This window comes from Macaca thibetana, chromosome X, assembly GCF_024542745.1.
Source record: "Macaca thibetana thibetana isolate TM-01 chromosome X, ASM2454274v1, whole genome shotgun sequence".
Lineage (NCBI taxonomy): Eukaryota > Metazoa > Chordata > Mammalia > Primates > Cercopithecidae > Macaca > Macaca thibetana.
The window spans coordinates 136,616,512-136,760,690 of record NC_065598.1 but is presented as its reverse complement, the minus strand read 5'-3'; the positions used below and the strand labels follow the sequence as shown (position 1 = coordinate 136,760,690).

At 40.7% G+C, this 144,179-nt stretch overlaps 2 protein-coding genes and 1 pseudogene across 6 annotated transcripts; all 3 read right to left on the bottom strand.

The window, feature by feature from the left end:
* Positions 1-43,350: 43,350 nt before the first annotated feature.
* LOC126945945 (melanoma-associated antigen C1-like) lies at positions 43,351-108,532 on the bottom strand. 5 transcript variants are annotated; one of them, XR_007722557.1, is made up of 4 exons: positions 85,889-85,988; positions 85,628-85,733; positions 81,168-85,286; positions 43,351-43,472 (listed from the first exon to the last, which is right to left on the bottom strand). XR_007722557.1 is itself a non-coding variant. In XM_050775891.1 (4 exons), exons 3-4 carry the CDS (start codon positions 47,166-47,168, stop codon positions 43,810-43,812), a joined length of 3,030 nt encoding a protein of 1,009 aa, XP_050631848.1. In that variant the 5' UTR covers positions 47,169-47,271; positions 47,427-47,524; positions 49,647-49,753; the 3' UTR covers positions 43,678-43,809. The 5 variants fall into 5 exon arrangements, 4 of the variants coding, with proteins under 4 accessions (XP_050631848.1, XP_050631849.1, XP_050631850.1 ...); XM_050775891.1 differs by lacking the exons at positions 43,351-43,472; positions 81,168-85,286; positions 85,628-85,733; positions 85,889-85,988 and adding exons at positions 43,678-46,835; positions 47,165-47,271; positions 47,427-47,524; positions 49,647-49,753; XM_050775892.1 differs by lacking the exons at positions 43,351-43,472; positions 81,168-85,286 and adding an exon at positions 43,678-46,835.
* Positions 62,157-63,254, bottom strand: LOC126946771 (melanoma-associated antigen C2-like; annotated as a pseudogene).
* LOC126945947 (melanoma-associated antigen C3-like) lies at positions 93,118-94,334 on the bottom strand. Its single transcript, XM_050775894.1, is given in 2 exon segments — positions 93,118-93,227; positions 93,230-94,334. Coding segments are annotated over 2 exon segments (1,026 nt in total). The 5' UTR covers positions 94,214-94,334; the 3' UTR covers positions 93,118-93,185.
* Positions 108,533-144,179: the final 35,647 nt, after the last annotated feature.

Below are 144,179 nucleotides of genomic sequence, written 5' to 3'. Positions count from 1 at the left end.
TATACAGAAATCAGGCAAGAAAAATAAATAAAAGCCATCCAAATTGGAAAGGCAGCAGTTAAATTGTTCATGTTTGCAGATAGCATGATCTTAAACATAGAAAATCCTAAAGACTCCAACAAAAAGCGCTTAGAACAAATAAATCCAATGAAGTTGCAGAATGCAAAATCAACATATAAAAACCAGTAGCATTTCTAATACTAACAATTAATTATCATTGATAATGACAGAAATGAAGACAAAATCCCATTTCCAATAGCTGCAAAAAAAAAAAAATAGAATGTTTAGGAATAAATTTAACAAAAAAAGGTGACAATCCTATATACTGAAAAGTAAAAAACATTGTTGAAAAAATTAAAGAATATAGAAACAAATGGAAAGATATCTCATGCTCAGGGATTAGAATAATTAATATTGTTAAAATGTCCATACTACCCTAAGTGATCTACAGAGTCCATGCTATCCCTGTCAAAATTCCTTTGACATTTTTTCATGTAAGTCAAAAAAGAAAAAAAAAAAATCCTAAAAACTTTATGGAACCACAAAAGACCCAGAATAACCAAAGCAATCTTGGGCAAAAGAACAAAGCTGGAGGCCTCAAAGTACCTGACTTCAAAATATACTATAAAGTATGGTAAAGTATAGTAGTACCAGCAAGGTACTACTGACCTAAAAAAGAGACATACACCAATGGAATAGAATAGAGAACCTAGAAATAAATCTGTACATTTACTGGCAATTTATTTATTTATTTATTTTATTATTTATTTATTTATTTATTTATTTATTTATTGAGACGGAGTTGTTGCCCAGGCTGGAGTGCAATGGCACAATTTCAGCGCACTGCCACCTCCTTCTCCTGGATTCAAGTGATTCTCCTGCCTCAGCCTCCTAGGTAGCCGGGATTACAGGCATGCGCCAACACGCCTGGCTAGTTTTGTACTTTTAGTGGAGATGGGGTTTCACCCCATTGGTCAAGCTGGTCTCGAACACCTGACCTCAGGTGATCCACCTGCCTCGGCCTCCCAAAGTGCTGGGATTACAGGCATGACCCATCAAACCCGGCCTACTGTCAATTTATTCTTGACAAAGGTGCCAAGAATACACAATGGGGAAGGAACAGTTTCTTCAAGAAATGGTGTTGAGAAAACTAGATAACCATGTATACAGAAGAATGAAATTAGACCCTTATGTCACACCATATACAAAAATTAACCCAACATAAATTAAACACTGAAATGTAAGAACTGAAACTATAAAACTACAAGAAGAATATGTAAGGGAAAAATCTCCATAACATTGGTCTGGACAATGAGTTTTGGATACGACCCCAAAAGCACGGGCCAAAAAACCTTAAATAGACAAATGGGATTTCATCAAACTAAAAAGCTTCTTTGCAGCAAATGAAACAATCAAGAGACTGAAGATGTTACTTCCAGAAGAAGAGAAAATATTTGGAACCTGTATATCTTATCAGGGGTTAATATCCCACAATATAAGGAACTTGTACAACTTTATAAAAAGAAAATGAATCACCACATTAAAAAATGGGCTAAAGGCCTGAATAGACATTTCTCAACAGAAGACGTAAAAATGGCCAACAGGAATATAAAACAGTTTTCAATGTCACTAATCATTAAGGAAATGTAAACTAAAATAACAATGCACTGTTGTCTCACATATGTTATAATGGCTAGTATCAAAAAGACAAAAGACAAGTGTTGATAAGCATGTGGATAAAAGGGAACCAATGCTGTTGGCAGGAGTGTAAATTATTACAACCATTATGGAAAACAGCATGGAGGTTCCTCAAAAAACTATAAACAGATGATCCAGTAATCCCACTACTGGGTATATATCCGAAGGAAATGAAATCAATTCTATGAATGCAATCAATTATATCAATTAATTAATGAAATCATTATATCAAAGAGATAACTGCATTCCACATTCCTGCAGCATTCTTCACAAAAGTCAAGATATGGAATCAATCTAAGTATCCATCAATGAACGAATGAAAGAAAATGTGGTACAGATACGCAATGAAATACTCTTTTGCCTTAGAAAAGAAGAAAATCCTGTCATGTACAACAACATGGATGAACCTGGACAGCATTATATTTAGTGAAATGAGCTAGGCACAGAAACATCAATACCTTATAATCTCACTTATATTTTTAATCGCAAATGTTAAACTCAGAAGCAGAGAGTACAATGGTGGTTATCAGAGCTGTGGGTTGGGCGTGGAGAGATACTTGATAAAGGATATCAAATTTCACTTATGAAGAATAAGTTTAAATGATCTATTGTATAATACCATGACTACACTTACTGTGTCATTTTTGATTTTTGTTTGTTTTTGTTTGTTTGTTTTTGAGACACAGCCTTGCTCTGTTGCCCAGGCTGGAGTGCAATCTTGGCTCACTGCAACCTCCGCCTCCCGAGTTCAAGCAATTCTTCTGCCCCAACCTTCCAAGTAACTGGGATTACAGGTGCATGCCACCACGCCCAGCTAATTTTCTTTTGTATTTTTAGAAGAGACGGGGTTTCGTCATGTTGGCCAGCCTGGTCTCGAACTCTTGACCTCAGGTGATCCACCCGCGTCATCCTCCCAAAGTGCTGGGATTACAGGCATGAGCCACCACGCCTGGCTAATGTATTTTATTTTTTGAAAATTGAGTATATATTGAGTATATATTTGAGGAAATGCATATGATATTTAGCTAAATTTAGCCATTTTACAATGTGTATATATATATTTCAAAACATGTTATATACAATAAACACATAAAACTTTTGTCAATTAAAAATAAATGTTTTAAAAATACCAAAAGCAGGTTCCATATATACAACTATTAAAGTGAGAAAAATAAACTTAAATATGGATATTTATGTATTACTTATATAGAGTAGCCTCCTCTTATCCATGGCTTCACTTTGTGCAGTTTCAGTCACCAGAGATAAACTGTCACATGAAAATACTAAAAGCCGAATTCCAGAGATAAACGATTAATAGCTTTGAAATTACATGCTGCTCTGAGTAGCATGATAAAGTTTTATGCCATACCATTCCTTCCTGCCCAGATCTGAATCATCCCTTTGTCCAGCCTATTCAAGCACACACATCACCTGCCCATTAGTCACTTACTAGCCACCTTGGTTATCAGATTGACTATAGTGGTATTGCAGTGCTTGTGTTCACATAACCTTTTTTTTTTTTTTTTTTTTTTTTTTTTGAGATGGAGTCTCGCTCTGTCGCCAGACTGGAGTGCAGTGGCATGATCTCGGCTCACTGCACCCTCCGCCTCCCAGGTTCAAGTGATTCTCCTGCCTCAGTCTCCCAAGTAGCTGGGGTGACAGGCGCCCGCCACCACACCCAGTTAATTTTTGTATTTTTGGTAGAGACGGGGTTTCACCGTGTTGGCCAGGATGGTCTCGATCTCTTGATCTCGTGATCCACCTGTCTCCGTCTCCCAAAGTGCTGGGATTACAGGTGTGCGCCACCGCGCCCGGCCCACATAACCTTTATTTTCTTAATAATGGCCTTAAAGTGCAAGAGTTGTGATGTTGGCATAATGTTCGAATTGTTCTACTTTATTTTTAGTTATTGTTTTTAATCTCTTACTGTGTCTAATTTATAAATTAAACTTTATCACAGGTGCGCATGTATAGAATAAAAGAGCATATATATGATTTGGTACCATCCATGCTTTCAGGCATCCGCTAGGGGTCTTGGAACATATCCCTCATGGATAAATGGGGACTGCTGTATTCCAATCTTCCAAGAGCACTAAGGACATTTGAGGTCACATGTTTTTCCTCTAATCCCTGTCAAGCAATTCCAAAGGACTCCTAGTCGTAGACTGTAAAGGACTAATATAGACAGGAGTGAGTCTGGGACCATGACTGCCCCCATGTAAATGAAACCAGATCAGGGTTCATCCTCAAGGCCCAGTGAGGCCTTACAGATGCTTACTAGCATCCTGATTCCGAATGTTTCATACCATCCTTCACCTGAATGAAGGGAAGTGGGTAAAAGCAAAAAGATACTTGTTTTCATTTGCCTCACTACCAGGGATTAACAAACTTTTTATGCAAAAGGCCAGATAGTAAATATTTTGGGCTTTTTAGGCCATAAGGTATCTGTTACTACAACTCAACTCTGCCCTTATACCGTGAAAGTCACAATACACAATACATAATAGAATGGAATGGCTGTATTCCCCCAAAAAACTGTATTTATGGACAATGACATTTGAGTTTTATATGATTTTTCACATGACACAAATAGAATTATCTGGGTTTTCTTCAGCCACCTAAAATATAAAAATCATCTTTGCTTGTCTGCCAGACCAAAACGGGTCATTGGCTATATTTGACTCATAGTGTATAGTTTGCAGATTACTACCCTAAGGTAAACACACATTCTGTAGTGTCAAGTAGTGAATTAACTTTATTACTTATACATTTGACTGGGGTGCTTCTGTTGAAAGACCACACTGCTCCTCATCTCTGCTAATCGTAAAACACAATTACGCAAGCTTTGCTGAGCTTTAGCTATCTCAGAAGTCTTGATATTTATTTAAAATCTTGAATTAAGTTAGAGTCCTCTTTGCATTTCTCAGTGGCATGAAATGAAATTTTAATGAGATTTTTCTCATTCCCTAAGAATGTGCAATAGTGCTAGAGCTATACAAACTCTTCTTTATATCCTGGGTGTTACTATGGGAGGTCATGAGACCACTTCCTCTTGATGTCTTTAAAAGGAAGATGGGTTTTGCATATGTCAGGAATTATTTCTAGTTTGTCCTGCCTGGAGGCAGGGGTTGAACTCACTGACGTCCCTAATTCTGTATTATGTAACAGCGGAATAAATTTAGTATCATTACAACAAAATCACCCTAACTGGCTGGTTACTTTCTAAACATTTCAAGTTGGTGCATTCTGGAAGAAGAAACCCTGGATATGCAGTCAGGTGACCTGAGTATAGGTGGCAGTTCCATCACTGCTGACTTGAGCCATATGCCTAAGTCCCTTCATCTGCAAAGTTTTTCTAATAACATCAACTACCTAATAGGGATGCCATGAGCTTAATGTGCTTAGAATAGTATCTGCTTCATTACAATCACTTAAGTACGTTTGGTTTTAGTATTGTATTCTTTTCACCTTCAAAAAGAGTGGTGATCACCCAGTGACTGCAAGTGAGAAGGTGCTCTGAAAACTATGACTGACATGTCATATGTTACCATTAAAGTAATGGCATGTAAAGGCTGTAAAAGCATAGATGCTTCTCCCCATTAGTTCTTCATTTTCATCTTCATTTTTTTCAACTTTGTTCTCCATTTTATTCATTTTCTCTTGGAGTTTGATAAGCATTCCATTAGAGATTTACCTTTTCACCTTTCAAACCTCTTTGGGAGAATAGCAATCTAGGACATAACCAACCATTTTTAGAGTTCTCTGAAATCCCGAACTTTGGAACTTTAGCCACTTAAACAGAATTTGAATTGGAGATATTTTAGTGAAGGAATGCAACTTTTTTTCTCTTCTTAGAAAGTATGATCTAGACCAAGAGCCCATTATTATGTCTAAATCAAGGAAAGGTGAATGACGAAAAATACATCTTCCTGGATGTATTCTGGATGTCCCTCTCGACAGGCCATAACAGCATCATTTGCTAAGAGAGTGGGTGATGTGCACTTTCACTTTTGTTGATCCTACACTACCTATATCATGTCAAATACGTTAAAGACACTCACGTTTTGCGTTAAATTAATTACACAATATAGATTTTTAAATTATTTTAATGAAAGTCATTCATTTTAAAGTGGCTATAATTCTACACTTGTGTTCTATAAGCAGGAATTCTTGTAAAGTCACAATAACAACTTTAAAAGTTGTTTTATAATGATGAAAATTAAGTATACTAGCAGGCAACATTTATTAGACAAATACCATGTGTCATGCACACTTCTAAGAGCTTTTTGTTAACATACTTCATTTTCGTAACAACCTTATGAGTTAGGATTCACTTTATCTGTTTTATAGATGAGGAAAACTAGCTGTTTTGTAGCACTGGCAAGATAGCCTGAGCCGGAATCCATACTTTTATGAGGTTACATTTTGTAGATTAATTTTTATTTTTAGTATGATTTTTGCATTAGGCCATTCTTGCATTACTATAAAGAAATATCTGAGACTGGGTTATTCAGAAAGAGAAGAGATTTAATTATCTTACAGTTCTACAGGCTGTACAAGCATTGCTCCAGAACCTACTTCTACTAAGGGTCTCAGGAACCTTACATGATTGATCATGAGGGATCCACCCTCATGGTCTAAACCCCCCCGCCCCACCGGGACCCACCTCCATCAGTTGGGATTACATTATCAACATGAGATTTGGATGGTACAAATATCCAAAGTATAGCACTTTTTGTATTTTTGAAGTTTTTTTTTTTTTAGATTCAGATGTCAAGCATTTTTGTAGGCCCTTACAAAGCTTCTGACACCTAGGTATCATTCCTGTGGTGTCTAATACAAATCAGCGGCCTCGCCAGCCTCATGGACTCCTGCTTGACACATAAGGAGGAAGAAGCTTCAGACAAAAGTTAAAAGAAGTCTTTTGACAAAAGATTTATGCACAAAAGCATAAAAGCAGCCCTGCAGGAAACCTCACATCTGATAGTATGACCCATTTGGAAAGAGGGACAACCTCCGCATTTCTCGTGGAGGACGACATGGCTCCAGTGCAGAAGAAACTGCAGCAATCCAGCAGTGCTTGATTACACTAGAGTTTGCCACTTTGGAAGCACCCAGGGTTCTACCCTAGCCACAAATGACCACATTGTCATGAAGGTGCTGGTAGCAGAGGTAAGGGTGAGGTACTGCTCTCAAGTGACTTCTGGAATATTCTATGTCAATCAGAGGAACTTGATGGGAAGATCCTTATAGTATCATATCCGTGAAAAACTAAGGCATCTTTGGGGAAAGTCGAAGATATGCCTTGGAGGGACTTGGATGGAAGGCTCTGCATTATTCAAGAAAGAATATGAGGCAGTTAATGTTATGTGATGCTTGTGAATTTGAATTCATTTATATTCAAATTGTGATGAGACATGGAGGAAATTTTCTGGTGAGTAGAGGGAAATTCTGAGAAATTTGTCAAAAGATATTCACAATACACCAAGTTGTTTTATTTTACAGTAAGGTTTTTGCAAATCCTCCTGTAAATAATAAAGATTCTTGTATATTTATCTCTTGTATAAAGCAAGATACATCTGTATTTGCATCCAACCAAGAGAGCAGGCAGACAGATTGCTGACTTTACCAATGTCATATCGTTAGACTGTCATATCTAGCAAAGGAGAGCTGCTAACATTCATTATAATCGCATCCTTAGAAAGAAATTCTTCCCGTCAAATATTCACTCATGTCCAAATTTGACAACTCTTTCCTTTGGATCATATTGCAAAACACATCTTGCCCCCAAGAGTAGTTGTTTAATAAATGCATTTGCTCTTTAAGCATTATCAGTATTCTTTAAACAGAACTCTGTGTAAATTGTGGCAATTTATTAGATAAATATGTATTACACATCTCAAACATGGAGGGCGCTATAAAAATACAAAGATGAGCGCTAGATCTTAAGGTGTTTATAGTCTAGTGCAGTGATTGTCAAAAGTGCATGGAACTTATGTCAGCCTCCTCTGCCCCTCTTCCCTCAAGAGCTACCAGGAATACATATCACAGACTTTGGAGGTAGGCTTTTTGTTTTCTCTGTTGAGTCACATGTATCAACTAGAGTGACATATACCTTGGGCATGTTGGGACTGGGTAAATGGCTATAGACTCCATTGAAGTTTTTCCTTTTCCTCTGGTTTAGTGAGACAGATAAAATGTGCACATGGCATAAAATCCATTTCAAATTGTGAGCTAGCGCCCACACACACACACACACACACACACACACACAGAGTTGAACCAAACATTTCATGGAACGATATTTGTCCTATGTGTGATGAGCTCTGGTATTTTTCTATTCTGTTTCAACTGAAAAATAATATAAGCCACACGCCAAAAAACTGACCTCTCAAATCACTAATGAATTGCCACCTAGAGTCTGAAAAACACTTTTTTATGATTTGGTAATGGTTTGGAAGACAGAGATGAGGAAGACAAGGTCATTGAATGTATTCCTGTATTTCTGTATTATTATCATAAAAATGATATACTTGTAATTACCATGATGCAGGCACAATTATAAGTCTTTGTTGTAATTACTATGATGCAGGCACAATTATAAGTGCTTTTCATGTACTAGGTTATTTAATTCTTACTACAATCCGGTGAGAGGTATGTGATTGTTAGAATTGTTTTACAGGTAAGGAAATGGAGGCACAGAGAGGTTAAGTGGTCTGACCAAAGTTACCCAGAATTTGACACAAGGCTTCCTGACTCCAGAACCCATGCTTTTGAGACCTCTCTAGCAAGTTTCCAGCCAATCATCTTACATAGTATGCCATAGGTCACCATGAGCTAAGAAGATAGTAAGAATAAATCTACTCTACAACTAGGGAAAATAAATAAATGAAGAGCATATTTCACCACCGGAAATGAGCAATGGCTTCCTGGTATTTAGAAGGCAAAAATAAGGTCTAATCCACACCCTAGGAGTGACTCTCTTTTAGGGACTCTAGAGGAATACAAATGACAGAGTGAAGCAGACATGGCCAGGGCCAACCACTTTCTTCCCCTATATTTTAAGTCAAGAGAAGAAAATACAAACAGATTCAAATTCCCCTTCCTGAATCTCCTCATTTCAGATTCGAAGAGTCAGGACACAGAAGAAAGCATGGCTTGAAAACACAATGACTATGAAACACATCTCAGATCCACTAGCAATTAAATAATGGCATTTGATTAGCATTTATGAATAACATTTGTAAATACCTCATTTTTGTTGTAAATACTTTCATTGATTCTTTGTTATTTAATTTTATCTTCATTGATTTTAATTTAGATTGCCTCTAGCTCATAAACTAGGTAAATATGAAATCTTTAATAAATCACACTATTAAACCTAGCCGTCACCCTGGGTTACCCTGTGCATCCATCCCTAATAAGCAGGTTTAATAGTGTACAGGGAAATAACAACAATTGCCTAGTACTTTTAATATGTGCAACATGCAGAAACAAAGAAATAAGGAAGAAAACCACTAGGTTTTTTTTGCAGAATAAATCTAAATTATTCCTGAACAGATTGTCTTCACTGCTGTTTCTGAAAACTTGTTTTCATGATGATCATCATCCATATTTGAGTAAACATTATCTAAATAAATTCCAAAATTTTAACAATGCACAACCTCACAGGGTATGTGAGGGAAGAAAAGCAAAACGTTCGTGTTTCTTTCCTTTGTCCTTGTATTCCCAAGTCTCAGAGACCAAAACAGGGTGCATCCATGGGTGTCAAAGTGGCTTTCACCCATATTAACAGGGGGCCCTAGAGGGTAGCAATACCCACTCTTACCTACATATGCCCTATCTCACCTGCTGCCAGTATCCTTTGAATTCCCTAGACCTTGGGAATTATGCCATAGATATTAGCATGACCTTTATCCATGAAATGGGAAGCTTGGCTTAATGGACACGAATCAGTCATGCTTACCTGTGCTGTGCCTTTTAACTTCCATTATCGTCTGTCTCTGGACCCCTTAGATCCCATTTTCTTTCCTAGAGCTTTGAACTGAAGCTTGGAATTTAGTTTGGGACAAAAATGTGTCTCAGGGTGGCTACATAGACTGCTCATCATAAGCCAAATGCTAAGGTGAAGCTGTGGAATTGAGTCCTCCAACAACAAGGGGGAAAAAGGATATCTTATGACATACCCAGATAACTGGTGGCTATAGTTCTGCTTGCTAAGATTTAGATACATGGGGCTTGGCTTTGGTTAGCTCACTTGGTCTTACTTTCCAAAAAAAAGGAAACCTCTGTTTGATGGGCATTCTATTTATTCCCATCACCTGGCAGGATTTGCAGAAAAATTGCTCAGAAGTAGAATATTGATCCGGATTTTTACATCATCCATCCCTTTTGTTCTTTTTGAGCTGCATCTGGAGACTGCTGGTTTGTTCACCGGAACAAGCAGAGTTAGTTTAAAATGTAGGCAAAAACCTAAAAACAACTGAGTGTAGAATTTAATGACAGATGTGTAAGTTTTGAATACAATTTCTCTCTCTCCAGTCCTCATTTTTGTTAAAAAACAAATAATGATAGGACTGAGTTGCTTACAAGATAGACTTTAGTCTTATACTTGGCCTGCTTATTTGCATCAAGTGCAGCAAGAATAATTATTTCTACATAGGACTTTTGGGTTGGCTTTGATGGAATTCTGTTCCACAGGGAATCTCAGATAAAACTTTTTAAAGCCCATCCCAGCAATGGGTTTGTATCCTCAAATACCTGTGAGTTGGGTAATCCTCTCCTATTAAGGTCTGAAGATAAACTTGGAGCTCCTGGGCCTGTCAGAAAGTGACATTCTTTACTTACCACAGGTCGGGAACCCTGTACAGTAACTGCACAGACAAGGGTATGAGGCCAGTTTTCCCAACGGGCTTTTATCAGTTCTGCAAGTTGAGCTTGACTCCTTAAAGGGAAGCACACCCTTCCAGTCAAAGCCTCGGTAAAACAACCAATTTCTACAATTGTGTCCTGTTGCAAAAGAAAATGGAGTCTCATTGCACTGATGCAAACAACTATATTGCTGTAAGTTCAGAATGCTCGCAACAGTTTCCAAATTCTGGAGAAGCCAGGAAAAGAGAGAGAGAGACAAATATGCTCCAAATTTTCTTTGCAAGAGTATACCTTACTCAAATATGAAAAGCTGTAAATAGTTCAAAATAACTTTCTCTGACTCTGAAAAACAAAACAAGGATCAGCAATATTCCATGCAAAAGTCAAAAAGATTGGTTCAGTTTTCTGAGTTCAGTCCATTTAGTTAATTCTGGTTTTGCTTGATATTCATGAAGATATTAGCTCTTCACAAGTCCTGTACACTTTCCTTTATTCCAATGTCACAACCTCCAAAGTTATCAGAAAGCTGTATTTGAGAACACCTATCAGAGTCCTATAGTTTATTATAAACCACCTTTTGAAAAGGATTAAAACAAGATATCAATTGTCTGTGGATAACAAAATGCCCAGGGTAGTTACAGCTAAAAACAAAATTGACAAAGAAGTTTGGTTATCTCTGTGGTTTACAATAACTTCACATCACAACCTTAATTATGATAGCATATACTTTAAACATTAGAATTTTAGAAATCCCATACAGTTTCGGAACATATATTAGTATTATTTACCAAAATATAACCTAAAGAAGATTAAACACTATGTTGGCAATCTTGTGTAACTAAACATATCAAATAATCCTGTTTACTGTTCTTTTGGATACTCCAGAGGCCAGCCTTCTGTGGCATCCAAAAGCCAGTTGTCAGGCAAGATAATTTTGAAATTGAAGTTTGAATTTGGGAATCCTGTTAAATATGTTAGATGTTTATAACAGTTGATGTTTTGAAATAGAATTCCAGATTATCATGTTGTTTATTTTGCCAAAATGATGACTTCCAAATTTAAAAAAGCAAAAATCTTTTATAATCTTGTACAAATTTTGCTAAAGAGCAGATTAATGCCTTACAAGTACTTCATCGTGCTTTTATTTCAATGCTAAATTTACAGAGAAACCATATAATACCCTTTTGAATTTAGTCAATATATTCACACACAGAATTTCTTTTGCAAGATTAATTTTAACAATGCTTCCATCATTTGTTTAAATTTCCAGATTTACCTTATCTAATTCAAAACAATCCTTTAAACTTAGGTAAGTACCCTATTTCTGCGCCTTCTTATAAGTTTTTACTAAAAACACATCATACTGTTCTTACACACCTTGCAGGTAAATCTATTTCCAGTAGTTTAAATTACATGTTATAATGGTAACTCCTAGCAATTTTAACTTTAATGTAAAATCTGGTAAGTTGTTTTAATTATGTGCTGATGCAGCCAAGGTTTGACTCCTTCCAGCATGATTAAGGGTGTGGTTAATTCCGTATGTCCCCAGGCCTTATCAATTGTGAAGCCGGCAAGTTGAAAAGTTCTCAAAAAACCAAAAAGTCACTTTGTAACCTTAAAACCTTTAGCAAAACTAGTATCAGTGCCGCATAATTTAGTTCACCTATTTACATTTTGGTGATATCTGCATTTTACCAAAATCTTTAAGGCAGTTTTTATTTCTCAAAGATTAAAGTCACATGAACTAAAAGGTACCACAGTTTTTAGCTTCCCTTCACAAAATATTTGATCCAAGTGCTTGTCTTCCTTTGTGCCAATTAATTAGAGCTCTTTTTTTTATAGACATCACACACACAACATAAAATATAACTACACAGGCAGAAGAAAATCCAGCAGCCATAAGATCTTTAATTTGCCATTCTTCTATTTGAATTATTGACCTCTGGGTGGAGCGCTTTAAGAGACAGGGCTAACATGCAGCTTCTAAAGCCTAATAAACAGCCATAGGTAGGAGGAAAAAAAAGATTTTTGAGAGGGATTCATCCACTTTTAATTCCTGGGGTTTAATGAGGGAAACAGAGTTCTCTCCCATCTCATGCATGCATTAAAAGTGCCAAGGCAAAATAGAGAAAAATAATTCAGTCGACTGAAAAAAAAAAAAAAAAAAAACAACTTTTTTTCCAGCAAAAGAAGATCCAAGAAAAGAAAAACATAAAGGCTTAATTTTAAATATATCTGTAACTCAGATATAGATTCACTTTTAATTAAGCTGAGCACTCTCTAAGCAAATCCTTTTAACTCCTTTATTACCCAACTTCAGCCGCACCAAGCGGCCAATATTTCTGGCTTTCAAACGCTACTGAAGGTCACTTCACAGGTGAAACCAACATGCCTCAGTTAAGGTTATGATTTAACCACAAGTGTATGAGGTATTGTCAAAGGGGCTAAGCAGTTCTTACAAAATTTAGAACCTTTAAAGGTAACTCAGACAAAGGAAGATTTAAGGAAAAGACTAGAAGTTGTTCATGGGGGGAAGAGAATCAGCAAGTAGCAAAAGTCACACAGATGTCAACCCAAAAGCACTCATTCCCTAAGTCAGGTTTGACCCTGGCTGCCACTATAAAATGGTGGAGGCTAAACAAAACATCACCACGTGGTTACAGGTCACTCTCCCAAGGATGTAAAACAAGATGGAGGCCTGCAGCAAAGTTTGCTCCTGACCTTACAGAAAGTTATGCAGAGCACACCGAATTGGCTACAGCTTAAGACCAACCTGACAAATCTTTTTTTATAATTAAAACTTTACAGAGAATATAAACAGTGATAGTTGGGGTCCTGGCCTAGAAAAACTTTTTCTAAAAAGAAAAAAAAAGTGTCACATAAAATTAACTTCTGACAGGGTAAAGAAAAACAAGTTAAAGTTCAGGGTTAGGAAGATGTTTTGGGGAAGAACCTCTTTTTTGTTGTTGTTGTTTGAGAGGGAGTCTCACTCTGTCACCCAGGCTGGAGTGCAGTGGCGCAATCTCAGCTCACTGCAACCTCCGCCTCCTGGGTTCTAGCTATTCTCCTGCCTCAGCCTCTCCAGTAGCTGGGACTACAGGCACACACCACCACGCCCGGCTCATTTTTGTGTTTTTTTAGTAGAGACAGGGTTTCACCATATTGGCCAGGCTGGTCTCAAACTCCAGACCTCCTGATCCACCCACCTCGGCCTCACAAATGCTGAGATTTCAGGTGTGAGCCACCTCACCCGGCCTAATCTCTTATTCTTATGCCAATGGGTTCCTCTAACAGGGAGAGAAACTTAAGAGGGGAGCTGGGGAGCCATCGGTTCACCCATGCATCCTGAAAAGAGAAGGAAAAGGAAAAGGCCGACATTCCCGACCCCCAGGAGTGACATGGGGGAAGGCATAATTTCCTCCACTCTCACAAGATATCTGAGGACAAAAAGGCTTAGAAGCAAAAGGAAAAAATATTCTTTGCATGTTACTCACCTTTCCTCAAGCCCCATGTCTAGATGCCAAAAGTGTTGCAGAATTTTCTTCTTAGTTCAGCTAAAACTGGCCTTTTGTCACACAACCAGGAATGATTAGGCTTGCGGACACATAGAAGGGTGAGGAAAATGGAATTTAGTGGGTGGAAAAGAGAAAGGAAAAATAACTCAGCAAAGCGAGAGTCCTGCTGGCAGTTTTCCTGCCTCACAAATTGATTCCCAGGTCACCACACAGGAAGAGGAGAGGCCAGGCTCCTACCCCCTGCAAATGGTATGAACTTCCTGAGGCTGCATCCTGTCCTCCCAGTGTGCAGGTGGACATTATTCAGAAAGAATCAGTTGGTAAAGGGCAGGCTTCATCTGGAACCAGCAGTCCAGTTTTTCAGCCTTCAGGCCGTTTTAGGACTGAAGGTGGGGTTTTGCTGGGGATCCTTGGCTGTCTCCTGTCTCTATCACCGTCATAGTTATATAAATGTTATGTAATAGAGAATATGAGCTCCATGAAATGTAACAAGCTGAGGAAGTATAAGTTATTAAGATCAACATAAATACAATTGACCTAAAGATCATGCATGCTTTGAAGCAGCACAAGACTGTTAAGAGAATTTAGGAATACTAACGTGCATTTCTTATTTTTTCAGGTTGATGTATTATACCAATGGGTGGCAATTCTGGCCAAATATTAGAATCACCTGTGGGAGCTTCAGAACTAATGCCTATGCCTGTGCCCTAATCCCAGACCAATTGAATCAACATGTACGGAATATGATCCCTGGATATCAGCATTTTTCAAAGCTCCCCAACAGATTTTATAGAGTAGCTTAATTTAAGATCCCACAAGGGAAGGAAATGGCAGACTAATATCTTTTAGTGCCACTTTCAGAAACAGAATGCATTGCCCAAGTCGTTTGCCACTGTTTTCTATGCTTAAGGCAAATCCTAGGTAACAAGCATGTGAAATTTACATGCCTAACTGTTCTTTTTGAGTTTTCTAACACTCCAAGAAGTTTTCAATGTATCTAAATGTTCCTCCGAGAATCTTAGGAATTCTATCCCTGCCAGTACAGATAGTCAAGTCTTAGGAATGTAATTAAATTTCTTTCATTCTCTGGTCTTCCAACAACAATGTTAATTTTATTTTAAAAACATTAAAGAGAAGTACATGGTAGCAATTAAAATTATGGATTCTTTTGTCTGTTTTCCTAACTTCTGACACCTGTTCTTCAATTTGCTAACTGTATGACTTAAAAAGGTACTTAATTTCACTGAGTCACAATTTTTTCATCTGCAAAAATCTTATTAGATGGTTACCTGTGGTCAATATTTTAATACAGGAAAAGTGTTTTGAACAAGGCCTGCAACATACTAAGATACTCAATAATTGTTAACTTTTTTAGCACGCAAAATTAGGGCTTCAGATGTTTGCTACCTACCAGGACAAAACGATTGTGTTAGGTCTGTTATAGGATGTCAATGGCTACCTATTAATTAAGCCCGGAAAAGCAGAACAGGAATTTTGAAGAGTTTACGGTTTTAAAAAAGTCAAGAAACATACAATCGTTGGGTAAAACATTGCCTAATGTGTACGAAAAATCAGTGCGTTACTACAATATACACACACATGTGCAAAATCATTTTTTAAAAGATGCTATAATGAAAATATTGTAACTAAGCACAGAATATTGTTTTAGGTCAGTAGTTCTAAACCCTCACTGCACAATAAACGAGTGAGTTTCTAAAAAACATCAGTCCTGTGGCCCCTACCAAGATATCATGATTTGTCAGACTTGATGAGACATCTGTACATGGGATTTATTTTAAAGCTAAAAAGTTTATTCTAATGTGCAATCAGAGTTAAGAACTACTAATTTAGGTCATTCAACTAGTTTGGGCACTGTGTTTTTAACTGAACAATTTAGGCATATATTTTGAACTTTACTAGAGTGGCTATTCACTGATACCCTAAACTTTTTATCTAGAATTTACAATCCATAAAAGTATGGCTTGTGAAAGTTTAGGAGGAGACATGATATTTCCTTCAGAAAAACTCTTTCAACCTTCCAAGCAACATAGAGTTCTTAAAACTATTGAATTAATGATACTACACTACAGCATCTTAATGGAGACATACTCATTTCAAAACTATTGTCTTACATGATGCATGGCTTTCACCATTAACACAAAAAAATACCGTTGGGAGCAGAGCAAAAAGGCAGAATAAATGGAACACCAAATTGAACAACTATCTACACAAAAAAAGCACTTTTATAAAAAACAAAAATCAGGTAAGCATTCATGGAACTTGGTTTGAACTTCGTAATACTGAAAGAAGCACTGGAAAAAAAGAGGAAAGATATCTTGAATTGTGGACACCACCCCTCCCCCATACCTTGACAGTGCCTGCAAGGTGAGGAAAATCTGTGCACTTGGGAAGGGAGAACACCGCAATCGTGAGGTTTTTCAATGAACTCAGTGCTGTCCTGTCACAGCAGAAAGCAGAATTATGATGTACATAACTGATGCCTACCCAAGGAGAGAGCATATGGATCAGCCCAAGTCAGAGGGAAATCACCTATCCCAGCAGTGGGAACTTGAGTTCCAGCAAGCCTCGCCACCTCAGGCTTGAGTGCTCTGGGTCCCTAAATAAACTTGAAGGGCAGTCTAGGCCACAAGGACTGCAACTCCTCCTTGAGCCCAAGTGTAGAGCTGGGCTCAGAGCCAGTGGACTGGGGTGGAGGGTGGGCACAAGACTTACTGAGATATCAGCCGGGGTAGCTAAGGGAAGGCTTGTGCAACCTCTACCACAGCACTAGGCTGTACGTCTCATGGGTCAAAAGAGACGCCTTCCTTCTGCTTGAGGAGAGAAGGAAGGGCAGAGAGGACTTTGTCATGCATCTTGGATACCAACTCTGCCACTGTAGGATAGCGTACTGGGCAGAGTCATGAGGCCCCTATTCCAGGCCCTAGCTCCTGAATGACATTTCAAGACACACCCTGGGCCAGAAGGGAATCCACAGCTTTGAAGTGGAGGACACAGTCCTGGCAGGACCCATTACTGGCTGAATAAAGATCCCTGGGTCTTGAATAACTAGCAGCAATAACCAAGCAGTACGCCATGGGACTTGGCACTCTGAGACTTGCTGGAATCAGGTGAGACCCAGCACATTCCCAGTGCTTGTGGTTACAAGGCAAGACTCCTTTTGCTTGAAAAGAAGTGGAGGGGAAAGTGAAGGAAACTTTGTCTTGCACCTTAGCTATGAGCTTGGCCACAGGAGCATAGAGCATCAAGTGGGCCCTTAGGGTCCCCAGTTCCAGGCCTTGAATCTTAGAAGATATTTCTGGATCTGTCCTGGGCAGGTAGAGACCCCACTGCCCTAAAGGGTGAGCACCAGGCCAGGCAGCATTCACCACAAGCAGCATGCACCAAAAGCTGATTGAAAAGCCCTTGGGCCTAAAGTGAACATTGATAGAGGCCTGGCAGTACTCCCCATGGGTCCGTGGTGGTGCTGGACATGAGGTGAGACTCCTTTGCATGTGGAAAGGAAAGGGAGAATATGCAGGACTGTGTCTCATGGTTTGAGTGCCAGCTCAGCCACAGGGCAATGAAACACCAGGTAGAAATCTAAGGTTACTAACTTCAGTTCTTAGCTCCAGAACAGCATCTCCGAAACTGCCTGGGGCTTAGGAGAGCTTGTCTCACTGAAAGGAAGAACAATAACCTGTCTGGCTTCCCTGCCTGCTGATTTTACAGCCTTAGGGCCTTCAGTGAACACAAATGGTAGCCAGGCAATGATTACAGTGAACGTTGAGTGAGACCCAGTGCTCTGCTGGCTTCAGGTCTCACCCAGTGCGTTCTCAGTGGTGGTGGCCACAGGGATGCTTGTGTCAAAGACTTTCCCTACCCACAACTTCAAGCGGCTCAGCAAGAGAAAGAGACTCCAATTGTCTTGGATAAAGTAAGGGAAATGAACAAGAGTTTCTGCCTTATAATCCAAAAAATTCTTCTGGATCTCAAACAAGACCACTAAGATGGTACCTGTACGGGTCTGCAAGAATCAGAGCTTTACTGTAATTGGGGTGTCCCCCTAATGAAGACATTGCTTAGATCATAGCACCTAGGTTATTTCGAATACCTGGAAAACTTTCCCAAGAAAGATGGATATGAATAAGCACAGACTACGAAGATTACAATAAATACCTTACTTTTCAATATCTAGGAAGCAACAAACATCTGCAGGCATCAACACCATCCGGAAAAACATGATCTAACCAAATTAACTAAATAAGGCCTCAGAGAACAACCATGGAAAAATAGAGATATACATTTCAGACAGAGATTTCACAATAGCTGCGTTGAGGAAGCTAAAAGAAATTCAAGATAACACAGAGAAGGAATTCAGAATTCTATCAGATAAATTTAACAGAGATTGAAACAATTTAAAAGAATCAAGCTGAAATTCCACAGTTGAAAAATGCAACTGACATACTGAAGAATGCATCAGAGTCTCTTTATAACAGATTTGATCAAGCAGAAGAAAGAATTAGTGAGCTTGAAGGCAAGCTATTTAAAAATACACAGTCAGAAGAGGCAAAAAGGAACAAAAAAGAATGAGGCACACCTGCAAGATAAAGAAAACAGCCTCAAACAGGAAAATCTATGACATACTGGCCTTAAAGAGGGAGTAGAGAAAGAGATAGGAGTATAAAGTTTACTCAAAGGGATAATAACAACTCCTCAAACCTAGAGAAAGATATTAATATCCAAGGACAAGAAGGATATAGAAAACCCAGCAGATTTAACCTAAAGACTACCTCAATACATTAAATAATCAAATTCCCAAAGGACAAAAAAAAAAGATCCTAAAAATAGCAGGAAAAAGGAAACATGTAACCCACAATGAAGCTCCAATATGTCCAGCAGCAAACTTTTCAGTGGAAACTTTATAGGCCAGGAGAGAGTGGCATGACATATTTAAATTGCTGAAGAAAAAAACTTTTACCCTAGAATAGTATATCCAGCAAAAAATAATCTTCAAATATGAAGGAGAAATGAAGACTTTCCCAGACAAACAAAAGCTGAAGGATCTCATCAACACCAGACAGGCCTTACAAGAAATGTTAAAGGGAGTACTTCAATCAGAAAGAAAAGGAAATTAATGAGCAATAAGAAATTATCTGAAGGTACACAATTCACTGCTTTCAGTAAGCACACAGAACAAACACAGTACACTATAAAACTGTAACTATGATATGTAAACTACTCTTGTCTTAAATAGAAAGATTAACCAATCAAAATAGTAATTATAATAACTTCTAGACAAACACTGTAAAATAAGAAATAAATAGAAATTAAGAACATTAAAAAGCAAGAAGTTAAAGTTAAGATGTACAATTTGTATTAGTTTTCTTTTAATTTGTTTATGAAAGCAGTGTTGACTTGTTAAAAGCTTAAAATAATAGGTTATAAGATAGTATTTACAAGTCTCATGGTAATATCAAATAAAAAAAAATGGATATACAAAAAAATCCAAAACAAGAAATTAAATTGTATCACCAGAGAAAATTACCTTCACTAAAATGAAGTCAGGAAAAAAGGAAAAAAGAAAGAGAATACCAAAAATCAACCAGAAAACACATAAGAAAAAGGCATGAGTAAGTCCTTACTAATCAATAATACAATAACGTTGAATATAAATAAACTCTTCAGTGAACAGACATACAGTGGCTGAACGGATGATAAAACATGATATAATGGTCTATTGCCTATAAGAAACACACTTCACCTATAAAGACACACATAGGCTAAAAATAAAGGAATGAAAAAAGATATTCCATGCCAATGGAAACCAAAAAAGAGTAGGAGTAGCTGTGCTTATATCAGATACAGCAGATTTCAAGACAAAAACTATAAGAAAAGACAAAGTCACCCTGTAATGATAAAGGGGTCAATTCCTTAAAAGGATATAACAATTATATATAAGTATGTATGCATTCACCCAACACTGAAGCACTCAGATATATAAAGGAAATAATATTACAGCTAAAGAGAGAGATAGACGCTAATACAATAATAGCTGAATACTTCAACACCCCGCTTTCAGCACTGGGCAGATATTCCCGACAGAAAATGAACAAAGAAACATGGAACTTCTGCACTATAGAACAAATGGACCTAATAGATATTTACAGAACCTCTTTTTTCCAACAGCTACAGAACACACGTTATTTTCCTCAGTACATGGATCATTCTCAAGGATAAACCGTATGTTAGGTCCCAAAAACACTCAAAAAATTAAAACAATATCAAGCATCTTCCATGACCACAAGTGGATTAAAACTAGAAATCAACAACAAGAAGAATTTTGGCAAATATACAAATACATGGAAATTAAACAATATGTTCCTGAATGGCCAGAAGGTCAATTAAAAAATTAAAAAGGAAATTAGAAAAAATCCTTGAAACAAGTGGTAATGGAAACACAACATACCAAAACCTATGAGATACAGCAAAAGCAGTACTAAGAGGAAAGTTTACAGGTATACGTGCCTATATCAGAAAAAGAAAAACTTCAAATAAATAATCTAATGATGTATCTAAAAGAACTAAGACAATCAAAATCAAACAAAACCTAAAATTAGTAGAAGAAAATGAATAATAAAAACTAGAGCAGAGATAAGTGAAATTGAAACAACAAAATACAAAAGATCAATAAAACAAAAAGACATTTTTTGAAAAGATGAACAAAATTGATAAACCTTTAGCCAGATTAAGAAAAAAAAGAGAGTTCCAAGTAAATAAAACCAGAGATGAAAAAGAAAATATTAAAACTAATACTTCAGAAATGTAAAAGATTGTTAGTGGCTGGTGTGAGAAACTATATGCCAATAAATTGAAAAATCTAGAAGAAATGGACACCTTTCTAGATACATACAACCTACGAAGATTGAACCATGAAGAAATCTAAAACCAGAACAGACCAATAACAAGTAACGCGATTGAAACTTCAATAAAAAGTCCCACCACAAAGAAAATACTGGAACTCAAGAGATTCACTGCTGAATTGCACCAAACATTTAAAGAAGAACTAATACCAATCATATTCACACTATTCAGAAAACTAAAGAAGGAGAGAACACCTCCAAACTGAATCTACAAGGCTAGTATTAACATGATATGAAAACCAGAAAAAGACACATCGAAAAAGGAAAACTATAGGCAAATATAACCGATGGATATTGATCCAAAAATCCTCAACAAAATACTAGAAAACCAAATTCAATAACACAATAAAATGATTATTCATCATGACCAAGTGGGATTTATCCCAGGGATGCAAGGATGGTTTTACATATGCAAATCAATCAATGTGATACATCAAATCACAGAATGAAGGGAAAAAATAAATATGATCATTTCAAATGATGCTGTAAAAACACTTCATAAAATTCAACATCACTTGTTGATGAAAACCCTCGAAAAACTTGCTATAGTAGTAACATACCTCAGCATAATAAAAGCCATATGCTACAGACCCACAGCTTGTATCATATTGAGTGGGGGGAAAGCTGAAAGCCTTTCTTCTAAGATCTGGAATGCAAGGTTGCCCACTTTCACCACGTTATTTAACATATACTGGAAGTCCTATCTAGAGCAATCAGACAAGACAAAGAAATAAATGGCATCCAAGCTGCAAAGAAAGAAGTGAAATTATCTTTCTTTGAGGATGATATCATCTTATATTTGAAAAAAATCCTGACGACTCCATTAAAAAACTTTTAGAACTAATAAATTCTGTAAAGCTGCAGGATACAAAATCAGCATACAAAATTCAGTAGCATTTCTATATGCCAACAGTGAACAATGTAAAAAACATTAAAAAGTAATCCCATTTACAATAGCCACACGTAAAATTAAATACCTAGGAATTAAACAAAGAAGTAAAAGACCTGAAAAATGAAAACTATAAAACACTGATGAAAGGAATCAAAGAGGACAAAAAATGGAAAGGTATTCCATGTTCGTGGATTGAAAGAATAAATATTGTTAAAATGTCCATACTACCCAAAGCAATCCACAGATTCAATGCACTGTCTCTCAAAATACCAGTGACATTCTTCAAAGAAATAGAAAAAAGTATCATAAAATTGATAGGAAACCCCACAAGATTCAGAATAGCCAAAGCGATCCAAGAAAGAACAAATCTGGAGGAATCACATTACCTGACTTCCAATTATGCTACAGAGCTATAGTACAATAACCAAAACAATATGGTTCTGGCATTAAAAGAGAAACAAAGATCAATGGAACAGAATAAAGAACCCAGAAACAAATCCACACACCTACAGTGAACTCATTTTTAACAATGATTCCAAGAACATACATTGGGGAAAGGGCAGTGTCCTCAATAAATTGTGCTGAGAAAACTGGATATTCATATGCAGAAGAATGAAATTAGAACCATCTCTTGCCACATATAAGTGAAATACAAATGGATTAAATACTTAAATCTAAGACCTCAAACTGTGAAAGTACTTAAAGAAAACATTGTGGGAAACTCTCCAGGACATTTGGCTGGGCAAAGACTTCTTGTATAATGCCCCACCTGCACAGGTAACCAAAGCGAAAATGGACAAATGGGATCTTATCAAGTCAAAAAGATTCCGCATAGCAAAGGAACCAATCACCAAAGAGACAATCCACAGAATGGGAGAAAATATTTGCAAACTACATATCTGACAAGGGATTAATAACCAGAATATGAAAGGAGCTCAAACACCTCTATAGGAAAAAAAATCTAATAATCCAGGAAAAAATGGGCAGAAGATTTGAATAGACAGTTCTTAAGACATATAAATGGCAAACAGGTATATGACAAGGTGCTCAAAAGCATTGATTATCACAGAAATGCAAATCAAACCTACAATTAGATATCACGTCCCTGCAGTTAAAATGGCTTGTAACCAAAAGACAGGCACTAGCAAATGCTAGCAAGAATGTGGACAAAAAGAGAGCCCTCGCACACTGTTGGTGGGAATGTAAATTAGTACAACCACTATGAAGACAAATTTGGAGTTTCCCCAAAAACTGAAAATAGTGCTATCATAGGATCCAGCAATACCACTTGTAGGTATATTCCCAAAAGAAAGAAAATCAGTACATCAAAGAAATAGCTGCACTCCTATGTTTGTTGCAGCACTGTTCACAACAGCCAAGATTTGGAAGCAATCTAAGTGTCCATCAACCAAATGAATAGATAAAGACAATGTAGCATATATACACAATGGAGTGCTATTCACCCATAAAAATGAATGAGATCCTGTCATTTGCAACAACATGGATGGAACTGGAGGTCATTATGTTAAGTGAAATAAGCCAAGCACAGAAAAAAAAATCATGTGTTCTCACCAATCTGTGGAAGCTAAAATTAAAACAATTGATCTCATGCAGATAGAGAGTAGAAGAGTGATTACCAGAGGCTGGAAAGGGTAATGGGGACAGCAGGAGTGGGCATGGTTAATGGGTACAGAAGTATAGTTAGAATGATGAATTCGACCTAGTATTTGCTAGCACAATAGGGTAACTATAGTAAAAAATGATTTAATCGTACATTTAAAAATAACTAAAGGGGTACAATTGGATTATCTGAAACACAAAGGGTGAATGCTTGAGGTGATAGATACCCCATTTGCCCCAATATGACTTTTATGCATTGCATGCCTGCATCAAAATATTTCATGTAACCCAGAAATATATACATCTACTATATATCCACAAGATTAAAAAAAGCTAGAGAAACATTTCCATAAGCAGAAAAAAAATTTATTGTCCACCCCAGAGCACCATATTCACCTGATTTCCAGAAGCAGGAACTTCAGTAAACATGACCTTGGTAGGTCATCCTTGGTGAGAACTCTCTCTTTCATGTTGGTTTTGTTGGGGAATTGTGACTACACGCTAAACTAAGGATTATAGAATTGTCAAAGTAAAGCAATAAATGTAGTGAACACAGTAAATTTTACATTGTGAACAAAATGAGAAGCAGTGAAGAAACTACGATTATTCAATAGCCAAAAATTCCAAATTATCGAATTGTTTTTGCAAGTTAAAGAAATATTTCAGGAATTTTATTTATACATGCATAATGTTAAAGGCTGTCCATGATAATTACTAGCTTTGTGACCTTGAAGTTATTTAACTTCTTTGCGATTCATTGTTTTACATACAAAGGCAATGATAATAGCATTGCCACATAAAGTTATTATGAAACTTAAATGGAATTGTATATAAAATGACTTTGTCACAGTGTCTGACACATAATATATACTCAAAAATATTGTTAGTATTCCATAATCATTACCTTATTACCATTATTTGAACTCTATAAAGAAGTAAAATATATGATCCCTGTTCTTCAAGAGCTTTGAATCAACCTTGGGAGAAAATTATCTTAAATTGAAATAATAGTATTTGGTCTACATTTCAAATAATTAAAGCAATAGTGAGCTTGAGGTGTACTATTAATTGTAACACAAATCATATGGAAAATCATTGCCCTGGGAAGTCAGAAGGAGATGGCTTGGAATAATTAATAAAATACTCCCTTGAAAACTTTGTTCTACTCTCTCTTACATCTGTTACTTAATATCCATGTCTTTGAGCAAATCACAGTACTTCTCCAGGCCTCGTTTTACCCACTTGTAAATGAAGTGATTGGAATTTTCTAGAAATAACCTTCTAGGAGTCTTTGTTAGAATTAGAGAAAGATTCAGATATGAATAAACAGCCATCAGATCACAAAGTTAGAGGAAATTGTTAAAGATGGAAAGTATCACATGCATCAAGGATAGAGTGAATAAACCTTGCTGGCTAGAATGCAATGTTCAAGTGGGAAAATACTGGGAACTCAAGCAGACAATTTAGTTTCTGGAGGTATTTGAATGTCTTTCTAAGAAGTCTGGACTTCATTCCATGTGCAGTGGGCAGTTTTAGGAAGATGAAATCATATTGGTAAATAAGAAGTATTTGGGCCAGGAAATTGGCAGAAAAAAACAGTTATGAAGTTATTATCATAGTCTGAACCTAAGCTGGAACTAAGTGAGTAACAGGAAAATATAAAGACAGTCATGCAAGGTATTATGAAGTGATATGCGCTTGATTGTTGACTGGATAGGACAGATAAAGTAGAGTTGACAGCAGATGATAGAAGATTGGAGGTAAGGAACCGCTGGTGAGTTAGAAAGGATAGCTAGTTTGGAGAAAGGGAAAAGGGATGAATAATTAAACCTTAGAAATATTTGAGTTTTCAGTCAAAAATGTGATCCCAGTAAACATAGACCAAGGACAAGTGGAGAATGGAAAATAGGAGAAGGTTTAATGGAACTGTAAACTTGGGAGTTATCTGCACAGAGATGGTAGCTTAAATAAAATTAATAGGATAAATCTCCAAAAAGAAATTAGTAAATGATTATGCACAAGCAGTACAGTCAGCTTTATTTTTTAATTATTCAAATGAGAAGGGCATTATTTAGCTAACATTGGTGAATGCAATAAAATGAAAATACTACACCTTAGGGATCTAGAATAAGAAATTTTTGCTAGGTATTTGTCTTCATTATTTTATTGGCTAAAGTCAATGTCTTAATTTGGGTTCCTACAAAAGTCAACTCTGAGGCAAAGATTTAACTGTAAGTTGCTTATTTGGGAAGTCATCACAGAAAGCACTGGAGACAGTGAGGAAAGGAGAAAGGGAAGGGAGGAAAGTCAATAAAATCTATGTTGATGATGAGGTTACCACTGTGGGCAAGTGGGACTCCATCCTGTCGGCAGTCCTCTGAAGGGCTGTGTGGATCACGTCTCAGAATTATTCTACCAAGAAGTGAGGAAGCTGGGATATTTATTCAATGATTTCTGTTCCTCATTTGTTGAGGGTAGCTCCTGGGATGATACTGACATAGCACTTCCAGTCTGCCCCTGTCCAGGGTGGTCGGAGAACACTCTCAGAAAGAGCAGTAAGAATGCATACCTGTATTGTAACTCTTCAGAAGGCTCCAATGTATTATGCAGAAGCAGCACAGTCAGCCTTAGTTTTTAAAAATTCAAATGAAAGATGAGATGAATGAAGGACCAGCATCTGTTAGAGACAATTGTTAGTGTTTGTTTGTATGCCTTGCCTACACAAAACGGATACAGAAACGAGATGGCAACAGCATGTGTCTAGATAGCAAGAAACCTTATGGTTATGTTGTATTCACAAAAGGTAAGGTCATTATGGCTTTTTGGTTTTTTAATGGATGTTGATAAGACACCCACTCAAGAAATCATACAATCAGATGTACATTTTAAAAACAAATGTACATAACTGGAGTCCATTTCTTCCTTTGAAAATAAACACAAATGTATGTATGTGTTTGCAAGCACACACATTAAAGCATCACAGTATTATGTAGTCATATGTTCATACCTTTTCTAGAAAAGAGCTTTCTTTTAATATCAAAAGAAGCCATACTTAGGTGATACACAGGGTTGTGGAGAATAACAACACGGATTTTTGTTTTGACATGTGTGTTAGTTTGTTTTCACACTGCTAATAAACATATACCTGAGACTGGGTAATTTATAAAGGAAAGAGGTTTAATGGACTCACGGTTCCATATGGCTTGGGAGGCCTCACAGTCATGACAGAAAATGAATGAAGAGCAAAGGGACTCCCATTTACAAAACCAACAGATCTAGTGAGACTTATTCACTACCAGGAGAACAGTATGGGGAAAATCGCCACCATGATTCAGTTATTTCCACCTGGGCCCACCCTTGACATGCGGAGATTATTACACTTCAAGGTGAGATTTGGGTGGGGACAGAGCCAAACCATATCAACATTACCTTATTGGATGTGTAGACACAGAAAACATTTTCCCAGGGAAAGGAATACAATGGCTTCCTTACTGGCATCTGGTCATGAGATTTTGATTGTTGCATGCCCATAAATATAGTCACAAGCTGCAAAATAACCCAAACATGATGATTCTGACAAGCCATCTATTTAATATTAGTGTGGCCCCAGACATAAACAAATAACCAACCTTTCCTCACTTGTTAGGCTGGCAATCTGCTAGGCTTTCCTGACAAACTAAAAACAGTTTTCTACAAAGTGTGAAGAAAATGCCTTCATGTGAAAATGGAGCTTCGAACAGTATAATCACCCTGCATGTAAGTGTGATATCACTCAGCTGAAAATGCAGCATAGCCACAGTTCATAAGCAGTTTGTGTATTTATTAATGTGGACCAGCTGGCAAGATACCCTGCCAAGCCCTCTAGAAGACTAGATGTGCGAATAATTACTATTATTTTTTTTTAATTTATTTATTATTATTATACTTTAAGTTGTAGGGTACATGTGCATAACGTGCAGGTTTGTTACATATGTATACTTGTGCCATGTTGCTGTGCTGCACCCATCAACTCGTCATTTACATCAGGTATTTACCAAGGTAAAAACTGACAAGACTGCTATAGTGATGAATTGACACATACGGAGCTCATAGATGAGGAATTACAGTAAGTCTTGTTTCACCACAAAATGCTTAATACCCACGTAATTTGATTTATACTTTTTTTTGGCATTTTGGTTGAGCCATATGTCATATAATTTGAAGAACTCCATTGAAGAAAAACGAGGTTAAAAAAGAGTCAAAACGATATGGCATAATGGAATGCAAAGTAATTCACAAAATAATACAAAATCAACACGTTCACGAGGCCATATGACCATTAATCTAGCAAAAGAGCATTGAGAAGTCATCACAGAAGGCACAGGAAAACAGATATTGTAGGGCTGTCCTATAAATCCTAAAGTCTCTTCAATAAATGCTATTGCTACCATGGACATTTATGAAGAGGCTACTGTCAAAAAGCTGCATTCTCTGAAGCAGAAATCAACATTCATATGTAAAAAATGCACATATAGCAAAGCAAACTTTTCTTTTTGAGGAAAAATTGTGTGTGGATATAAATATGGCATGCTGAAAAACATGTATATCCAAAGATTTCACGTCACCAATGAAATCTTTTTTTTGTTTGTTTTGTGTTTTGCTTTTTGTTTTTTTAACTAATGAAACCTCTGTGATTAGCACTACTGAGTAAAATGGCCATATTTATTTTGATGATAGCCACACAGGTATTAAGTATTTTCATTTAATTTAAAGCAGTCCACTCATTTGTCTCTTTCAGATCATCTGTAAGTGTGTTATTGCCAACCAAGGGATGGCTTCACCTTCTAATGCTTGTAACACTTTTGAGAATTACAGAAAAGTTATGGCTCCTTTAATCTCTGGCAGCCAATCAACCCTAATTATAATTGAATAGGGGAAAAGCATATACCTTGAAAGAAGTTTTTAAAGCTTAGATGGTTTAGAAGCATTGCAAGGAAACTAAATAGCTCGGTGATTTAATTTCTCCAATCCTGGCTCCTGTTTCCCAAATAGGAGCCATAGTTCTCAGGAGACTGAAATATCTCAAATATTGATTGCAATTCATTTTCTTCTGAGAAAAACGGGTCCAGGAGACAAGTTTTCACACTTAAGAAGTACAGTAATCAAAAACATTTTTAAAATGAAATACTTTAAAAGAAAAATTTGTTTGCAATTTTTTGATGGAATGTCATATCACAGCCTTTCCTTTTCTCAGCTAAGAGAATTTCATCTCCGATATTATTATCTCAAAGCACAGCCATGGAGAGAATATGTACCTGCTTTTAAATATGCTTTGGAAATAATTATACAATAATGTTAAAGGTTACAATAATTGTTAAGAGGTTATGGTGCAGGAGAAAGTCCACAGAGAATTTAAAATATATACAAATGTAAGAAGATGCTTAAGGTGATGGTTACCTCGTTTATTTTCATGTGATTATTATGCATTACATGCCCATATCAAAATATCCGATGCAATCCAGTAATGTATACACATATATGCACCTACAAAAAAATGGAAATAAAAATAAAAATTTAAAATCTGAAAAAGGCATATGATTATAGAGCGAAGAGGGTAGAAGAGAAAGAGATGGAGGGTGATTCAGCAAAACACTGATGGATAACTGTGGCCTGAAGTCCTCTAAAGTACATTGCACTGGCAGTCCGGCAGAATTAGATCTTAATTTAGGCTCTGTGCATCTAAGCAAACTTAAACATTCACACCACCACTCTGGTCTTTGTTTCTCAATCAGCAAGATGAGGGAGTATATACAGTCATATTTGCTTTTCAACTCAAAAGAAAATTTTTGATAATAGAATTCATCTACTCTATTTCATTCATCAAATGCCTGTTTCAAGAACACTGTACAGGGTTGGAGATAAATGATAGAAAATACAAACTTCCAACCCTTGAGGATCTTGGCCTGATGGAAATTGACAAGGAATCTGGCCTCAAGGTGGGCCAAGCTGTGAGTAAGGATGTGCCAAAAGCTCTGTTCACGACTGGATTACTTAAGAGGGAATAGGTGTGCGCCGGGAATGGTGAGGAATGGGGTTGTAAAAGCAAGAATTATTGCTGAGACTCTGAAAGGTCTAAGTGACAAGTTTGACACAGCTTGATGATAAAATTTTCAGTGCTAGAACAGAGTCTGGATTTGAGCTCATAATGAGGAGCTTTTCCAGTTTTCGGTAGAGGAAAAAAAGAAGAAAAGATTGAGAACATACATTTTGACATTAGAAAATCGATTAAAATACATTAGTTGAATATGGAATGTCATGTCATCAAAAACATTCTTTTTCTTTAAGTTTTCTTTTTTGATGGGAGAATTAAACTTGACAAATAGGCATAACATGTTACAAAGTAGTATTCATATCTTTGAGGTCAATCGTTTGACATTCAGCAATCAACTGATAAGCCAACTAAAAACTTTCAGTAAGAAGAGATGGTTTAAATGATTATTTGAAAAAATGAATGCTCAAGATCAGTTAACGAAAATGTAACATAAAAAGGATAGCAAAGTATAGAAGATTACTACTTCAATAAATGGGACTTGTTCTACTTGATATCCTTGTGGAAAAACAAATCGGATTCATATATTAAGTCATTCTCCCAAATGAATTACAACTGTACTAATAGATTCTTAGAAGAAAGCCGAGGAAACCATATGTAGAATTGAAGGGAGGATGATTTCTTAATAATAAGACAACAAACCTAGGATGATAATTGAAAGATAGATACAGAAGACTCTGCAACTAAATATCATTACATTTTTAAACAAACTATAGAGATTGAGCATATCTAATTGTATTCACTAGTAACATGTTGCGAAACCATAATACCATGTCACAAGCAGGATATTAACATTGATAGAGTCGGGGTACAGAATAGTTCCATCACCACAAAGATTCTGGCGATTTATTCAAAGGAAAATGATTTATTTTCCTTTAGGTATATATCTACTAATGGAATTACTGGGTCGACTGGTAGCTCTGTTTTGAGTTCTTTGAGAAATCTCCAGACCACTTTCCACAGTGACTGGACTAATTCACATTCTTATCAAACTGTAGAGCAACTGACAGCCTGCAACATGCACGTGGAAGAGCTGCAGGCACCAATGGGCAACTCCAACCTGTAAGAGTATCCACGTGGGCTGAACCCAGCAAAGTCACAGCAGTGAGGTTGCCTGACATCTTGGGGACACACTCCTTACCCCAGGGTGTGTGGAATACCAGATATGAAGTTAAAAGTGATTAGCCTCCAGCTTTAAAATTTAATAACTGCTCTGTTGGGTTTCAAATTTGCTTGGAGCCTGTTACTCATTTCTTCTGGTTTATTTCTCTCTTTGAGAATGTGTACTCGATACTTTTCTCACTATTGTATCTTGGAAGTAGATAACTTGTTTTGATTTTGCAGGCTTACAGATGAGTTTGGACTTTGTTTTTTTTGTTTTTTTTTTTGTTGTTGTTGTTGTTTGTTTTTGACAGAGTCTTGTTCTGTCGCCAGGCTGGAGTGCAGTGGTGCAATCTCGACTCACTGCAACCTCCGCCTCCTGGGTTCAAGCAATTCTCCTGCCTCAGCCTCCCCAGAAGCTGGAACTACGGGTACGCGCCACCACACCCAGCTAATTTTTGTATTTTTAGTAGGACGGGATTTCACCATGTTGGCAAGAATGGTCTCTATCTCTTGACCTCGTGATCCACCCACTTTGGCCTCCCAAAGTGCTGGGACTACAGGGTGAGCCACTGCACCCAGGCAACTTTGGACTTTTAAATTCATACTGGAACATGTTAAGATGTTGGGACTATGAGGATGGAATGAATGCATGTGTATGTGAGAAGGAAATGAATTTTGGAAGGTTAGGGGTAGAATGCCATGATTTGAATGTTTGTACCCTCTGAAACTCATATTGAAACTTAATCCTCAATGTATGAGTGTTAAGAGCTAGGGTCTCTAAGAGGTAGTTGGGTGAGGATGGATTTATTTATTCATGGATTAATGGGCTGTCATGAAGCAGGTTAGTTATTATAAGAGTGCTCTGTAGTTATCCTTGAACAGGTCCTTCACATACCTTGTAAGTTGTACTCCTAGGTATTTTATTCTCTTTGTGGCAATTGTGGATAGGAGTTCATGCATGATTTGGCTCTCTACTTGTCTATTGTTGGTGTATAGGAATGCTTCTTCAATGGAGAAACCTAACAAACCCTACATTTATTCAGGTGGTCAAAGTTAATTTCAACTCTTGAAATCATGTTATAAGAATGGCAATTAAATCCTCTAGTCTTGCTTCCCAAAACCAATAATTTCAGTCTAATCATAAAACAATCAGACAAATTAAAATTGAGAGGCATTCTACAAAATACTCAGTGTACTTCTGAAAACTATCAAGTTCATAAACCAAAGTAAGTCTGAGAAATGGTCACAGACCAGTTAAAAATAAAGAGATATGAAAATTAAATGGACAATGTGATTCCGGATGAGATCCTTGAACAGAGAACCATATTAGACAAAAACTAAAAAACAATTGAATAAAATATGAAATTTACTTAATAGTAATGTGTCAATATTGGGTTGTTAATTATAAAAAAATGTGTCATACTAATAGAGGTGTTAACAACATGGGGAACTGGGTCCATGTATATGGAAACTCTGTATTATCTTTGTAAATTTTCTATAAATCTAAAACTGTTCTAAAGCAAAAGCTTTAGATAAAAATAGTAAATAGAAGCAGGAGAATTAGGGAAGAAAACGAGAATTCAAACTAATATTTTGATAGGGTAGTTAGTTTCCTTTACTTTATTTTTCCTCTCTGTCTTCTAGCCTGGACTTAAAGGCATATAAAATTGAAGAATTGCACATGATACAGAGACAGAAAGTCTTTTAAGGCAATTTATGTTTTCATTTTTTCTAGAAAAACCTTTGTATTTGAAGAAATAGGATAGGAGATTCCTAAAAGACAAAGAGAACATGAGAAATTCCTTTCTTCTTCAAGGTCGGCCTCCAGGCAAGCCAGCCCCATTCCTGAAGGCGTAATCCTCCAATGAGAGCACGAGCACCAGCTGGTCAGGCATCTAAAACTCTGAGTGGGGAACATCCTTCCCTCTGACAGAAGACCTTTGTTCCAAAAAGTGTGGGAGAAAATTTCTCTGTTATTTTTCTCTTTATATCCTCTCACTATTTTGCCAGGGAGGCAGACCAATTCAAAGGAGGTGGATGGCATAGTGGAATGTACTAGAAGCCTAATTTCTAGTGAGAGTAGCAGAAAGAGAGTCAAAGAATGTAGAGGAGTGTGGTAGTCAGTTTGGGCTGCCATAATGAAAATGCCAAATTTGGGTATTAGGTTTCAACCTATGTATTTTGATCGAGGAGGTGCACAAACCAAAAAGCCAAGGTGAGAATGAGATTGTATCAAATATAATTGACGTTATTGGACCAATCCAATCTTGTCATGCAGAATTTTTTTTTTTTTTTTTTTTGAGAAGGAGTCTCACGCTCACTACAACCTGCACTTCCCAGGTTCAAGCGGTTCTTGTGCCTCAGCCTCCTGAGTAGCTGCAATTACAGGCACGTGCCACCATGTCTGGCTAATTTTTTTTTTTTTTTTTTTTTTTAAATATTTTTGGTAGAGACGAGTTTCACCATGTTGAACAGGCTGGTCTTGAACTCCTGACCTCTGGTGATCCACCCACCTCGGCCTCACAAAGTGCTGGGATTACAGGCATGAGCCACCGCACTCGGCCAGGAATCTTAATGTAAAAAGGACACCATAGCTTAGATAACTGAAATAAGAGTAATTTATAACCAAGGTATCAGATTAACTTCTTTCCCTTAGCAACACGCTTTCTATGTTCATCCCTGTCTTTCCACATCTGGCAGACCTTTTCTTTTTATGGCTGCATGGTAATCCATTGTATAGGTGTATCACAGTTTGTTTATACTGTTGGTGGGAATGCACATTGGTAAAAAAGCACTATGGAAAACAGCCTGGAGACTCTTCCAAAAATGAAAACAAAACTACCACACTATCCAGTAATCCCACTCCTCAGTATTTACCCAAGATGAAGGAAATCAGTACACTGAAGAGATGCCTGCACAAGCATGTTTGCTGCAGCACGATTAACAACAGCCAAGATTAGGAAGCAACCAAACTGACCATCAGCAGATGAATGGATGAAGAAATTGTTTTACGTATACACAATGGAGTACTATTCAGCCACAAAAAAACATTGAGACCCTGTCTTTTGCATCAACGTGGATGGCACTGGAGGTCATTATGGTAAGTTAAATAAGTCAGGCACAGAAAGACAAACTTCGCCTGTTCTCGCTTACTTGTGGAAGCTAAAAATCAAAACAATGGAATTCATGGAGACAGAGTGTAGAAGGATGGTTACCTGAGGCTGAGAAATGTAGAGGGGTGCTGGGGGAGAAGTGACGATGGCTAATGTTTACAAAAAACTGTTAGAGAGAATCAATAAGACCTAGTATTTGCTATCACAACAGGGTGACCATAGTCAAAATGATTTAATTGTACTTTTTGAAATAACTAAAAGAGTCTAATTGGATTGTTTGTAACACAAAGGATAAATGTCTATGCTTGTGGATAACCCATTTCCCTGATGTGATTATTACACATAGCAAGCCTACGTCGAAATACCTCATGTAACCCATAAGCATATGCAAGTGCTATGTAAATGATTATTTACTCAGAGAGAAGTGTTGATATTTACCAGGATAAATATCACCTGACATTTATCCACCTTGATGTCCACTCTGATGACGTTCCTTTTGTTGGTGACCTGTTCCTCCTCTCTAGCTGCCTTTAATATTTTTTCTTTCATCTTGACATTGGAGAATATGATGATTATGTGACTTGGGGATAGTTGTCTTGTATAGTATCTCACAGAGATTCTCTAGATTTCCTGAATTTGAATGCTGACCATCCAACAGGGGTGGAGTAATTTTTGTGAATGATACCCTCAAATTTGTTTTCCAAGTTGCTTGTTCTTTCTCCCTGTCTTTTAGGGATGCCAATGTGTTGCAGGATTGGTCTCACTACATGATCTCAAATTTCTTGGAGGTTTGAGGCATTATTTTTTATTCTTTTTTCTATATATTTTTTTCTGACTGAATTGATTCAGAGAACTGGTTTCAAGTTCAGAGATTTTTCCTCTGCTGGGTCTATTATGTTGTAAATACTTTTACTTGCATTATGAAATTCCTTTAGTGAGTTTTTTGGCCTTATCTGTTCACTTGGTTCCTTCTTAAAATGGTGATTTCATCTTTCAGCTTTTCTATCATTTTATTGGATTCCTCAGATTCCTTGGATTTGGTTTTGACTTTCTCCTGAATCTCGATGATCTGTGTTCCTATCCAGATTCTAAACTCTCTGTCTCTCGTTGCAGCCATTTCACCCTGCTTTAGAACCATTGCTGCAGAATTAGTGTGGTAGTGAGGAGGGAAGAAGGGGCTCTGGTTTCTGGAGTTGCTAGAGTTCTTGTGCTCGTTCTTTCTTATCTGTGTGGGCTGATGTTCCTTTGCTATTTGAAGTTACTATGCTTTGAATGGGTTTTTTATTCTTTTATACTCCTTGATGCCCTTGAGGTTTGGACAGTGGTGGGTTGTCAAGTGACTTCATTTATGGAAGATGTTAGGGGGCAAAAGCTCAGGGCAGCACTCATGGGCTGTGTGCTCCACCTTTGGGGACTGGTACCAGGCCCACATCATTGTTCTCTGTCCCTGTGATGTAAAGCAGCCGCTCTGCTAGAGACACCGAGGTGTTCCTTGTCCACCGACCACAACACTCTGCTGGGAGTTGCTGTCTAAAGTGCTTCACTGGGGCAGCAGCAGCAGAGTCTATGCTCAAATGCGCATACCACCAGCAACAGCGGAATGGCCCAGCTTCTCAAGAGATAAAAATATATAAGTTTCCAAGGTATAAAATCAACATAGAAAAACTGAACTTTATTTTCTTGCAGCAACAATGCATATGAAAATAAAGAAAATATAACCTCTAACCTATTATTCCAAACATTAAGTACCTTAAGAAATTTAACCAAAAAAAAATTACAGAAAAACCATTAATATGCTATTTAAAAATATTAATGAAGACCCACAGGAAACTAAAATAAAATAAATCCATGGGAATGAAGTTTCAATAATTTTCCTTAAAACAGAATTGATAGAATAATTGTAATCCCAAATCACAACAACCAAATGCCTTTGGACATGAAGGCATCTATGAATCACCTGATTCTAAAATATAAAGATGTGCAAATAGCCAAGCATAGTCAATACACTCTTGAAAAAGAGCAGTTCATCAAACAGATAGTAAGAATTACAAAGAAGCTATTATAATGAAGAGTTTGAGATTTGGGTGCAGGGATTAGAAATAGACCAATGGAACTGAATGGAAATTCCTGAAAAACAAAACCAACAAAACACGTATAAATGCAAGCTTAATTGATTAAAAAATGTTGCAGCTTTAGCACTGGAGACTGTCTTGTTGAAATAAGTATCAGTGGAACAACTGAATATCCACATAAAAAACTTTAATGTAAGTGGAACCCTTTTTCATATTATACAAAAAATGCAATTACAGGGAAATTCAAAACCTACTTTAAAAATGTTTATATAAAAACTTCAAAAACACAGAAATTCATAGAATAATAAATAAGTCTTTGTATAGATTATCTTTTAGTGAGATGACAGTATGAGTAAGTTAGAGCATCAGTAAGGCTGGAGGTGCAAGAAATGAAACACTCTGGGGTCAATGGTCACTTCAATAACAAGAGGAGCGAGATGATATGAGTCAAAGAGGAACAGAGGAAATGGCACCACCTCTCTCCCCCTTGTCTCAACCATAGAAGGCCTAGATGCTTTCATAAGCCTTTGCTTTTTGAGAGTAGAAGTCAGATCTCAATAGTAGCTGGGGGAAGGCTACCTGAGATAATGATGGATTTCTTCCCCCTCTTACTTGACTTGTTCACCTGCTGACCTCTGGAACTCTGGTGATTCAAGAAATACAACCTGAGCAGTTCTATTCCAGACAGTCATGACGGAGGCTGCTGTGCTGATGACAGACACCCTGATCAGGTCCACAAACAGTGCCAGTGCCAGGTTGCTCACAGGATAGGAGAGTAGAAGGTTATCTGCCTCTCCACATGGATAAGAGCTCCACATACTTCTTTTCAGCTGCTCTTACTCCTGACAGTACTCTCAGGAGGATTCATGAGCCCTGAGATTCCAAACAACGTGATTGTGGCTTTGCCGGAGATTACCCTGAGGAATGGGGTGCTCTGCACCCACTATGGTCAGGATCAACTCAGCTGTTCATGAGCTGACCTCCTTCCTTAGCTTCGTCTCCATGTCCCAGGGGCAGTGGGCCTCTGCTCATAGCCAGGATTGGTGGATCAAACTTCAGCGCTCAAGGTGGAAACCCACAGACAAGGAAGCTCTTCTCCCAGACTGGGAGGGACCTGGTAGGTAAATTCCAGCTCTGGCCCCCATGTCCTTGGGAATTATCCTCATGGAGCTTTTCTTCTGAGTTCCCAAGAAGGGAGCATTAGTTATGGATGGTAAAAAGAAAATGGCAGCCTATCCTTTTACCTCCTGGTATTGGAAATAATTCTCCTGTCCAGAAGAGAGAGGGACTAATGTTCTTGGAATTGAATCAGTGGGGAGTGTCAGGGGCCTTTTAAAGGAGTGAACACAGCCCTTCTCCAAACATGCCCCAAATGACTCACCTTCAGTTCCTATTTCTCAGTTAGATTCAGCCTTCCGTGAAGATGCTGCACTGCCAGTGGAAGTTTACCACAGGTGCCATGAATGTAGAATTGTTGGGCACCAGGTTGAAGGAGGGGAGGGCATTCCCAGATTTCAAGGAATAAGAAACATTTGTGCGTGTGTCAGAGTGATTACAAAATACACAGGAAGGCTGTCAAAAAGTTGAAAAACCAAAGTATGTCTTCATTTGATATTTGTTACCATCAAAGGTGGCACAATTTTTACTTTGGTGCTTGATATCTCCCTTTATCTTATCCCAAATCTAATCCAACAACTTTTGTTCCTTTAACCTCTAAAATCCGTTCCAAATCCTTCCGCTTTTTCTATCTCCAGTACTACTGCTGTGTGTGATGTTAACATTCTCTCCCACCCAGACTAGGTTAAAGACGTCTTTGTTGTTGCTACTTAAAAAAAAGAAACCCATTCCATGGCATGGATGCAGCCAGAGACAATTATTCTTAGGAAGCTAACGCAGTAACAGAAAACCAAATACTACATGTTCTCACTTATAAGTGGGACCTAGAGAGGAGAACACATGGACACACAGAGGGGAGCAACGCACACTGGGGCCTTTCAGAGGGTGGAGAGTGGGAGGAGGGAGAGGCTCAGGAAATATAACAAACGAGTACTAGGCTTAATAGATGGGTGATGAAACAGTCTGTACAAGAAACTCCCATGACATAATTTACTTGTGTAACAAACCTGCACTTCTATCCCTGAATGTAAGACAAAAGTTAAAAAATTTCACAAATACACATCAAATGTAACTATTATGTGAAGTTATATGTATTTTGGCAAATGCATGGAGGCCCATATGTACCATCCAAGTATCATAATGACCGGTTTCATCAACCTAAAATGCTCCCGTGCATCCCATTTGAGGTCAGTCACTGCACTTCTGCAAAGGCCCTGGCAACTACGTTCTGCTTTCAGTTCCTATAGTTTTAGCTTTCACCATGTCATAGGAAGAGGTGCAGAAAACACTGATTTAAAAGTGCACCTGTATCAGTTTTCATCACAACCAGCAAGAAATGAGAATTCCCGTTGTTCCATATCCTCTCTTACATTTGATATTTTTAGATTGTTGGATTTTAGCCATTGTAATAAGTGGGTATTGGAATCTTCTCTGGTTTTTGTTTGCATCTCCCTAATGACAAATGACATTACATGCCTCTTTCCAATATGTATATCCTCTTTGATAAAGTGTTTGTTCAAATTATTTGCATGTTTTAAAAAGCTAATAGGTTTCATTTTTAGAGCATTGCTAATCCAAAAATACAGAGAGAAAACTTTATCAAAATTACAGAGTTCCCACAGATCTACACCATCCTCCCTGCCCTGCCTCACGCGCGCGCACACACACACACACACACAGTGTCTCCTATTATTTACAATTTGTATTATTATAGCGTGTTTGCTACAACTGATGAATCTGTATTGACACCTATTTATTAAGTCAACTCCACAGTTTACATCAGGACTCACTCAACATTGGGAATGCTATTGTTATTGTACAGAAATAAATTGGCATCCTCGGGAGAAGTCCCCGAAGTAAAGCAGATCTCTATGTGCTGTCATGGAAAGATGCTGGATACATTTTAATAAGTGAGTATCATGGCATGTTAGGGTTGCAATAGCAAAGTACCACAACCTGGATGACAAAACAACAGAAATTCATTGTCTCACAGTTTTGGGATCTGGTAGCCCAAGAGCAAAGTGTACACAAGATTGGTTCCTTATGAGGGCTGTGATTGCGGGATGTTTTCCAGGCTTCTCTCCATGCCTTGTACCTAGCTGTCTTCCCTCCATGTCTACTCATATTGTCATCTCTCTACTCATATCTCTATGCCCAAATATCCCCTTTTCATAGTGACTTCCATTAAGGCCAGCATTAATAACCTCAATTTAACTTTGAATTAATCCTATCACGAACTTTGAATTAATCCTATCACGAAATCAATGCCACATGTTAATTTCAATGTAGCGTTTTGTGGAAGAGGCAATTGAACCTATAATAGTGGCAAAGGTAAGTGGCAAACCTATATGTATATCATTATATCATTACACATGTGTATATATGTACATATATGTGTATATATAAAATGGCACATGTATCTTTAGGAAAGCCAAAATCAAAAATCATATTTTAAAATTTACACAGCCACATTGTTAATTGTGGAAACTTCTGAGTAGGAGGCTGAGTTCTGGAGGAACTTTGTAAAGACAACAATGCCATTTCTATGTACTTTTAGAATTTTTTTGCAACAAAAATACACGCACCATTTACTTTTAAGTCAAATATTGAAATGACCCTAAGAAAAGGAAGAGGAGCACTCCTGTAGTCACATTAACAGTAACCTGATGGAAGAGAAAAAAGTCCCTGAAAGTTAAATGGCTTAACACGAGTTTCTTTTTGTGCAAATAAATTCTGATTTAAGTTGGCAGGGTGTTGTGGGCTGAATTGTGTCCCTCTTTCCAAGTTCATATATCCAAGTCTCAACCTCCAGGACTGCAGAGTATCATTGTATTTGGAGACAGACCCTTTGAAGAGGCAACTAAGGTAAAATGTGGTCTTATGATTACGATCATATTCAATATGACTGGTGTCCTCATAAGAAGAGCAGATTAAGATACAGACACACAGACCAAAGAACATCCATGTAAGAATTCAGTGAGAAAGTGGCCATCAGCAAGCCACGGGGAGGCCAGGGAAGAAATCAAACTGGCCCATATCTTGATCTTAGACATTTAGCCTCCAGATATATGAGAAAATACAATTCTACCGTTTAAGTCACACAGTCTGTGATATTCTGTTATGGTATAACAAACTAATCCACAGAGGATCCTGGATTTCACCTCAGCCAGGAATCCAAGCTGCTTTCACCTTGTCCCTCGACATCACAACAGATGTTAAGCGCTGAACAGAAACGAAAGCATGGGAGCGGTGCACTGGCTTCTGTCTAACTACAAATGAACCAGCCAGGAAAGCGAGCTAGACAAGATGGAGACGGGCCCTTGTAGTCTCTCCCATATGTTATTACAGGGCTCAATGAAAAGCAACTCTTATAATTGATGACAGGAAATCCCTTCATTGCATGGAATAGTTTCTGGGAATGTCAGCATAGGCTTGAAATCTTCCAACTTTTTCTTGCACCTATGAGGTGACTGGTGGTTTCAAATACAGCATTACATGCAGTTTTAAAACAATTCTGGGCCGGGTGCGGTGGCTCAAGCCTGTAATCCCAGCACTTTGGGAGGCCGAGACGGGCGGATCACGAGGTCAGGAGATCGAGACCATCCTGGCTAACACGGTGAAACCCCGTCTCTACTAAAAAATACAAAAAACTAGCCGGGCGAGGTGGCGGGTGCCTGTAGTCCCAGCTACTCGGGAGGCTGAGGCAGGAGAATGGCGTAAACCCAGGAGGCGGAGCTTGCAGTGAGCTGAGATCCGGCCACTGCACTCCAGCCTGGGCGACAGAGCGAGACTCCGTCTCAAAAAAAAAATAAAAATAAAAAAAATAAATAAATAAAATAAAAAAAATAAAACAATTCTGTAAGTCTTCGCAGGGAGGGTCAACATTAATCCCTCAATATCACTTGGCACTGTCCTTTCATAACCTATATAATTTATTTAGGCTGAGAATTCTCCCATATTTTTGGTGTATGAAAAATAACCTACCCTTTGAGCCTCTGCTACCCTGCATAGGACGGAACATTCCTGAACAGCTATACACGTGCCTGTGGTTCACTGCAAGCCAGGATTTTCCTGTGGGGCAGGTACACACACAAGAGACAGTGGAAGGATGTTTAACTATTGTTTATGTCTCATCAGAGCTGGCATGTCCCCCAAAGTACCCTGGTCACCTTCTAGGCAGTCTTCAAGATTTTCTTACGGTTTTATTTCTTTACCAATTCACCTTTAGTAGATCATTTAGAAAGCGATGTCTATAGCCTTTCCTCATCCACAAAGTTTATGAAGGAAATATTGGCATTTGATCATCTACAAAAGCTTATTCATCTCTGTTTGTGTTCAGTGCCCTGTTTCAAATAATGCATCGCATTAAAATCATACTACAAGTATCAAATATTAGGAAGATTTCAAATAGGTTATATCTGACCTTAGGATTACATCCCACAAACCCATATGTTATGTGGAAAATCAGATTTTACTCTGCAGCCTATTTGGAAATACACTGAGAGTGTGTTGAAGATGCCCAGCCTAGGTATGGAAATGGCACTATCCAAAGTGAATATTCACATCGAAGGGCCTTTATCATGGAGGAGCCCCAGGGAGGGATGGATCACTCAGGGAACTTCTCCAGGGACACACAGTGGTCTATGTCAGGGAAAGGGCAGATGTCTCTGGGCTCTTGCACTGAGGGCTGGGCACAGGTTTCAGAGGCGAGACCACAGTGAGAAGTTAGTCAGCACGCCAGCTTCCAGAGTTGCACAAGGGAGCACACAGGGGAGATCAACTGGAGGGTGCTGTAATGTGGGAAAGGCCTGGGGCTGGACAAAAGCACTGGCACCCAGACACAGTCAGCTCTCAAGAAACCTAAGGCTCATAACAGGAAGAATTTAGCTAAAGAAAGCCCAAACGATATCTGAATGGTATTGATTCCCATTGTCACCTTTCTTCTCTAGGACCATCTAAATACTTTGTCACAGGTTTCTTCTTTATGTTACCTGGAAGACATTAGGAAATGTGAAGAGAAGTGACTTAACAGGAAGAAGGCTATGCTCAGGCTGAGAGGAGTGGGGACAGTGTGGGTCTAGATGATTTCAGAACTCAAGCCCCAGCCCAGTCACTTTCTAATCATGTCATCATCATGGGATCTTGGGGAATTTGTCATGAACTATAACCTCAGCTTCTTCGTCTGTAAAACGGGTTTGATAATCCCTGTTCTGTAGAATTGCTGGAATGTATGTAATGTGAGTAAAACACCTGGCACACAGCTTGGCATGTCTTGGAATTTTAATAAATGGCAGTTGTCATCAATATGATTATAACCCCAGAGTCTACCACTGTCTTTTGAGAAAAATTCTTATTTATCCAAAACCTCAGAGAACATCTAGCTGAATATGTCATGGAATATGAACGGAAACAAAAGTTTTACTTCATAGATATAACTCAGGACATTTTCTTTCTAAAAGGATATATTGTATCATTCAAGTAAGGAGAGGCTTTCACAGCTGAATGCAACTCAATGACTATAGATTTTGAGTTAAGGACCAACTCCTTTTCGCCTTCCCCACTGATCATCCAAATCACTAGTTTTATTTAAGCTCCACTAAAAATCTACACATTGCTTAGACTTGTCCTCATTACTTTCAAAAGAACCCAAATAAAACTCCTGTCAATGGAATGGGCTCTGGCTCTTCCTGGCCAGGCAAATGAGTGCCAGCCTGGAGGCTTCTGAGCACCACATCAAGGAATTCTAACCACATTTCTCAGGAAACCCTTGCAGATGATGGGGATCAACCACCTAGTCCTTGCACTGTGTTCACGCTCCCCAGTGACAGAGCCACAGGACACCTTCCATGACTTCCCCATGTGGAGACTCCTCTCTGCTTCATCCTCCACCCAGAGCCAACTGCTCAAGTAGTTTTCCATTCCAGGCTTTTCTCTCACCTTCTGAGAATCTGGGCCCTGCCACCACCCGGCTTCATAACAATCAGCTCCCACAGAAGCACCTGCAGTTTCCCAAAGCCCAAAACTGCCTTAGCTCAGAGCCTTTTTACTCAAAGCCTCCATGTGGAGTCTCACCTCCCCACTCCTTTTGAAACTTACTCTTTAGATTGTAGAGAAAATCTTACCACATTCCTGATATGGCGTCTGTAGCTACACTTTACCGTTTTAGGGGTAGGGATAAGTCTTGCTTTTAATAGTAACTTCACTACTAACAGTAACTTCTATGAGCAAATGCTGATATAATGGTCATCAAATAAACAAGTCACAGGCACTTTTATTTATTACAATTTACTTTCTGCTACTTTCTTAAGCCAAGCAAACCAGGTATGTATCTTTAGTTTCAAGAACAACAAACTAAAGGGCCTGAGGAAATGCAAATATTAACAATCCTTTACTTTGTTCCAGTATTTAAGTGCAGAGTTCCTTCACAGTTTCAAGAAAATTCCTACAGCAATACCACATTCACCTGTGACACATCACAAAATGAGGCCGAAGGTTTTCCCGATGTGGTGTGTTTGTGTGTGTTTTTGTTTTTATAAAACATCAAAATCTTAAACCAGATAAACAGCAATACACGTTGTGACTAATATTCGTAAACTAAGATTCTGAAGCTATTTAAACCTGTCATTAATAGGAAAAGCATTTGAAAAATACCCAAAAGGAAAACAGGTAAATCCCTTAACCGCCCATATGGAACAGAAGTGCAAACAGCACTGTGTTCTCCCCAGCCTCACCCGAGCCCTCCACCACGTAGAAACTCGACCACCCTCTTCAAACTCAGAGGGAAGAATCTACCCCAGACTTCACTCAGAAGAGAAGCTGGGGGACACGACACTGGAGCTTGCACTGTCTGTGGCAGTGGAGTCATCTGTGCTGTCAATTATGGCCTGGGCTCTCTCTTCCACATCTTTCAAAGCCTCCTTGTACGAGGGTGGAAAGGAAATAGGGACGGTATTGTTGAGCATGGCCAAAAACTCCACTACTTTCCTCTTACTGATTTCTGAATGAGCTCTTGGACCCCACAGGAATTCGTAACGTGGAGGAGCAGTGTTGGGCACCTCCCGGTACTCTAGGTAATGTTCCTGCACCCAAACTTTAGTGAGGAGCTCTCTGGGCTCCCCAAAGATAAAGTGCTCCCTCCCAGCACGCACCCCTATTCCACTCAGCACATCCCAGATGACCTCCTCAGAGGCACAGGTGCCCTTCATGAAGATGATACTCAGAACAAGAAACAAGAGGTGGTTCTGGGGCACGCCCTGCTCATCACTCACACTCCCCTCACAGCTGAGCTCTAATGTGTTTACAAAGACGTAGGAGTCCTCAGGGTCCACCTCTCTCAGGGAAATGCCAAAAAGAATCTCTATGAACTCACGGGCTTTCCTGAAGATCATAGGAAAGTAGCCCCTGTACCTGTTGATGACATTTGTCACCATCTCTGCCTTTGTGACAGGCTGCTTCGCTTGATATTTGAGGAGAAGAAACCGCACCAACTCGTCCACCTTTTCATCCAGTGTATAAGTGAACAAGGGCTCGCTCTCTATCAAGGACTCACTGTCTGTCAAGGACTCGCTCTCTAGCAAGGTGTCTGAGGTGCTTGTATCTTCATCTACTGGGCTGCTGGACTCTTCACTGACTGGGCTCAAGGAAGTGGAGAAGGAGCTCACAGCACTCTGGAGAGGAGACTGGGCAGGCCCCTCAGGAGGACTCTGAGGACTCTCAGGGGAACTCTGGGAAAGACTCAATGAAGTGGACGAGAAGGAGCTGACAGGACTCTGGAGAGGACGCTGCGCAGGCCCCTCAGGAGGACTCTCAGGACTCTCAGGAGAACTCTGGGAAAGACTCAATGAAGTGGACGAGAAGGAGCTGACAGGACTCTGGAGAGGACGCTGCGCAGGCCCCTCAGGAGGACTCTCAGGACTCTCAGGAGAACTCTGGGAAAGACTCAATGAAGTGGATGAGAAGGAGCTGACAGGTCTCTGGAGTGGAGACTGGGCAGGCCCTTCAGGCAGACTCTGAGGACTCCCATGAGGACTCTGCAGAAGACTCGCTAAAGTGTAGGAGAAGAAGGAGCTGAGAGGTTTCTGGAGAGGAGACTGAGCAGGCCCCTCAGGGGGTCTCTGAGGTCTCTCCGGGAAATCCTGGGGAAGACTCAGTGAAGTGGAGGAGGAGCAGATAATCACAGGACTCTGGAGAGAAGACTGGGAGTCCTCCCCCTGAGGAGGACTGTGAGGAAAGCGGAGAGGAGACAAGGAGACCTCCCACTCAGGAGGACTCTGAGGAGTCTGCAGAGGAGACTGGGGATCCTCCCTGTCAGGAGGACACGGAGGAATCTGGAGAGGAGACAGGGAGGCCTCCCTCACAGGAGGACTATGAGGAAACTGGAGAGAAGACAGGGAGTCCTCCCCCTCAGGAGGACATTGAGGAATGTAGAGAGGAGACAGGGAATCCTCCCCCTCAGGAGGACTCTGAGGTCTCTTGACAGGAGACTGGGAGTCCGTCCCCTCAGGAAGGCTCTGAGGACTATAGAGAGGAGACTGCGCAGGCCCCTCAGGAGGGCTCTGAGGACTCTCAGGGAAACTCTGGGGAAGACTCAGTGAAGTAGAGGAGCAGCAGATGCTTATAGGACTCTGGAGAGAAGACTGGGAGTCCTCCCCCTGAGGAGGACTATGAGGAAAGTGAAGCAGAGACAGGGAGTCCTCCCACTCAGGAGGAATCTGGAGAGGAGACAGGGAGTCCTCCCCCTCAGGCAGACTCCGAGGACTATGGAGAGGAGACTGGGAGTTGTCTCCCTCAGTGGGACTCTGAGGAATCTCGAGAGGAGACTGGGCAAAACCCTCAAATGTACTTTGAGAACTCTCAGGGGAACTCTGGAAAAGACTCAGTAAAGGGGAGGAGGAGGAGGAGCTCAGAGGAATCTGGAGAGGAGACTGGGGAAAACCCTCAAAAGTACTTTGAGAACTCTCAGGGGAACTCTGGAAAAGACTCAGTAAAGGGGAGGAGGAGGAGGAGCTCAGAGGAATCTGGGGAGGAGACTGGGGAAAACCCTCAAAAGTACTTTGAGAACTCTCAGGGGAACTCTGGAAAAGACTCAGTAAAGTGGAGGGGAAGGAGGAGGTCACAGGAATCTGGGGAGGAGACTGGGGAAAACCCTCAAAAGGACTTTGAGAACTCTCAGGTGAACTCTGGAAAAGCCTCAATAAAGTGGAGAAGGAGGCGCTCACAGGAATCTGCAGAGGAGACTGGGGAAAACCTTCAAAAGGACTCTGAGAACTCTCAGAGGAACTCTGGAAAAGACTCAATAAAGTGGAGGAGAAGGAGGAGCTCACAGGAATCTGGGGAGGAGACTGGGGAAAACCCTCAAAAGGACTCTGAGAACTCTCAGGGGAACTCTGGAAAACACGCAATAAAGTGGAGGGGAAGGAGGAGGTCACAGGAATCTGGAGAGGAGACTGGGGAAAACCCTCAAAAGGACTTTGAGTACTCTCAGGGGAACTCTGGAAAACACTCAATAAAGTGGAGGGGAAGAGGGAACTCGCAGGATTCTGGAGAGGAGACTGGACGGCCTCACCCTCAGGAGGGCTCTGGGAAATCTGGAGAGGAGACAGGGAGTCCTCCCCCTCAGGAGGACTCTGAGGAATCTGGAGAGGAGACAGGGAGTCCTCGCCCTCAGGAGGACTCTGAGGAATCTGGAGAGGAGACTGGGAGTCTTTCCCCTCAGGAGGACTCTGGAGAAGACTCGGGGAGTCCTCCCCCTCAGGACGACTCTGACGACTCTCAGCGGAACTCTGGAGAAGACTCGGCATCCCAGCAGCAAGCATATCCTTGTCCCCTGGAGAACGCAGAATCAGAGAAGAGGATGAGGATGAGAAAGAAGAAGAGGAGGAGGGGGGGAATAAAAAATGGAGAGAGGAAGAGAAAATGGAGGAGGCTTCCTCCTCTCCCTCATGTGGGGGATCCTCTGCATCTACCAACTCTAGTATGAAATTTGGCTTCTGGAAGCCTTGCTCAAAGCTGGGGCATGGAATGTTTGGAGAGAGAGGCATGATGAATATTGCTCAGGAGCAGCAGGTAAACGTGTGAGCATGAATGGATATGATGGGATCCCACAGGACTGAGGGAGAGAGGGACAGTGCCAGTGGCCTCAGCTGAGAAACTCACCCATGATGGTTCTGACAAAGGCCGGCTTACAGCTCTTCTTCCCTTACGGTGGTGCTCTAGGGCCTCACAGGTCACCTGTCTTCCTAGGGCGTTTGTCTCCTGGGAACCTGTAGGAGGATGTGAGAAAGCACCTCAAGGCACAGCTGGCAGGCAGAGTCTGAGGCACCAGGAATGACAGTGGGTGGCTATGGGCTGGGTGCTGCCAGGTCTGCCCTGTTTCTGGGGGTAGGGCCCTTGGTACAGAGTCAGGCTGTGCACTCACCTTGACTCCTGGCAGTGCCTGGGCCTCCTCTGCTGTGGTGCTTTTAGGATGTATGTGTCCCTCACACCCAGGTCTTCAACTCCTGGTTCCTGGAGCACCTGCAAGAGGAAGTGAGGGAGACCCTCCAGTTATGACGGCAGCTGGGGCTGGCCAGACTCCCAGAGTCCCACAGTTCTGAGGTTCATGGCCCCCTCAGCATTCAATTAGCATTGTCACATGTTCTGAGACAGGGCCAGGCCCCCACCACTCTGCTGGCCTGAGGCAAAACCTCAGGTGAAACTCCACAGCGCTGAGAGCAGTGGGAGGTAATGAGGTGGCAGCCACCTCCCAGCACTCTACCACGGGGGTGATCCGGGTGGCCTCACGTCTGTTCTGATGCACATGTTGTGTCCGGAATTGGTGGGTTCTTGGTCTCGATGACTTCAAAAATGAAGCCACAGACCCTCGCGGTGTTACAGTTCTTAAAGATGGTGTGTATGGAGTTTGTTCCTTCAGACGTTCAGATGTGTCTGGAGCTTCTTCTGTCTGGTGGGTTTGTGGTCTCGCTGACAGGAGTGAAGCTACAGACCTTCAGGTTGAGTATTACAGCTCTTGAAGGTGGTGCATCTGGAGTTGTTCGTTCTTCCGGTGGGTTCGTGGTCTCGCTGGCTTCAGGAGTGAAGCTGCAGACCTTCGCGGTGAGTGTTACAGCTCTTAAAGGAAGGCGACGTGGACCCAAAGAGTGAGCAGTAGCAAGATTTATTGTAAAGAGCAAAAGAATAAAGCTACCACAGTGTGGAAGGGGACCCGAGCAGGTTGCCACTGCTGGCATGGGCAGCCTGCTTTCCTTATCTGACCCAACCCACATCCTGCTGATTGGTCCATTTTACAGAGAGGGTTTGGTCTATTTTACAGATAGCTGATTGGTCCGTTTTGACAGCGTGCTGATTGCTGTGTTTACAATCCTTGAGCTACAGACAGTGCTAGACAGAAAAGTTCTCCAAGTGCCCACTAAGTTAGCTAGATGCAGAGTATCAATTGGTGTATTTACAAACCTTGAGCTAGGCACAGAGTAATGACTGAGGTATTTAGAAACCCTGAGCTAGACACAGAGTGCTGATTGGTGTATTTACAATCCCTTAGCCAGACATAAAGGTTCTCCAAGTCCCCACTAGACTCAGGAGCCCAGCTGGCTTCACCTAGTAGATCCTGCACTGGGGCTGTAGGTGGAGCTGCCCGCCAGTCCCGAGCGGCACCTGCAATCCTCACCCCTTGGGCAGTCAATGGCACCAGGCGCCATGGAGCAGGGGGTGGCGCCCATCAGGGAGGCGGGCCACCAGGGAGCCCACTGCGGAGGGGGGGGCTCAAACATGGCGGGCTGCAGGTCCCAAGCCCTGCCCTGCAGTGAGGCAGCTGAGGCCTGGGGAGAACTGAGCACAGTGCCGGCCGCCGGCACCCTCTGCAGCTGCTGGCCCGGGTGCTAAGCCCCTCACTGCTCTGGGCCGGAGGTGCCCGCCAGCCGCTACGTGTGCAGGTCCTGCCAAGCCCACGCCAGCGCCAGCCAGAACTCGGCTGGACTGCGAGCACGGGACTCAGCCTGGGTTCCCCCCCGGGCCTCTCCCTCCACACCTCCCCGTGAGCAGAGGGAGGCGGCTCCAGCCTCCGCCAGTCCAGAGAGGGGCTCCTACAGTGCCGTGGTGGGCTGAAGGGTTCCTCGAATGCCGCCAGAGCGGTCGCCGAGGCAGAAGTGCCAAGCACAAGGGCTGATAGCACGCTGTCACCTCTCAATGTGACCCCTCAGTCCTCACTCTTGTCCCCACCAGGGTCTGGGAGTCTTCCCTCTGCCGGCTGGAGGCAGCTCGCCGTGCTGACTTGCCAGGGGACCCCCAGAACAAGGCCTCCCCTTCCCCGTCCCCTACACCCCTCACCCAGCAACAAGAGGGCGCCGCTCAGCCTGAGCCGACTGGGGAGCTCTAGGAGGGCTGATTTGAGGAGCAGGGTGGGAATCTCCGGGAATCCGTCCTCTGAGGTGGGGGTTCCCCGATCCTCCTCAATGTCTTCCTATTTATTCCCTAGCGGGCCGGCATCTCCTCCCTTCCTCTGCCGTGAGGACCCGTCCCTCAGCCCTCGGCTACCATCTTCCTTTCCGCGAACTACAAGTCCCACGGCAGGGGTACAGCAAGCCGGGCGGCTTCTCTCTGTGGTGGGGGGGGTCCCTCAGTTCTCCCTCGGGGCCCTCACCTTGAAGACTGGATAGGTCTAAGACTCTTCCCTCTGCTGACCTGAGACGAGCCTCGTCACAAAATACCTCAGGTTCTTCAGCCTCCCAAGATGGACGCCGGAAAGCACATCCGGGAACCCTGCCGGGGATGATCAGGACTGACAGCAGGGCTAGCGTGGGGCGGGGCCTCCTCTCAGAGGAGCAACCACCCCCCACTTGTCAGCCTCCTTTCCATCCCTTCCTTCCCACCTCCAGGATGTGCTCCTGCTCTTCCTGCTCACTCCCTAAGCCTTGCCGGACTCTTCCCTCCCACCTCCCCAGTCCTTGACACTCACACCCCACCTTTTTCCAGGGCTGACAGCAAGGAGTGACAGGGTGCAGCCTGCGCCTCCCCTCCGTGTTGGGAGGTCGCTGTCCTTCGACAGAGTTCTCTTCTTGTTGTGTGACCAGCCCTGGTGCAACTCCCTCTGCTTAACCGAAGCTGCCCTCCTCAGAGATAATCTCCCCTCTAGCTGACTCCCAAAGTGGAAGTCAGAAAGTTGTAAATCTGGGGACCCTGATGGGCTCCTCCAGAGCTGGCAGCAGGCACAGGGACAGGACAGAGGGCACTACCGGTCATGGGTGTTCCCTTCCTGCCCTATTGAGAGGCTGTGCCTGGACTCCTGAAACGGCCTGGGCTCCCTGCCTCTGTACATCTGAGTCTTTCACCTCCGAATAAGCCCCTCCCATCCCTGAGACCTGCAAGGTAGAAGAGAGATCGAATCACATCCATCCATAGTGGGATATGGCCTCCCAGGCCCCAGGCAGGACTCCGCTGCCCTCTGCCTGAAATAGCGTGGGAAGGACCCTCTGTCTTCCTCTATTCCTGACACAGCCTCCACTCCCTCCCTCTTGTCTCCAGAGACTGTTTTTCAGATCAAGGTTCCCATTTCCATGAAACCCCCAAGAGGGACTGGAGCACCCTAGCATCTCTCCCTAATGGCCCTGCCCAAGGCCTCCCAGGAGGAGTGAAAATGGGCTGGTTTTGGGGGGTCCTCCTGTGTCCTTGGTGGGGTAGCTCACCAGTCTGTCCTCTATATCAGCCTGGGGATGCCTGGAAGGACCTCTCGTGATCTTCCGCTCTCATGATCTGAACTGAGACTCACCTGAGCACAGCCTTGTCCTCTTTCTCCCCCCTAAGATGTCAGGGGACACCCCTGTGGGTCACCATGCCTCTGGGCCTCCCGGGGATGACAACGGGGGGGAGCTGGTTTCTGTGGATCCTCCTCTTTGTGGGCAAGACGTCTCTGCAGTTTTCCCTCAGAGGCCTCATGTGACTACTGGCTGCTCCTGGGTCTTCTGTCCTTCCCAAGATGACAGTATGACCCAGGGAAAAAAATAATGTGACTTTAACCTGAAGAAAACTGTAAACCACTACGTCACCATGGTGATTAAATTAACATCATCAATGACAAATTGTGTTGGTACTCTGTGCCCTTGGTATGATATGATAAGAATGGCACTTCACTTCTCTGTTCATCTTCCAAGAAAACATAACCTACATCAAATCATTAAAAAAATCAGATAATTCCCAGTCAAAGGCTGTTTTCCGAAATACCTGACAATACATCTCCAAACTGTCAATGTTTTCAAAAGCAAGAGAAGTCTCAGTGAACTGGCACAGCCAACGGGCATTGAAAGAGACATGATGAATAAATGTAACAGAGTATCCTCAGGGGATCCTGGGACAGAAAACAGATTTTCGTGACAAGGAGATAAATGTGAATAAAGTATGTTTGTTAATAAACAAAGGATGTTTGCATATCACTATTGGTTCATTAGTTTTAGGAAACCTTACCAAAGTAAGATGTTAATAACAGGGGGAATAGATTATGGGACATAAAAGAATGTTCTTGAACATTGTGTCAATTTTCTTTTAAATCTAAAATTATTCTAAAATAAAATAACATGAAAAAAATGTGATCAAACTAGATAAAAGATATGCCTTTTAAATATTTTAAATATTGAAAGTAGAAGTTTGAACTTGGGACTTAACCTAGAGTTTCTGCTACAAGTATTTCTACTACTCTTTATACTAGAGGTAGTGGTAAATGTTGTAAGCAAAGAGGAATAAATGAAAGGAATGAGGATTGGCCAGTTGGAAACCAAACTTCTGTGATTAATGGATGACACTACTGAGCATGAAAAGAATCCAAAAGAACTAAAGATAATTTACTCAATTTATAATAGTATATCAGTTTTCTAATATAAGGTCAGTATTCAAACGAATATCCACTAAGAAAAATACTTAACCAAAAATGCATCCGAGAAAAATACTTAACCAGAAATAATAACTTTACAGATGAAAATATTAAAATGTTTTTAAGAGATATTAATGAAGACTCACATAAATATAAACTAAAAAATAATTCATAGGCATGAAGATTCAATATTTTAAATGAGTTAGTTCTTCCAAAAAGTAGAGGAAAATATAGAATAATTGAAATCCCAAATCAAAACAAGCAAATGGCTTTGGACATGTGTGAGTCACCTGATTCTAAATATAAAGACATGCAAGTGGTCAAGCATAGTCAATATACTCTTGAAAAACAGAAAATAGTCTATCCAATAGTAAGAATTACAAAGAAGCTAATGTGATGAAGAGTTTTAAATTTAGGTGCAGGGGTTGGTCGATAGACCAATGAAACTGAATGGACAGTCTTGAAAAACAAAAGCAAAAAAAAAAAACCTGTGCACATGCGTTCTTACCTGATTAAAAAAAAAAAAAATTCACAGCTTCAGAGCATGGAATAGCCTTGTTGAAACTGATGTCAGCAGATCAACTGAGTATCCATATAAAAACCCTAATTTAAGTGGAACCCTTCTTCACCCCATACACAAAACTGTTACTAGGATATTTAAAGCCTACTTTAAAAATACTGTATTCCAAAAAATAAAAATAAAAAAACTTCAAATATACATGGATATATACAGAATAATAAATAAGTCTTTGTTTAGATTATTTTTTATGGAGTCAGCAGTAAAAATATATTAGAGCATCAGTTAGGATAGAGGTGAAAGGATTGAAAGAGGCTGGCAATGTTGATCATGTCAGTAACAGAAGGAAGCAAGATAGTATGAGTCAAACAGGAAGGGAGGCAATGGCAGCTCCTTCCATCCCCTTGTCTCAACCAATAGAAGGTCTGGCTACTTTCAAGAGCCTTTTGCTATCTCAGAGTAGGACTTAGAACTCAACAGTGGTTGGAGGAAAGCTACCTGGAACAATGATGGATTTATTCCCCTTCCTATTAGACCAGTCCTTCTGCTGACCTCTGGAACTCTGGGGATCCAAGAAATATAACACAAGCAGTTCTATTCCAGAAAGTCATGAACAGGGGATGTTGTGTTGATGACAGAAACCTGACAAGGTCCACAAACAGTTTATCGCCTTAGAGCCAGTGCCAGCTTGCCCAAATGTGATTGGAGTAGTGGCCTAAGACCCTCTCCATATGGATTGGAGGTCCACATGAAAGGAATTCCAGCTGCTCTTACTCCTGACAGGACCCTCAGAAGGATTCAGGAGCCCTGAGATTCCAAACGAGGTTGACGTGTGATTTTGCCAGAGAATTCAGTGAGAGTTGGGGTTCTGTCCACCCACTACAGCCAGGATCAACTGAGTCGTTCATGAGCTGACTTCCCTCTTCAGCTCTGACTCAGTGTCCCAGGGGCAGTGGGCCTCTGCTCATAGCCAGGATTGGTGGATCAAACCTCAGCGCTCAAGGTGGAAACCCACAGACAAAGAAGCTCTTCTCCCAGCCTGGGAGGGAACTGGTGGGTAAATTGCAGCTCTGGCCCCCATGTCCTTGGGAATTATCCTCATGGAGCTTTTCTTCTGAGTTCCCAAGAAGGGAGCACTTCTTATGGAAGGTGAAAAGAAAATGGCAGCCCATCCTTTTATCTCCTGGTACTGGGAGGAATTTTTCTGTCCAGAAGAGAGAGGGACTAATGATCTCGGGATTGAATCAGTGGGACAGTGTCAGGGAGCTTTTTAAAGGAGTGAACACAACCCTTCTCCAAACATGCCCCAAATGACTCACCTTCAGTTCCTTTTCCTCACTTTAGTTTCAGCCTTCAGGGAACATGCTGCCTCTGCCAGTGAAGGTTTACCATAGTTGCCATGAATGTAGATTTGTTGATCACGGGGTTGGGGGAGTGGAGGGCATTCCCATCGTTTGAGGAAGAAGTAACATTTACCTGTGTATCAGAGAGGTTATAAAACACACATGAATTCTAACAATAAACCATAAGAACCAAATCATGGCTCAATTTCATTTTTGTTAATAGCAAAAGTGGCAAGATTGTATGTGTGTGTGTGTGTGTGTGTGTGTGTGTGTGTGTGTCCTGGATGCCTCCATTTCTTTATCTTAACCCCCAATGCAACAGCATCTTCTGTTCCCTCAACTACTAAAGTTCATTCCAAATCCATCTACTTAAGTCAATCTCCGTTACTAGGGCTTTGGGTGAAACTAACATCATCTCTCCCCTAGACTATGGCAACACTTGCCTTATGGTTGCTTCCTTTATTTTTTTTTTCTTTATCCCTGTAAAATCCATTGTCTCTTCAGCAGCCCATTGTTTTTCACAAATTCCAAACCGTAGTTAATTTTCTAAGATTACACACATCAGATTTAACTATTATGTAAAGTTATATGCATTGTAACAAATGCATAGAGTCCTGTATCTAATACCCAAGTATCATACTGACCAGTTCCATCAGCCTACAATTCCCCTGTGAAGTCAACCTCTGCACTTCTCCCAAGATCCTAGAAGCTATGCTTTCTTTTTCTTTTCTTTTTTTTTTTTTTTTTTTTTTTTTTTTTTTTTGAGACGGAGTGTCGCTCTATTGCCCAGGCTGGAGTGCAGTGGCCGGATCTCAGCTCACTGCAAGCTCCGCCTCCTGGGTTCACGCCATTCTCCTGCCTCAGCCTCCCGAGTAGCTGGGACTACAGGCGCTCGCCACCTCGCCCGGCTAGTTTTTTTTTGTATTTTTTTAGTAGAGACGGGGTTTCACCGTGTTAGCCAGGATGGTCTCGATCTCCTGACCTCGTGATCCGCCCATCTCGGCCTCCCAAAGTGCTGGGATTACAGGCTTGAGCCACCGCGCCCGGCCCCTGCTTTCTTTTTCTTAATAGTTCCTAGAGTTGTAACTTTCGCAGAATGTCATATGAATAGGTTCATAAGATATTCACTTCTAAAAGAGTGGGGTATCATTTTTCATTTTAACCAGCAAGGAATGAGAATCCCTGTTGCTCCATAACCTCTATCACATTTGGTATTTTAAGATTTTTGGATTAGAGTCATTCTAGTAAGTGTGCAGTGTAATATTTTCTGGTTTTCCTTTGCATTGCCCTAATGGCAAATGAATTTGATCATCTTTTCAAATGCCTCTTAGCAATTGGTATATTCTCTTATGTGATGTGTCTGTTCACATCATTGGCTTTGTTGTTATTGTTGAAACGGAGTCTTGCTCTGTCGCCCAGGCTGGAGCACAGTGGTGCCATCTCTGCTCATGGCAAGCTCTGCCTCCCGGGTTCATGCCATTCTCCTATCTCAGCCTCTGGAGTAGCTGGGACTACAGGCGCTACAGGCGCCCGCCACCATGCCTGGCTAATTTGTGTGTGTGTGTGTGTGTGTGTGTTTAGCAGAGACAGGGTTTCACTGTGTTAGCCAAGATGTTCTCGATCTCCTGACCTCGTGGTCTGCCCACCTCGGCCTCCCAGAGTGCTGGGATTACAGGTGTGAGCCACTGCGCCCAGCAGAATATTGCTGATCAGAAAATTCAGAGAGCAAACTTCGTAAGAAACACAGGGTTCCCACATATCTCCACTCCCACACACACACACACACACACACACACACAGAGCAACTCACATTATTTACATTTTGTAATAATGTTGCACATTTACTGCAATTGCACACACACAGCGACTCCTATTATTTACATTTTGTAATAATGTTGCACATTTGCTCGGATCGATTGATCTGTATTGCTACATCATTAAGTAAAGTCCACATTTTACATCAAGACTCAGTTTTAGTGTTGCACGTGATGTTGGCTTTGGCAAATGTATAATGATAAGTATTCACCCTTACAGTAACATGCAGAATTGTTTCCTCATCCCAAATCTCCTGTGGCTTCACCTATTCATCTATCCCCCTCCAACTTCTACTGCCTCGGAGGTCCCAGAAACCACTGAACATTTCATTGTATCCACAGTTACCTGTTCCAGAATATGGTTGGACTCATCAGTTATGCACCATTTTTGTATTTTCTCTTTTCACTTAGCAAGATGCTTTCACAATTCTTCTATGTCTATACCACTCCACTAACAATGATGGAAAGTTCCTGTTGCTCCACATACTTGTCAGAATTTGTTGTTTCAGTCCAATGGATTTCAGCCATTCTCATGAGTATATAGTGCTATCCCCTGGTTGTTCTAATTTTAATTTACAATTTCTTTACTCTTTTTTTTTTTTTTTTTTTTTGATACACTGTCTCACTCTGTTGCCCAGGCTGGAGTGCAGTGGTGCGATCTCAACTCACTGCAACCTCCGCCTCCTGGTTTCAAGCGATTCTCCTGTCTCAGCCTCCAGAGTAGCTGGGACCACAGGCATGTGCTACCACGCCCAGCTAATTTTTTGTATTTTTAGTAGACACGGGGTTTCATCATGTTAGCCAGGATGGTCTCGATCTCCTGACCTCGTGATCTGCCTGCCTGGGCCTCCCAAAGTGCTGGGATTACAGGTGCAAGCCACCGCGCCCAGCCTTAAATTGCAATTTCTTAATTACAAATAATGTTAAAAATCTTCTCTTATATTTACTTGTCATTCATATATATTCTCTGGTGGGGTGCCTGTTCAGATTTCTTTTTCTTTTTTTTTTCTTTTTTTCCCATTTTAAATCAGACTTTTTGTTTTCTTCCAGTTGGATCTTAAGTGTTCAGTGTATATTTTAATGTATGTCTTTTGTCAGAGGCTGGTTTCACAAATCTTTTATCCTTACTTTTGTCTTGTTTTTCATTCTCTTTGCAATGTGTTTGGCAGAATAACATTTGTTAATTTTAATGAAACTCAATTTATCTCTTTTTTCATAGATGGTTGGTGCTTTTGGTGTTTCATCTAAAATTGTTAGGTGACCAAACCCAGGGTCATGTAAAGATTGCACTCGTAAGTTTGACCAAAATTCAATAGATTGATAAAGTATGTGTGTGAAAATGCTAGGTATTCATATACATTTATTTTGTAGAAAATTAATTGCTGAAACATTTTGGGCAATAAGTCAGCAACATGTTAAAAAATAGAAAACATTCATGCTCTGTTTATTTTGACTCAGTTTCCACATTCATATGACTTTTGTATAAGAAATGACATGAATTTGCCCAAGAAGTTGTTCAAAGTTGTTGATTGTAGTTCTATTAATTATAGCCACAAAGGAGAAATGAATATATGTTCATCAGGAGAAGATTTGTTCAATTTGTTATTTCACAGAAATCAATTAGAATTCTAGGGAGTTATTACAAAAGTAACAGAAATCTATATGTGTTTTCATGGAAAGCTTCTGCATCCATTGTAATAAGCAAGTATTTTGGTTTGTTAGGACGCCATAGCACACTACCACAAGCTGGGTGATAGAAACAGAGACTTCCTGTGTCGCCGTTTTGGATTCTGGCAGTCCAAGAGCAAGGTGTTTGGAAGATTGGTCCTTTCCGAGGCTATGAAGGAAGGATGTTTTCCAGGCCTCTTTCTGTGCCTTGTAGATGGCTGTCTTTACCCCACGTCTGTTCATATTATCATATCTCTATACGTATTTCTGTATCCAAATTTCCCGCTTTTATAAGGACTTCAGTCATATCGGATAAAGGCCCTTATTAGTAACCTCTTGCTGACTTGATTGCCTCTAAAATGATCCTGTTTCCAAATAATGCCATATTTGGTTAACATAGGATTTTGGGGAGGAGGCAGACAAACTTAGAATAGTGGTAATGGCAGGTGGCAGACTTATATGTGTATCATTTCCCATGTATAGACGTATAGTGTGCGTGTGTGTGTGTGTGTGTATATATATATGCACATCTATGTGTATAAAAGCCTGAAATCAGCTTTTAGTTTTTACAAACCACATCATTAATTGTGGTAACTTCTGAGTGAGAGACTGAATTTTAGAGAAAATTTATAAAGGGGAAAATTGTGATTGATATGTATTTTTTAGAATTGTTTGCAACAAGAACACATGCATTATTTTCTTTTAAGTAAAATATTGAAGTAAGCCTAAGAACAGGAAAAGGAGCAGTGCCATAGTCACATAAAGAAACAGCAAGCTGATGGAACAGAAAAAATATTCCTGAAATTTAAATGCCTTTACACAACAAGGTTGCTTTGATGCACATCAATTCTGATTTGAGTTGGTTGGGTGTTATGGACTGAATTGTGCCCCTGCCCCAAATTCATATATCCAAGGTCTTAAACCTTGGATATTTGGAGATTGAACCTTTGAAGAGACAATACGGTCATATACGTAGGACCTTATTCAATATAACTAATGTCTTTATAAGAAGTGGAAATTAGGACACAGACACACATACCAAGCACTAACCACGTGAGAATCCAGTCAGAAGGCAGAGCCATTTACAAGCCACAGAACAAAGCCACAGGATACATCAAATCAGCCAACATCTTGATCTTGGATTTTCAGCCTCCGGAAATGTGAGACAATAAATTTCTGTTGTTTAAGCCGCCCAGCCTTGGTATTTTCTTATGGGATAATAAACAAATACACGATGAGTCTCGGCTCTCGCGTGATCCAGGAATCGAGGCTGCTTCCAGCTTATCACATCACAACCTATGGTAACTGCTGAAGTGAAAAGAAAGCATGGGGTTGTTTCACTGGCTTCTCCCTAACTACAAATACGCCACCCAGGAAAGAGAGGCAGACACGATAGAAATGTGCACTTGTAGTCTTTCCCATAAACCATTACATTGCTCAATGATAAGAAACTACGAACATTTATGACAATAAGTCCCTTCATTTCTTGGAAGAGTTTCTGGAAAGGCAAACCTTGCCGTGAACTCTCTCAACTATTTTCAGATCCTATTACGAAACTGCGATTTCAAATACAGTATTACATCTAGTTTTAAGACAATTATTTAAGTCTTCGCAGGGAGGGCTCCACCTTTTTTCCTCAATACCAATTTCTGCACTGTCATTTTTTTTGGGGGGGGGGGTGGACAGAGTCTCACTCTTGTCACCCAGACTAGTGCAGTGGTGCCATCTGGTTTCACTGCAACCTCTGCCTCCCAGGTTCAAGTGATGCTCCTGTTTCAGCTTCCCGACTAGCTGGGATTACAGGTGGCCGCCACCACGTCTGGCTAATTTTTTTGTATTTTTAGTAGAGACAGGATTTCACAGTATTGGCCAGGTTGGTCTCAAACCCCTGACCTCAGGTGATGCACCCACCTCAGCCTCCCAAATTGCTGGGATTATAGGCGTGAGCCACCATGCCCGGACTACACTGTCGTTTTAGTAACCTATAAAATCTCTTCAGGCTGAGAATTTTCTCATTCTTTTGATGTATGCTAAATATCTTACCCTGTGAACCTCTGCTACCTTCCAGTGACCGACCGTTCCTACAGTTGCACAGGTGCCTGTGACACACTGCAAACCAGGAACTCCCTGTGGTGCAGCTACACAGACAAGAGACAGGGGAAGGAGAGTGCACTACTGCTTTCTTTTTACACCAGAGCTAGCATGTCCGCCAAGGAACCCTTGTTCACATCAGGGGTGGACTTCAGAATGTTGTGGTAGTTTTGTTTTTTAGAAATTTGGCTTCTCACAGTTGTTTATTTACAAAGTGATTTCTACAGTCTCTTCTACAAAGTTTATGGGAAGCTTTGGTTTTGGATCACCTACGAAAATTCATTCCTCTGTGTATGTGTTCAGTGGCCTCTTTCAAACAATACATCTTTTTAAAATCCTACTCCTAATATCAAATTTCAGGATGATTCCATCCCTGAAACCAGTATATTGTGTGGCAAATAAGATCTACTCACCAGCTTATTTGGGAATTCTTTGAGAGTGTGTTGAAGATTCCCATTATGGGTATTGAAACATCACTGTCCAAAACGCACATTTATATCAAAGAACTGTTGTTATCACAGAAGATGCTGGGTGAGGGATGGAGCAGTCAGGGAATGGCTGCAGAGAGTAGGAATGGTCTATGGCAGGGGACGGGCAGTTGACTCCAGGCCACAGCCCTGGGAGCAGGCCTCAGCCTTCACAAGAAGAACCCTTAGTGACAAGCTGATCAGCGGACCAGGTTCCAGAATTAGACAAGGGAGCGCGCAGAGAAGGTCAAAACGAGGGTCCTAGAATGTGGGAAAGAGCTGGGACTGAACACAACTGCTGACACTTGGACAGAGTCAGCTCTCAAGACACCCAGGCCTCACAACAGGAGGACTTTAAGTAAAGAAAGGCCACAACAGGTCCTGAATTGTATTTCATTATCAGTGTCACCTTCCTTCTTTAGGCTTAACCTAATATCTTAGCCACAGGGTCATCTTCAGGTCACCTCAGAGACATTGAGAAGTGTGAAGAGAAATGACATAACAGGCAGAAGGCCTCCCTCAGGCTGGGGGCAGTGGGAACAGTGTGGGCCTAGATGAATTCACACCAGGGTTCAAGTACCAGCCCTGTCGCATTCTAGCCAAGTGATCTTGGGGAAGTTATCAAGCACTATGAGCCTCAGGTTCTCCATGTGTAAAATGGGTTGGATAAGTTCTGTCTTGTAGAATTGCAGGAATATATGGAATGTGAGTAAAGCATGTGGCACAGGGTCCGAAATACACTGGTACTTAATAAACGGCAGTTGATATCAATTATGATTATAAGCCCAAAGGCTACCACTGCCTTTTTTGAAAACTTCAGCTCTTCTTTTTATTACGCAAAAATCTGGGAAAATATGTAGCCGAATACGTCACGGAAGAAGAACTCAACCAATAATTCAGCTTCACAAATACAACTCAGCACATTGTGTTTCTGAAAGGATATATCGTATAACTTGGGTAAGGCCAGACGTCTGCAGCTGGAATGCAACTGAAAGATCGTATTTTGAGTCAAGGACAAACTCCCTTTCACCTTCCCCATTGCTGGTCCATCCAACCACTAGTTTTATTTATGCTTCACTAAAAATGTAGATCTCACTTAGACTTGTCCACATTACATTCAAAAGAACCCAACTAAAAGTCCTGTCAATGGAATGGGTTCTGGCTCTCCCAGGCCTGGCAAATGAGTGCCAGCCTGGAGGCTTCTGAGCACCACATCAAGGAGTTCTCACCACATTTCTCAGGAAACCCTTGCAGATGATGGGGATCAATCACCTAGTCCTTGCACTGTGTTCACGCTCCCCAGTGACAGAGCCACAGGACACCTTCCATGACTTCCCCATGTGGAGACTCCTCTCTGCTTCATCCTCCACCCAGAGCCAACTGCTCAAGTAGTTTTCCATTCCAGGCTTTTCTCTCACCTTCTGAGAGTCTGGGCCCTGCCACCACCCGGCTTCATAACAATCAGCTCCCACAGAAGCACCTGCAGTTTCCCAAAGCCCAAAACTGCCTGAGCTCAGAGCCTTTTCACTTGAAGGTGCCATCTAAAGTCTCACGTCCCCACTGTTGAAACTCACTCTTTAGATCATAGAGAAAATCTTCCCCTTCCTGATATGGCTTCTGAACCTAGACTTTATCGTGTTATGGGTGGGAAGAAACCTTGTTTTGATAGTATCCCCACAAAGAACAGTGCTTTCCGCAAGCGAATGCTGAAATAATGTTCAGCAAGTAACAGACTCAGCGGTGCTTTTATTTATTAAGGTTTAAATTCTGCTACTTTCTTGAACAAGCCAAACAAACCCAGATATATAGCTGTAGTCGTCAAGAACAATGGAATAAGGAGGATGAGGAATGTCAAAAATTAACAATCCTGTATTTTGTTCCACGATTTAAATACCGAGTTCTTTCACATTTCAAAGAAAATTCCAATCCAATCCCAATACCACATTCTACTGTTCCAGATAAGACAGAAGGTTTTCCTTACAAACTATCAAATCCTTACTCTTAAACCAGACAAACAGCAGTACATGTGTGACGATTTTCATGAACTAAGATTCTGAAGTGAATTCAGCCAACCAAAAGGGGAAGCATTTGAAAAATACTGCCTCCCGCCAACAAAATGTTAAATTCTAAGTCACTCATATGAAACAGGAACACAAAGAACACTGTGGTCCCTCCAGCTCCACTCTCGCCCTCCCCTGCCTAGAACCTCGACTGCCCTCTTCAAACACAGAAGGGGACTCAGCCTCAGACTTGACTCAGGACAGCAGTTGGTGGACATGATACTGGGGCTTGCACTGGCCGTGGAAGCAGCATCATCTGTGGTGTCAATTACAGCCTGGGCTCTGCCTTCCACATCTTTCAAAGCATCCACGTACCAGGATGGAAAGGAATTAGCAATGGTACTGTCGAGCTTGCCTAAAACCTCTAGGACTTTCCTCTTTTTGATTTCTGAATGGGATCTTATACCTCACAATAATTCATAATGTGGAGGAGCGTTGTTGGGCACCTCCCGGTGCTCCAGGTACTTTCTCTGCACCCAATCTACAGTGAGGAGCTCCCTGGGCTTCCCATAAATGAAGGCCTCCCTCCCAGCATACACCCTATCGAATTCAGTGCTTCCCAAATGACCTCAGAGGCACAGCTGCCCTTGATGTAGACCACACTCAGAATACGAATTAGGAGGTGGTTCTTGGACATTCCCTGGCCATCACTCAGCCTCCCCTGGTCGCTGAGTTCTACTGTTTTCAAAGACATAGGAGTGGTTGTTGGGGTCCATCTCAGTCAGGGCAATGCCAATCATTAGTTCTGTGAACTCATGAGCTTTCCCGAAGATCATAGGAAAGCAGTCCTTATACTTCTTGATGACAGTCTTCAGCATCTCAGCCTTTGTGACAGGCTCCTTTGGTTGGTACTTGAGGAGAAGCAACTGCACCAACTCAGCCACCTTTTCATCCAGTGCACATGTGAGCAAGGATTCACTGTCTGACAAGGCACGCCATGTAGGTGTATCCTCCACTTTTTGCCTGCTGGACTCCTCATCCAATGGGCCTCACAAAGGGGAGAAAGAGCAGGAGCTCAGAGGTCTCTGGGGAGCATCATGAAGAGGAATCCTGGGAGCACTCGGGAAGAATTGGAAACCCAGTAGCGGGCATGTCCTCATCCTCTAGAGCATCCAGAACCAGAATAGAGGATGAGGAGGAGGAAGAGCAGGAGGAGCAGGAGGGGAATAAAAAGTGGCAAGAGGAAGAGGAAATGGAGGAGGCTTCCTCCTCCTCATCTGTGGAATCCTGTGCATCTACCAAGACCTGTATCAGAATTGGGTTCTGGAAGTCTTGCTCAAAGTTGAGGTGGGGAAGGCTTGGGAAGAGAGCTGTGCTGACTGTTTTTCAGAAGTAGCATCCTTTAAGCAGGGATGGGGAGCATGGGATCCCAGAGGCCTGAGGGAGGGAGGGACAGTGTGAGTGGCCTCAGTGGAGAAACTCACCCATGATGGCTGACAAAGGCCGACTTACAGCTCTTCTTCTCTTAAGGCGGTGTTCTAGGGCCTGACAGGTCACCTGTCTTTATAAGGGGTTTGTTCCCTGGGAACCTGTAGGAGGATGTGAGAGAGCATCTCGGGGCACAGATGGCAGGCAGAGCCCCAGACTCGGAAACTGATAGTAGGTGGGGAGTGCCGGGTGCTTCGTGGTGGGAGGTCTCCGTCCTTTCACAGAGTTCTCTTCTCATTAAGTGGCCAGCCCTGGGGTTCCTCCCTCTGCTTAACTGAAGCTGCCCTCCCCAGAGAAATCTTTTTCTCTGACTGACTCCTAAAATGGAAGTCAGAAAGTTGTACATCTGGCAAGCTTGATGTCCTCTGGAGCTGGCCGCAGGCACAGGGACAGGGGAGGGGCACTACCATCCGTGGGCATTCCATTCCAACCTTCCTAGGGGCTGTGCCTGGACTCCCGAAACTGCCTGAGCTCCCTGCCTCTAGCCATCTGAGTCTTTCACCTCCAAATAAGCCCCTCCCATCCCTGAGACCTGCAAGGTGGAAGGGAGGGAGAATCGCATCCACCCACAGTGGGACTGGGCCTCCTAGGGCCTACACTCTCTCGCTCTTCTGTCCAGACAGCAAACTTTCTTCTAAAATCCATTCCAAATCCTTCCCCTTTACTGCTGTGTGTGAAGTTAATATCAGCTCTCACCTAGCCTATGTCAAAGGCTTCCTTATTGTTGCTTCTTTGCCTATTCTTGTCCCAGAAAAAAAACGTCATCTGTTCAGCAGCCCGGGACCCTTTTAAAAAATCCAATTCGTGTTTATTTTTTAATATACACACATCAGATTTAATTATGAGGTGAAGTTATATGTGTTTTGGCAAATGTATTGAGTACTACATTTACCTCCCAAGTATCATACTGACCAGTTCCATCACCCTACATGTCCCGTGTGCATCCGATTTGAGGTCAGTCACTACACTTCTCCACAGCTCCTAGCAACTATGCTCTCTTTTCAGTTCACATTATTTTAACTTTCACAGTTTCTCATATGCGTAAGTCCATAAAATACGAGTTTAAAAGTGTGGCTGTATCATTTTTCATTACAACTAGCAAGGAATGAGAATACCCGTTGTTCCATATCCTCGCTTACATTTGGCATTTTAGATTTTCAGATTGTAGTCATTCAAACAAGTGTGCATTCCAATTTTTTTTGTATTTTGTTTGTATCTCTTTAATGACAAATGATGTTATATGCTTCTTTGCAGTGTGTATATCCTCTTTGGTAAAATGTCTGTTCAAATTATTTGCATCTTTTAAAAAACTAACAGACTTCATTTTTAGAGCATTGTTAATCCAAAATTACAAAGAGAAAACCTCATCAAAAGTACAGAGATTTCCTAAATATCTACACCATCCTCCTGCCCTGCCCCATGCATGTGCGCGCACGCACACACACACACACACACACACACACACACACAGTGTCTCCTATTATTTACATTTTGTATTATTATGGCATGCTTGCTACAGTTTATTTGACTTCTATTGATGCCTCATTATTAAGTCAAGTCCACAGTTTACATCAGGACTCACTCAACATTGGGGATGCTATACTTTTTGATACGTGTGTAATAGCAAATATTCATCATTCCATTATCATACAGAATTGTTTCACCATCCTAAATCTCCTGTGAACTCCACCTATTTATCAATTCCCCATGTCCCACCCCCAACCCATCAGCCCGTGGAAACTACTGGTATTTTTAGTGTACTCATAGTTGAGTGTTCCAGAGTATTGTATGACTGGAATCTTACATTATGTCGCCTTTTTAGGTATTCTTCTTTCACTTAGAAATATGCATTCATGATTCCTCCAGGTCTATCTCACTAAGCGCCTGAAAGTTCCTGTTGCTCAACATGCATGTCGACATTTGATGTTGCAGTGTTTGGGAATTCAGCCATTCTCCTGGGGGTCGAGTGCTATCTCCTAGTTGTTTTAATTTGCATATCTGTAATGACATAGGACATTCGACAGTGTTATGTGCTTATTTTCCATTTGTATATGTTTTTGCTGGCATATCGTTTCAGATTATCTTGCCCATTTTATATTTGGTTTTCTTTTTCCTCATGATTGGATTTGCAGAGTTTTGTGACTTTCTCACAGTTTTGGAGTCTGGTGGTCCAAGAGCAAAGTGTACACAAGGTTGGTTCCTGCTGAGGGCTGTGAGGGCAGGATGCTTTCCAGGCTCTCTCCCTGCCTTGTAGATGGCTGTCTTCACTCCGTGTATGTTCACATGGTCATCCCTCTACTCATAGCACGGTGTCCAAATTTCCCCTTTTTATAATGACTCCCATCATATTGGATTAGGGACGGCATTAATAACCACATTTTTTAAACTATTAGTTTAAGTTCATGGTGCATGTTCAGGATGTGCAGCCTTTTTATGTATGTAAATGTCTGTCATGAAGGTTGGTTATATGCATTATTTCATCACCCAGGTATTAAGCCAATATCCATTAGTTATTTTTCCTGACCCTCTCCCTCCTCCCACCCTCTGCCCTCTGGTAGGCCTTAGTGTGCATTGTTCCCCTCTATGTGTCCTTGTGTTCTCAACATTTAGATCCCACTTGTAAGTGAGAACATTTGACATTTGGTTTTCTGCTCCTCTGTTACTTTGCCAAGGATAATGGCCTCCAGCTTCATCTATTTTCCTGCAAAACTCCTGATCTCATTCCTTTTCCTGGCTGCATAGTATTCCATGGTATATATATATATACCACATGTTCTTTATCCAGTCTATCATTGATGGGCATTTCGGTTGATTCCATGTCTTTGCTATTGTGAATAGTGCCTCATTGAACATACACTTGCATATGTCTTAATAATAGAACCATTTATATTCCTTTAAATATATGCCCAGTAATTGGTTTGCTGGCTCAGTGAATGCTATTTTGGTCTCTTCGTCTTTGAGAATTTGACAGACTATTTCCTCCAACAGTTGAACTGATTGACATTCGCACCAACAGAGTAAAAATATTCCTTTTTCTCCACAACCTCACCATGATCTCTTATTTTTTTGACATTTTAATAATAGCCATTCTGTCTGGTTGAGGTGGTATCTCACTGGAGTTTTGATTGGCATTTCTCTAGTGATCAGTGATGTTGAGCTTTTTTCATATGCTTCCTGGCAGCATGTATGTCTTCTTTTGGAAAGTGTCTGTGCATGTCCTTTGCCCACCTTTTAATGGAGTGGTTTTTTTCTTGTAAATTTGTTTAAATTCCTTGGAGATGCTGGATATTAGACCTTTGTCACATGCACAGATTGCAAAAATTTTCTCCCATTCTCTGGGTTGTCTGTTTACTCTGTTGATAGTTTCTCTTGTTCTGCAGAAGTTCTTTACTTTAAATACATCCTGTTTGTCAATGCTCGCTTTTGATGCAACTATGTTTAGCATCTTTGTCATGTAATTTTCTCCTGTGCCTATTTCCTGAATGGTATTGCCTAGGTGTTTTCTAAAGTTTTTATAGTTTTGGGGTTTCATTGAAGTCATTAATCCACCTTGAGTTATTTTTGTATATGGTGTAAGGAAGGGGTGTAGTTTCAATTTTCTGCATAAGGCAAGCCTTTGTTCAACAAGGAGTCCTTTACCAATTGCTTGTTTTTGTCATGTTTGTCAAAGTTCAGATGGTTTTAGGTGTGCAGTCTTATTTTGGGTTCTCTATTCTATTTCATTGGTCTATGTGTCAGTTCTTGTACCAGTACCATACTGTTTGGTTACTTTAGATTGTAGTATAGTTTGAAGTCAGGTGGCGTGAAGCCTCTAGCTTTGTTCTTTTTGCTTAGGATGGCCTTGGCTATTTGGTTTCTTTTTTGGTTACATATGGATTTCAAAATAGGTTTTTTTCCTAGTTGTATGAGGAATGTCAGTAGGAGATTAGTGGGAATAGCACTGAATCTATAAATTGCTTTGGGCAGTATGGCCACTTTCATGATACTGATTCTTCTTACCCATGAGGATGGAATGTTTTTCCATTTGCTTGTGTCATCCCTGATTTATTCGAGCAGAGATTTATCTTTCTCCTTGTAGAGATACTTCACTTCCCTTGTTAGTTGTATTCCTAGCTATATTATTCCTTTTGTGGCAAATGTGAAAAAAGTTCAGTCATGATTTGGCTCTCACCTTGCCTGTTATTGGTGTATAGGACTGCTAGTGATTTCTGTACATTGATTTTGTATCCTAAGACTTTGCTTTAAGGTATGTTCCCTCAACACCTAATTTATTCAGAGTTTTTAACATGAAGGAATGCTGAATTTTATCAAAAACTTTTTCTGCATCTATTGAGATAATCACGTGGTTTTTATCTTTGTTTCTGTTTATTTGATGAATCATATTTGTTGATTTGCATGTTTTGAACCAATCTTGCATCCCAGAAATCAAGCCTACTTGATCCTGGTGGATAAGCTTTTTGATATGCTGCTGGATACGGTTTGCCAGTATTTTGATGAGCATTTTTGCATCAATGTTCTTCAAGGATATTGACCTGAAGTTTTCTTTTTTTGTTTGTTTGTTTGTCTCTGCCAGGTTTTGCTATGAGGATGATGTTGGCCTCATAGAATGAGTCAGGGAGACGTTCCTCCTTTTCCAATTTTTTTGGAATTGTTTCAGTAAGAATAGTATCAGCTCTTCTTTAATAACCACTTTGAACTTACTTGCCTCTGAAATAATCCTGACTCCAAATAATGCCACATGTAAACTTCAACATAAGAATTTAGTGGGGATGCAACTGAACCTATAATAGTGGAAAGGGAAGTGGCAGACCTATATGTATATTATTACCCATGTGTAGTTATAAACACACACACATGCTCATATATATATAAATTATATTTTAAAAACCACATCTATCTTTCTCAAAATTCTAAATCAGCTTTTAAATGTAAACACCATATGGTTGTTTGTGGAAACTTCTGAATAGGGGGCTGAATTTTGGAGGAACTTTCCAAAGGGGAGAATTGTGATTTCTACCTCTTTTCTAAATTTTGCAACAGAAATATATGCAGTATTTATTTGTAAGGAAAATATTGAAATAAGCCTAAGAAAAGCATGAGGAGCAGTCCAGTAGGAAGATAAAATATGGTAAGCTCATGGAACAACAACAAAAAAAAATCCTTGAAATTTACATGACTTAACACAACAAGTTTATTTTTTGGCACAGAAATTCTGATTTTAGTTGGCAGGGTGTTATGGGCTGAATTATGACTCACTCCAAAAATTCATATATCCAAGTCTTCAAACCCAGTATCCCAGAATGTGACTGTATTTGAAGACAAACTTTGAAGAGGTAATTAAGTTTAAATTTTTTTTGTATTATTAGTAGAGACAGGGTTTCACCATGTTGAACAGGCTGGTCTTGAACTCCTGACCTCTGGTGATCCACCTGTCTCAGCCTCCTAAAATTCTGGGATTACAGGCATGAGCCAGTGCTCCTGGCCAGGAATCTTAACATAAAAAGGACACCATAGCTTGGATAACTGAAATAGGAGTAATTTATAACCAAGGTATCAGAGTAAATTCTTTCTTTTAGCAACACGCTTTTTATGTTCATCCCTGTCTTTCCACGTCTGGCAGACCTTTTCTTTTTATGGCTGCATAGTAATCCATTGTATAGGTGTATCACAGTTTGTTTATACTGTTGGTGGGAATGCACATTGGTAAAACCACTATGGAGAACAGCTTGGAGACTCTTCCAAAAATGAAAACAATACTACCATACTATCCAGTAATCCCACTCCTCAGTATTTACCCAAAATGAAGGAAGTCACTGCACTGAAGTGCTACCTGCACAACCATGTTCACTGCAGCATGATTAACAGTAGCCAAGATTGGAAAGCAACCTAAGTGTCCATCAGCAGATGACTGCATAAACAGATTATATCACATATACACAATGGAGTACTATTCATCCATAAAAGCAATGAGACCCTGTCGTTTTCATCAACATGGGTGGCACTGGAGGTCATTATGGTAAGTGAAATAAGCCAGGCACAGAAAGACAAATTTCACATGTTCTCACTTACTTGTGGAGGCTAAAAATCAAAACAATAGTGTTCATGGAGATAAAGTGTAAAAGGATGGTTACCTGAGGCTGAGAAATGTAGAGGGGTGCTGGGGGAGAAGTGAGGATGGCTAATGTTTACAAAAAACTGTTAGAGAGAATCAATAAGACTTAGTATTTGCTATCACAACAGGGTGACCATAGTCAAAATGAGTTAGTTGTACTTTTTGAAATAACTAAAAGAGTGTAATTGGATTGCTTGAAACACAAAGGGTAAATGTCTATGCTGTTGGGTCACTCATTTACCCTGATGTGATTATTACACATAGCAAGCCTATATCAAAATACCTCATGTAACCCATAAGCATATGCAAGTACTATGTAAATGATTATTTACTCAAAGAATAGTGTTGATATTTACCAGGATAAATATCACCAGACATTTATCCACCTTGATGTCCACTCTGATGATGTTCCTTTTGTTGGTGACCTGTTCCTCCTCTCTAGCTGCCTTTAATATTTTTTCTTTCATCTTGACATTGGAGAATATGATGATTATGTGACTTGGGGATGGTTGTCTTGTATATTACCTCACAGAGAGTCTCTGGATTTCCTGAATTTGAATGTTGACCATCCAACAGGAGTGGAGTAATTTTTGTGAATGATACCCTCAAATTTGTTTTCCAAGTTGCTTGTTCTTTCTCCCTGTCTTTTAGGGATGTCAATGTGTTGCAGGACTGGTCTCACTACATAATCTCAAATATCTTGGAGGTTTAAGGCATTATTTTTTATTCTTTTTCTATATAATTTTTTTCTGACTGAGTTGATTCGGAGAACTGGTTTTCAGGCTCAGAGATTTTTCCTCTGTTGGGTCTATTCTGTTTTTACTACTTTTAATTGCGTTCTGAGATTCCTTCAGTGAGATTTTCGGCCTTATCTGTTCTGCTTGGTTCCTTCTTAAAATGGCCATTTCATCTTTCAGCTTTTCTATCATTTTATTGGATTCCTCAGATTCCTTGGATTTGGTTTTGACTTTCTCCTGAATCTCGATGATCTGTGTCCCTATCCAGATTCTAAACTCTCTGTCTCTCATTGCAGCCATTTCACCCTGCTTTAGAACCATTGCTGCAGAATTAGTGTGGTAGTGAGGAGGGAAGAAGGGGCTCTGGTTTCTGGAGTTGCTAGAGTTCTTGTGCTGGTTCTTTCTTATCTGTGTGGGCTGATGTTCCTTTGCTATTTGAAGTTACTACATTTTGAATGGGTTTTTTATTCTTTTATACTCCTTGATGCCCTTGAGGGTTTCACGGTGGTGGGTTCTGTCAAGAAGCTTCATTTCTGGAAGATGTCAGGGGAAAAAAGCTCAGGTCAGTACTCTTGGGCTGTGTGCTCCACCTTTGGGGACTGGTACCAGGCCCACATCATTGTTCTCTGTCCCTGTGATGTAAAGCAGCCGCTCTGCTAGAGACACCGAGGTGTTCCTTGTCCACCGACCACAACACTCTGCTGGGAGTTGCTGTCTAAAGTGCTTCACTGGGGCAGCAGCAGCAGCATCTATGCTCAAATGCGCATACCACCAGCAACAGCGGAATGGCCCAGCTTATTAATAGATGAAAATACATGAATTTCCTAGGTATAAAATCAGCATACGAAAAATAAACTTTGTTTCTCTGCAGCAACAATGAATATGAAAATAAAGAAAACATAACCTCTAACCTATCATTCCAAACATTAAATACCTTAAAAAAAACTAACAAACCAAAGTAAAACGTTACAGAAAAACCATTTACATGTCATTCAAAAATATTAATGAAGACCCACAGGAACATAAAATAAAATAAATTCATCGGAACGAAGTTTCAATAGTTTTCCTTAAAACAGAATCGATAGAATAATTGTAATCCCAAATCACAACAACCAAATGCCTTTGGACATGAAGGCATCTATGAATCACCTGATTCTAAAATATAAAGACATGCAAACAGCCAAGCATAGTCAATATACTCTTGAAAAACTGCAATTCATCCAACAGATAGTAAGAATTACAAAGTAGCTATTGTATGAAGCATTGGCTATCTGGGTGCACGGATTAACACATAGACCAATGGAACTGAATGGAAATTCCTGAAAAACAAAACCAACAAAGTATGTATAAATGCAAGCTTAATTGATTAAAATATGTTGCAGCTTTAGCACTGGAGACTGTCTTGTTGAAATAAGTATCAGTGGAACAACTAAATATCCATATAAAAAACCTTAATGTAAGTGCAACCCTTTTTCATGTTATACAAAAATGCAATTACAGGGAAATTCAAAACCTACTTTAAAAATGTTTATTATAAAAACTTCAAAAATACAGAAATGCACGGAATAATAAACAAGTCTTTGTACAGATTATCTTTTAGTGAGTCAGCAGGATGAGTAAATTAGAGCATCAGTAAGGCTGGAGTTGAAAGAACTGAAAGACTCTGGGGTCAGTTGTCTCTTCAGTAACAAGAGGAGCGAGATGATATGAGTCAAAGAGGAACAGAGGAAATGGCACCTCCTCTCTCCCTCTTGTTTCACCCATAGAAGGCCTAGTTGCTTTCATAAGCCTTTGCTTTTTGAGAGTAGAACTTAGATCTCAATAGTAACTGGAGGAAGGCTACCTGGGACCATGATGGATTTATTCCCCCTCTTACTTGAACCGTCCTCCTCCTGACCCCTGGAAGTCTGGTGATTCAAGAAACATAACCCGAACAGTTCTATTCCAGACAGTCATGATGGAGGCTGCTGTGTTGATGACAGACACCCTGACCAGGTCCACAAACACTTTACTAACTTAGTGGCAGTGCTAGGTTGCTCACATGATAGGAGTAGAGGCCTATCTCCCTCTCCACATGGATAAGAGCTCCACATACTTCTGTTCAGCTGCTCTTACTCCTGACAGTACTCTCAGGAGGATTCATGAGCCCTGAGATTCCAAAAAACGTGATTGTGGCTTTGCCAGAGATTACCCTGAGGAATGGGGTGCTCTGCACCCACTATGGTCAGGATCAACTCAGCTGTTCATGGGCTGACCTCCTTCCTTAGCTTTGTCTCCATGTCCCAGGGGCAGTTGGCCTCTGCTCATAGCCAGGATTGGTGGATCATCAAACCTCAGCGCTCAAGGTGGAAATCCACACACAAGGGAGCTCTTCTCCCAGACTGGGAGGCAGCTGGCGGGTAAATTCCAGCTCTGGCCCCCATGTCCTTGGGAATTATCCTCATGGAGCTTTTCTTCTGAGGTCCCAAGAAGGGAGCATTAGTTATGGATGGTAAATAGAAAATGGCAGCCTATCCTTTTACCTCCTGGTATTGGAAATAAGTCTCCCTTCCAGAAGAGAGAGGGACTAACGTTCTTGGGATTGAATCAGTGGGGAGTGTCAGGGGCCTTTTAAAGGAGTGAACACAGCCCTTCTCCAAACATGCCCCAAATGACTCACCTTCAGTTCCTATTTCTCAGTTAGATTCAGCCTTCCGTGAAGATGCTGCACTGCCAGTGGAAGTTTACCATAGGTGCCATGAATGTAGAATTGTTGGGCACCAGGTTGAAGGAGGGGAGGGCATTCCCAGATTTCAAGGAATAAGAAACATTTGTGCGTGTGTCAGAGTGATTACAAAATACACATGAAGGCTGTCAAAAATTTGAAAAACCAAAATATGTCTTCATTTGATATTTGTTACCATCAAAGGTGGCACAATTTTTCCTTTTGTGCTTGATATCTCCCTTTATCTTATCACAAATCTAATCCAACAACAACTTTTGTTCCTTCAACCTCTAAAATCCATTCCAAATCCTTCCACTTTTTCAATCTCCATTGCTACTGCTGTGTGTGATCTTAACATTCTCTTTCACCTAGACTGGGCTGAAGTGTTCTTTGTTGCTGCTACTTAAAAAAAAAAAAAAAATCCCATTCCATGGCATGGATGCAGCCAGAGGCCATTATTCTAAGCAAATTAACACAGTAACAGAAAACCAAATAATACATGTTCTCACTTATAAGTGGGACCTAGAGAGAAGAACACATGGACACACAGAGGGGAGCAACGCACACTGGGGCCTTTCAGAGGGTGGAGAGTGGGAGGAGGGAGAGGCTCAGGAAATATAACAAACGAGTACTAGGCTTAATAGATGGGTGATGAAATAATGTGTACCAGAAACCCTCATGACACAATTTACCTGTGTAACAAACCTGCACTTCTATCTCTGAAAGTAAAAGTTAAAAAAAATTTCAGTTCAGAAGCTCTTTAGTTTAATGAGATCCCATTTGTCAATTTTGGCTTTTGCTGCCGTTGCTTTTACAGAATGGGAGAAAATTTTTGCAATCTACTCATCTGACAAAGGGCTAATATCCAGAACCTACAAAGAACTCAAACAAATTTACAAGAAAAAAACAAACAACCCCATCAAAAAGTGGGCAAAGGATATGAACAGACATTTCTCAAAAGAAGACATTCATACAGCCAACAGACACATGAAAAAATGCTCATCATCACTGGCCATCAGAGAAATGCAAATCAAAACCACAATGAGATACCATCTCACACCAGTTAGAATGGCAATCATTAAAAAGTCAGGAAACAACAGGTGCTGGAGAGGATGTGGAGAAATAGGAACACTCTTACACTGTTGGTGGGATTGTAAACTAGTTCAACCATTATGGAAAACAGTATGGCGATTCCTCAAGGATCTAGAACTAGATGCACCATATGACCCAGCCATCCCATTACTGGGTATATACCCAAAGGATTAAAAATTATGCTGCTATAAAGACACATACACACGTATGTTTATTGCAGCACTATTCACAATAGCAAACACTTGGAATCAACCCAAATGTCCATCAGTGACAGACTGGATTAAGAAAATGTGGCACATATACACCATGGAATACTATGCAGCCATCAAAAAGGATGAGTTTGAGTCCTTTGTAGGGACTTGGATGCAGCTGGAATCCATCATTCTTAGCAGACTATCACAAGAACAGAAAACCAAACACCGCATGTTCTCACTCATAGGTGGGAACTGAACAATGAGATCACTCGGACTCAGGAAGGGGAACATCACACACTGGGGCCTATCATGGGGAGGGGGGAGGGGGGAGGGATTGCTTTGGGAGTTATACCTGATGTAAATGACGAGTTGATGGGTGCAGCACACCAACATGGCACAAGTATACATATGTAACAAACCTGCACGTTATGCACATGTACCCTACAACTTAAAGTATAATAATAATAAATAAATTTTAAAAAAAAATTTCAAAAACACACATAAGATTTAACTATTATGTGAAGTTATACGTATTTTGGCAAATGCATGGAGGCCCATATGTACCATCCAAGTATCATAATGACCAGTTTCATCAACCTAAAATGCTCCCGTGCATCCCATTTGAGGTCAGTCACTGCACTTCTGCAAAGGCCCTGGCAACTACGTTCTGCTTTCAGTTCCTGTAGTTTTAGCTTTCACCATGTCATAGGAAGAGGTGCAGAAAACACTGATTTAAAAGTGCACCTGTATCAGTTTTCATCACAACCAGCAAGAAATGAGAATTCCCATTGTTCTATATCCTCTCTTACATTTGATATTTTAGACTGTTGGATTTTAGCAATTGTAATAAGTGTGTATTGCAAACTTCTTTGGTTTTTGTTTGCATCTCCCTAATGACAAATGACATTACATGCCTCTTTCCAATATGTATATCCTCTTTGATAAAGTGTTTGTTCAAATTATCTGCATGTTTTAAAAAAAAATAGGCTTCATTTTTAGAGCATTGCTAATCCAAAAATAGAGAAAGAAAACTTCGTCAAAATTACAGAGTTCCCACAGATCTACACCATCCTCCCTGCTCTGCCTCACCCACACAAACACACACACACACACACACGCACACAGTGTCTCCTATTATTTAAAATGTGTATTATTATAGCATGTTTGCTACAACTGATGGATCTGTATTGATACCTATTTATTAAGTCAAGTCCACAGTTTGCATCAGGATTCACTCAACATTGTGGTTTTGATAAGTGTGAAATGGCCAGTATTCATCATTACAGTATCATACAGAATTGTTTCACCATCCTAAATCTCCTGTGTACTCCACCTATTGATCGATCCCGCATTCCTTAATTCCAACCCCTGAGCCCTTGGAAACCACTAATATGTTTAGTGTATTCAGCTTGCCTCTTCCAGAATATCGTATGACCAGAATCATACATTATGTCGCCTTTTTATATTTTCTCCTTTCACTTAGCAAAAGGCTTTCACGATTCCTTCAGGTCTGTCCCACTAACAATGATTGAAAGTTCCTGTTCCTCAATACATGTGTGAACATTTGTTGGTTCAGTGTTTTGGGTTTCAGCCATTCTTCTGGGTCTGTAGTGTTGTATCTTAGTTGTTTCAATTTGTGATTCTCTAATCATGTATGACATTGTATTATTCTGTTTTCACACGGCTATAAAGAAATGCCTGAGATGGAATAATTTATAAAAGAAAGAGGTTGAGTTGACTCCCAGTTCCACACGGCTGGGGGAGGCTTCAGGAAACTTATGATCATGGTGGAATGTGAAGGGGAAGCAGGTACCTTTTTCACAAGCTGGCAGGAAGAAGAAGCACAAAGGAGGACCTTTGAAACACGTATAAAATCATCAGATCTCGTGAGAACTCACTCACTACAAGGGGAAGAGCATGGGGGAAACTGCCCCCATGATCCAATCACCTCCCTCTCTTGACATGTGGGGATTAAAATTTGAGTTGAGATTTCGGTGGGGACACAGAGCCATATAACCATATCAGAAATTGAACAGTTGTATACGATTACTTTCTATTCTTATATATCCTTTGGTGGGGTACCCATTTAGAATATTTTGTCCATTTTCAATTAGGTTTTCTGTTTTCCTATAATTGAGTTTCAGTGTTTTGTGCATATTTGAATATATACTTTTATCAGATATGTGTTTCACAAAACATTTATCCCAGTCTCTGGCTTGTTTTTTCTCTTAGCAGTCTTTTAGAGTAGAAGTTGCTAATTTTAATGAAGTCCAATTTGTATCTCTTTTCTTAGATGTTGGCACTTTTGATGTTGCATCTGACAAAGTCACCACCAAACTCAAGGTCAACTAGGGTTTGCATCTGTAAGTTTGATCAAAATTTTGGTGATGCATCTAAAAAAGTCATTACCAAACCCAAACTCACCTAGGATTTTCACTCCTAAGTTTGAATAAGGTTTAAAATTCTGATAAAATATGTTTGTCAACAAATGAATTATTTCCACATAAACAAATGTGTAGTGAAATTAATTGGTGAAACTTTTGGTGGAAAAAGACAGCAACATTTTAAAAAGTATGAAATTATTCATACCCTGTTCACTTCTACTCAACTTCTACATTGATATGTATTCCTTATAAGGAATTTCAGGCATTTGTCCCAGAATTTATGCTCAAACATGTAGATTATATTTATCCCAATTTTAGCCACAAAGAAAAAGCAAATATGTGTTCATCAGGAGGAGGTAGGTCCAGTCTGTTATTGTACAGAAATAAATTGGCATTTTCGGGAGAAGTTGCCAAAGTAAGGCAGATCTCTATGTGCTGTCATGGAAAGATGCTGGGTACATTTTAATAAGTGAGTATCATGGCATGTTAGGGTTGCAATAGCAAAGTACCACAACCTGGATGACAAAACAACAGAAATTCACTGTCTCACAGTTTTGGAATCTGGTAGCCCAAGAGCAAAGTGTACACAAGATTGATTCCTTATGAGGGCTGTGATTGAGGGATGTTTTCCAGGCTTCTCTCCATGCCTTGTACCTAGCTGTCTTCCCTCTGTGTCTACTCACATTGTCATCTCTCTACTCATATCTCTATGTCAAAATATCCCCTTTTTATAGCGACTTCCATTAAGGCCAGCATTAATAACCTCATTTTAATTTGATTATCTTTGAACTAATCCTATCTCGAAATGAATGCCACATTTTAATTTCAATGTAGAAGTTTGTGGTCGAGGCAATGGAACTTATAATAGTGGCAAAGGTAAGTGGCAGATCTATATGTGTATCATTATATCATTACACATGTGTGTGTATACATACATATATATGTATACATAAAATAGCACACCCATCTTTATGAAAGCCCAAAATCGAAAATCATATTTACAATTTGCATGGTCCCACTGTTACTTGTGGGAACTTCTGAGTAGGAGGCTGAGTCTTGGAGGAACTTTGTAAAGACAACAATGCCATTTCTATGTACTTTTAGAATTTTTTTGCAACAAAAATACACGCACCATTTACTTTTAAGTCAAATATTGAAATGACCCTAAGAAAAGGAAGAGGAGCACTCCTGTAGTCACATTAACAGTAACCTGATGGAAGAGAAAAAAGTCCCTGAAAGTTAAATGGCTTAACACGAGTTTCTTTTTGTGCAAATAAATTCTGATTTAAGTTGGCAGGGTGTTGTGGGCTGAATTGTGTCCCTCTTTCCAAGTTCATATATCCAAGTCTCAACCTCCAGGACTGCAGAGTATCACTGTATTTGGAAACAGACCCTTTGAAGAGGCAACTAATGTAAACTGAGATCTTATGGTTAGGATCATATTCAATATGACTGGTGTCCTCATAAGAAGAGCAGATTAAGACACAGACACACAGACCAAGGAACAACCATGGAAGAAATCAGTGAGACAGTGGCCATCAGCAAGCCACGAAGAGGCCAGGGAAGAAATCAAACTGGCCAACACCTTGATCTTAGATATTTAGCCTCCAGAAATGTGAGAAAATACAATTCTATCGTTGAAGTCACCCAGCCTGTGGTTCTGTGTTATGGTGTAAGAAACTAACCCACAGCGGGTCCTGGCTTTCAATTCAGACAGGAATCCAAGCTGCTTTCACCTTGTAGCTCCACGCCACAACAGATATCAACTGCTGAACAGAAATGGAAGCATGGGAATGATGCACTGGTTTCTGTCTACAAATGAACCAGCCAGGAAGGCGAGCTAGACAAGACAGAGGCGGGCACTTGTAGCCTCTTCCACATGTTATTACGGTGCTCAATGAAAAGCAACTATTACAACTAATGACAGGAAGTCCCTTCATAGCTTGGAATTGTTTCTGGGAATGTCAGCATAGGCTTGAAATCTTCCAACTTTTTCTTGAACTTACGAGGTGCCTGGTGGTTTCAATACAGGATTACATCCAGTTTTAAAACAATTCTGTAAGTCTTCACAGGGAGGGTCAACATTAATCCCTCAATATCACTTGGCACTGTCCTTTAGTAACCTATATAATTTATTTAGGCTGAGAATTCTCTCATATTTTTGGTGTATGAAAAATAACCTACCCTTTGAGCCTCTGCTACCCTGCATAGGACGGAACATTCCTGAACAGCTATACACGTGCCTGTGGTTCCCTGCAAGCCAGGATTTTCCTGTGGAGCAGGTACACACACAAGAGACAGTGGAAGGATGTTTTAACTATTGCTTATTTCTCATCAGAGCTGGCATGTCCCCCAAAGTACCCTGGTCACCTTCTAGGCAGTCTTCAAGATTTTGTTATTGTTTTTTTTTTTTTTTTTTTTTTTTTCAGAAAATCACCTTCTAGTAGATCATATATAATGTGATGTCTATAGCCTTTCCTCATCCACAAAGTTTATGAAGGAAATATTGGCATGTGATAATCTACAAAAGCTTATTCATCTCTGTTTGTGTTCAGTGCCCTGTTTCAAATAATGCATCGCATTAAAATCATACTGCAAGTATCAAATATTAGGAAGATTTCAAATAGGTTATATCTGACCTTAGGATTACATCCCACAAACCCATATGTTATGTGGAAAATCAGATTTTACTCTGCAGCCTATTTGGAAATACACTGAGAGTGTGTTGAAGATGCCCAGCCTAGGTATGGAAATGTCACTATCCAAAGTGAATATTCACATCGAAGAGCCTTTATCATGGAGGAGCCCCAGGGAGGGATGGATCACTCAGGGAACTTCTCCAGGGACACACAGTGGTCTATGTCAGGGAAAGGGCAGATGTCTCTGGGCTCTTGCACTGAGGGCTGGGCACAGGTTTCAGAGGCGAGACCACAGTGAGAAGTTAGTCAGCACGCCAGCTTCCAGAGTTGCACAAGGGAGCACACAGGGGAGATCAACTGGAGGGTGCTGTAATGTGGGAAAGGCCTGGGGCTAGACAAAAGCACTGGCACCCAGACACAGTCAGCTCTCAAGAAACCTAGGGCTCATAACAGGAAGAATTTAGCTAAAGAAAGCCCAAACGATCCCTGAATGGTATTGATTCCCATTGTCACCTTTCTTCTCTAGGCCCATCTAAATACTTTGTCACAGGTTTCTTCTTTATGTTACCTGGAAGACATTAGGAAATGTGAAGAGAAGTGACTTAACAGGAAGAAGGCTATGCTCAGGCTGAGAGGAGTGGGGACAGTGTGGGTCTAGATGATTTCAGAACTCAAGCCCCAGCCCAGTCACTTTCTAATCATGTGATCATCATGGGATCTTGGGGAATTTGTCATGAACTATAACCTCAGCTTCTTCGTCTGTAAAACGGGTTTGATAATCCCTGTGCTGTAGAATTGCTGGAATGTATGTAATGTGAGTAAAACACCCGGCACACAGCTTGGCATGTCTTGGAATTTTAATAAATGGCAGTTGTCATCAATATGATTATAACCCCAAAGTCTACCATTGTCTTTTGAGAAAAATTCAGCTCATGTTTTTTTATCCAAAACGTCAAAGAGAACATCCAGCTGAATATGTCATGGAATATGAACTGAACCAAAAGTTTGGCTTCGTAAATACAACTCAGGACATTTACTATCTAAAAGGATATATTGTATCATTCAGCTAAGGAGAGGCTTGCACAGCTGCATACAAATCAAAGATTGTAGACTTTGAGTTAAGGACTAACTCCTTTTCACCTTCCCCACTGATCATCCACCTAACCCCTAGTTTTATTTAAGCTCCACTAAAAATCTACACATTGCTTAGACTTGTCCACATTACTTTCAGAAGAACCCAACAAAAAGTCCTGTCAATGGAATGGGCTTGGGCTCTCCCAGGCCAGGCAAATGAGTGTCAGCCCGGAGGCTTCTGAGCACCACATCAAGGAATTCTCACCACATTTCTCAGGAAACCCTTGCAGATGATGGGGATCAACCACCTAGTCCTTGCACTGTGTTCACGCTCCCCAGTGACAGAGCCACAGGACACCTTCCATGACTTCCCCATGTGGAGACTCCTCTCTGCTTCATCCTCCACCCAGAGCCAACTGCTCAAGTAGTTTTCCATTCCAGGCTTTTCTCTCACCTTCTGAGAGTCTGGGCCCTGCCACCACCCGGCTTCATAACAATCAGCTCCCACAGAAGCACCTGCAGTTTCCCAAAGCCCAAAACTGCCTTAGCTCAGAGCCTTTTTACTCAAAGCCTCCATCTGGAGTCTCACCTCCCCACTCCTTTTGAAACTTACTCTTTAGATTGTAGAGAAAATCTTACCACATTCCTGATATGGCGTCTGTAGCTACACTCTACCGTTTTAGGGGTAGGGATAAGTCTTGCTTTTAATAGTAACTTCACTATTAACGGTAACTTCTATGAGCAAATGCTGATATGATGGTCATCAAATAAACGAGTCACAGGCACTTTTATTTATTACAATTTACTTTTTGCTGCTTTCTTACATAAGCCAAGCAAACCAGGTATGTATCTTTACTTTTCAAGAACAACAAACTAAAGGGCCTGAGGAAATGCAAATATTAACAATCCTTTACTTTGTTCCAGTATTTAACTGTAGAGTTCCTTCACAGTTTCAAGAAAATTCCTACAGCAATCACCTGTGACACATCACAAAATGAGGCAGGTGTTCCCAATGTGGTGTGTTTGTGTGTTTTTGTTTTTACAAAATATCAAACTGTTACTCTTAAACCAGATAAACAGCAATACATGTGTGACTAATATTTGTAAACTAAGATTCTGAAGCTATTTAAACCTGTTATTAATAGGAAAAGCATTTGAAAAATACCCAAAAGGAAAACAGGTAAATCCCTTAACCGCCCATATGGAACAGAAGTGCAAACAGCACTGTGTTCTCTCCAGCCTCACCCGAGCCCTCCACCACATAGAAACTCGACCGCCCTCTTCAAACTCAGAGGGAAGAATCTACCCCAGACTTCACTCAGAAGAGAAGCTGGGGGACACGACACTGGAGCTTGCACTGTCTGTGGCAGTGGAGTCATCTGTGCTGTCAATTATGGCCTGGGCTCTCTCTTCCACATCTTTCAAAGCCTCCTTGTACGAGGGTGGAAAGGAAATAGGGACGGTATTGTTGAGCATGGCCAAAAACTCCACTACTTTCCTCTTACTGATTTCTGAATGAGCTCTTGGACCCCACAGGAATTCGTAACGTGGAGGAGCAGTGTTGGGCACCTCCCGGTACTCTAGGTAATGTTCCTGCACCCAAACTTTAGTGAGGAGCTCTCTGGGCTCCCCAAAGATAAAGTGCTCCCTCCCAGCACGCACCCCTATTCCACTCAGCACATCCCAGATGACCTCCTCAGAGGCACAGGTGCCCTTCATGAAGATGATACTCAGAACAAGAAACAAGAGGTGGTTCTGGGGCACGCCCTGCTCATCACTCACACTCCCCTCACAGCTGAGCTCTAATGTGTTTACAAAGACGTAGGAGTCCTCAGGGCCCACCTCTCTCAGGGAAATGCCAAAAAGAATCTGTATGAACTCACGGGCTTTCCTGAAGATCATAGGAAAGTAGCCCCTGTACCTGTTGATGACATTTGTCACCATCTCTGCCTTTGTGACAGGCTGCTTCGCTTGATATTTGAGGAGAAGAAACCGCACCAACTCGTCTACCTTTTCATCCAGTGTATAAGTGAACAAGGGCTCGCTCTCTATCAAGGACTCACTGTCTGTCAAGGACTCGCTCTCTAGCAAGGTGTCTGAGGTGCTTGTATCTTCATCTACTGGGCTGCTGGACTCTTCACTGACTGGGCTCAAGGAAGTGGAGGAGAAGGAGCTCACAGCACTCTGGAGAGGAGACTGGGCAGGCCCCTCAGGAGGACTCTGAGGACACTCAGGGGAACTCTGGGAAAGACTCAATGAAGTGGACGAGAAGGAGCTGACAGGACTCTGGAGAGGACGCTGCGCAGGCCCCTCAGGAGGACTCTCAGGACTCTCAGGAGAACTCTGGGAAAGACTCAATGAAGTGGATGAGAAGGAGCTGACAGGTCTCTGGAGTGGAGACTGGGCAGGCCCTTCAGGCGGACTCTGAGGACTCCCATGAGGACTCTGCAGAAGACTCGCTAAAGTGTAGGAGAAGGAGCTGAGAGGTTTCTGGAGAGGAGACTGAGCAGGCCCCTCAGGGGGTCTCTGAGGTCTCTCAGGGAAACTCTGGAGAAGACTCAGTGAAGTGGAGGAGGAGCAGATAATCACAGGACTCTGGAGAGAAGACTGGGAGTCCTCCCCCTGAGGAGGACTGTGAGGAAAGCGGAGAGGAGACAAGGAGACCTCCCACTCAGGAGGACTCTGAGGAGTCTGGAGAGGAGACTGGGAATCCTCCCCGTCAGGAGGACACGGAGGAATCTGGAGAGGAGACAGGGAGGCCTCCCTCACAGGAGGACTATGAGGAAACTGGAGAGAAGACAGGGAGTCCTCCCCCTCAGGAGGACATTGAGGAATGTAGAGAGGAGACAGGGAATCCTCCCCCTCAGGAGGACTCTGAGGTCTCTGGAGAGGAGACTGGGAGTCCGTCCCCTCAGGAAGGCTCTGAGGACTATAGAGGGGAGACTGGGCAGGCCCCTCAGGAGGGCTCTGAGGACTCTCAGGGAAACTCTGGGGAAGACTCAATGAAGTGGAGGAGGAGCAGATGCTTACAGGACTCTGGAGAGAAGACTGGAAGTCCTCCCCCTGAGGAGGACTATGAGGAAAATGGAGAGGAGACAGGGAGTCCTCCCACTCAGGAAGGCTCTGAGGAATCTGAAGAGGAGACTGAAAGTCCTCCCCCTGAGCTGGACTATGAGGAAAATGGAGAGGAGACAGCGAGTCCTCCCACTCAGCAGGAATCTGGAAAGGAGACTGGAAGTCCTCCCCATCAGGAGGACACGTATGAGTCTGGAGAGGAGACAGAGAGTCCTCTGACTCAGGAGGACTCTGAGGAATCTGGAGATGACACAGGGCGTCCTCCCCCTCAGGAGGACTCTGAGGACTATGGAAAAGAGACTGGGAGTTGTCACCCTCAGTAGGGCTCTGAGGAATCTGGAGAGGAGACTGGGGAAAACCCTCAAAAGTACTTTGAGAACTCTCAGGGGAACTCTGGAAAAGACTCAGTAAAGTGGAGGGGAAGGAGGAGCTCACAGGAATCTGGAGAGGAGACTGGGGAAAACCTTCAAAAGGACTTTGAGTACTCTCAGGGGAACTGTGGAACAGACTCAATAAAGTGGAGGAGATGGAGGAGCTCGCAGGATTCTGAAGAGGAGACTGGACGTCCTCCCACTCAGGAGGACTCTGAGGAGTCTGGAGAGGAGACTGGGGATCCTTCCTGTCAGTAGGACACGGAGGAATCTGGAAAGGAGACAGGGAGGCCTCCCTCACAGGAGGACTATGAGGAAACTGGAGAGAAGACAGGGAGTCCTCCCCTTCAGGAGGACTCTGAGGAATGTAGAGAGGAGACAGGGAATCCTCTCCCTCAGGCGGACTCTGAGGACTCTGGAGAGGAGACTGGGAGTCTGTTCCCTCAGGAGGGCTCTGAGGAATATAGAGAGGAGACTGGGCAGGCCCCTCAAGAGGACTCTGAGGACTCTCAGGGAAACTCTGGGGAAGACTCAATGAAGTAGAGGAGGAGTAGATGCTCACAGGACTCTGGAGAGAAGACTGGAAGTCCTCCCCCTGAGGAGGACTGTGAGGAAAGCGGAGAGGAGACAAGGAGACCTCCCACTCAGGAGGACTCTGAGGAGTCTGGAGAGGAGACTGGGGATCTTTCCCGTCAGTAGTACACGGATGAATCTGGAGAGGAGACAGGGAGGCCTCCCTCACAGGAGGACTATGAGGAAACTGGAGAGAAGACAGGGAGTCCTCCCCTTCAGGAGGACTCTGAGGAATGTAGAGAGGAGACAGGGAATCCTCCCCCTCAGGAGGACTCTGAGGTCTCTGGAGAGGAGACTGGGAGTCCGTCCCCTCAGGAAGGCTCTGAGGACTATAGAGAGGAGACTGCGCAGGCCCCTCAGGAGGACTCTGAGGACTCTCAGGGAAACTCTGGGGAAGACTCAGTGAAGTGGAGGAGGAGCAGATGGTTACAGGACTCTGGAGAGAAGACTGGAAGTCCTCCTCCTGAGGAGGACTATGAGGAAAGAGGAGAGGAGACAGGGAGTCCTCCCCATCAGGAGGACTCTGAGGACTATGGAGAGGAGACTGGGAGTTGTCTCCATCAGGAGGACTCTGAGGATTCTGGAGAGGAGACTGGACAAAACCCTCAAAAGTACTTTGAGAACTCTCAGGGGAACTCTGGAAAAGACTCAGTAAAGTGGAGGGGAAGGAAGGGCTCACAGGAATCTGGGGAGGAGACTGGGGAAAACCCTCAAAAGGACTTTGAGTACTCTCAGGGGAACTCTGGAATAGACTCAATAAAGTGGAGGAGAAAAAGGAGCTCGCAGGATTCTGGAGAGGAGACTGGATGTCCTCACCCTCAGGAGGGCTCTGAGAAATCTGGAGAGGAGACAGGGAGTCCTCCCCCTCAGGAGGACTCTGAGGATTCTGGAGAGGAGACTGGGAGTCGTCGCCCTCAGGAGGACTCTGAGGAATCTGGAGAGGAGACTGGGTGGCCTCCCCCTCAGGAGGACTCTGGAGAAGACTCGGGGAGTCCTCCTCCTCAGGACGACTCTGACGACTCTCAGCGGAACTCTGGAGAAGACTCGGCATCCCAGCAGCAGGCATCTGTTTGTCCCCTGGAGAACGCAGAATCAGAGAAGAGGATGAGGATGAGAAGGAAGAAGAGGAGGAGGAGGACGAGGAGGAGGGGAATTAAAAGTGGAAAGAGGAAGAGAAAATGGAGGAGGCTTCCTCCTGTCCCTCATCTGGGGGATCCTCTGCATCTACCAACTCCAGTATGAAATTTGGCTTCTGGAAGCCTTGCTGAAAGCTGGGGCATGAAAGGTTTGGAGAGAGAGGCATGATGAATATTGTTCAGCAGCAGCAGGTAAACGTGTGAGCAGGAATGGGTATGATAGGATCCCACAGGACTGAGGGAGAGAGGGACAGTGCCAGTGGTCTCAGCTGAGAAACTCACCCATGATGGCTCTGACAAAGGCCGGCTTACAGCTCTTCTTCTCTTAAGGTGTGCTCTAGGGCCTCACAGGTCGCCTGTCTTTCTAGGAGGTTTGTCTCCTGGGAACCTGTAGGAGGATGTGAGAAAGCACCTCAGGGCACAGCTGGCAGGCAGAGTCTGAGGCACCAGGAATGACAGTGGGTGGCTACGGGCTGGGTGCTGCCAGGTCTGCCCTGTTTCTGGGGGTAGGGCCCTTGGTACAGAGTCAGGCTGTGCACTCACCTTGACTCCTGGCAGTGCCTGGGCCTCCTCTGCTGTGGTGCTTTTAGGATGTATGTGTCCCTCACACCCAGGTCTTCAACTCCTGGTTCCTGGAGCACCTGCAAGAGGAAGTGAGGGAGACCCTCCAGCTATGACGTCAGCTGGGACTGGCCAGACTCCCAGAGTCCCACAGTTCTGAGGTTCGTGGCCCCCTCAGCATTCAATTAGCATTGTCACATGTTCTGAGACAGGGCCAGGCCCCCACCAGTCTGCTGGCCTGAGGCAAAACCTCAGGGCCAACTCCACAGCGCTGAGAGCAGTGGGAGGTAATGAGGTGGCAGCCACCTCCCAGCACTCTACCACGGGGGTGATCCGGGTGGCCTCACGTCTGATGCACATGTGACCCCTCTGTCCTCACTCTTGTCCCCAGCAGGGTCTGGGAGTCTTCCCTCTGCCGGCTGCAGGCAGCTCCCCATGCTGACTTGCCAGGGAACCCCCAGAACAAGGCCTCCCCTTCCCCGTCCCCTACACCCCTCACCCAGCAACGAGAGGGCGGCCGCTCAGCCTGAGCCGACTGGGGAGCTCTAGGAGGGCTGATTTGAGGAGCAGGGTGGGAATCTCCGGGAATCCGTCCTCTGAGGTGGGGGTTCCCCGATCCTCCTCAATGTCTTCCTATTTATTCCCTAGCGGGCCGGCATCTCCTCCCTTCCTCTGTCATGAGGACCCGTCCCTCAGCCCTCGGCTACCATCTTCCTTTCCGCGAACTACAAGTCCCACGGCAGGGGTACAGCAAGCCGGGCCGGCTTCTCTCTGTGGTGGGGGGGGGTCCCTCAGTTCTCCCTCGGGGCCCTCACCTTGAAGACTGGATAGGTCTAAGACTCTTCCCTCCGCTGACCTGAGACGAGCCTCGTCACAAAATACCTCAGGTTCTTCAGCCTCCCAAGATGGACGCCGGAAAGCACATCCGGGAACCCTGCCGGGGATGATCAGGACTGACAGCAGGGCTAGCGTGGGGCGGGGCCTCCTCTCAGAGGAGCAACCACCCCCCACTTGTCAGCCTCCTTTCCATCCCTTCCTTCCCACCTCCAGGATGTGCTCCTGCCCTTCCTGCTCACTCCCTAAGCCTTGCCGGACTCTTCCCTCCCACCTCCCCAGTCCTTGACACTCACACCCCACCTTTTTCCAGGGCTGACAGCAAGGAGTGGCAGGGTGCAGCCTGTGCCTCCCCTCCGTGTTGGGAGGTCACTGTCCTTGACAGAGTTCTCTTCTTGTTGCGTGACCAGCCCTGGTGCAACTCCCTCTGCTTAACCGAAGCTGCCCCCCTCAGAGATAATCTCCCCTCTAGCTGACTCCCAAAGTGGAAGTCAGAAAGTTGTAAATCTGGGGACCCTGATGGGCTCCTCCAGAGCTGGCAGCAGGCACAGGGGCAGGATAGGGGGCACTACCGGTCATGGATGTTCCCTTCCTGCCTTCCTGGGAGGCTGTGCCTGGACTCCTGAAATGGCCTGGGCTCCCTGCCTCTGTGCATCTTTCACCTCCAAATAAGCCCCTCCCATCCCTGAGACCTGCAACGTGCAAGAGAGGTCGAATCACATCCCTCCACAAGGGGGTATGGCTTCCCAGGCCCCAGGTAGCGCTCTGCTGCCCTCCGCCTGAAATGGCGTGGGAAGGACTCTCCGTCTTTCTCAACCGATTATTCTTGGCATGGCCTCCACTCCCTCTCTCTTCCTTCCAGAGACTGTTTTTCAGATCAAGGTTCCCATTTCCATGAAACCCCCAAGAGGGACTGGAGCACCCTTGCATCTCTCCCTAATGGCCCTGCCCAAGGCCTCCCAGGAGGAGTGAAAATGGGCTGGTTTTGGGGGGTCCTCCTGTGTCCTTGGTGGGGTAGCTCACCAGTCTGTCCTCTGTATCAGCCTGGGGATGCCAGGAAGGCCCCTGTCATGATCTTCCGCTCTCATGATCTGAACTGAGACTCACCAGAGCACAGCCTTGTCCTCTTTCTCCCCCCTAAGATGTCAGGGGACACCCCTGTGGGTCACCATGCCCCTGGGCCTCCCGGGGATGACAACAGGGGGGAGCTGGTTTCTGTGGATCCTCCTCTTTGTGGGCAAGAAGTCTCTGCAGTTTTCCCTCAGAGGCCTCATGTGACTACTGGCTGCTCCTGGGTCTTCTGTCCTTCCCAAGATGACAGCATGACCCAGGGAAAAAATTAATGTGACTTTACCCTGAAGGAAACTGTAAACCACTACCTCACCATGGTGAGTAAATTAACATCATCAATGACAAATTGTGTTGGTAGTATGTGCCTTCGGTACGATATGATAAGAATGGCACTTGTTTTCAAAATCAAGTGAAGTCTCAGTGAACTAGCACAGCCAAAGGGCATTTAAAGAGACATGATGAAAAAATGTAATGGAGTATCCGCAGGGGATCCTGGGACAGAAAATAGATTTTCAAGACAAGGAAATACATGTGAATTAAGTATGTTTGTTAATAAAGAAAGGATGTTTGCATAGGAATAGTACCAGCTCTTTTTTAATAACCACGTGTTAACTTACTTGCCTCTGAGATAATCCCGTCTCCAAATAATGCCACATGTTAATTTCAACATAAGATTTTAGTGGGGATGCAATTGAATCTGTAATAGTGGAAAGGGAATTGGCAGACCTATATGTATATTGTTACCCATGTGTAGTTATAAACACAGACATAAGCTCGTATATGCATAAATTTTATTTTAAAAATCACGTCTTTCTCAAAATTCTAAATCAGCTTTTAAATGTAAACACCACATGGTTAATTGTGGAAACTACTGAATAGGGGGCTGAATTTTGGAGGAACTTTCCAAAGGGGAGAATTGTGATTTCTATCTCCTTTTAAAATATTTGCAATAAAAATATATGCAGTATTTATTTGTAAGGAAAGTATTGAAATAAGCCTAAGAAAAGGATGATGAGCAGTCTAGGAGGCAGATAAAGTAACAGTAAGCTCATGGAACAACAACAAAAAAGCCTTGATTTTTACATGACTTAACACAAGTTTACTTTTTTGTACAGAAATTCTGATTTTAGTTGGCAGGGTATTATGGGCTGAATTTTGACTCTCCCCCAAAATTCATATATCCAAGTCTTCAAACCCAGTATCCCAGAATGTGACTGTATTTGAAGATAGAAACTTTGAAGAGGTAATTAAGGTAAAATGAGGTCTTAAGGTCAGGTTCATATTTAATATGACAGGTGTCCTCATAAGAAGTGCAGATTAAGATACAGACACACAGACCGAGGAAAAATCATGTAAGAATTCAGTGAGAAAGTGGCCATGAGCAAGCCACAGAGAGGCCGGGGAAGAAATCAAACCGGTTAACATCTTGATCTCAGATATTTACCTTCCAGAAATGTGAGAAAATACATGGGTATTGTTTAAGTCACCCAGTCTGTGGTACTGTGTTATGGTATAATAAACTAACCGACAGCGGGTCCTGGCTTTCACCTCAGCCAAGAATCCAAGCTGCTTTCACCTTGTCCCTCGACATCACAACAGATGTTAAGTGCTGAACAGAAACGAAAGCATGGGAGCGGTGCACTGGCTTCTGTCTAACTACAAATGAACCAGCCAGGAAGGCGAGCTAGACAAGATGGAGACGGGTGCTTGTCGTCTCTCCCATATGTTATTACGGTGCTCAATGAAAAGCAACTATTATAATTAATGACAGTAAGTCTCTTCATTGCTTGGGATTGTTTCTGGGAATGTCCGCATAGCCTTGAAATCTTCCAACTTTTTCTTTCACCTACGAGGTGACTGGTGGTTTCAAATACAGGATTACATCCAGTTTTAAAACAATTCTGTAAGTCTTGGCAGGGAGGGTCAACCTTATTCCCTCAATAGCACTTGGCACTGTCCTTTTTTTTTTTTTTTTTTTTTTTGAGACAGAGTCTCGCTCTGTTGCCCAGGCTGGAGTGCAGTGGCCGGATCTCAGCTCACTGCAAGCTCCGCCTCTCGGGTTCACGCCATTCTCCTGCCTCAGCCTCCCGAGTAGTTGGGACTACAGGCGCCCACCACCACGCCCGGCTAATTTTTTGTATTTTTTAGTAGAGATGGGGTTTCACCGTGTTAGCCAGGATGGTCTCGATCTGCTGACCTCGTGATCCGCCCGTCTCGGCCTCCCAAAGTGCTGGGATTACAGGCTTGAGCCACTGCGCCCGGCCGGCACTGTCCTTTTAATAACCTATATAATTTCTTCAGGCTGAGAATTCTCTCATATTTTTGGTGTATGGTAAATAATCTACCCTTTAAGCCTCTGCTACCCTGCATATGATGGAACATTCCTGAACAGCTATACATGTGCCTGTGGCTCACTGCAAGCCAGGATTTTCCTGTGGAGCAGGTACACACACAAGAGATAGCGGAAGGATGTTTAACTATTGTTTATTTCTCATCAGAGCTGGCATGTCCCCCAAAGTACCCTGGTCAACTCCTAGACAGTCTTCAAGATTTTGTTATTGTTTTGCTTTTTTTGGAAATTTGCCTTCTTATAGATCATTTACAATGTGATGTCTATAGCCTTTCCTCATCCACAAAGTTTATGAAGGAAATATTGGCATGTGATCATCTACAAAAGCTTATTCATCTCTGTTTGTGTTCAGTGCCCTGTTTCAAATAATGCATCTCATTAAAATCATACTACAAGTATCAAATATTAGGAAGATTTCAAATAAGCTATATCTGACCTTAGGATTACATCCCTAAAACCCATATATTATGTGGCAAGTCAGATTTTACTCTGCAGCCTATTTGGTAATACGTTGATCGTGTGTTGAAGATGCCCAGCCTAGGTATGGAAATGTCACTATCCAAAGTGAATATTCACATCGAAAGGCCATTATCACAGAGGAACCAGGAAGAGGGATGGATGAGTCAGGGAACTTCTGCAGGGAGTAGGAATGGTCTATCTCAGGGGAAGGCCAGGTGCTTCTAGGCTCTTGCGCTGAGAGTTGAGCAGCCACCTCCAGGCACTCTACACCAGGAGAAATAGGGGCTAGTCTCATATCTATTCTGGTGCACATGTGACTCCTCAGTCCTCACACTTCAGAAAGTGAGACCGTAATGAGAAGTTAGTCAGGAGACCGGGTTCTAGAGTCGCGCAAGAGAGCACACAGGGGAGATCAAAAGGAGGCGCAGGGGGCTGTAATGGGAAAAATTGCTGGGGATGGACAAATCTGTCAGCACCTGGACATTCAGCTCTCAAGAAACCTAGTGCTTAGAACAAGAGGACTTTACGTAAAGAAAGCCAATAATGTTCCCCGAAGTGTATTTTATTCCCATTTGACCTTCCATCTTGCTGCCTAACTTAATACCTTAGCCACACGGTTCATCTTTATTTCACCTGAGAGACATTAAGAAGTGTGAAAAGAAGTGATTTAACAGGCAAAGGCCTTCCTCAGGCTGGGAGGAGTGGGGACAGTGTGGGCCTAAATGAATTCAGACCAGGGCTCATGTCACAACCTTGTCACATTCTAGCTATGTGGTCTTGGGAATTTATCAAGCATTATGAGCCTCAGGTTCTTCATTTGCAAAATGAGTTTGATAAGCCTTGTCTTGTAGAATTGCTGGAATGTATGTAATGTGAATAACACACCTGCCACAGTGCCTGGCACCTATTGGAATTTTCATAAATGGCAGTTGTTATCAATGATTACCACACCAAAGGTTACTGTCTTTTGTGAAATGTTCAGCTCTTAGTTTTGTTATCCTAAACATCTGAGAATATGTAGGCGAATGTGTCATGGACTACTACCAGCTTAACCAAAACTTTGGCTTCATAAATAAAACTCAGTACATTTTTTTTCTGAAAGGGTATATTGTATAATTTGGAAAAGGCAAGGCATCTTCAGCTGGAATGCAACTCAAAGATGCTAGAATTTGAGTCAAACACCAACTCCTTTATACCTTCCCCATTGCTCATCCTTCCAAACCACTATTTTTATTTATCCTCCAGTAAAAATCTAGCCCTTGCTTACAGTTGCCCACATTACAACTGAAATAACCTAATTACATGTCTTTCAATGGAGTAGGCTCTGGTTTTCCCAAGCCAGGCAATTAAGTGCCAGCCTAGAGGCTTCTGAGCAACACTTCAAGGGATTATCACCCTATGTCTCAGGAAACCCTTGCAGATGATGGTTATCAATCACCTAGTTCTTGCACTGTGTTCAAGCTCACCAGTTAAAGAGCTGCAAGACACCTTCTATTAATTCCCCGTGTGGAGACTCCTCTCTGCCTCATCCTCCACCAGAAGGAACTACTCAGAGCAGTTTTCCATTCCAGGTTTTTCTATCACCTTCTGAGAGTCTGGGCCCTGCCACCACCCAGCTTCATAACAATCAGCTCCCACAGAAGCACCAGAAGTTTCCCGAAGGGCAAAACTGTCATAGCTCTGGGCCTTTTTACTTGAAGGCTCTATCTGCAGTTTCACCTCCCCACTCGTTTTTAAACTAGTTTTTATGATTCTATAGAGTATCTTACCACGCTCCTGATATGGCTTCTGAACCTAGACTCTAACATTTTATGGGTGGAGATAAGTCTTGGTTTTTATAGTATCCTCACGACTAAGAGCATGCTCCACAAGCAACTGCTCAAAGAATGTTTAGCAAATAGTCACTGAGGCTTTTATTTATTAAGATTTAATTTCTGCTACTTTCTTGAATAAGCCAAGCAAAGCCAGGTATATATCCTTAATTTGGAGGAACAACAGAGTAACATGATAAGGATATGCAAATATCAACCGTACTTTATTCTGTTCCACAATTTAACTGCAGAGTTATTTCAAATTTTAAAGAAAATTCTTATCCGAACACCACATTATATTGTTTCAGTTCACAAAATAAGACAGATTTTCCCTTTGTTTCTTATGAAATATCAAACTCTCCCTTAAATCAGACAAACAGCAATACAAGTGTGAATAATATTCATAAACTAACATTCTGAAGTGAATTAAACCAATTGGAAGGAGAAGCATTTGTAAAATATACCCCCCTACACAAAAAATGTTAAACTCTTAAGTCACTCATATGAAACAGAAACACAAAAAACACTGTGGTCCCTCCACCTCCACTCTGGACCCCCACTGCCTAGAACCTCGTCTGCCATCTTCAAACACAGAGGGGAAATCTGCTTCAGACATCACTCAGGACAGAAGTTGGTGGACGTGATACTGGGGCTTGCACTGGCCGTGGCAGTAGCATCATCTGTGGTGTCAATTATGGCCTGGGCTCTGTCTTCCACATCTTTCAAAGCATCCATGTACCAGGATGGAAATGAACTAGGGATGATACTGGATACCTTGGCTAAAAACTCTAGGACTTTTCTCTTGCTGGCCTCTGAATGGGCTCTTGGACCCCACAAGAATTCATAACGTGGAGGAGCGTTGTTGGGCACCTCCCGGTACTCCAGGTACTTTCTCTGCACCCAATCTATAATGAGCAGCTTTCTGGGGTTCCCATATATAAAGTGCTCCCTCCCAGCACACACCCCTATTGCACTCAACACTTCGCAGAGGACCTTCTCAGGGACACAGCTGCCCTTTATGGAGATCATACTGAGAATAAGAATCAGGAGACAGTTCTGGGGCATGCCCTGGTCATCCATCAGGCTTCCCTCATAGGTGAGGCCTAATGGGTCTTCAAAGAAATAGGAGTGGTTGTCCGGGTCCATCTCAGTCAGGGCAATGCCAAAAATTAGCTCTATGAGCTCATAGGCTTTCCCGAAGATCATAGGAAAATAGTCGTTATACTTCTTGATGACAGTCGTCAGCATCTCTGCCTTTGGGACAGGTTCTTTTGTTTGATATTTGAGAAGAAGAAACTGCACCAACTCAGCCACCTTTTCATCCAGGGCATACCTGGGCAAGGATTCACTTTCTGGCAAGGCCTGCCAGATAGCTGTATCCTCCTCCTCTTCACTGCTGGACTCCTCATCCAATCGGGTCCACAGAAGAGGGGATGAGCAGGAGTTTAGAGGACTCTGGGGAGGACTCTGTGGAGGACCCTGGGGAGAGATCTTGGGAGGACCCTGGGGAGGAATCTCAGGAGGACTCTGGGGAAGAGGTGGCATCCCAGCAGCAGGCATATCTTCATCTTCTGGAGCACCCAGAATCAGAGTAGAGGGTGAGGATGAGGAAGAGGAAGAGGAGGAGGGGAATGAAAAATGGAAAGAGGAAGGGGAAGTGGAGGAGGCTTCCTTCTCTTCCTCATCTATGGAATCCTGTGCATCTACCAAGTCCTCTATCACACTGGGGTCCGGGAAGTCTGCCTCAAAGCTGAGGCCTGGAAGGTTTGGAAAGAGAGGCATGAGACCTGTTGTTCAGGAGCAGCAGGTAAACGTGTGAGCAGGGATGGGGATGACAGGATCCCACAGGCCTGAGGAAGAGAGTGACAGTGTGAGTGGCTTCAGCTGAGAAACTCATCTATGATGGCTCTGACAAAGAGCGGCTTACAGCTCTTCTTCTCTTAAAGTGGTGCTCTAGGGCCTGACAGGTCTCCTGTCTTCCTAAGAGGTTTATTCCCTCAGAATCTGTAGGAGGATGGGAGAAAGCACCTCGGGATACAGATGCCAGGCAGAACCACAGGCTCCGGGACTGACAGTAGGTGGGTAGGGCCGGGTGCTGTGGGGTCTCCCCTGTTTGCGGGGGTAGGGCCCTTGGTACACAGTCAGGGTGGGCACTCACTTTGACTCCTGGCACTGTCTGGGCCTTCTCTGCGGTGCTGGTTTTAGGAAGTGTGCCTCAGACCCAGGTCTTCAACTGCTGGTTCCTGGAGCACCTGCAAGAGGAAGTGAGGGAGCCTCTCAGGCTAAAGAGTGCAAGCAGAGCCTTGGGCCTCCCAGGGCTGACAGCTGGGGCTGGCCAGACACCCAGAACCCCACAGTTCTGGACTGCATGGTCCCATCAGAATTTAATGAGCATCCTCACCTTTTCTCAGACAGGGCCATGTCCCTACCACTCTTCTGGCCTGAGCCAAAACTTCAGAGCAAACTCCACATCCTTGAGAGCAGTGGGAGGTGGTGAGGTGGCAGCCGCCTCCCAGCACTCTACCAGGGGGGCAGTGGGGGTGGCCTCACATCTGTTCTGATGCACATGTGACCCCTCAGTCCTCTCTCTTATCCCCAGCAGGGCCTGGGAATCTTCCCTCTGCCAACTGGAGGCAGCTCTCCCTGATGACTTGCCAGGGGACCCCCAGACCAAGGCCTCCTCCTCCCCTACACCCCTCACCCAGCAGGGAGGCAAATAAGTACCAGCCTAGAGACTCCGGCGGCCGCTCAGCCTGAGCTGGCAGGGAGCTCTACCAGGGCTGATTCTCGAGGAGCAGGGTGGGAATCTGTGGGAATCTGTCCTCTGAGGTGGGGGTTCCCCCAGTCCTCCTCAAAGTCTTCCTATTTATTCCCTAGAGGGCCGGCACCTCCTCCCTTCTTCTGTTGTGGGGATGCCACGGTCAGCCCCCAGCGGCCATCTTCCTGTCAGCGGCCTGCAAGTCCTATGGCAGGGCAGGGCGGACCGGGGCTGCTTCTCTCCTTGGTGAGAGGTCCCTCAGTTCTCCCTTAGGCCCCTTACCTTGAGGACTGGCCAGGTCTAAGACTTCCCTCTGCTGACCTGAGTCCAGACTCCTCACAAAATGCCTCAGGTCCTTCAGACTCCCACAATGCAAGTCGGGAAAGCACATGCGAGAACCCTGCCAAGGTTGACCAGGGTTGACAGGAGGGGCAGCGTGGGGTGGGGCCTCCTCTCTATGGAAAAACCACCCCCCACCTCTCCACCTCCTTCCACCTTTTCCTGACCACTTCCCCACACTCCACTTCTTCCCACCCTCCTCAGCGCCCCTCCCACCCCTTTGTGCTGATCTCCCTACCCCCTCCCACCCCTTCCTGCCACCTCCCAGTCCTCTTTCACCACTTCCTCCCCTCCTCCCTGTCCCATCCCACACTTTCCCACCCTCCTCCCATTCCTCTTTCACCACTTCCTCTGCTTCTCCCTCTTCTCCCTGCCCCCTCCCACTCCTTACCACCCTCCTCCCTGCCCCCTTCCACCCCTTTCCGCCCTCCTCCCTGTCTCCTCCCACCCCTTCCCGCCCTCCTCCCTGATCCCTCTCTCCCCATAATGCCCACTTCCCCGCCCCTTCCCACCCTTTCCTGTTCACCTTCCGCCCCCCTTTCACCTTTTATTGCCCACATTCCCACCACTCCAACTCCTTCCTGCCCACCTTCCCACTCCCTCCCACCTTTTCCTACCCACCTCCCAACTTCCTCCCACCCCTGGGGCCTACCAACCTGCCCCTTCCACTCCTTCCTGCATACCTCCCCACTCCCACCTATTCCTGTCCACTTCCCAGCCCTTCGCCCACCTCTCCCTGCCCACCTCTCTGTTTTTGCCTCTCCACCTCTTTTGTCCAGAGGTGACAGCAAGGAGTGGCTGGGCGACACCTGGGCCTCCCCTCCATGTTGGGAGGTCACTGTCCTTCCACAGAGTTCCCTTCTTGCTTGTTGGCCAGCCCCGGGCCTCCTTTCTCTGCTTAACTGAAGCTGCCCGGTGTCTGAAATGAGGTGAAAAGGCCCCTCTGTCTTCCTCAAGGTTTTACTCCTTCCAGGGCCTGCACTCCCCCCTTCTCCTGTCCAGACAGCAACAGTTGTTCTGTCATCCTCTAAAATCCATTCCAAAACCTTCTACTTTAAGTACTGCTGTGTGTGAAGTTAATATAATCTCTCTCCTAAGCTATGTCAAAGGCTCCCTTCATTTTGCTTCTTTTCCTATCCTTGTCCCAGAAAAATCCATTGTCTTTTCAGCAGCCTATGTGTGATCTTTTTTAAAAAATTATTTTTTAAATCTTATTAATATGTTATTAATTTTTATTATAATTTTTATTAATTTTAAAAATACACTCATCAGATTTAACTATTATGTGAAACTGTATGTATTTTGGCAAATGCATGGAGTTCCATATCTGCCAGCCAAGTGTCACACTGACCAGTTCCATCACCCGAAAAATCCCCTGTCCATCTCTTTTGAGGTCAGTCAAGGCACTTCTCCAAAGATTCTAGCACCTATGCTCTGTTTCCAGTTCATACAGTTTTAACTTTCACAATATGTCATATGAGTAGGTTCACAAAACATGGATTTAAAAGTGTGGCTGTATCATTTTTTATCTCAACTAGTAAGAAATGAGAATTCCTCTTGTTGCATAGCCCCTCTTACATTTAGTATTTGATTTTCAGATTTCAGCCATTCTAATAAGCCTGTGTTTGAATCTCCTTTGGTTTTTGTTTGCATCTTCCTAATGACAAATGACATTGGTCATCTTTTTTTATACGCCTTTTTCTGATTGGTATATTCTCTTCAGCAAAGTGTCTGTTCAAATCATTTGTGCCTTTTTAAAAACTAACAGACATCATTTTCAGAGCATTGCTAATCCAAAAATACAAAGAGAAAATTTCATCAAAGTTACAGAGTTCCCACATACCTCTGCCCACCTATTCTGCCCTATGCACACACACACACACACAGTGTCTCCTATTATTTATATTTTGTGTTATTATGGCACGTTTGCAACAATTGATGGACCTGTATTGATATTTCATTATTAGGTCAAGTCCACAGTTTACATCAGGAATCACTCGACGTTGGGGATGCTATAGGTTTTGATAAGTGTGTGATGGTGAATATTCATCATTACAGTATCACACAGACTTGTTACACCATTCTAAATCTCCTGTGTGCTCCACCTATCAATCCCCCTTGCCCCAATCCTAACCTCTCAGCCTCTGGAAACCACTGATATTTTTAGTGTATTCATAGTTACCTGTTTCTGAATATTGTGTGATTGGAATAATACATTATGTAGCCTTTTAAGATTTTCTTCTTTCACTTAGCCTTATGCTTTTATGATTCCTCCAGGTCCGTCCTACCAACAATGACTGAAAGTTCCTGTTGCTCATCATATGGGTCAACATTTGATGTTTTGGTGTTTTGGATGTCAGCCATTCTCCTGGGTGCAGAGTGCTATCTCCTAGGTGCTTTAATTTGCAATTCTCAAATGACATATAAAATTGAAATATGCTCATTTTAAATTCCTATATATTCATTGTTTGTGTACCTGTTTATAGTTTTTTTCCACTTTAAATTGGGTTTTCTATTTTCTTATGATTGGGTTTTCAGCGTTTTGTGCATATTTAAATATATATCTTTTATCAGATATGTTTTTCACAAAACATTTATCCCAGTCTCTGGCTTGTCTTTTCCTGATCTTAACAGTGACTTTTCAGAGTAAAAGTTTTTAGTTTTAATTAAGTCCAATTTATCTCTTTTTTCTTAGGTAGCTGGTACTTTTAGTGTTGCATCTGAAAAAGTCATCATCAAAACCAAGGTTACCCAGGGTTTGCACCCATAAGTTTAACCAAATTTTGGTGTTACATCTAAAAAAGTCATCACCAAACTCAAAGTCACCTAGGGTTTGCCCCCATAAGTTTGGCCAACATTTAAAACTCTGATAAAATATGTTTGTGAATAAATGAATCATTTCCCCATAGACAATTATGGGGAATAATAATAATTTCCTCTGTTAATGTGAGAGAATTAATTGGTGAAATATTTTAGGAAAAAAGTCAGTAACATTTAAAAAATGTAAAATATTCATACTGACTCAGTTTCCTCATTAAAATGCATTCCTTATAAGTAATTATATGTACTTGTCCCAGAATTTATGCTCAGAGATATTGATTGTATTTACAAGAATAATAGCCACAAAAGATAAACAAATATTTGTTCATCAGAAGATCTGTTCAATTCGTTATTGCACAGAAATAAATTAGAATTCTAGGAAGTAGTCCCCAAAGTAAGATGGATCTATTAACATTTGTGCTGTCATGGAAAGATCTTGGATCCATTTCAATACGTGATTATACTGGCATGTTAGGGATGCCATAGCAATGTACCACAGCTGGGATGACATAAACAACAGAAATATATTGTCTCACAGTTTTGGAGTCTGGTAGTCGAAAAGCAAGGTGTATACAAGGTTGATTCCTTCTGAGGGCTGTGATGAAAAGTTGTATTCCAGGCCTCTCTCCTTGCCTTGTAGATGGCTGTCTTCAGTCCATATCTGTTCACATTATCATCCTTCTACTCATATCTCTATGCCCAAATTTCCCCTTTTTAAAATGACTCCCATCATATTTGATTAGGGCCAGTGTTAATAACCTCATTTTAACTTGATTGCCTCTGAAATAATCCTATCTCTAAATAATGTCACATTTTTAATTTCAAGGTAGAATTTTAGGGGAATGCAATTGAACCTGTCATAGTGGCAAAGGCAAGTGGCATACTTAGATATATATCATTACTCATGTTTAGTTATATTTATACACACATATATATATGCATATATATTTTTATATATGTATATATAGGCATATATATACACACATATACATTACCACATCTATCTTTTAAAAACTTGAAATTAGCTTTAAAAATGTACACACCACATTGTGGAAAGTTCTGAGTAGGGGGCTGATTTTTGGAGGAAATTTGCAGAGAAGAGAATTGTGATTTCTATGTATTTTTATTATTTTTTTGCAACAATAATATATGCAGTATTTATTGGTAAGAAAAGCATTAAAGTAAGCCTAATACAAGGAAAAGGAGCAGTGTAGTAGTCAGATAAAGTAACAGTGAGCTAATGGAATGAAAACATCTCCTGAAATTTAAATGGTTTAACACAACAAGTTTATTTTTGTGCATATAAATTCTGATTTTAGTTGGCAGGGTATTATGAGCTGAATTATACCCCTTCCTCCAAATGCACACATACAAAGTCACTGCATTTGGAGATAGAGCCTTTGAAGAGGTAATTAAGGGAAAATGAGATTTTATGGTTAGGATCTTATTCAATATGACTGGTGTCTTCACAAGAAGAGGAGATTAGGATACAGACACACAGAGAAAGGGACAAACATGTAAAAAGTCAGTGAGAAGGTGGCGATCTGCAAGCCAAAGAGAGCCCGGAGAAGAATTCAAACCAGCCAACATCTTGATCTTGGATTTTTTAGTCTCCAGAAATGTGAATAAATACATTTCTATTGTTTAATCACACATCTGCACACCTCTTCACCAAATTTCTTTGTCACCAATTTTCCAATCGTGCTTCTTCCAAGTCCCTGACCATCCAGCCAAACCACTGGCTACAGCCCATGCATAAGCATATCAGAGCAAAGTGCAAAACCAGGTACACTGTTTGAAGTTCTGTCCACTTGGAAGTCCCTTCACCACTGTCCTTCAGGGATGTCCTAGAAAGGGGCTGTAGTGCTGCAGCTGTCCACTTTGGGGCGGTGCCTGCATATCGTGCAGAACCATCAGTGAACCAGGCTCTGGTTTTCTCTTCCTTCATCAACTCCATCATAGGGAACTCCCCACAGGACCATCAGTGCAGGCTGGGGGAGAGAAGGCAGGGTGGCAGGGGTGGAGACCATGGGCATTTGTGTCACTTCCTCATGTAACTTACTTGTGTCTTCAGGACCTGCTCAAGCCCAATAGCATATATACCATTTCCATTTGATGATGGAATGCTGCTGTGCATGACCCACTTTATGGCTAGATGGGACAGAAAGCACCCAGTTCATGACAGGCAGTTCAGGTTGCATGGTGATTTGATGGCCTATAGTCAAATATTCAGTTCCCCCCAAAACCCAGTAACAGGCCAACAGCTGTCTCTCAAAAGGAGAGTCGTTATCTGCAGAAGATGACAGGGCCTTGCTCCAAAATCCTAGAGGCCCCTGCTGTGATTCACCAATGGGGGCCTGCCAAAGGCTTCAAACAGCATCCCTATCTGCCACTGATACCTCAAGCACCACTGGATCTGCTGGGTCATACAGCTCGTGACAGAGCAGCTTGCGCAGCAGCCTGGACCTGTTGCAGAGCCTTCTCCTGTTCTGAACCTCACTCAAAACTGGCAGCCTTTTGGGTCACTCGGTAAATGAACCGGAGTAACACACCCAAATGAGGAATGTGTTGCCTCCATAATCCAAATAGGCCCAATAGGCATTGTGCCTGTTTCTTGGAGGGGCCTCATGCAGCAACTTACCCTTCACCTTGTAAGGAATATCTCAACTGCCCCCACACCACTGCATCCCTAGAAATTTGACTGAGGTAGAAGGTCCCTGAATTTGAGTCAGATTATTTCCCATCCTCTGGCATGCAAATGTCTCACCAATAAGTCCAGTGTGTTTGCTACTTCTCACTCAATGGATCCAATCAGCATAATGCCATCAATGTAATTGACCAGTGTGATATGTTGTGTAAGGAAAAATTGATCAAGGTCTCTCCTAATAAGATGATGACACAAAGCAGGAGAGTGGATGTACCCCTGAGGTAGGACAGTAAAGGTATATTGCTGGCCTTGACAGCTGAAGGCAAATTGCGTCTGGTGGGCCTTATGGACAGGAATGGAGAAAAAGGCATTTACCAAATCAATGGCTGCATCCCAGGTATCAGGAGACGTGTTAATTTGCTCAAGCAATGAAACTTCATCTGGTACAGCAGCTGCAGTTGGAATCACCACTTGGGTAAGCTTACAATAATCCAGTCATTCTCCAAGATCCATCTGTCTTCTGCACAGGTCAAATGGGAGAGTTGAACGGGGATGTGGTGGGAATCACCTACATATTTCAGTTCCTTGATGGTGGCACTAATCTCCACAATCCCTCCAGGGATGCGATATTGTTTTTGATTTATTATTTTTCTAGGTAGAGGCAGCTCTAATGTCTTCCATTTGGCCTTTCCCTTCCCTTCATAATAACACTTCATAATAGCCTTTCCCTTCATAATAGCCCTCACTCTACTAGTCAGGGAGCCAATGTGGGGGTTCTGCACGCTGCTAAGTATGTCTATGCCAATTATGCATTCTGGCACTGGGAAAATGGCCACAGGATGAGTCCGGGGACCCACTGGACCAAATGTAAGTCGAATCTGAGCTAAATTTTTATTAATTATCTGGCCTCCAAAAGCCCCTACTTTAACTGGAGGACCAAATTGTCATTTTGGGTCCCCTGGAATCAATGTCAGCTCAGAGCCAGTGTCAGTAGTCCCGAAATATCTAATTATTTCCTTTTCCCAATGCACAGTTACCCTGGTAAAAGGCCAGAGGTGTCCTTGGGGAAGGATGGGAGAAAGATTAACAGCATAAATTGTTGATAGTATAGTGGAGTCCCTCCTCAAGGAGACCCAGCCTCCCCTTCATTCAGGAGGTTCTGGGTCTGCAAACTGGCTCAAGTCTAGAAATTGAGGGGCTGTTATTCTCTGTTTTTATAATTTGAATTAGTTTTTTGTCCACTTAACATGGAAGTTTTCTGCTTATATAAATTAAGTAGGAATGCAGTAGGCTTCCTATCAATTTCAGTTCTAGAAATACTGTGATTAATTAGCCAATGCCAGAGCTCTACAGGAGTCAAACTATTCTGATTGCTGCTTTGCCTCTATTGTCCATTATGGTAGCTATGCCCATCTTGCCTTCGATGGTCGAGTGCTGCCACTTGGCCCCCGCACCTCAGGATCCAATTATTCCCATTGTATTTAAATTTTATAGTTGAGTAACTGCAATTCCCACTCTTAGATCTGGCATACAGAGAAGAGCAATCCCTACAGATCTCTTCAAAGATTTAAGTGCTGCCCTCACAAATCTGTTTCACAAAGCTTTGGTCAAGGGTATATCTTCTGGACTCTCCCAGCTGGGATGAGTAGGTCTAAAATGACTAATCCACTCCAGCATCACAGTTTCCCTAAGCATTTGGATCCCTTCCTCTACATTAAACCAAGGCAAGAAAGCAAGCATTTCCAGATTACTTAGTGGGCCATTTTAAAATCCACGTTTCAGCTAACTAAGCAAGTATACTATTAGAACTTTTTTTTTTTTTTTTCCTGAGGCAGAGTCTCACTCTGTCACCCAGGCTGGAGTGCAGTGGTGTGATCTCAGCTCACTGCAACCTCTGCCTCCTGGGTTCAAGCAATTCTGTACCTTGGCCTCCCGAGTAGCTGGGATTACAGGTGCCCACCACCATGCCCAGCTAATTTTTATATTTTTAGTAGAGACGGGGTTTCACCATCTTGGCCAGGCTGGTCTTGAACTCCTGACCTCATGATCCACCCACCTCAGTCTTCTAAAGTGCTGAGACTACAGGCATGAGGCACTGTGCCTGGCCTTAGAACCTTTTTTAACTCCCCAAGCTGCAACATTAAATGCAGAATTCCTACTTAGTGGGCCCAAATCAATAAATTCAGTCTGATTAAACTCTGTGTTCCTTCCACCATTATCTCACACCCTTAATATCCATTCCCATGCCTGTTCTCTAGATTTCTGTTTATATAATTAAAAAACGTAAGCAGTTCTTTTCGAGTGTAGTGCACCCCCTCGTGGGTCACACTCTGAACTTCACTTCTAGGGGCCCGCCAGGACTTTAGCCTAGTTATAGGTCTAGAAACAAACAGGGGTGTTGGGGGTGGGTCCTGAGGAGAAGCAACATTATCTTGACTGGTAACTGCCTCAGAGGAGGCCATCACTGTTGCCTCAGGAAGCACAGGGTTTATCTCCTCAGACAAAGGTGGAAATTTCAGCTCTTTCTCTACAGGAGATAAGACTCATACTCAGGGCAACCTTAGTAGATTTGAGGCTCAGTATCTGCTTCTGAAGCCAGGAGCTGGAATCCCTAAGTTTATCATTTTCTTTCAACCCTTTGTCCAGTGAATTTAGGAGCAACCAACCAACTTCATTATGTTCCTTGATTCCCCACATATGGTCAAAGATATTAAGTATAGGGTTACTAAACTTTTTTCTCATGAGCGGTCAATCAGGAGTGTCAAATGCATTTATTTTGCATAATTCTCTAAACAGTTCACACCAAAGCCTATCAGTGTTCTCCACACCATTAGAATTAGAGTCCTTAGCATTTTGGGGTCTAATCACGTTAAGCATCCAACTCCAGAAACCCCAAAACCAATGAAAGACCTCCATCCTTAATATTCTGTTTCTCTAGAACCACTCCTGATACAAAAATCTGTATTACTCAGGGTTCTCTAGAGGGACAGAACTAATAGGATAGATGTATATATATAAAGGGGAGTGTATTATGGAGTTTATTAACTTCCATGATCGCGAGGTCCCACAATAGGCCATCTGCAAGCTGAGGAGCAAGGAAGCCAGGCCAAGCCCCAGTGCTGAAGAACTTGGAGTCTGATGTTAGAGGGCAGGAAGCGCCCAGCACAGGAAAAAGATGTAGGCTGGGAGGCTAAGCCAGTCTAGCCTTTTCACATTCTTCTGCCTGCTTTTTATTCTGGTCCTACTGGCAGCTGATTAGATTGTGCCCACACAGATTAAAGGTGGGTCTGCCTTTCCCAGCCCACTGACTCAAATGTTAATCTCCTTTGGCAACACCCTCACAGACACACCCAGGATCAATACTTTGCATCTTTCAATCCAATCAAGTTGACACCCAGTATTAACCATCACACAATATAATCTCTTTAGACTGAGAATTCTTTCACTCCTTTTGGTATATGGTAAACATCCTACCATGAGAGACTTGCCTATGGCACACTGCAAACCAAGATTTTCCTGTAGGGCAGGTACACAGAAAAGAGACAATGGAAGCATGGTTAACCATCATTTTCTTTTCTCATCAGAGCTAGCCTGTCTGTCAAGGAACCCTTGTCACCTCCTAAGCAGTATTAAGGATTTTGTTATTGCTCTGTTTTTAGAAATTCTGTTCCTTGTAATTTATTTACAAAGTGATTTCCAAAATTGTATCTCATATACCAAGTTTATAAAGGAAGCTTTGCTTTTTGACCACCTAGTATAGCTCATTCATTTGTGTATCTCTTCAGTGGCCTGCTTCAAACAATGCTACCACAAATACCATATATTAAAATCCTAATACAAATATCAAATATTAGGATGATCTCAAAAACTCTATCTCTTACCCTAGGATTACATGCCTAGAACCAGTATATTATGTGGCAAATCAGATTCTACTCACCACCCTATGTGGGAGTATTTTGAGAGTGTGTTGAAGATGCCCAGGATAGATAGGGAATTGTCACTATCCAAACTGAAAATTTACATCGAATTGCTGTTATCGCACAGGAGCCGGGGGTATGGATGGATCAGTCAGGGAACTTCTGTGGGGATGAGGAGGCGTCTATGTCAGGGGAAGGACTGCTGATTCTGGGCTGTTACACTGGAAGCAGGGCACAGCCTTCACAGAGAGATTGTAGGGACGAGCTGGTCAGCAGGACAGGTTCCAGAGTTGCTCAGGAGAGCACACAGGAGACACAAGAAGGAGGGTGCTGTAAAGTGGGAAAGTGCTGAGGCTGGACAGAACTGCTGGCACCTGGACAGAGTCAGCTCTCTAGAAACCTAGGGCTCAGAATAGGAGTTCCTTAGGTAAATAAAGTCCACAGCGATCCCCACATTGCATTTATTCTCATCGTCACCTTACTTCTCTAGTCCTATCTGAATATCTTGGCCACAGGGTTCATCTTTATGTCACCTGAGAAATGTTAAGAATTGTGAAGAGAAGTAGCTTAACAGGCAAAGACCTTCCTGAGGCTGGGAGGAGTGGAGACGGTATGTGCCTAGATCAATTCACAGCAGGTTTCATGTTCCAGCCCTATCACATTCTAGCCATGTGAACTTGGAGGAATTCATTAAGCACTATGAGACTCAGGTTCTTCATCTGGGTAAAATGGGTTGGATAAGTCCTTTATTGTAGATGTTCTGGAATGTACGTAATGTGAATAAAACACCTGTCACAGTGACTGGCATGTATTGGAATTATAATAATGGCAGTCGTTATCAATAGAATTAAAACTTCAAAGTCTACTACTGTCTTTTATGAAAAATTTAGCTCTTGTTTTTGTTATCTGAAACATCTCAGAGAAGATGTAGGTGAATATGTCATAAAATACCAACTCAACCAAAATTTCAGCTTCATAAATACAACTCAGTACATTTTCTTTCTGAAATAATATATTATATAACATGGGTAAGGGGAGAATTCCCCAGGTGGAATGCAGCTCAAAGATCCTAGAATTTGAATCAAAGACCAACTCCTTTTTGCCTTTCCCTTTGCTCACACATCCAAATCACTATTTCTATTGATCCTCCACTAAAAATCTAGCCCTTGCTTACAGTTGCCCACATTACATTCAAAATAACCTAATTAAATGTCCTTTCAATGGAATGGGCTCTGGCTCTCCCAGGCTAGGAAAATGAATGCCAGCCTAGAAGCTTCTGGGAAGCATTTCCAGGAGTTATCGCCTTATTTCTCAGGAAACCCTTGCAAATGATGGGTATCAATCACCTAGTCTTTGCACTGTGTTCAAGCTCATCAGTTAGAGAGCTGCAAGACACCTTCCATTACTTCCCTATGTGGAGACTCCTCTCTGCCTCATCCTCCACCCAGAGGGAACTACTCAGAGCAGTTTTCCATTCCAGGCTTTTCTCTCACCTTCTGAGAGTCTGGCCCCTGGCACCACCCAGCTTCATAACAATCAGCTCCCACAGAAGCATCTGCAGTTTCCTGAATCCCCAAAGTACCTTAGCTCAAGGACTTTATACCTGAAGACTCCATCTGGAGTCTCACCTCCCCACTCTTTGTAAACTTATGATTGTAGAGAGCATCTTACCACCTTCTTGGCATGGCTTCTGCTCCTAGATTCTACTGTTTTATAGGTAAGGCATAACTCTGGCTTTTCACTGTATCCCCACTACTAAGAGTCCCCTCTGCAAGCAAATGCTCACAGAATGTTAGGCAGATAAAGCAGTCAGAGATGCTTTTATTTATTAACATTTAATTTCTGCTACTTTCTTGAATGAGCTAAGAAAAGCCAGGTCTATTTCTTTAATTTTCAAGAACAACAGACTAAGCAGGATAAGCAAATGTAACTATTCACCATCATTTATTTTGTTCCACTATTTAACTGCTGAGTTCTTACACATTTTCAAGAAAATTCCTGGTGCAATACCATGTTATCCTGTTACAGATCACAAAATAAGAGACAAACTTATCAGACTGTTACTCTTAAACTAGATAAACAGCAATACATATGTGACTAATATTTATAAAATAATATTCTGAAGCTAATTCAACCTACTGTTAAAAGGAAAATCATTCAAAAAGTACACAAAAGGAAAAGAGGTAAATCTCCATCTCTCCCGTATGGAACAGAAATGCGAAGAACACTGTGTTGTTCCCTCAAGCCCACCTGGGCCCTCCACTACCTAGTACCTCAACTGCCCTCTTCAAACACAGAGGTAAGAAACTGCCCTAGACTTCACTCCAGACAGGAGAAGATTTTGGAGATGCCACGGAACCTTGCACTGGCCATGGCAGTAGCATCATTTTTGGTGTCAATTATGGCCTGGGCTCTGTCTTCCACATCTTTCAAAGCATCCTTGGAGGAGGTTGGAAAGGAACTAGGGACGGTATTGTTTTGCATGGCCAAAATCTCACTACTTTCTTCTTGCTAGTTTCTGGATGGGCTCTCGGACCCCACAGGAATTCATAACGTAGAAGAGCACTACTGGGCACATGCCAGTACTCCAGGTAATGTCCCTGCACTCAAACTTTAGTGGCGAACTCCCTGGACTCCCCACAGATGAAGTCCACCCTCTGAGCATACACCCCTATTGCATTCAGCACTTCCCAGATGAACTCCTCAGACGCACAGTTGCCCTCAATGAAGATTACACTCAGAATAAGAATCAGGAGGTGGTTCTGGGGCACGCCCTGCTCATCACTCACACTCCCCTCACAGCTGAGGTCTAATGTGTTTACAAAGACGTAGGAGTCGTCAGGGTCCACCTCTCTCAGGGAAATGCCAAAAAGAATCTCTATGAACTCACGGGCTTTCCTGAAGATCATAGGAAAGCAGCCCATGTACCTGTTGATGACATTCGTCAGCATCTCTGCTTTTGTGACAGGCTGTTTGTTTGATATCTGAGGAGAAGAAACTGTACCACCTCATCCACCTTTTCATCCAGTGTATAAATGAACAAGGACTCACTATCTGTCAGGCTGTGCCAGGTACTTGTATGTTCATCTTCTTGGCTGCTGGGCTCTTCATTGAATGGGCTCCATAAAGTGGAGGAGGAGCAGAAGGACAGGGAACACTGGAGAGGACCCTGGGGAGGACTCTTAGGAGGATTCTGGGGAAGAGGCAGCATCCCAGCAGACAGCTTCTCCTTCTCCTCATGGGCACCAAGAATCAGAGTAGAGGATGAGGAGGAGGAGGAGGAAGAGAAGAAAGAGGAGGAGAAGGAGGAAGAAGAAGAGAAGGAAGAGGTGGGGAATAATAAGTAGAAAGAGGAAGAGGAAATGGAGTAGGCTTTCTCCTCTTCCTCATCTGTGGAATCCTGTGCATCTACCAAGTTCTCTATCACAATTTGGTTCTGGAAGTCTTCCTCAAAGTTGCGGCTAGGAACATTTCAAAATAAAAGTATAATGTCTTCCTCAGGAGCAGAAGGTAAATGTGTGAGCAGGGATGTGGATGATGGGATCCAACAGGCCTGAGGGAGAGAGGAACACTGTAATTGGCCTCAGGTGAGAAACTCACCCATGATGGCTCTGACAAAGGCCGGCTTACGGCTCTTCTTCTCTTACGGTGGTGCTCTAGGGCCTCACAGGTCACCTGTCTTCCTAGGGGGTTTGCCTCCTGGGAACCTGTAGGAGGATGTGAGAAAGCACCTCAGGGCACAGCTGGCAGGCAGAGCCTGAGGCACCAGGAATGGCAGTAGTTGGCAATGGCCAGGTGCTGCCGGGTCTGCTCTGTTTGCGGGGGTAGGGCCCTTGGTACACAGTCAGGGTGGGCACTCACTTTGACTCCTGGCACTGTCTGGGCCTTCTCTGCGGTGCTGGTTTTAGGAAGTGTGCCTCAGACCCAGATCTTCAACTGCTGGTTCCTGGAGCACCTGCAAGAGGAAGTGAGGGAGCCTCTCAGGCTAAAGAGTGCAAGCAGAGCCTTGGGCCTCCCAGGGCTGACAGCTGGGGCTGGCCAGACACCCAGAACCCCACAGTTCTGGACTGCATGGTCCCATCAGAATTTAATGAGCATCCTCACCTTTTCTCAGACAGGGCCATGTCCCTACCACTCTTCTGGCCTGAGCCAAAACCTCAGGGCAAACTCCACATCCCTGAGAGCAGTGGGAGGTGGTGAGGTGGCAGCCACCTCCCAGCACTCTACCACGGGGGCAGTCAGGGTGGCCTCACGTCTGTTCTGATGCACATGTGACTCCTCAGTCCTCACTCTTATCCCCAGCAGGGCCTGGGAATCTTCCCTCTGCCAACCGGAAGTTGCTCCTTGTGCTGACTTGCCATGGGACCCTCAGACCAAGGCCTTCCCTTTCCCTACACCCCTCACCCACCAATGAGAGGGCTGTTGCTCAGCCTGAGCTGACTGGGGAACTTTACGAGGGCTGATATGGAGGAGCAGGGTGGGAATCTCTGGATCTGTTCTCTGAGGTGGCAGTTCCCCTTGTCTTCCTCAAAGTCTTCCTATTTATTCCCTAGAGGGCCGGCACCTCCCGCCTTCTTCTGTCATGAGGACGTGTCCCTCAGCCCTTAGTTGCCCTCTTCCTGTCTGTGACCTACAATCTCACAGCAGGTACAGGGCAGGCCAGAGCTGCCTCTTTCTGTGGTGGGAGGTCCCTCAGTTCTCCCTTGGCGCCCTTACCTTGAGGATTGGCCAGTTCTAAGAGTCTTCTGTCTGCTGATTTCAATTGAGCCTTCTCACAAAATGCCTCAAATACTTCAGACTCCCAGGATGCAAGTGGGAAAAGCGCATCCTGCAACCCTGCCAGAATTGACCAGGGATGACAGCAGGGGCAGCATGGGACTAGGTCTCCTCTCTATGGAGGAACCACCCCTCACCTCTCTACCTCCTTCCCACACTTTCCTGACCACCTACTGGCCCTTCTCCACCCCTTCCTACCCATCTCCTGGGCCCCCTCCACCCCTTCCTGCCCACCTCTCAGTACCCCTCCACCTTTTCCTGCTCCCTTCAAGCCCCTCATCCAGATTTCCCTGCCCACCTCCCCACATCCTTTTCCAGGGCTGACAGCAGGGAGTGGCAGGGTGCAGCCTGTGCCTCCCCTCCATGTTGGAAGGTCACTGTCCTTCCACAGAGCTCTCTTCTCACAGGGTGGCCAGTCCTGGGGTTTCTCTCTCTGCTTAACTGAAGCTGCCCTCCTCGGAGAAAACTTCCCCTCCAGCTGACTCCCAAAGTGGAAGTCAGAAAGTTGTCATCTGGGGACCCTGATGGGCTCCTCCAGAGCTGGCAGCAGGCACAGGGACAGGACAGGGAGCACTATGAGTCGTGGGTGTTCCCTTCCTGCCTTCCTGAGAGGCTGTGCCTGGACTCTTGAAATGGCCTGGGCTCCCTGCCTCTGTGCATCTGAGTCTTTTACCTCCGAATAAGCCCCTCCCATCCCTGAGACCTGCAAGGTAGAAGAGAGGGAGAATCCCATCCCTCCACAGGGGGGTGGGACCTCCTAGGCTCAAGGCAGGACTCTGGTGTCCTTTTTCTGAAATGGTGTGGGCAGGACTCTGTTTTCCTGCAGTTATTATTCCTGACATGGCCTGGGAGCCCTTCCCTTGCTCTCCAGACACTTTGTTCTTCAGATCAAGGTTCCCATTTCCATGAGACGACCCCCAAGACGAAGTGAAAAGCGCTAGCATCCCTGACTGAGGGCCCTGCCCAAGGCCTCCCAGGGTGAAAACAGGGACTGGATTTGTGTGCCCTTCTGTTTCTTGGGAGGGATGCCTCATCGGTCCTTCCTCTGTGTCATCGTAGGGATGCCTGGAAGGGCCTGAGTCCCTTCCCCTCTCATGATCTGAAGTGAGACTCACCTGAGCACAGCCTTCTCCTCTTTCTGTCCTCTGAGATGTCAGGGGGATGCCACAGTGGGCCACCATGCCCCAGGGCCTCCCAGGACTGGCAGCAGTAGTGGAGCTGGATTCTATGGATCCTCCTCTTTGTGGGCAGGGAGTCTCTGCAGTTCTCTCACAGGCCTCATGTGACTACTGGCTGGTCCTGGGTCTCCCTGTTCTTCTCATGATGACAGTATAACATACGGCAAAAAATAATGTAACTTTACCCTGAATAAAGCTAAAAAGCACCACGATGCCACGGTAATCAAGTTAATATCATCAGTGACAAATTATGTTGGTACTATGTGCTGTCGGTATGATATGATAAGAATGGCACTTCACCTGTCTGTTCATCCTTCCAGGAAATATAACTTACATCAAATAATGACAAAAAAAATCACATAAATCCCAATCAAAGTCAATTTTACAAAATGCCTAACCACACGAAACTGTCAAAAGTGTCAATGTTTTCAAAATCGAGAAATGTCTCAATCAACTGGTACAGCCAAAGGGCATCTAAGGAACATGATAACTAATAGCAATGGAATATCCTCAGGGGATCCTGGGATAGAAAACAGAATTTCGTGAAAAGTAAGAAAATGTGACTGAAGTATGTTCAATAATAAATAAAGAATATTTGTTAAAAATAATGTATAAATACTGGTTCATTAGTTTTAGGAAACCTTACCAAGGTAAGATGTTAATAACAGGAGGAATTGAGTGTGGAACATATGATAACCTTCTTATTATTGTTGTAATTTTCTTATAAATCTAAAATTATTTAAACATAAAGTTTATCAAATATGAAAAATGTTACCAAACTAGATAAAAGGATATGCATGAGACACCTATAACAGATATATCTTTTAAGGAAATGTTGAAAGCCTCTAGTTTGAACTTGAGACCTAACCTAGAGTTTCTGCTACAAGTATTTCTATTACTTCTTATACTAGAGGTAGTAGCAAGTGTAGTAATCCAAAGAGGAATAAATGAAGGAATGAGGATTGGCCAGTTGGAAACAAAGCTTTTGTGATTAATGGATGATTAGACTGTGCATGAAAAGAATCCAAAACAACTAAAGATAATTTATTCAATATATGATAGTATATCAGTTTGCTAGTATAAGGTCAATATTCAAAAGAATATCAACTTCATTTTTTGTCAGGGAAAGAGTATGAAAATGAAAGTAAAGAATATATAGTTTTAACCTATAGTACCAAAATATCAATTATCTTAGGAAAATAATTTAACCAAAAACATTTTAACCAAATAAGACTGGGAGGCAGCTGATGGCTGGTTAAAATATTTTTTGGTTAAAAAAGCTTAACCAAAAAATTTTTACAGACAAAAATATTAAAATGCTGTTGAGGCATATTAACAAAGACCTACCTGAACATAAAATAAAATAAATTCATGGGCATGAATATTCAATATTTTAAATATGTTGATTCTTCCCAAAAAGGAATCTACAGATTGATTGCAATCCTAAATCAAAACTGCCAAAGGACTTTGGACCTGAAGGCATGTGAGAATCACCTGATTCTAAAATATAAAGACATGCAAATGGACAAGCATAGTCAATATACACTTGAAAAAGAGTCATTTGTCTACCAGATAGTAAGAATTACAAAGCTACTATAATGAAGAGTTTGAGATTTGGGTGCAGAGATAGACCAAAGGAACTGAATGGAGAGTTCTGAAAAACAAAACCAACAAAACATGTATAAACATGTGCTAAAACTTGCAGCTTTAGAGCAAGAGAGAGTCTTCTTGAAATAGGTGTCAGTGGAACAACAGAATATCCACACAAAAAACCTAATGTAAGTGGAACTCTTTTTCATATTAAACAGTGAAAACAATTACAGGGAAATTCAAAACCTACCTTAAAAATATTTATTATAAAAAACCCGCAAAAATACACATACATACTCAGAATAATAAGTCTTTGTATAAATTATCTTTACGCAAGTTTGCAGTATAAGTAAATTAGAGCGTCAGTAAGCCTGGATTTGAAAGCACTGAAAGAGGCTGGAGTCTTTGGTCACTTCAGTAACAGGGGGAAGTAAGATGATAAGAGTCAAAGAGGAGCACAGGAAATAGCATCTACTTCTGCCCCCTTGTTTCAGCCATAAAAGGCCTGACTGCTTTCATGAACCTTTGCTTCCTGAGAGCAAGACTTGAAATCTCAGCAGTGGCTGGGGGAAGGCCACTTGGGACAATGTTGTATTAATTCCCTCTCCTACTTGGCCAGTGCTTCTGCTTACCTCTGGAACTCTGTGGATCCAAGAAATACAACGTGAACAGTTCTACTCCAGAAAGTCATGAACAGGGGATGTTGTGTTGATGACAGAAACCTGACCATGTCCAAAAACAGTTTACTGACTTAGAGGCAGTACCAGTTTGCCCAAATGTGATGGGAATAGAGGTTTATTTTTCTCTCCATATAGATAGGAGACTCACATACTTCCTTTCAGCTGTTCTTACTCCTGACAGGACCCTCAGCAGGATTCAGGAACCCTGAGATTCCAAAAAAGGTTGACTTGTGGCTTTGCCAGAGACTTCCCTGAGGGTTGGGGCCCATTTTATTGACTATGGTGAGGATCAACTCAGTCGTTTATGAGCTGACTTCCTTCTTCAGCTTTGTCTCCATGTCCCAGGGGCAGTGGGCCTCTGCTCATAGCCAGGATTGGTGGATCATCAAACCTCAGCGCTCAAGGTGGAAACCCACAGACAAGGAAGCTCTTCTCCCAGACTGGGAGGCAGCTGGCGGGTAAATTCCAGCTCTGGCTCCCATGTCCTTGGGAATTATCCTCATGGAGCTTTTCTTCTGAGGTCCCAAGAAGGAAGCATTTCTTATGGATGGTAAAAAGAAAATGGCAGCCTATCCTTTTACCTCCTGGTATTGGAAATAAATCTCCTGTCCAGAAGAGAGAGGGACTAACATTCTTGGGATTGAATCAATGGGGAGTGTCAGGGACCTTTTAAAGGAGTGAACACAACCATTTTCCTAACATGCCCCAAATGACTCACCTTCGGTTCCTTATTCTCACTTAGATTCAGCCTTCAAAGAACATGCTGCCTCTGTTACCATAGTTGCCATGAATATAGATTTTTTTGCACACAGGTTTGGGGAAGGGGAGGGCATTCCCTGATTTCAAGGAAGAAGGAGTGTTTGTGTGTGGTTCAGAGAGGTTATAAAATGCACGTGAGGGCTGACAACTTATTAAAAAATAATAGCTCAATGTGACTTTTTTGCTATAGGTGGCACATTTTTTGGTATACTTGATGCCTCCCTTTCTCTCAATTTTTATCAAATCCAAGAGCAGCATCTGTTACTCCAACCTCTAAAACCCATGTGAAGTCCCTCCACTTCAATTGATCTCCATTACTAACTCTGTGGCTCATCTCTCACCTAGACTAAGACAAACCCTTTTTTGCTGGTGCCTCTCCTTTAACATTTAATCCTGTAAAATCCATTCTTTTCTCGGCATTCTTTTGAAAACCCAGTGCATGGCCGATTTTTAAAACTTTGTATACATCAGCATTCACTATAATGAACATTTTTATTTATCATAGAAAATATAGAGTCTTACATCTACCACTAAAATGTCATAGAGATCCCTTCTTTTAGCCAAAAATTTCTCTTGCTTCACCTTGATAGTCAACCACCACCCTCTACCCAAATCCCAGCAACAATAGTGTGTTTAGCGCATTTTCTTTATCTACTTTTTTTTTATCTACTTTTTTTTTTATCATTTCCAGATTTAAAATGCATAGAATCATACAATCCTGTTTCTATAGTGACTGTATTTTTTTTCAAATTAAAATCAGCAATGACTAAGAGTACCTGTTCTTCAGCCTCCTGTTGAGTGTTTGAAATTTTCAGTTGTTTTGATTTTAGCCACTCTAAAAGATGTGTAGTGGTATCTTGTTTTACTTTGTAATTCCGTAGTGACATATGATGCTAATCATCTTTTTACATTATTATTTGCAATGTGTATATATTCTTTGGTGTAGTGTATATCTATTCAGATCTTTTGTCCATTTTTATTAGATTGCTTTCTTATTATTGAGTTGAGGGTTCTGAATATATTTTTGATACACATCTTTAGTCAGATTTTTTTGCAAAACTTTTATCCTTGTTTCTCATTTTTCCTTTCATTCTCTTAACAGAATTTTTTCATTTTTATGAAGCCAAACTTACCAATTTTTTCTTTCATGGATGCTCCTTTTGGGTTGTATCTAAAAAGTTTTCTCAAACCATAGTCACTTAGGTTTTCTCCTATGGTATCTTCTATGTGTTTCATAGGTTTTTAAAATTTTATTTTCATATTTAGGCCTGTGATTGAATTTATGTTAGCTTTTATGAAGAGTTTAAGGTCTGTGCCTAGCTTCATTTTCTCCATGTGGATGTCTATTTGTTCTGGTATAATTGACTGAAAAGATTATTCTTAATTGAAATGCCTCTGATTCCTTGTCAAAAGTTGGTTGACTATATTTCTGTAGGTCTATTTCTGGGCTGTGTATTGTATTTTCTTGACCTTTTTGTCTATTGTTTCTTTAATATCACACTGTCTCAATTACTGTAACTTTATAGTAAGACCTGAAGTTGGGAAGTGTTAGTCTTCCAACTTTCTTCTTCTTTAATATTGTGTTGGCTAATCTTAGTCTTCTACATTTCCACATAAAACATATTTTAGTCCTTAAAATAAGTTTGGTGATATCCACAAAATAACTTGCTAGGATTTTGATTGGGATTGTTGGCAATAGATCAAGTTAGAACTGACATCTTGACAATAATGAGTTTTTCTATCCTTGAAAATTGAATATCCCTTCATTACATTCATCAGAGTCTTATAGTTTTCTTTATACAGACCTTGTGCCTACTGTGTTAGGTTTGTAAAACAATTTTTAAAAGATAATGACGTTGGAGGAATCACACAACCCAATTATGTTATTTACTATTGATAGAGCAGGAGCACTGTCATCTGGGACAAACACCACCACTTTAAGTTCCAGCTCCCTTTCTAGCCTCATGCATTTCAAGGAAATCACTTCTCTTTTAACAACAAGCAGCCAGAAAGAGCAGACAGTAAAACACAGATAAAACAGCTTGGGTATGGGTGTTGGGGTGGTGGTGGAGGTGGTGGGAGTATCTTAGGTAACTGCCAAACTTCACCCTCATACAATGGGTCCCAGTAAAACAGTGGGCCTTAATAAGCACATTCCTTTCCCTTCAGGTGCACTAAGACTGGGAAGCTAAAAGCAGACTCAGGGAGTATGCCTGCAGCTGCAGGAAGAGGTATGGGAACAGATACAAAACTGTCCCTCCCAGATAAGCACAACAAAGAAACACAAAAGCAGTCCAAGCCTCTGATAAACTCTCCTGCCCTAAATCCTTAAAAATTCTTAGTCTGTAAGAAAGAGTGCCTCTCACCTAACTTGGCTAGAAGCTCCTCTCAGGTTTGTTTTCCCTAAGATAAACGTGCCTTGTCTGTCAAGCCACCTTTTGTTTCTTTCCTTTTTCTTTAATTCTTACATTTGGTCCCAAAACCTGGGATGGGTGTTGGGGGCAAAGGCTCTCTTGCAACCCAAGAAGTAGTGGGCAATGGCAGCTCATCCTGAGTTAACTCCTGGATCCTGAGGGTCTCTAGCCACCCACTCCATCTTTTCTGTCACTTCACTTTTCAGGTGATTTGCATGAGGAGGACAATTAACCTGAAAGGGACTGTGAGACTTAGGCTGGGGCTACTCCCCAGTGGACCCTCAAAACTCTCAGGTCTCAAGAATCCACCACCAACCACCTGCAATGGGTATTTCACTCCCTAACCCTTGCTCCCTCTTCCTTCTTCCTCCCTCTTTCTTTTTTTTTCTCTCTCTCTCTCTCATGTGGCTCCAGTCTGGGAGGCCCTTTACCAATTCCAACCTGAACATCCAACATCCGACACTAATTCAGCCAGCTGACAAAATTTGCCTTCTCCTGGCTTTCTCCTGGTATTGGAGAAAGTCTGGCCTGCCGTCCTGGTCCTCAGAGGACCAGTGGGACTAAGCTAGAGGAAATCTTGGGGATGTGCAGTTTCTTCTCAGATTAACTGTCCTCTTTTGGAAAGAGGATTCTGAGTCTCTGTCTTCTGTCTGGGGATGCCTCGAACAAAACAGATACCCTCGGCCTCCTCTTACCGGTCCACATGGGTCACAAACAACCCCACATTCCTATGTCCTCCCCTCTGGCCTGTCGTCTTGGCAACCTCACCAAACTTGGCTTACAGGACCCTACAGTCCAAGCATTTAATTTTCTACTGTAACACGGCTTGGCCCCAGTACAGATTAGATAATGACAATCGATGGCCCAAAAATGAAACCTTTAACTTTCAAACTCTCAGGGATCTTACCAACTTTATAACGAGGAATGGCAAATGGCAAGAGGTTGTCTATTTTCAGGCATTTTTCTACCTTAAATCCCGACCCTCACTATGTCAAGCTTTCACCCCTCATGAAATCCTTCTTCTTAATAAAAACCCTCCCCAGGTCTCTCCTTCCTCTGAAACCCCTTCCTCCAAAATTCCTTTCAACCCTGCAGATGAACTCCTTCTGTATTCTCAATCCCCTGCACCACTCATTGCCTGTGCGAACCCTCTGCCCCAGCAGCCCAACCTATCTCCAAGACTTTAGCCCCTAACCTTGCCCCTCCTACTTCTCCACCTGTTACCCGCTCAAAAACTACTCCCACCAGTCAAACAACCTCTGCCATTCTCCCTCTCTGGGGAGTGGCTAGAGTTAGAGGCATTGCTCACGTTCGTGTCCCTTTCTCCATGTCTAATCTGTCACAAATCAAACAGCATCTGGATTCTTTCTCTGAAAATCCCTCTCCTTTTCACAGGGAATTCCTGCACATAACCTAATCCTTTAATGTAACTTGGCATAACATTTATATAATTCTAACCTCTGCCTGTTAAAAAAGAGTGCTCAGCTTAATTAAAATGGATATCTAAGCTATAATTATATTCAAAAGACCTTTATTTTTTTCTCTTCACAAATCTTGTTTTCCTGGAAAAGGTTTTCCCTCAGTCATCTGAACTACTTTTCTCCACTCTGTCTTGCCTCACTCCTGGTGCATGCATAAGAAACCCTAAAATGACTTCTGGTGACCTGGGACTCCTTGAGAAAACAGAAAAGGCACCAAAAATCTCGTTTTGGAAAAAATCTGTTTTCCTTATGGAATCTCTGGAATTAGACGTAAATAAGTACCTCTCGAAATCTGTCTTTGTCTTCCATCTATGTTTGTTTATTAGGCCCTGGAAACTGTATTCCTAGCTCTGTTCTTAAAGGGCCTCATCTGAAGGCCAATAATCCAATTGGGAAATTACCAAATAAAAAAATCTTATAACTACTGGATCTTGTTCTGTTGTCTGTATGGTTATATATGTGTTATATGTGCAAGGTCTATTTAAAAAAAGCTCTAATTAATTGGCCTAAGAAAAATAAGTGCTTAAATCAAACATCTTTAAGGCAAAAATAAAAGTTGTGGTATCTTTCAGTTCATCTAACTTTCATATTTAAAAATAAAAACAGTCTTAGGAATTATTGGTAAAATACTAATGTCTTCAAGGTGTAAAAATGTGCTCTACATTATGCCGGTCAGATACTAGGGTTGTTAAAGGTTTTAAGGTTGTAACCTGCTTCTTTAGCCTTTAAAAGCTGTCAACTTGCCTGTGTCACAATTGGTAAGGCCAGAAAGGTATGGAAGTAACCATGCCCCAACTATGCTGGAAAAAGTCCAACTTCATCTGCATCTAGCACATAATTTTAAAACCTTCACAGGTTATACATTAAAGTTAAAATTGCTAAAAGTTACCATCATAACATGTAATTAAAGCTACTAAACATGTATTTGCATTTAAGGTATATAAAAACAGTAAAAAAGTGTTTTTAGTTAAAACTTATAAGAAGGCATAAAAATATACATTTTTCTTAAGAATAAAAAATTGTCTTAAAATTAAATAAAATAAAGTGAATGGTTTCAGCAAATTATAAAAACATTGTAGAAATTAATCCTGCAAAAAAAACAAAACTGTGTAAAAATGTTAGTTAAACTCAAAAGGGTATTATATGGGTTTTTTTTTTCTATAAATTAAACACTAAAATTAAAGCACCAAAGTTTTCTTAAAATGCTAATCTACTCTTTAGCAAAACTTGTCAAGGGTTTTAAAAGGTATATAAAAACCTCACTTCATGATCAAACTGGTTAAAATTAAATAGGATTGTCTATAAGATTTCATTAAAATTCGGGTTAACATTACTAGCAAACTAATGCAAGGGTAAAATTTAACTTTCTTAAACAGGATTTTCATGTAATAGAAAAGGCTAATAAATGGGTTTTGCTTTCCCAAATTTTTAGCTCATTATTTTGGCAAAACAAAACAAAACAAACAAATCCTCAAAAACCAACTTAGGGTAACCTAAAATTCTATTTCATAATATCAAGTGTTTTAAATTTCAAACGTATTTAATACGCTTCCCAAAATCAAACCTTAGTGTCAAGGTTGTCCTTCCTAACCCCTGACTTTTGGGTGCGGCACAGGGCCTCTGAAGCATCTGGAAAACAGGTAAACAGAATTATTTAACATGCTTAGGTACATAAAATGGCAAAAATGATGTCTAATAGGTTATATTTTAGGGAATAATATTATTATATTAATATATGTTCCAAAACTGTATGGTATGTCTAAAGTTCTCATGTCCAAATATATGCTATTAATCACAATGAAAGCTGTTATGTTAGGTTATTGTAAACCACAGAAATAACCAAATTTCTTTGTCAACTGTGTTTCTAATTGTACCCAAACTAGACATTTTGTTATTTACAGACAATTGTTATTTTGTTTTAATTCTCTTCAAAACATGATTTATAATCAAGCTGTATCACTTTAACAAGTGCTCTCAAATGCAGGCTTCTCACAACAACAACAAAATATACAGAACTCATGAAAAGCAAAATGTTTATAAATATCAAGCAAAACAAAAGTTAATAAAATGGACTAAACTAATAAAACACAAAAACAAGTTTTTACCTTTTGCTGAAAACACTGCTAATCCTTATTTTATTTTTCAAAGTCAAGAAAATTTGTCTTAAGCTAGCTAAAGCCTTTAACAGCTAGGCAAAGTATACTCCTGTAAACTGAATTTAAAGTGTCTTTCTTTCTTTCTGCCCAGTTCCTCTAAAATTTAAAAACCAGTTATAAGTATTCTTAAATTACAACAACATAGTTGTTTGCAGAAGCACAATAAGAACCTGTTTTATTTTGTAACAGAACACAATTAAAAAAAAAAAAAAACAAAACTAGTTATTTTACCAAGGCTTTAACTGGAATGGTATGCTCTCCTTTAAAAAAATCAAACAACTTATAAAGTCAACAAAACCCTTGAAAAACTGACCTCGTGTTTTGTGTACACAGTCCCTGTACAGGGTTTCTAATCTAGGGTAAGCAAAAAATGTCACTTTCTAACAGGCCAGGAACCCCAAGTGATCTTAGAACCTCCAGAAAAAAAAAAGCTCAACTCATAGGTATTTAATGGTACAAATCCATCCATGGCTGGGCTTGACTTTAAAAAGTCTTATCTCAAATTCCTTCTAAGAAACAAAGTTCCATCAAAGCCAATTTAAAAGGCCTAGTAGCAAATTCTTGCTGCACTGTATATAAATAATTAAGCCAAGTATAATAAAGCAAACCAATCCTACCATAATTTGTCTTTTAATAAAAATGGGAAACTGAAGAAAGAAAATTATGTTTCAAAAACTGTAGCTCACCTATTGTTAAATTCTAGTCTGGCCTAATGTTTTTGGATTTTTATTATTTGCTACAGTTGAAATTATATCCGTTACAGAAATTAACTCCTGCTTACATCACACTCAAATCAAAGCCTAAAAAGTTAAGGAAGCCATCCCTAACAGTCCAGAAAAACATCCTAAATATTAATGTAAATAAATAAAAAATCTTAAGCTGAAAATCATAAAGAATAAGTAATGGAGTAAAAATTACTCATTTTATTCAATCTCACCCCTAGCTCACCAAATACTTTTTTTTTCATTTCTACCTCTCCTTTTAAGCCAAATATTAAAATGTTTTTAATAAAAATTATTTACTATGCCACCCTTTCAGGAATTGCTTTACTCACTCTACTATTTGCAGTAGGACTATCTATTACAACACCCTCAAGGTAAAATATCAGACAGAAAATCTCAGTTACTGTAACATTTTGCTCAATTATTATCTTCACAGCAGCAGTAATAGTTACTAACAAAAAATAATGCATAGGCCTTTCCAGGTTTATTTTAGAGAAATACACCTGAGAGAGGCTTTTGGCCGAGTTAGCTTAGAGGCCCTTTTTTTTTTAAAAAAATCTTTATTTATTTACTTACTTATTTATTTATTTTGTTACAGACTAAGAGTTTTTAAGGATTTAAGGCGGGAGAGTTCATTAGTGGTTTGGACTGCCTCTGCGTTTCTTTGTTGTGCTTATCTGGGAGGGAGAGTTTTGGGTCTGTTCCCATACATCTTCCTGCTGCTGCAGGCACACTCCCTGAGTCTGCTTTTAACTTCCCTATCTTAGTGCACCTGAAATTAAGGCCCACCGTTTTACTGGGGCTCATTGTATGAGGGTGAAGTTAATAAACGTGTCTTTAGCTGTCAAGCCACCTTTCCTGTTTCTTTCCTCTTTCTTTGATTCTTACAACTATAAGGCTACAGTAATAACAAAGAATGTGGGAACTGAACAATGAGATCACTTGGACTCGGGAAGGGGAACATCACACACCGGGGCCTATCATGGGGAGGGAGGAGGGGGGAGGGGGGAGGGATTGCATTGGGAGTTATACCTGATGTAAATGACAAGTTGATGGGTGCTGACGAGTTGATGGGTGCAGCACAGCAACATGGCACAAGTATACATACGTAACAAACCTGCACGTTATGCACATGTACCCTAGAACTTAAAGTATAATAATAATAAAAAATAAAAAAAAAAGAAAGTATGGCATTGGTTAAAGGATAGATTTTTTTTTAATGGAACAGAAGAGATAATCCAGAAGAAGGCCCCAAAAAGGTCCATGGAGTGTTTACAAATGTCTCAAGACAACTGAATTGAGAAATATTAGTGGTGGTTTGTTTTTTTTTTTTCTGAAAACCTTTCTTTTGTTTATATTTTACTTCATTACTTTCTCTCTTCTTCATCAAACCTCCCTTGGCTATTGTCCTTCACTCAAAGGCACCCACTCTTGCTTGTTTTGTGAATGTCTATTTCACTATTCATATATTTATTTCCACATATGTGAAAGTGTGTAATATTATTGTGTGTGTGTGTGTTAAATTTACAGAAGTAGTAGTATTTGGTCACAAATCTTGCTTCATTTCTTTTTTTGAAGGTAAGAATTATTTGAGCTTTATTTTCATTGCAGCATGTAGATTTGGTTTATTTATCAGATGCATGGATAAACTCCTTTTTTATGTGTATACTGTATTTTACTTATGAAATCTCCTAGTGGTTACTTTTTATTTTGAAATTATGCTCAATTAATATTCAATTACATGTTTCATTGTGCATTTATATGAGTTTCTGCGGGCCTATATCTAGAAAGGAAATTACAAAGTTGTAGAGTACAAGCGCTGTAGGCTTGATTGCTTTCCAAAGAGGCTGCACTAGCTTGCATTTCTATTAGCAGTGTAAGAGTGTTTTCATTTTTGTACATTGTCATCAGCACTTGATATTGTTTGTTTTTGTACTTTTTGCCAATTAAATGTGTGTAAAGTGGTATTTTAATCAATGCTATGACTACAACTGGACATCCATATGCAAAAATATAAAATAAAATTTACCTGAATCACACACTTAATATAAAAATTATTTTAACATGGATTATAGCTCCATGGATTATAATTAAATTAAAAGCTACAAAACTTATGAGAAAACATAGGAGGAAATCTATTGAACTGGACTTAGGCAAAGAGATGTAATACCTGAAACTAAATCATGATTCATTGAAGAAAATGATATATTAGACTTCCTCAATTTTAAAAATCTTTTCTTCCCAGGGCTAAGAGTGGAGACAGACTGGATTTTGCGAGGTCCCCTGTGTACTTCTCAATTCCTCAAGGTAATCATATTTACTCTTGATCAGGGTCTTCACCCCCACCCTTCTGCTGACTTGAGGCTGTCTTCCTCAGGCCAAGGACATCATCTCCATGAAAGGCTCTAAAAGGATATCAGGGGATGGAGAAGGTTTTTGCTACCTGATATCCATGCATGGGACCTCTCAGGATTCACACGAGGGGCAGGTTCTTTGAGGCTCAGTCTATCTATAGAGGAAGGCTACCTTTGTCCCTTCTCCGGATTCTCACCTTAATGCATGCTGGAGCTGGAAATCCTCTCTCTGCTGACTTGAGTCTAAGGTGAGGAAGCCTCACCTCCCTCAGGTCCCAGAAATAAAGTCTACGGACATCACAATTGGGGAAACCTGCCTTGGGCCACACAGGGCTAACAGTACAGGGAGGGCAGGGCTAAAGCTCCCTATATCTGTGGCAGGAGGTCCCCTCAGTCTTTCCTTAGAGTCCTTACCTTGAAGTATGTGGGGTAGAGGACAAGAGTATCCATTCGCTGATCTGAAGTTCCACCCCTCAGAAAAAGCCTCACCTCCCTCAGATGCCCAAGAGGAAAGTCAGAAAAGTCCTTATCTGTGTACTTTTTCTGGGGCTACTCAGGTCAAATAGCAGGGGCAGGACTAGGCTGGGGCAACCTCTACCTGTGATGGAAGGTCTACTCTATCCTTCTTTACTGTCTTTCCCTTGATGAGTGAATGCAATTAGAAAAAAAAAAAAAAAAAAGTCAAATTAAAAAGTATAAAATTTTATAAGAAAACATAGGGTAAATCTTAAGACCAGGAATTAGGAAAAGAAGTCTCAAAAATAAAACCAAAATTCAAAAAGAAACAATATATCAGACGTCCTCAATAATTTAAAAAATTAGTTTTGAGAATGACAATGTTGAGAGCAGAAGAAGTCAAATGACAGGTTGGAAAAAATCTTTACAAGTTATGTATCCAAAAAGCACCTGTATCCAGAGTATAGAAAAGGCTATCAAAATCCAAAAATTTAAGATACAACAAAAAAGAGAATTTTAGACCAATATCCCTGATGAACATCGATGAAAAAATCCTCAATAAAATACTGGCAAACCGAATCCAGCAGTACATCAAAAAACTTATCCACCATGATCAAGTGGGCTTCATCCCTGGGATGCAAGGCTGGTTCAACATACGCAAATCAATAAACGTAATCCAACATATAAACAGAACCAAAGACAAAAACCACATGATTATCTCAATAGATGTAGAAAAGGCCTTTGACAAAATTCAACAGCTCTTCATGCTAAAAACTCTCAATAAATTCGGTATTGATGGAACGTATCTCAAAATAATAGGAGCTATTTACGACAAACCCACAGCCAATATCATACTGAATGGGCAAAAACTGGAAGCATTCCCTTTGAAAACTGGCACAAGACAGGGATGCCCTCTCTCACCACTCCTATTCAACATAGTGTTGGAATTTCTGGCCAGGGCAATCAGGCAAGAGAAAGAAATCAAGGGTATTCAATTAGGAAAAGAAGAAGTCAAATTGTCCCTGTTTGCAGATGACATGATTGTATATTTAGAAAACCCCATCGTCTCAGCCCAAAATCTCCTTAAGCTGATAAGCAACTTCAGCAAAGTCTCAGGATACAAAATCAATGTGCAAAAATCACAAGCATTCTCATACACCAGTAACAGACAAACAGAGAACCAAATCATGAATGAACTCCCATTCACAATAGCTTCAAAGAGAGTAAAATACCTAGGAATCCAACTTACAATGGATGTAAAGGACCTCTTCAAGGACAACTACAAACCACTGCTTAGTGAAATAAAAGAGGACACAAACAAATGGAAGAACATACCATGCTCATGGGTAGGAACAATCAATGTTGCGAAAATGGCCATACTGCCCAAGGTAATTTATAGATTCAATGTCATCCCCATTAAGCTACCAATGAGTTTCTTCACAGAATTGGAAAAAACTGCTTTAAAGTTCATATGGAACCAAAAAAGACCCCGCATTGCCAAGACAATCCTAAGCCAAAAGAACAAAGCTGGAGGCATCACGCTACCTGACTTCAAACTATACTACAAGGCTACAGTAACCAAAACAGCATGGTACTGGTACCAAAACAGAGATATAGACCAATGGAACAAAACAGAGCCCTCAGAAATAATACCACACATCTACAGCCATCTGATCTTTGACAAACCTGACAAAAACAAGAAATGGGGAAAGGATTCCCAATTTAATAAATGGTGCTGGGAAAATTGGCTAGCCATAAGTAGAAAGCTGAAACTGGATCCTTTCCTTACTCCTTATACAAAAATTAATTCAAGATAGATTAGAGATTTAAATGTTAGACCTAAAACCATAAAAACCCCAGAAGAAAACCCAGGTAATACCATTCAGGACATAGGCATGGGCAAGGACTTCATGTCTAAAACACCAAAAGCAATGGCAACAAAAGCCAAAATTGACAAATGGGATCTAATTAAACTAAAGAGCTTCTGCACAGCAAAAGAAACTACCATCAGAGTGAACAGGCAACCTACAGAATGGGAGAACATTTTTGCAAACTACTCATCTGACAAAGGGCTAATATTCAGAACCTACCAAGAACTCAATCAAATTTACAAGAAAAAAACAAACAACCCCATCAAAAACTGGGCAAAGGATATGAACAGACACTTCTCAAAAGAAGACATTCATGCAGCCAACAGACACATGAAAAAATGCTCATCATCACTCTCCATCAGAGAAATGCAAAACAAAACCACGATGAGATACCATCTCACACCAGTTAGAATGGCAATCATTAAAAAATCGGGAAACAACAGGTGCTAGAGAGGATGTGGAGAAATAGGAACACTTTTACACTGTTGGTGGGACTGTAAACTAGTTCAACCATTGTGGAAAACAGTGTGGCGATTCCTCAAGGATCTAGAAGTAGAAATACCATTTGACGCAGCCATCCCATTGCTGGGGATATACCCAAAGGATTATAAATCATGCTGCTATAAAGACACATGCACACGTATGTTTATTGTGGCACTATTCACAATAGCAAAGACTTAGAATCAACCCAAATGTCCATCAGTGACAGACTGGATTAAGAAAATGTAGCACATATACACCATGAAATATTATGCAGCCATAAAAAAGGATGAGTTCGTGTCCTTTGTAGGGACATGGATGTAGCTGGAAACCATCATTCTCAGCAAACTATCACAAGAACAGAAAACCAAATACCGCATATTCTCACTCATAGGTAGGAATTGAACAATGAGATCACTTGGACACAGGAAGGGGAACATCACACACCGGGTCCTATTGTGGGGAGGGGAGGGGGGAGAGATAGCATTAGGAGATATACCTAATGTAAATGACAAGTTAATGGGTTCAGCACACCAACATGGCACATGTATATATATGTAACAAACCTGCATGTTGTGCACATGTACCCTAGAACTTAAAGTATAATTTTTAAAAAATCCAAAAATTAGAAAACATTTTTAAAATGGGCAAAATACATCAATAGACTATTTTCTAGAATTGACATACAAATGTTAAATAAGCACATGAAAAATTATCCTACATCATTAGATTTTAGAGAAAAACAAAGTAAAATCAAGGTAGATGCATTATATTTTTGAGGACTGCTGAAAAATATACTGACATTACTAACTGCTAGCAAGGATGAAGAGCATCTTGAACATTATTGCATTTCCTGTGTGAGTGTAAAATTGTGCAGTCACTATCTGAAAATTTCTTTTATTTCCCCCAGACTTCTTTAAAAAAAAAAAAAAAAAACACATTTATTTTAAGTTCAGGAGTACATATGCAGGTTTGTTACATGGGTAAACTTGTGTCATGGGGGTTTGCTGTACAGATTATTTCATCACCCAGGTATTAAACCTAGTACCCATTAGTTATTTTTCCTGATCCTCTCCTTGCTCCCACCCTCCAACCTCCGATAGGCTTCAGTGTGCGTTGTTCCTCTCTGTGCATCCATGTGTTCTCATAATTTAGCTCCTACTCATAAGCGAGAACATGCAGTATTTTGTTTTCTGTTCCTGCGTTAGTTTCCTAAGAATAATCGCCTATAGCTCCATCCATGTTCCTGCAAAGAACATGATCTCATTATAAACATACACTTACCATATGACTCAGAAATACCATTACTGGGTGAAATAAATTTAGAAACCTTATGTTCACACAAAAACCTGTACATTAATTTTTATTGTCTTATTTATGTATTTATGTATTTATTTATTTTGCAGAGATGAGGGCTCACTATGTTGCCTAGGCTTGGCTTGAACTCCTGGGCTCAAGAGATCCTCCTGCTTCAGCTTCCCATAGTACTGCGATTATAAGCATGAGTCACCATGCCAGGGCCAAAAACCTATATGTGAATGTTTCTAGTAGCTCCATTCATACTTCCAAAAGCTGAAAAATATGAAATGTCTTTCTGTAAGTGAAAGGATTAACAAATTGAGGTGCATGCACACAATGGAATTCTATAGACCAACAAGGAGGAATAAACTACTGACATGCACAGCAAGTTGGGTTGAATCCCCTATGCCTCATCTTTGTAGTCAACTAACAGCCTCCTCCAAGTCCGTAGTAATGGTGATCTGTTTTTTGTATCTTTTTACCTTTTTCAGAATATCTATAAATCAGATAATACAATGCTTTCATCGAACGAGCTCTCTCTATATTTTTCCAACCAGCAATAAATGAGAGTAGTTCCTTTTGTTTCACATTATCTCTTATATCTGATATTTTAGGATTTTTTAGCCACTCTAATTAGTTTGTAGTAGAGTCTTATTGTGGTTTAATTTGCACTTCCCCAATGATAAATTATGCTGAGCATCTTTTCATATATTTTTGTGATCTGTATATCTTTTTTATTGAAGTGTATTTTCAAATAGCTTGCATATTTTTAAATTAATAGGCTTTATGTTTTAGAATATTATTATGTTTTACCAAAAAAAATTGATAAGAAAATACAGAGTTCTCACATATCCACTAACCTCCCCAAAGTTTTCCGTATTGTTTACATCTTGTAATGTGGTACACGTGCTGCAACTGATGAATGTATGTTAATATATTATTATTAACTAAAATTTACAATTTAGCTAGGGTTCATTCTTTGTTTCACATTCTGTAGATATTGACAAATACATAATGTCATGTATCCACTCTTACAGTATCACATAGAATAGTTTCACCCTCCCAAAATGCCCCTGTGTCCCATCTAGTCATCCCTCTTCCTTGTTCCAATGAACCTCCAACAACAACTTATCCTTGCATTGTCTCTATAGTCTTGCTTGTTCTAGAATATCATAGATTTGGTATGATATACTCTATAGGATTTTTTTCACACTTTAAAAACCTTTATAAACAATTTTTTAAAATAAACAAAATAGATAAGGTAGTAGTGAAACCCCATATATCCATTACTCAGATACTGCAATTTCAAGATTTTTTAAATTCATTTTTAATTTTTTTACTATAAAAATATATGTACATATTTATGGGGTACTTGTGAAATTTGGTTACATGTAGAGAATGTGTAATAAACAAGTATGGGTATTTGGGATATCTATCACCCAAGTTTTTATCATTTCTATGTGCTGGTGCATTGCCTGCTTTCTCTTCTAGCTATTTTGAAAATTATAATACATTGCTGTTACTACAATCACTCTACTCTGCAATCAACATTAGAAACTCTTAATTCTACCTAACTGTATGTTTGTGCCCATTAACCAACCTCTCTTCACCACCCCAACCCCTGCTGAAACCATTCATTCACACTCCCTAGTCTCTGGTATCCATCATTCCACTTTTTACCTCCATGTCATCAACACTTTGTCTCACACATATGAGTACGAACATGTGATATTTGTCTTTCTGTGCCTGGTTTACGTCATTTAACATAAAGATCTGGAGTTCCATCCATGTTGCTGCAAATAAAACTTCTTTCTTTTTATGGCTGAATAATATTCCATTGTGGATATATACCACATTTTCCTTATCCATTCATCCCTTGGTGGACATTTGGGTAGAATCTATAACTTTGCTATTGTGAATGGTGCTTCAATAAACATGAATATGCAGCTATTCCTTTGACATATTGATTTCTTTCCCTTTGGATAAATAGCCAGTAGTGGATTTGCTGGATCATATGATAGCTCTTTTTTCAGTTTTCTGAGAAATATCAATACTGTTTTCCATTGCATTTGTTCTGATTCACATTCTCACAACAGTGTATAAGAGTTTCCTTTTTCCCACATCCTCACCAGCATCTGTTATTTTTTTGTCTTTTAATAATAGGCATTCTACCTATGGTAAGATAATATCTCATTGTGGTTTTGATTTATATTTACCTGATGCTTAGAGATATTAAGCATTTTCCCATACTTGTTGGCCATTAGTATGTCTTTTTTGGAGAAATGTGTATTCTTGTCATTTGTCTATTTTTTCATGGGATTTTAAAAAATTGTTGCATTGTTCGAGTTCCTGATACATAGTCCCTTGTTGGATAAATCATTTACAAATATTTTCTTCCTTTCAAGATGTTGTCTCTTCACTTTGTTTATTGGTTCCTTTGCTGCAGAAACTTTTTAGTGTAATATAGTCCCATTTGCCTATTTTTGTTTTTGTTGCATTTGCTTTTGAAATCTTAGCCATACAATCTTTGCCTGCACCAAAGTTCTGAAGAGCTTTCCTTATACTCTTCCAGTAGTTTTATATTTTCCAGTTTTACTTTTAAGTAAAATCTTGAGTTGTCTTATCTCAAGTTGATTTTTGTATATGGTAAAAAGTAGGAGTCCAGTTTCATTCTTCTGCATCTGTTTATCCACATATTCCAGCACCATTATTGAAGAGGCTGCCCTTTCCCCAGTGTATGTTCTTGATGGTTTTTTTGAAGATCAGATGGTTGTAAATACATTGATTTGTTTTTGGGTTTTTCATTTCATTCCATCGTGTCTACTTTTTATGTCAATGCCATGCTGTTTTTGTTACCAGAGCTTATACAATATTTTGAAGTCAGGTAGTGTTATGCCTCCAGCATTTCTCTTTTTGCTGAGGACTGCTTTGGTTATTGTGACTCTTTTTTGGTTCCATACAAATTTTCATTTTTTTTTCTAAATCTGTGAAAAATGGCATTGATATTTTGATGGAAATTGCACTGACTCTGTAGATTTCTCTGGAAGGTATGGTTATTTTAATTATATTAATTCTTCTGGTACATGAGCATGGGATGTCTTTCAATTTGTTTGTGTCCTTCACAATTATTTTCGACATGTTTTGTAGAGATCTTTTTTCTTGTAAAGATCTTTTACCTCCATTTTAATGATATAATTTTAATACCCTTTCAATTCAGTGTATCTAGCATCCTAGGATGGTCTTAGACATACCAGAATCAACAGACATCTTTGCTCATCATGTCTGTCCAGGGCATCAAATCCACCTGGCCAGATCAGATCCATACATTCCTTCTTTAAATGTAAAGTTTCAAAACTATCTTTGTACTTTTACAAATAAAGACATTTTAATTATGGTGAAATATATATAATAACAATTTTACTATTATAAATGGTCTCCAACTCAATCCAGGTTGCTGTGAATGTTATGCTTTCTAAGCACACAGTTCCGTGGCATTAAGTACATTCACATTGTTATGCAACCATCACCAACATCCATTTCCAGAACTATTTTGCCATTCCAAACTGACACTCTTTATCCATTAAATAACTCCACATTCCCCACCACCACTCCTACAACTTGGCATTTGCCATTCTACTTTCTGTCTGCCTTAATTTGTCTATGCTAGATACCTCACATAAGTGGGATTATAAAGTATTTGCCCTTTTTTGATTAGTTTATTTAATTTAGCATGTCTTCCAGGTTCATTTATGTTGTAGTGTGTGTCAGAATTTCCTTCATATTTAAGTCTGAACAATATTCTGTGGGTTGTCTGTACCACATTTTGTTTATTCACTCATCTTTCAGCAGACATTTGGGTTGTTTCCACATTTTTGCTTTGGGGAATAATGTTGCTATGTATGTGGGTGTACACATACCTGTTAGGGTTGCCATTTTCACTTCTTTTAGATATATACTCAGAAGTAGAATTACTAGATCACATGGCAATTTTATGATTAATTTTTTGTGGCACCATTAAACTTTATTTCACATAAACAATATCGTTTTATGTTCATAAACATAAGCTGTCTTTCCATTTATTTGAATCAAGGGGAAGCAAAGTGCCAACTATACTTGTTTTGAACTGTCTAGATTAGTGTCTTCACTGTGGTGGAACTGGATTGGCTTGCCTTTGGATCCTGCTGACACTACCCTGGTAGGGGAATCAGAGCACATCCCACCTCTGCCAACTGGGGGATGGAAGATCAGCTGTCTGCTAGGCTCATCTACACCATCCTTTGGGAAAATTGTTGCCTGCTTCTGCCAGGTAAAGAAGGAAGGCTAACTCCCTGCTAAGCCTTGACAACATTACCTTGACAAGGGAATCTGAATACCAGCAGCTTCAGCAACACAGGGGATGTGAGATCATATCCCCAGTCCTCCCTGATAAAACTAAGTGGTAGGAGGGAAGGGGAGAAGAGGTTATTGGCCTTTGTCTTTTCATGTTTGGCTAGAATAAGACACGTATTGCAAAAAGCTTTTCTGTCATTAGGCCAAGCTGTTCCTTCTCTTTTGGCTTTGGGCAATAGGTTTTCCTTGGAAGATTTTTGTCTTTTTTGTTGACAGATCTGGATTGGAAATGTCTGCAGTGCCCTATCTGGGATATAGGGGAGGCAATAAGAAAACCCCCAAAACTCACTGTCGTGTTGTTCCTTGAGTCCCAAATCCCTCTGTAGTTTACCTTCTTTATTCCACCTTTCAGAGTCACTTGATGCTTGTTTGAAATGTTTTGGGCAAGGTTTTTAAGTTGTAAGGTGGAGGATATGAGATAAATGGGGCTATGCCATTTTGGTAGCATCAGAAGTGTTTTGGAATATATATTTTTAAAATACAGATAACAGACAAAAGATTAATATCTGTAACGTCCAAGGTCTCCTACTGATGCTAATAAAAACCAATTCAATAGATAAAAATGTATTGAGAGGATATATATAGGATATTCACAAAAAAGTAAATCTAAAATGTCTACAAGCATGTTCAGACTCATTAGTAGTCAGGAATATGCAAGTTAAAGCAATAAGGATATCACTTTACATTCATCAAACAATTAAATAATCACTAATGCCAGCTCTTGGTGGAAATACAAATCAAAAGGAAACTTTCAAAATAGAATAGATATACAATTCACTAAAATCTTTTTGGAAATCTATCTGATGATACTTACTAATATAGAAAGATAGAACCCTCACTTATTAGCACACTAATTCAGAGGAATCTATCTCATAGGTACAAAATGCTCTAGAATTCCCGAGGATGTCTTGGATGTTAATTTGAAGAAAAAAAAAAAAAAAAAGAAACAAAGTGAATGGTCATTCATTTGGAGGCAGTCATATGACTGGTGATATACCGTACTATAGAATATTATGGAGATATTAAAATAACGAATTAGAGTTACACAAGGTGACTGGAAGAATTTCCACAAGGTAATCTAATCTGAGAAACTACAAATGCAGGAAAATGTATAGGATAATATTTCATTTTTAAAAAATAACCCCCCAAAAAAACCCAGCCACATTCATTATTTGTGAATGAATGTATGTAAGTTGTGTGTTGTTATATATATATACATACACACACACACAAACATACAAACACTATATATATAGTTTTATATATGTGTGGGGGGCACAAATAAATATGGAAGAATATGTATTAGGTTTTTAACAAGGGCTTCCATGGTGTGTGTGTGTGTATCTCACAAATACTTACACACATATTTAGTGATTTGGGTTACCAGGCAGGTACTAAGTTGGAAGAATTGGAAATCAAACAACATAAAGAATAATTTAAAACAAATGAATATGTGAATATGAGCACAGATAATGCATTTATGTAAAATTATATATGTAAATAAAATAAATTCATAAAAATAAAACAAAATGGATTACTTGTAAGAAATGAGGTTTTAGAGATTGTTGATTATATGAGAAAGGCACCCATATAAGATAATTCCCTCACTTAAATTGGAAGTGTAACAAAATGAGCTTCCCTATGACCTTCAATCATTAAATTCCATGTGGATTTGAGCAAACAATTGATATTTGGAATTATGTAAATTAATATTTTTCAGCCTAAGACAAACTTGATCCTTCCTTTGCTGAAGAAGCATCAGATAATCCATCTGAGTTGTAAATGTGGATTCTTTAATCTTACCAAAAAAAGCTGCATGCATTCTGACATTTTCTGGTAACAACAAACTTTCACGATACTGTTCTTTGTTCTCTATTGAGTAATAATTCAATGAAATATCCAGAATAACTTATATGTATAAGTTATAAGTACATAAAGTTATACTTATAACTCAAAGTGTAACTATCACTCCAAATGGGAAATTAGTATCCTCCCTCAAATTAATTTATGTAAATTAATATTGGCCATCACAGTAGTTACTGTGGATGTATTCATTCATCATACGTTTATTTTTTCAAGATATATACATTAAGAACCTCCAATGTGATAGACTCTGTTTGAGATGCTCAAAATACAGCAGTTAATACCTCTCACTCTTTTGAATTGCATATTATACTGGAATGCAATACAATTAGCAAATGAGCCAGATAGTTACCAGAGAGTTATAAGTATTATAAAGAAAAACCAAGGTGAGGAAAATATTGATGGAGTGAGGGTGATGCCTGTTTCAGGTGTCAAGGAAAGGCCCTGTGAGTAGTTAACATTGGAGCAGAGACTTGAGTAAAGTGGGGTGGAGTCATCTTGAGTCTAGGAGAAGAACATTCCAGGCATTAAGATCAGCAAGGATCGAAGTTCTAAGGCAGGAACAAGCCTGACATGTTCAAGAAGGTGTGCAGTGTTTCTATAACTAAAGCATCATGCAGGAAGGAGGGAGTTACAGCAGGGGATATGGGAAACAGACAAGAACTAGAAGAAGCAGACACTACTAGGACATGGAAGGAGTTTGGTTTATATTCCAAACATGACAAGGTGCTACAGAAACCTGCTGTGAAAATGTGGAAAATATGGAGGTTTGTGGAGAACTGAAGGGACCCAGTTAGCTTGGAAGCTGGGAAAGAATTCTAAAGGTAATCTAGAGGAAAAAGGCAGCTTTGATTAGCTAACCAATTTGCATCTGGAGGCAAAAATCAGTGGATTTCGGCCACTACTTACAGGTAAGCAGATCTATTTCTGGAGCCCAGTTTCCTTATCAATGCTGAGTTCTGAAAGCCTGTTTTTTTTTTTTTTTTTTTTTCACAATTACATTCTAATGTGATAATTACTTAGTCCGAGAGTTCTTAACTTGGGAGAGAAGGGCTTATTTAAACACATAAAAGGGTCGATGATCCCCTGAAATTACATGCAGATTTTACCGAATAAACTAATTGTTGCCCCTGGAGCATGAATTTTTCTGGCAAGTGAGTCCATGGCTCTCATGAAATTCTCCAAAGAACTTCTCATCCGAAATGTTCAGGGGTGCTGGAAAGATCCACTGCAGTTTTCTCTTGGTCAGGGTGTTTGCATTTGCAATTACTTGTTTTCTCTCTCCCCGGCACAGACATATCAGTAATGAAAGCCAAATTGTAGTATAACTTTTCCTTTAAAACTGCTCTCTTCCACATATGTGTGAGAACATGCAATATTTACCTTTCTGTATCTGATTTATTTCACTTAACATAATCTCCTCCAGGCTCATCCCTGTTGCTGTGAATAACAGGACTTCATTCTTTTTATGGCTGAATAGTATTCCATTATGCGTCAGTAGCACATTTTCTTTATCTATTCACCTATTGATGAACATTTAGGTTGATTCCACATGTTGGCTATTGTGAATAATGCTGCAATGAACATAAGCATCTTTTCAACATATTGATATAGTTTTTTTGGATATATACCTTTATTTGATTATTGCGCATTGTACACATGTATTGAAATATCAACCTGTACCCAATAAATATGTATAATTGTGTGTCAGTTAAAAATAATCATTAAATATTTTAAAACACCGACTCTCTCAGTTGGTAGTATTCAGTGGATCCAAAATTAAAGCATAGAAAAGGGCCATCCTTTTTTGCAAATACAGCAAATTTTCCTCTATTAAGAAACTTTTTAAAGCTCTGGTAGAAACACTTCGAGATGTTTTAAGAAGGACTCCTAAATTACGTAGCACTAAATTCGCCTCACATGTGGTCATGGTCACCTCTCTTCAGGCAATGCAACTCCCTCACAAGGATGTGCTCCATTGTCTAGCATCACGGTGTGCATATTACTTAGGCTTGTCTTTCACTTTCTAAGTTATGAAAAACCAAAGCCAACTAACAAAGATGGATTCATCCAGCCACATGTTCACAAGACGATGGGTACATGTCTCAGAAATATTAGATCAAGGGTCAGGTCTGATGTCTATCTATATCACAACCTGGACACCTTTAGCTTTTCTTGAGTACTATTTTGAATACTGATCAATACTGTTATTGCTCCAGATGGTTTCTTAGAAGTTTAAAAGCCATCCATTGATGTTCTAGTTGCCAACTTGGATACACTGTTTTTGTTTCTTTCAATTTATCCTGTAGTTTTATTTCAAATATGCTTATTGAAAAATATGTAATCCATAAACAAGAGAATATAAAGAAATATAATACTCCAAAGCCTTATTTTTCCCATGCATGGATGTTAGATGATACAATAAAACCTAAAATTAACTATTTTCAACTTAGCTAACTGTTTTATACATGGTTCGTGAAATGCAAAAGCGTAAGTTTTATGTTGCTACTTATGCTTTGAACCTGCATGTGGTTAAAAATGGGACCTTCTTAAGATTATGAGTCACAGAATATATTAGGAACTGGGCATTTTGCTAGCTTTCAGTTAGGTACTGATTTTTTAAACTTTTGCCAAAATAAAATATGCTTTTCATTTTTTCTTTCTACACATGTTATGTTATATAATATATATATTATAGCTGTGAAAGATGCGTGAAAATGTCTAGATGTTCTTGAGTATAGTCTCATTTCACAAGTATTTCTAATTGATTGAATATTTAATGTTTAGGGAAAAATTAATAAGGTAATGACTATTAGTTATTAATACATTATTAGTTTTAGTGAATAAATGATTAGTAGTTTTAAAACATTGATTGAATATGATTTTCTAGATACAAGAGCTTTTAATTTTCTAGATATAAGAGCTTTAATAAGGTATTGATACAATACCTTATTGTTGGTACAATACAATAAGGTATTGTTGGTACAATATTGTTGGTACAATACAATAAGGTATTGTATCTTTACAATACCTTACAATTGTTGATACAATAAGGTATTGTATCAACCCTCCCATCAACCATAAGAAGACCACTCCATCTACATGAACCTCACCTTCTATATCTTGAAGCTGAGAACACTGTGTCTAATTGAATGAGGAAAATGCATAGAGCACTGCAGTAGATGATATACTGATCCAGGAAAAAACAACAAAACAACAACAACAACAAAAAAAAACAAAAAACAACTATCTTCTAGCCAAAGACCTGTAGCCTTGTCTAGCTAGTCTCAGTTGCACACTGTTGGATTAGTGGACAGCCAACTACACAATGTAAACTTTTCAGTGTTACCTGTCTTACCACTTAGCAAATCTGTACATATGCTCCTGAGAGTGAGCACTCTCAAAATCTAGATGTTTCTTAAACTCGGTCTTCTGAAATACTTATATTTTGCTCTTGAATGTCTGAAAATTCCAGTTAGAAAAAGATGAAGAAATTAGTTCCCAAATGTACCTATGACTAACTCCCATGTGAATGCAAGATAACATATTTTTAAAGTTATTAACACTATCTGTGTGATCTCACCCTTGCCTACCTCTTCAGTTGTATATTTTTACATGGTGATTTTAATTACTCAAAAGAGCCCAACTCTTTCCCAATTTTAGACTTGTCCACATGCAGAATCTTTTGACTGCAACATTCATCACCATATTAATCTGTTTTCTGGCTGCTGATAAAGACATGCTCGAGACTGGACAATTTACAAAAGATAAGGTTTAATTGGACTTACAGTTCCACGTGGCTGGGGAAGCCTCACAATCATGGCAGAAGGCAAGGAGGAGCAAGTGCCGTCTTATATGGATGGCAGCAGCCAAAGAGAGAATGAGGAAAATGAAAAAACAGAAACCCCTGATCAAACCATCAAATCTCCCGAGACTTTTCCATTACCATGAGAACAGTATGGGGGAAACCGCCCTCACGATTCAATTATCTCCCACCGGGTCCCTCCAACAACGTGTGGGAATTATGAGAGTACACTTCAAGATGAGATTTGGTTGGGGAAATAGAACCAAACCATTTCAATCACCTTAGTTACTCCTACTCAGATTTCAGGTCTTAGCTTGAAATCACTATCTCACAGGTAGTTTTCTTGACCACTCCCATCCACTTAACTTGCATCTAGTATGCTTATCTCCCATAATTCCTTTTTTCTTTCTCTTCATAGGACTTACCATAAATTGTAAGCATCTGTGTGTGTGCAACCACTAAATACATATCGTATATAATAACCATTAAATATCAGTCTCCCTTCTATAAATTACATAAAGACAGAGATAATGACAATCTTACTCACCCATAATCTACCACAGGGCTTCGAACAAAATTGGCTCAAAATAATCTGTCAACTTAATGAGTGATTAAATCAATCTAGTCCCATGCAAACTAGATTCAAGTCCACTATCACCTTTTATATAAGGTTGGCACATGTTCAAAAGCAAAGTCACATACATCCTTATTGTGGGATAAGAGTGTGATACTAATATAAGTTGGGACCCTCATGGTTCAAACATGGACTAGCCTTGTAACTAAATACACTTAGTCTATTGGCAAAAAAAGAATCATTAACTTCTGTTTATCAGGAAACATAAGAGGGGGTTCAAATAATCATAACCACTTTTCCTCATCAATTTACCTTTCCTCAGCTCTTACCTCTCAAACCATCACCTTAAAACACCCACAAACCTTACCCTGCATGATTTTTTAAAATTACTTTTCTCTTTTTTTCTGTAACACTTTTCTTGTGTGCCACCTAATCTCTGGATTCTTCATAGTGAAAGTCCAGAAATCTGTCTTATAAAAACAAGTGTCTCAGAAAGAGAAATAAATTTAGCAGAAAAATATAATTTTCTTTAGCAGGAGGAATTCAAAGTTTGTCCATTCCATATAAAGTAAAAATAAATCATTAGATAACATGCAAATAAAAACATTACCAAAATATTACTTCCAGATGGAGGAGAGATAAACAAAAATGGCTTAAATTAAATCTTTTAACAAGATGTCCACAATCTGCACCAAGATACTCCCTGGAGTTTGGTTTTCCAGTAGACATTTACTTCAAAGCACCCAGATTTCTCTCAAGGCTTTAGTGTCATATAAGTCTGTGCCAATGCTATATCAAAGGGAATATATAATTTTAATCAGTGTCTGTGGAAGTGTGTGTGATTCAAAAACTGACATGCATCTTGGAGGTAGATTGACCAGAGACCTAGCTTTGTCACTTATTACCTCCAAAACCTTGGGCAAGAAATTTAACCTTTGTTTCCCTCTTTTTAAAAGGAGGATATAGTCAGCATGCCACATACCACAAGGGTTGCCTTTAGAATTACAAATAACACATGGAAATCTGAATAGACCTGTAATAAATAAAGAGATTTATTTAGTCATAAAGAAATCCCTCAAGGAAAACCCCAGGTTCAGAGACTTCACTGGTGAATTTCACTAAAGATTTAAAAACAGAATTACCATGAATCTTTTAAAAAATAGTTTGTAAAGTAGAAACAGATGAAGTGCTAACTGTCTCATTCTATAATACTAAACCAGATTTTAAAAATTACAGGAAAAGAAAACTACAGACCAATATCTCATGTGACTATGTATTCAAAAATCCTCAAAAAATACTAACAAAATCTAGCAAGACAAAAATAATAATATGACAAGACCAAATGGTATATATCCCAGGAAATCAAGATTGGTTTAACATTCAAAAAGAAATTGATGTAATACACCAAACAAATAGAATAAAGAACAATCATCTTAACAGATGTGGAAAGAAATTTCACCAAGTCTAACACACCTTTTCATGATTGAAAAAAAAAAAAAACTCAACAAACTAGGAATAGAGAGAAACTTCCTCAACTTGACAAAGAATGCATAAAAAACCCCTGCAGCTAACATGATAGTCAAATATGAAAGACTGAAATCTGTTCTCCTAATATCAGAAACAAGACAATGACCATTTCTATTCAACATAGAGCTGAAAGTATAACTTAGTGCAGTTAGGCAAGCAAAAGGAGGAAAAGGCGTCCAAATTGGAAAGACAGAAATAAAACTCTCTCTATTGCAGACTGCATCATCTGCTATATAGAAAATCCTAAATAATCCACACATACACACAAAAATACTATTAGATATAATAAATGAGCTCAGCAAGGTTTCAGAATACAAGTTCAATATACAAAAACTCAGTTGTATTTCTATGAACTAGTAAAAAAATTGAAAATGAAATTAAGATAACAATTCCATTTACAATAGCAACAGTAGAATAAATACTTAGGATTAAATTTAACTAAGTAAAATGCTTATACAATGAAAACTATAATACTGATTTGAAAAAAAAAAAGACCTAAATACATGGAAAGGCATTCTATGTTGATGGATTGGAAGACTTAATATTGTTAAGATGGCAATACTGTTCATATTGATCTGTAGAAACAATGCAAGCCCTACCAAAATTCCAACTGTCAGTTTTTGCAGAAATGAATAAGCTGATCATAATTTCATATGGAAATGCAAGGGGCCCAGAATACCCATGACAATCTTAATAAAAAAGAACAAAGTTGGAATTGTCATACTTTCTGATTTTGAAATTTACTTCAATGCTACAGTAATTAAAACTGTATGATACTGACATAAGTATAGACATACAGATCAATGGAATAGACGTAAGAATTCAGAAGTAAATTCACACATTTGTGGTCAATTCATTGTCAACAAGGGTCCTAAGGTAGTTCACAATAGGCAATTCATAGGGATTAAAAAATAGATCAGTGATTGTCAGAGTCTGGGACAAGGAAAAAATGGAGAGTGGTTGCTAACAGGTGTAAAATTTCCTTTCAGGTTATTAAAATGTTCTTGAAATAGTGGTGACAGTTGAAAAATCTTGTGAATATACCCCAAACCAGTGAACTGTATACTTTTAATAACTAATTTTATGATACATAAATAAAATCTTAATAAGAACATCAGCCTAATTTTTTAAAATATTAAGCACAGCCCACATAAGACAAACTTCTTTTTCAATCTTGGCATTAACAGAAACACAGCCCTCACAATCTGGTGCAATTAATAGTACTTAAAATAATAATATTCAATATAATACATTAAAAGTGCCAAACAAGGAGTGTAGCACATAGTGAGAATTCAAGCTCTAAAGACGATCATTTTCATTATCAATTTACCTACCATGTTGACAAGATGCTTCAATGATCTAGGCAGACCAAGACTACCCCCAACATCCAACAGACCAACTGTCACAGGGACAATGGTTAAATTGGAAGTGATGGAGAAATAAAATGAAAAAATTGAAGAATCACATGGATTGGAACCAAAACAAACTCTTTTTTAGTTAGTATGTCAAGTCTCAATTTGTAGTCAATAATCCTTCTTCTCTTCTATTTGTTGGATGAGCTTGTGGTGAATTAATGTTAATTTTTCTTTAAAAGCTTGGCAAAATTTATTACTGAGGTAACCTGAGCTTAGTCTTTGTGTGTGGGGCTTTTTCATTAGAAATTCTGTCTTTTGTGGTAGTTATATTCAGATTTCCTATCTCTTCTTGAGTCTGATTCAACAATTTTGAGTCTTTCTAGGGAATTAATCAATTTCATCTAAATGTTCTAATTTTGGGCATAAAATTTTCATAGTATTCTCTTACAATCTTTTTATCTTCTTTGAAGTCTATAGTGATGTCTTCTTTTTATCACTGGCTTTGGTAATTTGTCTGTGATGGTTGATTTTATATGTCAATTTGTCTGGGCCATGCTACCCAGATATTTGGTTAAACATTATTCTGGATATTTTGTGAAATTGATTTTTGGAAGAGATTAATACTTAAATTGGTGAACTTTGAGTGAAACAGATTATCCTCCATAATGTGTGTGGGTATTATTTAACCAGGGAAGGGGCTTAATAGAATAAACATTGACTTCCTCTGAGTAAGAAGGAACTTTGCCAGACGATTGTCTTTGAACTCGGACTATAACACTTTCCTGCATCTCCAGCCTATTTGCCTATCCGGCAGATTTTGAACTTACACCTCCACATTCAAGTGAAGCTTTTTAAAAAAAAATTCAACTTTTATTCTAGATATAGGGGGTACATGTGCAGACTTATTATATAGGTATTGCACAGTGCTGAGGTTGGGGTGTGGATCCTATCACCCAAGTAGCGAGCATAGTACCCAATAGGTGGTTTTCCCACCCATGCCTCCCTTCCTCCCTCCTTACTCTAGTAGCTTGCTGTTTCTGTTGTTCCTATGTTTATGTCCATGTGCGCACGGTGTTTATCGCCCACTTATAAGTGAGAACATATGTTATTTAGTTTTATGTTTCTACATTAACTCGCTTAGCATAATGGCTTCCAGCTACATTCATGTTGCCATAAAGGACATGATATTATCATTTTTATAACTGCATAGTATTCCATGATGTATATGTACCACATTTTAAAAAATCCAATCCACCATTGATGGGCACTTTGGTTGATTGCATGTCTTTGCTATTGTGAATAGCACTGTGATGAATATATGAGAGCATGTGTCTTTTTGGTAGAATAATTTATATTCCTTTGGGTATATATCCAGTAATGGGATTGCCCTCTCTTAAGTTCTTTGTTAAATCTCCAAACTGCTTTCCACAGCGGCTGAAGAAATTTTCATTCCCAACAACGGTGTATAAGCATTCCTTTTTCTCTGCAGCATTGCCAGCATGTGTTACTTTTTGACCTTTTAATAGTAGCCATTCTGACTGGTGAGATGGTATCTCATTGTGGTTTTGATTTGTATTTCTCTGATCATTTCTGATGCTGAGCAATTTTTCAAGTTTGTTGGCCACTTTCATGTCTCGTTTTGAGAAGTGTCTGTTTATGTCCTTTACTCATTTTAATAGGGTTATTTGATTTTTCTTATTAAGTTCCTTAAAGATTCTGGATATTAGACCTTTGTTAGATGCATAATTTACAAATATGTTGTCCCATTCTGTAGGCTGTTTACTCTGTTTGGCTCTTTAGTTTAATTAGTTCCCACTTGTCAATTTTTTGTTTCATTGGCGTTGCTTTTGGGGACTTAGCCATAAATTATTTGCCAAAGTCAATGTCAAAAAGTGTGTTTCCTAGGTTTTCTTTTAGGATTTTTATAGTATGAGGTCTTCCATTTAAACTTTTAATTCATCTTGAGTTAATTTCTATATATTTAGTGAATGGTAGTGGTTCAGTTTCATTCTTCTTCTGCATATGGCTAGCCAGGTATCCCAGCAGTATTTATTGAACAAAGGGTCCTTTCTCCATGCTTGTTTTTGTTGGCCTCGTCAAATATCAGATGATTGGAGGTGTGTGACTTTATTTCTGAGTTTTCTCTTCTGTAAGAGACACATTGGTCTGTGTGTCTGTTTTATACCAGTGCCATGCTTTTTTGGTTACTGTAGCCTTATAGTATAGTTTGATACTGGGTAATGTGAGGTCTCTGACTTTGTTCTTTCCATAAATGTATTTATTTTAATCTTTGTGGGTACATAGTAGGTGTATATATTTATGAGGTGCATGAGATATTTTTATACAGACATGCAATGCATAATGATCACATCAAAGTAAATGGGGTATACATCACCTCAGGTATTTGTCCTTTGTTGAGTATTGCTTTGGCTATTCAGGCTCTTTTTGGATTCCATATGAATTTTAGAACAGTTTCTTCTACTTCTGTAAAAAATGACGTTGGCAGTTTGATAGGGATAGCATTGAATCTGTAAATTGCTTTGGGCAGTATGGCCATCTTAACAATATTAATTCTTTCAATCCATAAATAAGTAATTTTTTTTTCATTTATTTGTGTTGTCACTGATTTCATTTCTCTATGCTTTGTAGTTCTCCTTGTAGAGCTCGTTCACCTACTTGCTTAGATATATTTCTAGGTATTTCACTTTCTTTTGGCCATTTTAAATGAAATGGTGTTCTTCACTTGACTCTCAGCCGGATGTTATTTTTGTATAGAAATGCTACTAATTTTTGTACATTGATTTTGTATCCTGAAACTTTACTAAAGTCATTTATTAGTTCTAGGAGCTTTTTGGTGGAGTCTTCAGGGATTCCTGTTTATAGAATCATATTGTCAGTGAAGATAGATAGGTTGACTTCTTATTTTTCTATTTGCACATCTTTCACTTTTTTTTCTCCTTTCTGATTGGCATTGCTTTTGGGGACTTAGCCATAAATTATTTGCCAAAATCAATGTCTGTTCTGGCTAAGACTTTCAGTAATATGTTGAATAGGAGTTGTGAGAGTGGGTATCCTTGTCTTATTCCAGTTCTGAGAATAATAAGTGAACCATTCATTAAAATAAATACCTCTCTATACAGCTGCCCCTGTAGATACATATGTGTATACATATGCATATAGATGTGTGTATATATATTTATACATACATACTACACACACATATGTATATATACACATACACACATGCATATCCTGTTGGTGGTCCTGTTTCTCTGGATAATCCTGACTATGCTATATCCTCTCTCCTAATTTCTTGTTCAGTCTAGCTACAAGGCTGCCAATTTTGTTTTCATTTTCAAAGAGTCAACATTTAGCTTCATTGATTTTCTGTATTTACTTTGTTTTTTCTTTTATTAATTTCTGCTTTAATCTTTATATTTACTTCTTCTGTATGCTTTGGATTTAATTTGCTCTTCTTTTTCTATTTCTTAAGGTAGAAGTTGAGATTAATTAACTTAAGATCTTTCTTCTTTTCTAA